Raw genomic sequence first — 144,179 nt, forward strand, 5'->3', positions numbered from 1 at the left:
ACATCTATCAGATTACTTTGAACGAGCCGATAGAGGGCCAAGATCGTATAAGAGATGCAGATGTTATCGAGCTAGACCTTGGTACGCCTGATGATTCACGGCCAATCAAATTAGGTTCTATGCTCAGCACAGCAGAAAGGGAGGACTATGTGGCCTTGATTCAGGAATTCTGTGATATCTTTGCCTGGAGTTATGATGAACTGAGAGGCATTCCTACTAGTCTTGCTATTCATACAATTTCGTTGAAAGAGGGCAGTCGTCCTGTACGACAGAAAGTAAGGCGTATGCCTTTTGAACTGAGGGACGTGCTGTTTGAAGAATTACAGAAGCTTCAAAAAGCGGGTTTGATTTTTCCTGTGCAACACACGGAATGGTGTTCGCCAGTTGTGATAAAAAAGAAGAAGAACAATCAAATCTGATTATGTGTAGACTTTAGAGAGCTGAATAAGCAGACAGTTAAGGACTACTACCCGTTGCCATTTATTGACCAGATTTTGAATCAATTAGCGGGTAGGGAAATATATTCGTTCATGGATTGCTTTGCAGGATATAACCAAATGGCAATTGCAGAAGATGACAAGTTGAAAACAACTTTTATTACTGTATTTGGTACTTTTGCGTACCATGTGATGGCCTTTGGTTTATGCAATGCGCCTGGTTCGTGGCAACGAACAGCAGATAAGACATTCGGTGACATATCCCCTGAAGAGTTGAAGGTGTTTATTGATGACTTAGGGGCCGCCACCGTGAGAGGAAAGCAGTTGATCATTTTAAGAAAATGCTTTGAGCGCTGTAGACAATTTTGCATCGCCCTAAACCCACAGAAGTGTGTTTTTGGAGTACCTTATGGGCTATTACTGGGTCATGTGGTCAGTTCGGTAGGAATTGCGATAGACCCCGAGAAGGTCAAAGTTATAGTTGCCATGGGTCCACCATGCACTCCGAAAGAAGTTCATAGCTTTCTGTCTTCGGTTGGTTATTACCGTAGATTCATAAACGCCTTGGCAGAAAGAACGTTGCCGCTTACAAATTTATTGTCCTTTAGTTGTTTGTTTGAATGGGGTGACCCTTGTAAGGTAGCATTCGAGGATGTGAAACAAGAGCTAGCAAGAGCTCCCGTTTTAAAAGCACCTAAAAGAGGTGAGGTGTTCTATAAATTCTCAGCAGCCACCACCATGTATAGTACTGTTTAGCCCAAATGTGGGAAGAGAAGTGGAAGAACTGTACTGAACCAAAATACTCCTTGATCAGGCTATAGGAGTCCTCGCCTTGTAGGAGCTCCTAGTTGTATTGTCTTTAGTTGGTAAGTAGTTCAAAAGACTACCATTTAGGGCAACCTCTTTGATACGTTTTTGAGTTTGGCTGGGTTGGAGCAGTTGGTCAGTGACTCGCTTCGGATCTTCTATTAGATGATGCTAGGCCTACTCCTTGTGGATATCACGCCTTGGTTCTGTCCAGGGGTAGGGGGAGCATTGTGCTGAGTTTTATTATATATTTGTTTTGTATCAGTTTGATGCTTCTTTGGTTGTTTATGTGCAGATATGTTCGTGGATTCGATGGACTGAGTCACCCTATCCCGTGGTCGCCAATGAGAGCGGAATTTTGGTGCCAGAAAGTGCTTAAAAATAGCTAAAAATTATGAATATCAAGGGAAAAATATTCAACGTCAAAGGCGGCGGCTTGATCTAGGACGATTTTAAGCACCAAAGTGCTTTAAAGGTGCCCAAGCGACACTTGTTGATTTTTCATAAATTTTCAGACTGTCCTGTGGGTTGACAAGAGTTACCGGCCAATGCTCCCATGCCAAGCCGGATGCCCAAGATTTTTCAGAGCTCAATTCCGAGTCCGGACGGGGAAATGGCCACAAAATGGTCAAGATATGAAAAGGTGGACACTTGGGAGGCCAAATTTGAGCATGCCTTTTGAGTTTGGACCCCCCCCAAAAATTTTATGCACCTTATGAAGCAAAAAACGTGGAGAGAGAATGAATAGGGATGAAAAAACGTGGAGGAAGATGGCGCCCGAAAAATGCGCCATGGAGGATGGAGAGGCAACTTGCCTGCTGCAAACAACCCCCCCAATGGATTATGGGGCTTCATTCCCTCCTGAATGCTGACTCTATCACCGCCCTTCGCCCGTCAATTGATGGCCTGAATGCTGAGATGGAAATCTAGTCTTTCTCTCTCCTCCCTCTCTCTCTTCTAAGGGGGAATTCATGTGGGAAGAGGAAGGAAGAAGAAAGAATGATGGAGGCTTGTCTGGCATGGATCGGATTGCTCCACGGGCTGGAAATGGTGATTTGTGATTGTGCTGGACATGAAGTGCTGCTGATTTTCAGATTTGCAGCCATGGACATGAAACCCAAAACACGCAAATAAGCGGTAATTCAATTTTTTCAAAGGAAATTTGAGATTTCATGGCTTTTGATTGATAAAATGTTGTTCATGTGGGCTAAAAATTGTTTATGTTGCTATTTTCCATGAGTACTTGTTGAGCATAATCAGAAAATCAAAAAAATATGCATCTTGTGACTCAAAATAATACACTAAAACACGTAAAATATGGAAAATCAAGGGAAAATGATGGTTTTTGGGCATGAAAATGGAAGAATGAATAGGAACACCAACTAAATTTTCATTTTTGCTGCAAGAAGAAACTTAGGGCCACAGCCCATAACCTATTTTGAATTTTTAGTAATTACATAATGCAAAAATTAAGGGAAAATACAAGGAAAATAGAGAGAAATCACTAAAAATAGGGGGAAAATGCATTTTGGGTGTGGAAAATTAATGAAAATTAAGAACAATGTTTGTGAATGTTTGTGGGGGCTGAAGCATGAGGATTTGCCTCACTTCATCCCCACCTTCTTGTTCTAGTGCGTCTTTTTCCGTTTTTTACACATAAAATGATGGCAAAATGCCCTATAAATCTATACAACAATGCAACATTTGATCGATGGGAGGGCAGAGTGGTTAAAGCGTGTCTAAATGTGGAGCAAGATGATGAAAAGATTGCTATTTTTGTTTGCATGCCATATAGGTCGGTGAATAATTATAAAATAAGAGCCTAGTAGCACGAGGGTTTCCTCGATGCTAGGTTTGTGCAACGCCGCATAAGAACGGTAGTTGAAAATCATTGAAAGGATGTTTTACACATGTGCACAATATTGATTTCATAATTGTTTGAGCACTTGGCATCCACACTATGCATAAATCATGGAAATATTTAAAGGTATCAGAAATCCTGGATGCACAGCAATTGTTTTCATTAGGCCCTTGACCCACGTTGAGTGAGAGACAGGACACCCTAAGCCATAGGCTAGTCGTGGGGTCTAGGGGAAAGAGAAGTAAGGACAATGGTACATTCCTATATACGATTAAATGGTACCTTGAGTGGATTTTGTGCGACATGTTTATATGTTGAGCGACGCATCGAGGGGCTAATCCCCAAGGTGTAGGAGAGTCGCAGAGGGTTGATGGCATTCAACCCTAGGAGGAACCCCATGTGTATGTGATTCGAGCCTTTTGGCTATGTGAAAGGGACTCCCTCTAAGGAGTAATATTGGGTTAGGATCAGTTGAACTACAACGTATTACAAACGCAATGTTTAGGAAGGCAGAGATTTTGATAGACTCTCTTGGCCGCGAGGCCGAGGGGTTGTCTTGTGCGTAGTGACGAGGCCCGGCTAGTGCATGAGCCAGTGCCGGCCCGTTTTTAGGTCCATCACCAAAAGAGGTGTGTTGTTGGGTCATATCCTGCTTGAAGAGGGTATGAGTATAGACCCCAAGAAGATTGCAGTTGTGTAGAAGGCTAAGGCTCCCAGTAATGTGCAAGAGATCATGAGCTTTGTGGGAAAATTAAGTGGCATAGTAGATACTTAAGGTACTTGTCTGTTCTCCTCTTACAACTCTCACAAAGAAGGGATGCAGTTTGTCTGGAGGGAAGATCAGGAGAGATCTTTTTGTGTTTTGAAAAAGATATTGGTGGTGGCTCCAATTTTGCAACCTCCAGCATGGGAATTACCTTTTCATGTTTTTGTGGATGCATCTGATTTGGCAATGGGAGTTGTTCTCATGCAAGATAAAGTGCCAGGGTGGTACATACCGATTTATTATGCAAGTAGGAGATTGAGTGCAGAGAAAAACTATTCAATAATAGAAAGAGAAGCACTTGGAATGGTCTTCTCGGTGCAAAAATTTAGACATTATTTACTAGGAAATTAGGTTGTTTTCCATGTGGATCATCAAGCATTGTTGTTTTTTATTAATTAGCTCTAGTTGATAGGTAAATTGGCTAGATGGATGTTGCTGCTGCAAGAGTTTGATTGTAAGGTTATTCATAACCCTAGGAAAGAGCATGTCATTGCTAATTATCTCAGTAGATTGCAAACTTATGAGTTTGAAGCAGGAATTCATGATCAGTTACCTGATGCTGAACTTTTTGAGATTCAGGTGCTTGACCCTGATTCATATTATGATCAAATGTTGCATTTCCTAAAGTCAGGAATTATGCATGCACACCTTTCAACAGATCAGAGAAGAAGGTTGGCATTAAAGAGTAGATTATTTCAGGTCATTTTGAACACACTCTATAGAAGGGGAGTTGATAATGTATTGAGAAGGTGTGTTATTGAATTCAAGCAACCAACAATGTTGCATGAAGCTCATTCCAAACTATCAAGAGGTCATTTTCTAGGTGAGATTACAGGCAAGAAAATAGTGTAGGCAAGTCTTTGGTGGCCTACCATTTTGAAAGATGCTCTTCAATATGCCAAAGAGTGTTTACAATGTTTGAAGGAAGGTCAACCACTTGACAAGGATAGGATGCAAGATCATCCTATATTACCACTTGAGCCATTTCAAAAATGGGAAATTGAATTTGTCGTTCCCATCAAACCAGCAGCTAAAAGGATAGGTAATAGATACATTTTGGTTTGCACTGACTATGCTACAAAGTGGGTAGAAGCTCAGGCATTGAAAGATAATAAAGCAGCAAGTGTGGCCAAGTTTTTATACTCTAACATTATGACCAGATTTGGTTGTCCTATTGAGATGATTAGTAATTGAGGAAAGCATTTCTTGAATCAAGTGATTAGAGAACTGACTATCAGGCATATCATTTTGCATAAGAAATCTACTCCGTATCACCCTCAAGCTAATGGTCAAGCTGAAAGTTCCAACAAGATTTTACTCCACATTTTGAAGAAAATTTTTGAGGATGATAGGGAAGATTGAGATATTAAACTTGATTCAGCATTATGAGCATTTAGGGCTGCATACAAGGTTACAACACGGTTGACACCTTTCAGACTTGTGTATGGGTTGGAGGTTGTGGTGCCCATGGATTTTGTGGTCCCAAGCCTGAGGATAGTAGTCACACATAAATTGGATCCTCATGAATCAGTGAACCACAGGTTAGGACAACTCTTGAAGTTAGAGGAGGACAAGGTTATTGCCTACATTTCAGGAATTACTCATCAGAGGAGGCAATATTGGGTTAACAGGCATATCAAAAAAGAAATTTTTTTAGGAATGTGATTGGCTGGTTGTGTGTATAATTCTTGACTTGGTAAGTTTCCAGGTAAATTGAAACTCTGTTATGCAAGCCCATTTGTGGTATTTAAAGATGTTAGGTAGGGCACATTTTTTCTTAAGGATCTGCAGGGAAAGCTGTTGCAGCTTGCAGTCAATGGATTCAGGCTCAAAATATTGGTTCAACCTTATTATGCACAAGTTAATTTAATTTTACCAAAGTTAGTTAATTCAAGTGTGACATGCAGTGATTGTGTGGAATGGCCTAAGGTATGTCATATTGAAATGGCAAATGGCACAAAAATATGTAAATTAATAGTATACTGGGCCTTTCGTATTGAGATGGAGAAGACGAGTTACTCATTTGTTGCCTCTTCTTTCTCTTCCTCTTCGTATGTGTGTCAATTTGCATTGGCTGCCATGACACACACTGGGCGTACGTGTTGAGGATGATGAAGATACCAAGTATGATCCCGAGTATGATCCGTCGCTCAAAGCAATAAGAGGCGACACCAATAACGAAGACTTCTCCTAAGGTAAATGCTGCAAGTGCTGCCTCTACATCATTTATAGACTCTATTTTGACATTGGATGTTGACCATGAACCTACTAAGGCATGGTTGGAAAGAATCGGACTGTATGAATTTTCATGCCTTCCATGGCATACATGGGCCACCAACATACATGTCTCAATACAGTTGGATGTCCTAAGACAATCTCAAGGTAAAATTGCAAGCCAATTGGAGCTTACAATCGGTGTGGTAAGCCATGTGTTCGCACTTCCAATGAATGTAAACCCTACCTTGTGGAGATGCTCTGACGAGAAAATGTATGATGCATTTGGTGATGTCATGGGACCATGCAAGGTTTATGTTATGAAGAGAATTGAGGCTGATCACAGGATGCATCTCAGGTGGTTTATGGAGAATTTCATGCCGTTCATTAAGACCGATTCCATAGCTCAGGAGACTTATGGGCTGATTTACTATGCAGAGAATGTGGGGATGCCAAATTGGGTTGGAGTGTTGTATGACAGGTTAATGATAGATATAAAAGTGTTGAAAACTAAGAAGGTTTTCCACAAATCTTGTATGGGTTGTTTTCTTGCATCCCTATATGAGTATGCCTTTAAGCAATATCCTAGTTTGACCATGGAGTCTTTATTGACTTGGACACCTGAGTTAATGTCTCAAGATGCAAGACATGTTAAGGATTTGACAGAGGATACTGATAATGGCAAAGATAGTAATGATGCTTTGAATATTTTCAATGGTGATAAAGATAGATTGGCTATCTATAAAGATTTATTGCATGCAGGTTATCAGGAGTCTTATGCTAAACAAGTTGCTATGGATTTTGTTAAAGATCAATGGAAGTAAATGCATGATGAGAAGATAGAGAATTTGGATGCAGAGGTCATTGGGGATGCATTAAATTCTATAGGTGTACTATGGGGAAAAAGAAGCAAAAGATTGGTAAAATTTTGTTCACGGGTACATCCAAGGTGGATGATCAGTTGCCGCCTGCAACAAATTTCAGCTAGTATATCTGTTGTTGTTAAGAAAGCTTTGTATAGAGACTTTGAGTCTGCTCATGTGTCTGGTACTCCTTTGGTTTCAAGTGAGCTGGGTGATGATGTTTCTGAGGTTACTAGTATGATTGATGTCATGGGTATGATGCAAAAAATTATGATTTATTTGGGACAGCATGAAAAAGGTCATTCGAGTATGGTAGCACAGGTTCTGAGATTTGCAAGATCAGTTGACTGCTGAGAGGAGGAAGGGTGTGGATCTAGCTTAGCAGTTTCATCAGAAAGTAGAAAAGTATGATGCTTTGTTGGTTGAATACAATGAGTAGGTTGCAGCATTGCAACAACAAATAGAGCATAACAAAATTTCAGTTAGTGTTTTTGAAAAATGGACTAAAGAAGTGAAATCTCAGTGTTCGAGTAGTATGCATAATTTTATGGATATGTATGCACAGTTGTAGGTTGAGCATAAACTATTAGAGTTTGATTAACTTCATAATGTTTCACTTTTGGAAATCAAACAATCTTGGCAAAAGGTTGCTCAAACTTTGGATGTTTTAGTGTCTCGACCATTTGGTATGTTCAAGGATGTGTTTGTGCTATAGTAGCAAGTTGATGAGAGTGGAGTTTTGAGCCTGGGATGTGCCTAAAATTTTCCAAAAAATTTGGAATTTAGGGGAAAACTATTTAACATCGAAGGTGGTGGCTCCAGCTAGGACGATTTTAAGTACCAAGTGAAAGACGGCTTTTAAAAGGTGCCCGAGCGACACTTGTTGATTTTTGATAATTTTTCAAACTTCGGTGTGGGTTGTCAGGAGTTTCCAGTCAATGCGGGATGTCAAGCTAGATGCCCAAGATTTTTCGGAGCTCGAATCGGAGCCAACACGGGGAAGGAGCCAACAAATGCTCAAGATATGAAAAGGTGGACACTTGGGAGGCCAAAATTGGGCATGCCTTTTGAGTTTGGACCCCCCCCTAAAATTTTATGCACCTTATGAAGCAAAAACTGTGGAGAGAGAATGTGGGAGCATGGCGTGATCAACAATGGCCGATTTTTGCGCCTCCTCTCTCCACATCATGGCTTTTTGGCTGTGAAGAAGCTATGGAATGGACAATAGGGGGCAACTTCTCCCTGTGGGCCGGTCTTATCGCATGTCTTTGCTCGAGCAATGGTGGCCTGAATGAAGAGATGGAAATCTAGTCTTTCTCTCTCCTCCCTCTCTCTCCTCTAAGGGGCTGTTCTTGTGTGCAAGAGGAAAATGAAGAATGGTGAATGAAAGCTTGTCCGGTTGGAACCGGATTGCTTCCGGGTCGATGTAGACATGAAGATTGCTGATTGTGAAGATGCTGGACATTGAATGAGGGCTGATCCACAGTCCCGCACCAAAACCAAGATCCCGAAACACGAAGCCTAAGCGGTAATTCAATTTTTATGAAGGAAAATTGAGTTTTTATGCTATTTGATTGATGAAACATTGTTCCCATGGGCTGAATATGTATTTTGATGCTGTTTTCTATGAGTTTCAAGATTTTATAATCTGAAAATCAGAAAATCATAAGCGATATGGCTGAAATTAATGTTATAAAACCCAAAAAACACGCGTTTAAGGGGTAAAAAGGGGGTTTTTGCAAAATAAATGGAAAATATGAGACATAATGCCTACAAAATCTGAAATTTTGCTGTCAAGAAACCTAAGGGCCACAACCGACAATCAATTTTAATTTCTAGTCATTTTTTATTGAAGAAAATAGAGGAAAAATACCAAAAAATGGTGAAAATTGGGTTTTAAATGGGAGAAAATTAGGAAACGGTAAAAGAAAAATTCCAAAAAATTATATGTGTGTTTGTGCAGCGTATAATGAAGGTAAAGCACAAGGTTGGCCTCGGTTTACCCTCGTTTCTATGTTTTTGTTCATGTTTATCGCTTTCTTTGTAAGAAAATACACATAAAACGACTCTTTCACCTATCAACGAATGCAAAACATTAAATGGTAGGGTGAGAGGGGAGGTTGAGCATCAAAATATGAATTAGAATCTGGTTTATGTGTTGCATCATGCCTATAGGACGTTGTTTTAAAATAAAGGGAAAGGCAGCATGAGCGTAAGGCTCGGTATCTTTCCTCTTTGCACTACATAAACGCTAGCATGGAAATCATAAAAAGAATTGTTTCGCACAATGCACAATGCTGATTTTCTTCTATTTGTGCACTAAACCATTCACATTATGCACTATGCATAGTTCATGGTATCAACAGAAAAGCTCTTGAACTGTATAGCAATTGTTTTCTTAGGAATCTGACCCACGATTGAGAGTATAAGGTTATCCCTTGCCGTAGGATAGAGGGTCGATTTTCTAAGGGATTGTTAAGTGAGGACACATGGTATATCTCCTGAAAATACGAGAAATATAAAGGAGAGGAGTTTGTGTTCATTTGTGTTATATGTTGAGCAGCGCATCAAGGAGCTAATCCCTGCGATGTAGTAGAGCTGCAGTGGGGCCGTGGTGTTTCTACCGAGAGGTTGCCTCCATGTATGTGATCGTGGCATTGCCAATGTGTATGGGTTCTCCCTCTATGGAGTTTATGAGAAAGGGAAATGTTGGACTATAAACTATAAACACATAGATTAGGCTTTAGGGCAGTTTGTCCTTTAGCATTAGATTGATGCTCCTGGTCCGCGAGGCCGTGAGGGTGTTTGTGTGTCATGAGCATGAGGCCCGGCTACTGCCATAGCTAGTGCTGGCCCATTTCAGATCCCATCAGTGCTGCATCTGCTAGGAGCTGCCTATAACTGGCGGTTTTCAAATCTAGGGTTTCAAGGGACCCTAAAGTATCCATAGAATGGGGTTTGTTCAAGGATGGAAAAACTTGGCTTTCCTCATACAAAACTTACTAATGGACTTAGTTAGTTATGTAGAGCATGAGTCCTCTGCACAAGATAATTGATGTGATGAAAAGAGTAGCCAATTAGTGGTTACCCCATTCTCTAATATGATGGCATGGGCCGAGGTTTGCCTTGGTGTGGTCTGTACCCAAGAGAAATCATGTTTAACCATCCATCAACTTAGAGGGCATGAAGAAAGCATGTTGGAAACTAGGGTAGCTATGGCATCAGCAGGTCATCATGCTAAAGCCATAATGCCATGGGAAAGTGCTGATATACGATGGAATATGCTTGTGGCAAAAATGTCCCGTGTAATGGGCCACCATGATGATATAGTAGGTATCACAAGGAGGTTAGAAGCCCTTGCTATCATGGGAAAACCGTTGCTTAAAAGGCACGGTTCCCAAGTTTTAAGAAGTGGTAATGATAAATCTGCTTTAGATAAGGACCAAAATCTCTTATATAGACCCGTTATGGACTTTCCTTTTAAAGGGAAATGTATGCAAGACCCTCTAAGAGGGGATCAAAATGACATGTTGAAACTTATAGGACTCCCTAGACCACTCAGTGAGCTGGCAGAAAGGGATGTCAATGAGGGTATTAACCTCCCTACACCGAAAAGGGTGGGGATGGAAGAGGTTAAAGATCCTAAGAGGCTGGACCCAGATCATGAGGAATATGAAGATTTTAATGACCCGATGTTGATCCCAAAGGGAAGAACTAAATGTCCTCCTCTTTATAGAGATCTCCTAGTGTTCTATGGGTTGCCAAATGAGGATCCGATGATTCATTTAAGAGAATATGGCCTAACTTGCATTGCAAGTGGGTTCGATGATATACATCGGATGCTCGTATTCCCAAGCACCCTAAAGGGAGAGGCAAGGAAATGGTACTAGAGCCTCCCAAGAGGGTCGATCAAATCATTTGAGGAGTCTTGTGATAGATTTCTAGATGAGTATGAAAAGAAGCTCCCTATGATTCAGGTCTTAGGGCAGCTTATGTAGTTTAGACATGAGTCTTATATTTCTGTTAAAGAGTATGCTAGAGCCTTTGATAGTACTCTTAGGCTTGGCCAAGAAGAGCGAGTGTATTACCATATGATGTGCTATGTGAGCTCTTTCTGAATGGTTTAGAGATTAATACGCAAATCCAAGTGGGACTGCGGAATCCTAAGTTGTTAAGGGAAGCAAAAATGCATGCCATTCATTGTGAGGGTCATATTCAGAGATGTTGGGAAAACTTTTGGAGTTTTCCTCGCTCAGTACAAGTGCATCCTAGCTTCCAACCATTTTTGCAAGAAGACAGCTCACTTGTTGTTACCAAGGCAGTCTATGAGAGGAACCTTGGTGGCCAAAATCTCAAAGTAGAAAATGTCCATCCTATGAGTAGTAATGACATGCCTCTCAGTGAAAAGGTTCCAAGCCATGTAAGTCCCATTAGGGCTTGCAACACTTCCACGTCACTATGCATATATGGTCAAAGTGATACAGGAACCAGAACCCACTTCTTTTGAGCAAGGCATGGGAAAAGAAAAATGGGAGAAAGCCATGGATGAAGAAATGGATGCCTTGGAAGCAAATGCTACATGGGAATTGGTACCTTTGCCTAAAGGTAAGAATGCAATTGGCTGTAAGTGGGTTTATAAGGTGAAGCACAATGGAGATGGTTCTGTGAACAGATACAAGGCAAGATTAGTAGTCAAGGGGTATGCACAAACATATGGCATTGACTATGAAGAAACATTCAGTCCGGTTGCAAGGATGGCAACCGTAAGAGCAGTCATTGCTATGGCTACATCAAAGGGATGGTCTTTACATCAAATGGATGTAAAGAATGCCTTCTTGCATGGTAATTTGCAAGAAGAGGTCTATATGGAGCAGCCACCAGGTTATGTGCATGCTGTTCATCCTGAGTTTGTCTACAGGTTGAAGAAAGCCTTGTATGGCTTGAAGCAAGCACCTAGAGCATGGTCTGATAAGATAGGACAGTATCTTGTCACTATTGGCTTTCAGATTTCCAAGGCAGATTTCTCACTTTATGTGAGAAAAACAGAGAAATGTATTATGCTACTTGTCATTTATGTTGATGATTTGATTATGACAGGTGACAGTGATGAAGATATCCTTCATGTGAAAATGCTATTGAAGCAAAAGTTTGAGATGAAGGATTTGGGAGAGCTGCGTTATTTCTTGGGCATTGAGGTGATTAGATCACCAAGTGGGATACAGCTCTTGCAGAGGCAGTATGGATTGGACATGCTGTCCAAATATGGGATGACAGGCTGTAAGCCTATTTCAGTTCCTTTGGAGCAGAATGTGAAGCTGAGCGCAGATGCAGGTGAGCTTCTGGAAGACCCTACTATGTACAGACGCATAGTAGGAAGTTTGATTTATATGACTATTGCCAGGCCAGATTTGAGCTATGCTATTGGATTGTAAGTCAGTTTATGCAGGCTCCAAGGAAACCGCATTTGGATGCGGCTAGACGCATACTCAGGTATGTGAAGTCCACATTGCAGTATGGACTATTTTATGAGACTGGGGTTCAGATACAGTTACATGGATACACTGATGCTGATTGGGCTGGTAGTATTTCTGATAGACGATCTACCAGTGGATATGTGTTCTCTTTTTTGAGTGCTGCAGTCACTTGGAGCAGCAAGAAACAGCCTACAGTTGCCTTGTCGAGCACAGAGGCTGAGTACAGGGGTGCAGCAATGGCTGCATGTGAGGTAGCTTGGTTGCATAAGCTACTTTATGACATGCATCAGTCTAGAGATGGGCCAATTGTCATTTATTGTGACAACATGAGCAGTATACACTTGGCAAATAACCCAGTCTATCATGCTAGAACAAAGCACATTGAGGTGCATTATCACTATGTGCGGGAGAGGGTTTTACTAGGTCTTATTGATCTAGTTTATGTCAACACAGAGGATCAGGTAGCTGACATATTCACGAAGGCATTGGGCGCAGAGAAGCTGCGCAAGTTCAGAGACCTGCTTGGTGTGCAGGAATTGGGATTGAGCTCGAGGGGGAGTGTTGAGATATCGAGCTCCACTCGTGATATGCCAGGGTGACCGTTGTGCATTTATGTCACCGATTTGTCAGTTGTAGACGCGGTTGGTACACCGCCCATGAACAATAGCTAGATGATAGCTATCCTTATCTACTCTAGTTCGTGGCTTGGTTAGTATGCCACCTTAGTTAGTTGAGTTTGGTTTGAGACCCATATATAGGGTTCTTCTATTTCTTTGTATGAGAGTTCTTTTGGCTTATACAACTAAGAAGAGGAAAACTGTTTTCAGCCTCCACCCTTGTGTGTATTCCCCCATTGTGCAAGCAAGAAAGCTACAAGTGAGACTCCTTCCTTCTCTCCCACAATCTTGAAAGCTATAGGAGTCCTCGCCTAGTAGGAGCTCCTAGTTGTGTTGTCCTTAGTTAGGTAGGTAGTTCAAACCACCACTTAGGGCGACCTCTTTGATAGTTCTTTTTAGTTTGGCTGTGTTGGAGCAGTTGGTTAGTGACTAGCTTCGGACCTTCTATCAGATTATGTTAGGCCTACTCCTTGTGGATTTCATGCCTTAGTTTTGTCAGCGGGTAGGGTGAGCATTGTGCTTTGTTTTAATATGTATCTGCTTTGTATCAGCTTGATGCTTCCTTTCGTTGTTTTGTGCAGATATGTTGTGGGATTCGACGGGCTGAGTCGTCCTATCCCATGGTTGCCAATGAGAGTGGAGTTTTGAGCCTGGGATGTGCCTAAAATTTGCCAAGAAATCTGGAATTTAGGGGAAAAATATTTAACATCGAAGGCGGCGGCTCCAGCTAGGACGATTTTAAGCAACAAGTGAAAGACGGCCTTTAAAAGGTGCCCGAGCGACACTTGTTGATTTTTGATAATTTTTCAGATTGCCGTGCGGGTTGTTAGGTGTTGCCAGTCAATGTGGGATGTCAAGCAGACGCCCAAGATTTTTCAGAGCTCGAATTGGAGCCAAGACGAGGAAGGAGCCAACAAATGCTCAAGATATGAAAAGCTGGACACTTGGGAGGCCAAAATTGGGCATGCCTTTTGAGTTTGGACCCCCCCCTAAAATTTTATGCACCTTATGAAGCAAAAAACGTGGAGAGAGAATGTGGGAGCATGGCGTGATCAACAACGGCCGATTTTTGCACCTCCTCTCTCCACATCATGACTTTCTGGCTGTGAAAAAGCTAGGAATGGAAAATAGGGGGCAACTTCTCCCTGTGGGCCGGTCTTATCGCCTGTCTTCGCTCGAGCAATGGTGGCCTGAATGAAGAGATGGAGATCTAGTCTTTCTCTCTCCTCCCTCTCTCTCCCCTAAGGGGCTGTTCTTGTGTGCAAGAGGAAAATGAAGAATGGTGAATGAAAGCTTGTCCGGTTGGAACCGGATTGCTTCCGGGTCGATGTAGACATGAAGATTGCTGATTGTGAAGATGCTGGACATTGAATGAGGGCTGACCCACAGTCCCGCACCAAAACCGAGATCTCGAAACACGGAGCCTAAGCGGTAATTCAATTTTTATGAAGGAAAATTGAATTTTTATGCTATTTGATTGATGAAACATTGTTCCCATGGGCTGAATATGCATTATGATGTTGTTTTCTATGATTTTTAAGAGTTTGTAATCTGAAAATCAGAAAATCATAAGCGATATGCTGAAATTAATGTTATAAAAGCCGAAAAACACACGTTTAAAGGGTAAAAAGGGTGTTTTTGCAAAATAAATGGGAAATATGAGACAATGCCTACAAAATCTGAAATTTTGCTGTCAAGAAACCTAAGGGCCACAACCCACAATCAATTTTAATTTCTAGTCATTTTTTATTGAAGAAAATAGAGGAAAAATACCAAAAAATGGTGAAAAATGGGTTTTAAATGGGAAAAAATTAGGAAATGGTAAAATAAAAATTCCAAAAAATTACATGTGTGTTTGTGCAGCGTATAATGAAGGTAAAGCACAAGGTTGGCCTCGGTTTACCCTCGTTTCTATGTTTTCATTCATGTTTATCGCTTTCTTTGTAAGGAAATACACATAAAACGACTCTTTCACCTATCAACGAATGCAAAACATTAAATTGTAGGGTGAGAGGGGAGGTTGAGCGTCAAAATATGAATTAAAATCTAGTTTATGTGTTGCATCATGCCTATAGGACGTTGTTTTAAAATAAAGGGAAAGGCAGCATGAGCGTAAGGCTCGGTATCTTTCCTCTTTGCACTACATAAACGCTAGCATGGAAATCATGAAAAGAATTGTTTCGCACAATGCACAATGCTGATTTTCTTCTATTTGTGCACTAAACCATTCACATTATGCACTATGCATAGTTCATGGTATCAACAGAAAAGCTCCTGAATTGTATAGCAATTGTTTTCTTAGGAATCTGACCCACGATTGAGAGTGTAAGGTTATCCCTTGCCGTAGGATAGAGGGTCGATTTTCTAAGGGATTGTTAAGTGAGGACACATGGTATATCTCCTAGAAATACGAGAAATATAAAGGAGAGGAGTTTGTGTTCGTTTGTGTTATATGTTGAACAGCGCATCAAGGGGTGAATCCCTGCGATATAGGAGAGCTGCAGTGGGACCGCGGTGTTTCTACCGAGAGGTTGCCTCTATGTATGTGATCGTGGCATTGCCAATGTGTATGGGTTCTCCCTCTGTGGAGTTTATGAGAAAGGGAAATGTTGGACTATAAACTATAAACACATAGATTAGGCTTTAGGGCAGTTTGTCCTTTAGCATTAGATTGACGCTCTTGGTCCGCGAGGCCGTGAGGGTGTTGGTGTGTCATGAGCATGAGGCCCGGCTAGTGCCATAGCTAGTGCTGGCCCATTTCAGATCCCATCAGTGCTGCATCTGCTAGGAGCTGTCTATAAGTGGCGGTTTTCAAATCTAGGGTTTCAAGGGACCCTAAAGTATCCATAGAATGGGGTTTGTTCAAGGATGGAAAAACTTGGCTTTCCCCATATAAAACTTACTAATGGACTTAGTTAGTTATGTAGAGCATGAGTCCTCTGCACAAGATAATTGATGTGATGAAAAGAGTAGCCAATTAGTGGTTACCCCATCCTCTAATACGATGGCATGGGCCGAGGTTTGCCTTGGTGTGGTCTCTACCCAAGAGAAATCATATTTAACCATCCATCAACTTAGAGGGCATGAAACAAGCATGTTGGAAACTAGGGTAGTTATGGCATCAGCAGGTCATCATGCTAAAGCCATAATGCCATGGGAAAGTGCTGGTATACGAAGGAATATGCTTGTGGCTGAAACGCCCCGTGTAATGGGCCACCATGATGACATAGCAGGCATCACAAGGATGTTAGAAGCCCTAGCTGTCAAGGGAAAACCATTGCTTAAAAGGCACGGTTCCCAAGTTTTAAGAAGTGGTAATGATAAATCTGCTTTAGATAAGGACCAAAAGCTCTTATATAGACCCGTTATGGACTTTCCTTTTAAAGGGAAAGGTATGGAAGACCCTCTCAGAGGGGATCAAAATGACATGTTGAAACTTATAGGACTCCCTAGACCACTCAGTGAGCTGGCAGAAAGGGATGTCAATGAGGGTATTAACCTCCCTACACCGAAAAGGGTGGGGATGGAAGAGGTTAAAGATCCTAAGTGGCTGGACCCAGATCATGAGGAATATGAAGATTTTAATGACCCGGTGTTGATCCCAAAGGGGAGAACTAAATTTCCTCCTCTTTATAGGGATCTCCTAGTGTTCTATGGGTTGCCAAATGAGGATCCGATGATTCATTTAAGAGAATATGGCCTAACTTGCATTGCAAGTGGGTTTGACGATATACATCGGATGCTCGTATTCCCAAGTACCCTAAAGGGAAAGGCAAGGAAATGGTACTGGAGCCTCCAAGAGGGTCAATCAAATCATTTGAGGAGTCTTGTGATAGATTTCTAGATGAGTATGAAAAGAAGCTCCCTATGATTCAGGTCTTAGGGCAGCTTATGCAGTTTAGACATGAGTCTTATATTTCTGTTAAAGAGTATGCTAGAGCCTTTGATAGTACTCTTAGGCTTGGCCAAGAAGAGCGAGTGTATTACCATATGATGTGCTATGTGAGCTCTTTCTGAATGGTTTAGAGATTAATACGCAAATCCAAGTGGGACTGCGGAATCCTAAGTTGTTAAGGGAAGAAAAAATGCATGCCATTCATTGTGAGGCTCATATTTAGAGATGTTGGGAAAACTTTTGGAGTTTTCCTCGCTCAGTACAAGTGCATCCTAGCTTCCAACCATTTTTGCAAGAAGACAGCTCACTTGTTGATACCAAGGCAGCCTATGAGGGGAACCTTGGTGGCCAAAATCTCATAGCAGAAAATGGCCATCCTATGAGTAGTAATGACATGTCTCTCAGTGAAAAGGTTCCAAGCCATGTAAGTCCCATTAGGGCTTGCAACACTTCCACGAGAGGTAGTTGTGATGGCAACATGGATAGAACCAATGGGCCTATGAGTGCTAATAAGCATTCTGTGTGTGGTTCTAATTTTGTTGCTAGTAAGGCTCTTGAGAGACCTTTGGTGTCGGAATCATGCTTCTGGGTGGATGTTGTTCCCTTCAGTGAAAGCATGGTTCTTATGGGAAAAAATTTGCAATGAGGGCGTAAACAAGTAAAGACATATTTTGTAAAGAGGATGCAAAATGCTAAAAGTCCACCTGTGCTTGACAAAGGTCATAAGGATGTGAGGCCATTTGGCCATAGGGATAAGTTTGCATTGAGTTCGTTAGACCAGTGCAGCAAATTGAGGGAATGCAAGAATATTAAGGGGAATGTGAGATGGGTTTGGAGACCCAGAATCTCCAAAAGTATGACAGGAGTGTCAGATGCACGGCCAAGGATCGCATCTGGATATATTTTGTCGCACCCCCAAGAGGATAAGACTGGATATACATCTGACAATATACACTGCCTTGGGATACACCCATGTGATGTGCCTAGGCTTGAAGCTCTACCTAGTTTGGGTCGCAACGCTGATTTATGTGAAAACCCAAATAGGGGAGGCTCGAATGAGTACAAAGCTATGATTCTTTCTCCAAAGGAGCCACTCAGCCTCTTGAACAACCAGTTTATTTGGATTACAATAAATGTGGGGCATGCAAGCCCACTGAGGCCATTTATTCAGCTCATAGTGCCCAAGAAGGGATCGGCCTTATTGATGAGTTATTTGTGAAAAGGCTTGGACTTGTAGCTCTACAAAAAACCTAAGATCAAGAAATACAAGATCAAGCTTTTAGCTAACTTGCATGAGTAGCATGGGGCTAGTCAACCTATGATATGCTATCCTTGGCACCCTAGGTAGTCTGATAGGGTGTGATGTATATGCCAAGGACATCAATATTACGTGGACTAAAATGACCTATCTAGTTTTAAGCTAGGAAGGCTAGCTGCTTTGGATATTATGTCCAAATTTCATTAGGCCAAGAGGGCCAATTTTGTGAGATTTTAACTGCTTTATTGCAATAGGCCAAGAGGGCCAGTCGTCTATTTAGTACAGGTGCGGTTAATGGTTTTTGTTTTAGTCTTGTGCTAGATAGGTTTGAAGAAGAGCTTGGAAGGAGCGTTTGTTGCGTGGAAGCTTCTCGTGGCCATATTCAGGTGATATCTCTCCTTTATGAGTACCGTGGTTTTTATGCTATATGTGTCTGTGTACTTGTAGGGGATTTTCTTTTCTTGTTGGGAACCAACGTCCAAGGCATGAAGTCCGAGGGTTAGGTTAAGTATGTCCGAGGGAGGTCTGAGTAGTTGTTGCCTCCTGTAAAGACATTGTCAGGCATCAAAAGACCTATTTTAGACAAGAGTTCTACTGACCCTATTCTGCTAGCCTGCTAGGTAGCCATTCTAGGAGTTCTTGTTAGTTGTGAGGCAGTTAGAGAAGCCTGCCAAAGGAAAAATGATAATGATAGAGAAAAAGAAGCCCTGAATATCTAAAAAACAATCAATATATACAAAGGTGTGTAAAAAGGGGTTCTAACCCCCTATCAAAATAGCAAAGAAAAGAGAGGAAACTTTATAAGTAGATTGATCATCGCCTTGTGAAGGCCTGGTAGGTTCCTGGGGACGAGTCAGACCCAGGGCCGAGGCCTTGTCTTCCTAGGGGTGGCGTCTTGCTGGAAAAGAAGAAAGTAAGGAATGTTAAAGCGAAAATAAAAGTGAGTGTCAGAAAAGGATTAAGTATCGCCTTGCGAGGGCTTGGCAGGTTCTTGGGTACCGAGACGGGACCTGAGGCCGATGCCCTGTTCTCCTTGGGTCACTAGGCTCAGCTCCCTCCTTTTTACATGCCCGAGTATGGGAAAATAAACCCTAAAAGAAGAAATGTGCTAAAAGAAAATACTTCTTGATCAGGCTATAGGAGTCCTCGCCTAGTAGGAGCTCCTAGTTGTGTTGTCCTTAGTTAGGTAGGTAGTTCAAACCACCACTTAGGGCGACCTCTTTGATAGTTCTTTTAGTTTGGCCGTATTGGAGCAGTTGGTTAGTGACTAGCTTCGGACCTTCTATCAAATTATGTTAGGCCTACTCCTTGTGGATTTCATTCCTTAGTTTTGTCAGCGGGTAGGGTGAGCATTGTGCTTTGTTTTAAAATGTATCTGTTTTGTATCAGCTTTATGCTTCCTTTCGTTGTTTTGTGCAGATCTATTATGGGATTCGACGGGCTGAGTCGCCCTATCACATGGTCGCCAATGAGAGCAGAGTTTTGAGCCTGGGATGTGCCTAAAATTTTCCGAAAAATATGGAATTTAGGGGAAAAATATTTAACATCAAAGGCGGCGGCTCCAGTTAGGACGATTTTAAGCACCAAGTGAAAGACGGCCTTTAAAAGGTGCCCGAGCGACACTTGTTGATTTTTTATAATTTTTCAGATTGCCGTGCGGGTTGTCAAGTGTTTCCAGTCAATGTGGGATGTCAAGCCGGGCGCCCAAGATTTTTCGGAGCTCGAATCGGAGCCAGGACGGGGAAGGAGCCAACAAATGGTCAAGATATGAAAAGGTGGACACTTGGGAGGTCAAAATTGGGCATGCCTTTTGAGTTTGGACCCCCCCTAAAATTTTATGCACCTTATGAAGCAAAAAACGTGGAGAGAGAATGTGGGAGCATGGCCTGATCAACAACGGCCGATTTTTGCGCCTCCTCTCTCCACATCATGACTTTCTGGCTGTGAAGAAGCTATGGAATGGACAATAGGGGGCAACTTCTCCCTGTGGGCCGGTCTTATTGCCTGTCTTCACTCGAGAAATGGTACCCTGAATGAAGAGATGGAGATCTAGTCTTTCTCTCTCCTCCCTCTCTCTCCCCTAAGGGGCTGTTCTTGTGTGCAAGAGGAAAATGAAGAATGGTGAATGAAAGCTTGTCCGGTTGGAACCAGATTGCTGTCAGGTCGATGTAGACATGAAGATTGCTGATTGTGAAGATGATGGACATTGAATGAGGGCTGACCCACAGTCCCGCACCAAAACTGAGATCCCGAAACACGGAGCCTAAGCGGTAATTCAATTTTTATGAAGGAAAAATGAGTTTTTATGCTATTTGATTGATGAAACATTGTTCCCATGGGCTAAATATGCATTTTGATGTTGTTTTCTATGAGTTTCAACAGTATAATCTGAAAATCAAAAAATGATAAGCGATATGGCTGAAATTAATGTTATAAAATCCGAAAAACATGCGTTTAAGGGGTAAAAAGGGAGTTTTTACAAAATAAGTGGGAAATATGAGACATAATGCCTACAAATCTGAAATTTTGCTATCAACAAACCTAAGGGCCACAACCCACAATCAATTTTAATTTCTAGTCATTTTTTATTGAAGAAAATAGAGAAAAATTACCAAAAAATGGTGAAAATGGGTTTTAAATGGGAGAAAATCAGGAAACGGTAAAAGGAAAATTCCAGAAAATTATATGTGTGTTTTACAATGTATAATGAAGGTAAAGCACGGGGTTGGCCTCGATTTACCCTCGTTTCTATGTTTTCATTCATGTTTATCGCTTTCTTTATAAGGAAATACACATAAAACGACTCTTTCACCTATCAACGAATGCAAAACATTAAACGGTAGGGTGAGAGGGGAGGTTGAGCGTCAAAATATGAATTAAAATATGGTTTATGTGTTGCATCATTCCTGTAGGACGTTGTTTTAAAATAAAGGGAAAGGCAGCATGAGCGTAAGGCTCGGTGTCTTTCCTCTTTGCACTACATAAACGCTAGCATGGAAATCATGAAAAGAATTGTTTCGCACAATGCACAATGCTTATTTTCTTCTATTTTTGCACTAAACCATTCACATTATGCACTATGCATAGTTCATGGTATCAATGGAAAAGCTCCTGGACTGCATAGCAATTGTTTTCTTACGAATTTGACCCATGATTCAGAGTATAAGGTTATCCCTTGCCATAGGATAGAGGGTCGGTTTCCTAAGGGATTGTTAAGTGAGGACACATTGTATATCTCTTGGAAATATGAGAAATATAAAGGAGAGGAGTTTGTGTTCGTTTGTGTTATATGTTGAGCAGTGCATCAAGGGGCTAATCCCTGTGATGTAGGAGAGCTGCAGTGGGGCCACAGTGTTTCTACCGAGAGGTTGCCTCCATGTATGTGATCGTGGCGTTGCCAATGTGTATGGGTTCTCCCTCTGTGGAGTTTATGAAAAAGGGAAACGTTGGACTATAAACTATAAACACAACACATAGATTAGGCTTTAGGGCAATTTGTCCTTTAGCATTAGATTGACGCTCCTGGTCCGCGAGGCCGTGAGGGTGTTTGTGTGTCATGAGCATGAGGTTCGGCTAGTGCCATAGCCAGTGTTGGCCCATTTCAAGTCCCATTAGTTGATATGCATGGAAGTGAAGAGTTGCATATGAAAATATCTTTGGTTGAGAGTAAATGCCATGAATTGGAGATTAAATTGCAAGAGGCTTTGGAGGCTAAAAGAAAAAGTGAGGATTATGTGGGTACTTTATTGCATGAAAAGCATTCTCATGTCCGTGATGCCAGTGATGTTGTGGAGGAGGTTATGCATGAGGCACATGAGGAATTCCCAGAGATGAGAGCTTATGTATCTGTTGATCATGAGGGTAAATCTCTTGGAATGCAGATGTCATCCTGCATAGATATTATTGTCTATGTTCCTATTACTTTCTAGTTGTTCTAGTATCATGTTGTTATGTATTTTTTATCTTTGTATTTCAGCCATTTTGTTCACTAGCTTTAGAACTGCTTATGCAATTGCATTAGAGGTCTTTGAGTATCCAAGAGGGGCTCTACTCATTGCTGCTCAGTGTGGCTTGTCAAGGGGCGCAAGGCTTCTGGTAAGGTATAAGTATATTATTTATGTCATACATTTTCTTACTTTTTTGCTTGTGGGTTTGGGTCATGCATGTGCCATTCCACCAGGCTATGCCAAGTGTTAGGGGCACAAATCCCTAGGCCATGAATTACATTAGTAACCTTAGTCTTTTACTTTCATATATGGATCAGCCTATGTAATTGTGTCTTAAAATGTCATGGGACTGAATACCTATATGCCAAGGCGTTGATTTTGGTATTCAGGGAGTTACCTTCTTGATGTCAATCGTGTGATTCTGGAATACAAAGAGGGCAGCAGCGCCATGATTTTATGTCCATCAAAGGCTATTCTTAATAATTGTGTCATGATCTTTATGTCAAGATTGTGGGAGAGAAGGAAGGAGTCTCACTTGTAGCTTTCTTGCTTTCACAATGGGGGAATACACACAAGGGTGGAGGCTGAAAACAATTTTTCTCTTCTTAGTTGTGTAAGCCAAAAGAACTCTTATACAAAGAAATAGAAGAACCCTATATATGGGTCTTAAACCAAACTCAACTAACTAAGGTGGCATACTAACTGAGCCACGAACTAGAGTAGATAAGGATAGCTGTCGTCTAGCTATTATTCATGGGCGGTGTACCAACCGCATCTGCAACTGACAAGTCGGTGACATAAATATACAACGGTCACCCTAGCGTATCACGAGTGGAGCTCGATATCTCAACACTCCCCGTCGAGCTCAATCCCAATTCCTGCACACCAAGCAGGTCTCTGAACTTGCGTAGCTTCTCTGCGCCCAATGCCTTCGTGAATATATCAGCTACCTGATCCTCTGTGCTGACATAAACTAGATCAATAAGACCTAGTAAAACCCTCTCTCGCACATAGTGATAATGCACCTCAATGTGCTTTGTTCTAGCATGATAGACTGGGTTATTTGCCAAGTGTATACTACTCATGTTGTCACAATAAATGACAACTGGCCCATCTGTAGGCTCATGCATATCATAAAGTAGCTTATGCAACCAAGCTACCTCACATGCAGCCATTGCTGCACCCCTGTACTCGGCCTCTGTGCTCGACAAGGCAACTATAGGCTGTTTCTTGCTGCTCCAAGTGACTGCAGCACTCCCAAAAGAGAACACATATCCACTGGTAGATCGTCTATCAGAAATACTACCAGCCCAATCAGCATCAGTGTATCCATGCAGCTGTATCTGAACCCCAGTCTCATAAAATAGTCCATACTGCAATGTGGACTTCACATACCTGAGTATGCGTCTAGCCGCATCCAAATGCGGTTTCCTTGGAGCCTGCATAAACTGACTTACCATTCCAATAGCGTAGCTCAAATCTGGCCTGGTAATAGTCATATAAATCAAGCTTCCTACTATGCGTCTGTACATAGTAGGGTCTTCCAGAAGTTCACCTGCATCTGTGATCAGCTTCACATTCTGCTCCAAAGGAACTGAAATAGGCTTACAGCCTGTCATTCCATATTTGGATAGCATGTCCAATCCATACTGCCTCTGCAAGAGCTGTATCCCACTTGGTGATCTAATCACCTCAATGCCCAAGAAATAACGCAGCTCTCCCAAATCCTTCATCTCAAACTTCTGCTTCAATAGCATTTTCACATGAAGGATATCTTCATCACTGTCACCTGTCATAATCAAATCATCAACATAAATGACAAGTAGCATAATACCTTTCTCTGTTTTTCTCACATAAAGTGAGAAGTCTGCCTTGGAAATCTGAAAGCCAATAGTGACAAGATACTGTCCTATCTTGTCAGACCATGCTCTAGGTGCTTGCTTCAAGCCATACAAAGCTTTCTTCAACCTGCAAACAAACTCAGGATGAAAAGCATGCACATAACTTGGTGGCTGCTCCATATAGACCTCTTCTTGCAAATCACCATGCAAGAAGGCATTCTTTACATCCATCTGATGTAAAGACCATCCCTTTGATGCAGCCATAGCAATGACTGCTCTTACGGTTGCCATCCTTGCAACCGGACTGAATGTTTCTTCATAGTCAATGCCATATGTTTGTGCATACCCCTTGACTACTAATCTTGCCTTGTATCTGTTCACAGAACCATCTGCATTGTGCTTCACCTTATAAACCCACTTACAGCCAATTGCATTCTTACCTTTAGGCAAAGGTACCAGTTCCCATGTAGCATTTGCTTCCAAGGCATCCATTTCTTCATCCATGGCTTTCTCCCATTTTTCTTTTCCCATGGCTTCCTCAAAAGAAGTGGGTTCTGGTTCCTGTATCACTTTAACCATATATGCATAGTGAATGGCTGTAAATCCATCATATTTCAGCCTATCCACAGGATACCTAGCTCTTGTAGACCTGCGCAAAGTAGGTTCACTCCCAGGTGCTCTCAAAACATCCCTGGTCTTCCTTACTCCAAGTGTAACAATAGAAGGAATACCCAACTCATCATCAATGCTCTGTTCTGAGCCACTGGATTCACCATCCACATAAGAGTGACCTGCATTCACATCAAACATGGGCTGATCAACCTTCTCTTTTCCTTTTTGTGATACCTGCATACCACTATCTGCATTGCTTTGAGAAGATTCTCCTGATCTCAATCTGCCTGTCCATGGCGAAGAATGTGAACCACTGCTAGAGGACGCTCCATGTCCACTAATATTTTGTGACTGCTGCTGTGAATTTTGTGCAGCATTACCATTTTGTGCATCTACATCATCAATCACATTTACTTGTTTATGCCAGCTACTCATCTCATCAAAAACAACATCTCTGCTCACTGTAAACTTACGAGTAGAAGGGTTATAGCATCTATACCCTTTTTGCTGCAGAGAGTAACCAATAAAGATGCACTTCTCAGCTTTTGGATCCAACTTGGATCTCAACTCATCTGGCACATGTACATAGGCAATGCAACCAAAAATTTTCAAATAAGAAATATCTGGTTTCCTACCAGTATACCTCTCCTCTGGAGTCATCCCATGTATTGCTGCAGTGGGAGTCCTGTTCATTATGTAGACTGCTGTAGCAACTGCTTCAGCCCAATAAAAATCTGGCAGGTCTTTTTCATTGAGCATGGCACGAGATACCTCTCCAATATGCCTGTTTTTCCTTTTTGCAATTCCATTTTGTTGTGGGGTATGACTGCATGAATATTGCTGCTTTATGCCATGCTCCTGCAGGAACCTTGCAAACTCATTTGAGAGGTACTCTCCCCCTCCATCTGACCTTAGGCATTTTATTTGTAGACCTGTTTCTTTTTCAGCCATAGCTTTAAGAGTTTTGAAATGCCCAAAAACTTCACTTTTCTTTTTCATAAAATACACCCAAACTTTTCTGCTATAGTCATCAATAAAAGTGACAAAATAATGACAGCCTCCAAGAGATGCAGCTTTAGTAGTCTACACATCAGAGTGGATTAATTCCAATGACTTCTCACTCTCTTGAACATGTCTAGGAAATGGTTTCCTTGCCTGTTTTCCAAACTGACAGGCTTCACATACCTTATGCATTTTTGCAACCTTGAATTTGGGCAATCCTGCAACAATATTTTGGGCCTGCATTGATTTAAGTCGCTGTAGATTAACATGACCAATGCGTTTATGCCAGATATCAATATCTGCAACTACACCGGTCCCATGTGCAAACATTGCTGCACTCAATTCAGACATGTCTGCATCCAACGTAAACATTTTGCCCTTCTTCTTTCCTTTTGCTATCAAGCGATCTTTATTTTTCATATCCTCAACAAAGCATCCATGAGGATTAAATCTGACCTGCAAGCCCTGCTCAACCATTTGACCAACAGAAACCAGATTCTTGGTGATATTTGGGACATGAAATACATCGGACAGGTATTTCTTTTTCCCATCTTGCATAGACAAAGGAATTTTTCCAATCTGCACAATAGGATGTGCAGTATCATCACCAGTCTCCAAAAATCCTGGTTTTTCCATTTTTCTTGCATCTTCCATCCATTCTCCATGACCTGTCATGTGGTTTGATGCACCTGAGTCAACATACCATACATCATTGCTTTCTTCTGCACTTGTCACAGAATTGTTCATGTGCTGCACCATAAACAGATGCTCATTTCTGTCATCACCCTGTCTATTAGAAGATGCATAATTCCCTTGTTGCAATTTTCCATTCATGATGTCATTCTGCTTTTTATAGCAGTCTTTAGCCATATGACACATTTTACCACAGTAGTAGCATTCAACATTACTCTTTGCATTTTGGCCTCTTTGCCATCCACCACGACCTCTTTGGCTCCCCCTGCCTCTAGAGTTACCACGTCCTCCTCCATAGGACTGGTTTTCTTGAGTTTGCTGCATATTCTGATTTCTACCACGGCCTCCAAATCGGCCTCCTCTACCTCTGCCTCTACCTCTTCCAGCATTTGAGTAGAAGACAGCTTCTTTTGAAGTTCCTCCTGAAGAAGATGCACCACCATTTCTCTGCTTCTCAGAAATTAGAAGAGCAATCAACTCCTCAAAATCAGGAAATCTTTCACGGACGGAAATGGATGTTCGGAACTGTGCATAATCCTTTCCTAGACCATTCAAGGTCACAGAAACTAAATCATCATCTTCCACTGGCGACCCAATGGAAGCAAGTGCATCTGCAATCTTCTTCACCTTCATGTGGTAGTCATTGATGCTCATATTTTCTCTTTGCACATTATGCAACTCTTGCTTGAGCTGCATTTTCCTGGCTTGCGTATTTGTGCTATACATTTTTGACAAAGTATCCCATGCCTCCTTTGGCGTACTTGCATCCTGAATATGCACAATCATAGAGTCTGAAATACTGATAGACAGCCAGTACATAACTTTCCTGGCTCTCTCATGCCATGCTTTGAATGCCTGCATTTGCTGTTGATTGGGAACATCAGGAAGAATTGGTTCTTCTTCATTTCCTGCAACAAATTCCCAATATCCTTTTCCCATAAGGAAATTCGTCATTCTAAACTTCCATGCCTGGAAGTTGTTCTTGTCAAGCTTTTCAGTGACAATCTGTGAAAGAGAATCAGACGCCATTACAGAATACTGCAAAAAATTTTGTCACTGCAAAAAACACAGCTTCACCCTCACAAGGGCAAATCTGCAAAACTGGCGAAAGTGGTATTTGACCACACAGTCACTTCGTAGTGACGATTTTGCATAAACAAGAACCAAGGATGATTCTGAAACTCCCAATGTCTCTGCGCACAAGCATACGATGCAATTTCTACAGTAACTTTTCACCGACCTGTAGAACAGTGGCTGCACAGCATAAAACTGAGCCTTTTCCTGAGTGCGTGCAGAAAACTTCCGCCTCCAAAATAGGCCCCGAAATGGCCTCAAATCAATAAAACAGGGTCGCCAAGAGCAAAAGCTCTTTCCCGCAGTATATAGTGCCCTCTTGCTTCACCGCGAAGGGCGTCTCAACCTGAGACAATGCACTCTTGCAATTTCCGGCTGTGCTACCTGCAAAGATCTGCTCCCAAAACAGAAAATGAAAGCAACACTGCTCCTCTTACCAGAACACCGCGAGCTTGGCTTGCTTTCTTGAGCTCCTTACCACGAACAAGGCTCTGATACCATGTCAAGATTGTGGGAGAGAAGGAAGGAGTCTCACTTGTAGCTTTCTTGCTTTCACAATGGGGGAATACACACAAGGGTGGAGGCTGAAAACAGTTTTTCTCTTCTTAGTTGTGTAAGCCAAAAGAACTCTTATACAAAGAAATAGAAGAACCCTATATATGGGTCTCAAACCAAACTCAACTAACTAAGGTGGCATACTAACTGAGCCACGAACTAGAGTAGATAAGGATAGCTGTCGTCTAGCTATTATTCATGGGCGGTGTACCAACCGCATCTGCAACTGACAAGTCGGTGACATAAATACACAACGGTCACCCTGGCGTATCACGAGTGGAGCTCGATATCTCAACACTTTACGTGTTTAAGTCTATGATTTGCATTATGGAACCACTAAAACTCTCGGTTATGGTTATTGAAGTATGTACAGAGAGTAAATTCATGTTCATGTTCTCTATTTTTAGGGCGATGATGTACTATCATATTCTATGTTTTCATGTGATGTATGCCCTAAACATTAGCAATAGTGGTTTTTGCTACTCATGTATGGAACACTTGCAAAGGGATCTCTTGTTATGGCCAAAGGGCCGAAATCTAGTATTTTCTACCCTTTGCATGTTTTTGATGTTAAAGACCATGCTGTAGTTGTCACTAAACAGCCATGTGTTACTTTATGGCATTATCATTTGGGGCATATATCAATCACTCAATGAAACCCTTTTGTCATTTGAGCTATCTTCCTTGTCTAAAGTTTTCTAATCTTGGTCATTGTGAGCATGGTCTCTTTAAAACGCAAACTAAAATATCACATAAGAGAGGTACTAGGAGTAGAAGATCAGAATGTCTTGATTTGTTTCACAGCAGTTTGTGTGGGCTACTACCCATGCTTTCAGCATTGTACTTTGTCACTTTTATAGATGATTCTATAAGGAAGGTTTAGGCTTCTTTGCAAGAAGAGTCATGTGTTGGATGCATTTCAAAAGCTATTGGTATTTGCAAAGAATTACCCATGCAAGAAGATTAAGTGCTTTTTCTAATAATGGTGGGGAGAACACCTCACATGCTTTACAAAATTTTGTGTAAGTTGTCATATCAAGAGAGAATCAAAAACTCTTGAGAATCTTGCTCCAAATGCTGTGGCCGAGAAGATGAACTAGACCATTCAAGAAATAGGCCATAGTACACTTTCTAATGCTAGTCTCACTTATGAATTTTGGATTGAACTTGTAAAGATAGTAGCACATTTGATCGACAAGTCTCCTAGCAAGCAATTGGTTAGCAAGATATCAAAGGAATTATGGTTTGGCAAGAGACCTACTTAAGATCACTTGCATGGATTTGCTTGTGAGGCATTTATGTATATACCTAGAAAAAAGTGGAGTAAGTGCGATACTAGTTCAAGAAATGTTTTTTTCTTAGCTATGGAGAATCATATAAAATAGGCTATTGCTTATGGAATCATGAATCTAGAAGGGCATTACATGGCCATGCCATGATCTTTAATGAGGATAAGATGCAATAGTAGCCTATCAAAATAGTTGAAGTTTAAAAAAGTAGTTCAGGAAGATGGGTAGCCAACACATGAGCACATTGTACGACCTGTTCCACATGATGCAGGACTTAGACAACCTATTACTGTTGAGGTGGGAGTAGAGCACAAGATGGTGGAGAATCTCATCTCTTAATAAGGATAGACAAGTGGGATAGCAAGAGGATCCTATTGAGCCAATTTTACATAGGTTTACAAGAGTTTTTAGATCACCGGATATAAATACTCGGTCTCTAGACTTTTCATGGTCATAGATGGTGGTGAGCCTTCTTGTAATATAGATGTTATGACTAGGGATGATAGTCATAGGTGGAAGAGGGCTATGTAATCAGATATGGATTCTTTAGAAAAGAAAACTACATGGGAGTTAGTTCCTTTGTTTAAGGGCAAACATGCATTGCCATTGAAGTGGGTATGAAATCTGAAGGTGTTTCCATCTTATGCATTTCCTATGTATAAGGCAAGGTTGGTGGCCAAAGTATTTAAGCAAGAGAAGGGGATTGAATTTAATAAGATGACCACCCTTCATATGGTTATTGCTTTTGTGTCTAGAGAGAATATGGTGTTGGTTCATATGGATATAAAGACCACTTTCTTGCATGAGGATATTTATATGTTGCAACCTTAGGGGTTTGTTGTGGAAGGCAAGGAGAAATTGGTAGGTAAGATGCATAAGAGCATATGTGGTTTGAAATAGGCTCCTAGGGAATGTTATCATAAGTTTGATGCCTTTATGTGATCTTTGGGGTATACTAGGAGTGAGACCGATCACTGTCTATATGGGAAGAAGGCTAGGGATGGCAAGTTGATGATCTTTATTCTTTATGTGGATGGCATGCTAATTGTTAGGAAGTCAATCATGGATGTGGATGCTTTAAAGAAACAGTTACATGAAACCTTTGGCATAAAGGACTTGAGGAATTACTAATCACATTCTTGGCACACACATTATGCAAGATTGAGACAAAAGATACTCTATTTGTTTTAGAAGGAATACATTGGGAAGGTATTAGAGTGTTTCAATGTGGAGAGGGAGAATACTATCCATGTTCCATTGCCTCTATATTTAAAAATTAGCCATGAGAATATCCCCAAGTTAGATGAGCAAAAGGATGAAATGGCCAAGGTTCCTTATGCATCCATAATTGGAAGCTTGATGTACACCATAGTTACTACAAGTAGTGGGAGTTATTTATATGTATATGGCATACCCTAGCAAGAAGCATTAGGAGGTAGTAAAAAGTATCATGAGATACTTGAATGGCACTCGTCATATGCTTTAGAAGGAAAGATGCATCTATTCTTGGATATGTAGATACTAATTTTATGGAGATTGTGGGCTCTAGGAGGTCTATTACATGTTTATCTTCACTTTCAAAGGTGGTGTAGCCTCTTGGGTCTCTTGATTGTAACCATATATAGCTTTATCTACCAATGAGGTAGAGTATCTTGTAGTCATTGAGGCTTGCAAGGAAACTATATGGCTTACTCATCTAGTGGGAGACTTGGGTATTTAAGAGAGGTGCTTACTTTGCACTATGATAGTCAGAGTGCCACTCAGTTTGGCACAAAACTATGAAGCCATATGGCTTACTCATCTAGTGAGAGACTTGGCATTGTAGGAGAGTTATTGCACTGTGATAGTTAGAGTGTAATTTAGTTAGCATAGAATCCTATCATTCATGCAAAGACAAAGCACGTTGAGGTGAAGGATCACTTCATCAGAGAGGTTCTTGAGGACAAATCCATAGGAATGCTAACCCTATACATATCTTCTCATGAACGAGTTTACCTTTTACACACTGTAGAGTGTTGATGGGCATTGGATAGTATCTTCACTTTCTTCTTATACTCCCATAAAGGAACATTGACCTTTAAGCAAAAGGTTATTGGGTTAAAGGCCAATGGCTAATAGTAATAGTTGGGTGGCCATCCTTATATAAGTACACACTATACAATGAAATATAAGCAAAATAACAAAGAATAAGAGTACCGCTTACGTTGTACCCACATAACTCTCTTGTGCTCTCTCTCTCCACCCTCTTGCACTCCATAGTTTCTACCTTGCATTTGGCCATTGCTTCCCTCTCATACTAGACATGTACAAAACATCTTCATACAACACATCCATGGTTTATGTTTAAATCCATGTAGCTTGCTATAGAGAAGAATAAAACACTTTTGAATTATCCAAATACATTCCCCCTCACCTATCGTCGTAAAGAACTGGGGTCCAAATATAGATTGTAAGACTCACATTCCTAAAATACAACTCAACAAAAGATAGGAGAGTTTAGGAAAAGTGAAAGAGATCCTCACTTATGGATTTTGGATTGAATTTTGGATTGAAGTTGTAAAGACATCAGCACATTTGATTGGCAAGTCTCCTAGAAAGCTATTGGATAGCAAAATATCAAATGAGTTATGGTTTGGCAAGAGACCTACTTATGATCACTTGCATGGATTTGCTTGTGAGGCATTTATGCATATATCTAGGAACAAGTGGAGTAAGCCTGATCCTAGGTTCAAGAAATGCTTTTTCCTTGGCTATGGAGAATCATATAAAGTAGGCTATTACTTGTGGGATCATGAATCTAGAAGGGTAATACATGGCCATCACTAAGATGTAGTAGTAGCCTATCAAAATAGTTGAGGTCTATAGAGTAGTATTTCAAGAATATGGGTAGCCAACACATGAGCACATTGTATGACCTATTCCACATGATACAGGACTTAGAAAACCTATTAATGCTGAGGTGGGAGCATTGCACAAGATGGTGGAAAATCTCATCTCTTAATAAGGATAGACAAGTGGGATAGCAAGAGGATCCTATTGAGCCAATTTTACATAGGTTTACAAGAGCTTTTAGATTACCAGAGATAAATACTTGGTCTTTAGACTTGTCATGGTCATAGATGGTGGTGATCCTTCTTGTTATATAGATGTTACGACTAGGAATAATAGTCATAGGTGGAAGAGGGCTATGTAATTAGAGATGGATGCTTTAGAAAATAAAACCACATGATGGGAGTTAGTTCCTTTGTTTAAGGCCAAACATGCACTGCCATAGAAGTGGGTATGAAATCTAAAGGTGTTTCCATCTTATGCATTTCCTATATATAAGACAAGGTTGGTGGCCAAATTATTTAAGCAAGAGAAGGGGATTGAATTAAATAAGTTGACCAATGTTCATATGGTTATTGCTTTTGTGTCTAGAGAGGGTATGGTGTTGGTTCATATGGATATAAAGACCACTTTCTTACATGACGATATTTACATGTTGCAACCTTAGGGGTTTGTTGTGGAAGGAAATTAGGATCAATTGGTATGTAAGATGGATAAGAGATTATATGGTTTGAAATAGGCTCCTAAAGGGAATGGTATCATAAGTTTGATGCCTTTATGTGATCTTTGGGGGGGGTATACTAGGAGTGAGACTGCTATATGGGAAGAATGCTAGGGATGGTAGGTTGATGATCTTGATTCTTTATGTGGATGACATGCTGATTGGCTAGGAAGTCAATCATGGATGTGGATGATTTTAAAACAAAGGTTACATGAAACCTTTGGCATAAAGGACTTGAGGAATTATTGGTCACATTCTTGGCACACACATTTTGCAAGATTGAGACAAAAGATACTCTATTTTTTTGAGAAGGAATACATTGGGAAGGTATCAGAGTGTTTTAGTGTGGAGAGAGGGAAGATTATCAGTGTTCCATTGCCTCTATATTTGAAATTTAGCCAGGAGGATAGCCCCAAGTTAGATGAGCAAAAGGATGAAATGGCCAAGGTTCCCTATGCATCCATAATTGGAAGCTTGATGTACACCATGGTTACTACATCTCCAAATATTGCCTATGTAGTGGGAGTTATTTGTAGATATATGGCAAACCCTAGCAAGAAGCATTAGGAAGTAGTAAAAAGTATCATGAGATACTTGAATGGCACTCAGTCTATGCTCATATGCTTTAAAAGGAAGGATGCAACTATTCTTGGATATGTAGATACTAATTTTATGGAGATTGTGGACTCTAGGAGGTCTATTACATGTTTATCTTCACTTTCATAAGTGGTGCAATATCTTGGGTCTCTTGATTGTAACCATATACAACTTTATCTATCGATGAGGTAGAATATGTTGTTGTAGTCATTGAGGCTTGCAAGGAATCTATATGGCTTACTCATCTAGTGGGAGACTTGGGTATTTAAGAGAAGTTCCTACATTGCACTATGATAGTCAAAGTGCCATTCAATTGTTGGCACAAAACATGGAGCTATATGGCTTACTCATCTAGTGGGAGACTTGGGCATTGTAGGAGAGTTATTGCATTATGATAGTCAGAGTGCAATTCAATTAGCATAGAATCCTATCGTTCATGCAAAGATGAAGCACATTGAGGTGAAGGATTACTTCATCAGGGACGTAGGCTTAAGGAGAAATCCATATGAATGATACCCTTGCATATCTTCTTATGAAGAGTTTTCCTATTACACACTCTAGAGTGTTGATGGGTATTGGATAGTATCTTCACTTTCTTCTTATGCTTCCATTAAGGCACATTGGCCTTTAAGAAAAAGGTTGTTGAGGTAGAGTCCAATGGCTAATAGTAATAGTCGGGCATGCATTCCTTATATAAGTACACTCTATATAGTGAAATATAAGCAAAGATAGCAAAGAATAAGAGTACCACTTATGTTGTACCCACATAACTCTATTGTGTTCTTCTCTCTCTCAACCCTCTTGCACTCCATAGTTTCTAACTCTCGCATTCGACCATTGCTTCCCTCTCATGCTAGACTTTTGTACAGAACATCTTCATACAACACATCCATGGTTCATTTTTTTAAAAAAATCAATGTAACTTGCTATAGAGAAGAATTAGAAGCTTTTGAATTATCCAAATATATTCCTCCTCACTTGTAAATAATTGGTCCTAATACAAACTATAAGACTCACATTCCTAATATACAACTCAACAAAAGATAGGATAACTTAGGAAAAGTGGAAGAGATCCTCAAATCTTTATTGGAGTGGAACGTGTATAGAAGCCTTGGGGAAAATCAGGATACTAATTAGGAAACCCTAAAAAGTCTTAAGGAGAGAAACAAGACACGTGAAGAAACCCTCTCTCAAATCATGATGATTAGCATAATGATGGGAAACATATAAACCCTTAGGGACCACCAACATGTCCAATACTACTGCAATGATCTAGCAAAAGATGTAGCACCATAGTACATGCAAGAAATCTCTATCAGTAGCAAAACATGGTATAGATGCCACCCCAAATCAAAGAAAACTCTATCTTTGTTGTCTATACTATGTCTACCACAAGGCATAGATCAAGAATCAAGTTGCAAAACTCAAGAGAAGCCCTATTTGAGACATCAAATCTCCATTTTTAGCATGTTGTCCTATTCTTATTGTTATTCACATCGCAAAATAGTCCACATGAAGAGCATAAACCCATCAAAACTCCTCTTTGATGATCAAGGAAGGCTCCCCTGATGTTCGAAACCAAGAATCAAGTGAGAGATTGTCTCAACGACCTTGTAAGAGATGAAGATCTTCAAGGATATCTCGGTGCCTTCTCTTCTCCAATTTTTCCATGTTCAAAATATCCCATTACTCTCCTCTCCAATACATGAGCCTCTAGCCTACATACTTTCAATGGCTCTTCCCCCCATCCTTCCCTTATGTCCTGTCCCTGTTATCATGCCATCGCCTTCACCTTTGTGGCCATGTTGGATAGCAATCATCCAATGAGTCCTATTGGGGCCTCTAAATCTATGCTAAATGGTCTTCTTGATCTCACGTGCCAATCTCCACACCACATAGCCCACAAAACAAGTCATTTAAGTGACCACTAATCACTACTCAAAGCCACATGGTCATTAACTCCCAAGACTTCACTTGACTAACTCCTATTATTATGACAATGAGCAAGGTAGAGAAGTCCATTGACCAAGAAGTCTATCACTTAACATTCTATAGACAAAACATGAACTCTTTCACACACCCATTTCACACTCCACGTCAAAAATCCCATGACATCCACCCCCTCTAAACCTACACATTTTCTGGATGTGCCACACAAGTAACCCATCGGGACCAAAAACTAAACACATGTCATATTCATATTGCAAATCCAACTATTCCCACCTAAATCATAAGGCATCAAGAGCACAAACATCCCATCTTACATGTATCCCTTAGCACCCATCTCTCTCAATGATAGTGTTAGATATGATCAATGCCCCACCCTCATTAGGTGCTACCAATGATCCACAGTGCTCAAAGTTGTAAGGCCCCCATTATGAGGAGAAGCCAAATGTGAGCCCGGACATTGGTTGAGTCCTGACTTGTATATCAGATGAGGTCTATGTGACCCGATGGCAAAAAGGTGACCGTTGTGGGTCTAATCTTTGGGTTAGATGGAGTAGTTAAGCTGGTAGCAACTTGAGGTGCATTGCATCGAGTTGCGGTGTAAGGGAGTTAAAAAAGTCCCCTATTGTGGGGTCCGGGGGCTACGAAAGCGGCCCCTGGCTGGGGGGTCCCAGGGGGGCCAGCAGCCCCCCTGGCGGGGGTCTAGGGGCAGCGCCCCCGGCTCAATGGTAAAGGGAATATTCCCTGAAATATTCCTTGGCCAACTAGTGGAGGCTTATATGGTAGGTCAGTCAGGCCAACCTCACGGCCTTCGCAGGCTATAAAAGCTAAACCCCTTCGCAGCCATCTCTCACTCATCTTTCACCCAGTCAGAGTTGTTGTTCCAGCTAGCCTTAAGCTCTTCACCTATCTTCTGTCTAGATCGCCATCTAAGCTTCACATAGTGGAAGCGCACGGGTGGACAGAGCCATCTTTGTATCATTTGTTTGGAGTTAAAGAATTTACTGATTCTCCTCTTTTCTATTGTGTACTCTCTATCTCTTTCTCAGATTCTGTTCGCTGCACCATGTAATATTTTACATGGTATCAGAGCCCAAGGGGCTCTAGAGATCGGAGAGTGTGCAAGAGGCAAAGGCTTCAACAGCAAAGAGAAACTATGTCAACTTTCGGAAGCGGTTCTGGTGCATCAGGAAGCGGTGCAGGAGGTGGTGTTGCTGTACCGGCTCTTCAAACACTGAGGATTCGTCCACCAACCTTCAGCGAAGGCAAGTTAGATGGTACAAACTACACCTTGTGGAAGTTCAAAATTACAACTATCCTTGATTCTTATGAGCTTCTGGAGACTGTGCTGGGGACTGATGCAAAACCACAGCCTACCCCCGACCCATCAAATCCTAGTGTGATGATTCCTCCGAATGAAGAACTTCTACGAGCTTGGAAACGAAGGAATGTAGATGCATTGTGTGCCTTAGTTACAAGCTATTCTGACAGTGTTTTGACTTTGATTTAGCATACAACCAAAGCATCAGAGGCTTGGAATGTACTAAGGAGTCAATATGAAACACGAAAACAAACAAGGATTCAAAACTTGGAGAATCAACTAGCAGCGGAGAAGTTTGCTGAAGGAGAGACGGTTGAAGCATTCATCACTCGGATTAAGAATCTGCGCGACCAGATGGCTGGCGCTGGGATACAAAAGACTAGCGAAGAGCTAGCTCGTAGGTGTCTTCGGATTTGTCCACAAAAGTTTGATGGACTAGTAACTGCCCTTAATACTCAGGTGAGACCTCAAGCTTTGACTTTTGAGGAGTTTTGTGCATTATTAATGGAGGAGGAGTTGAGGCTGAAAGCCCGAGAAGGAAGCAACAATGGAGATGCTGCATTCTCTGCCAATGCAAAAGGCAAAGGTGTTTCCTCCACCAAAAATGATGGTGACAAAAAGAAGAAGGGCGGCAAGAAGAAGTTTCAAGGAGAGTGCTTCTAACTGCAAGAAGAAAGGACATGCAATTGCAGATTGTCGTATCAAGAAGGCAGATGAAAAGAATGGTACCCTTAAAAGTAAAGGGAAAGAGACAGCCAATACGGCTGAAGCAGAGTTGGAATTATTCATGGCGACCATTGAGGAAGTGTGCTCCTCAGCGCAAGAAGAATCTACCACTGACTCATGGGTGTTGGATAGTGGGGCCTCCCATCACATGGCCAACAAGAAAGGTCTATACAGTTCTATGCAACCTCTACAAGAATCCATCACTGTGACAGTTGGAAATGATGCTAAATGCCCTGCTGTGGGCACAGGTACTATTTCTTTTGTTGCTGCAAATGGTGAAGTCAAAAAGCTTTCAAATGTGTTGTATGTTTCCGAAATCAAGAGAAATCTATTATCAGTTTTGCTGCCATAACTGATCTTGGTCATGAAGTGAGGTTCAAGGAGACAGGTGCAGAAATTATTGATAGTGCTGGCACAATTGTTGGCAAAGGAGAAAGAAGGAACGACCTGTATGAGCTAAGTGCTCTTACAGCCACCGCTGGAGTGGGCACAAGTAAGCTTTGGCATGAAAGGTTTGGACACATCGGATTTGCAGTATTGAAGGAGATACAAAAGCAAGGTATGGTTGCTCACCTACCTACAATAACTGAATTGAAGGAACCATGTGAAGCTTGTATGATGGGCAAGCAACAAGAAAAGGCATTTCCACAAGAAAGCAAGAATAGAGCACACGCTCCTCTAGAGTTGGTGCATACTGACTTGTGTGGTAAGATGCCTACACATGCCTTGGGGGGATCTTCTTATTTTATGTTGATTGTCGACGACTACAGTAGGAAGATGTGGGTTTATTTCCTTCGTGATAAGGCTCAAGCTTTTGGTAAGTTTAAAGAATGGCTAATACTTGTTGAGAATGAAACAGGAAAAAGTGTGAAGAAATTTAGAACAGATGGTGGTGATGAGTTCAACTCAAAGGAGTTTGAAGGCTTTTGCAAGAGCAAAGGGATCAAGCGTCAATTGACGATGCCTCACACACCTCAGTAGAACGGTGTTGTGGAACGTAGGAATCGCACCATTGTGGAGATGGCAAGATGCATGCTAAAAGGCAAGGGATTGCCTAACCATTTTTGGGCTGAAGCTGTTAATACTGCAGTCTACATTCTAAATCGGAGCTATACAAAGGCTCTTAGGGGAAAAACACCTCATGAGGCTTACACTGGTAAGAAACCATCTGTCTCACATTTCAGAATTTTTGGATGTGAATGTTATGCACATGTTCCAGATGAGAAGAGAAACAAGTTACAAGCAAAAAGCAAAAAATGTATCTTCTTGGGTTATAGCGATGAGCAGAAGGCTTACAAATTATATGACCAAGAGGCAAAGAAGATCATCGCGAGCCGTGATGTAGTGTTCAAGGAGGAGCCGCATACAGTGGAGGAGGAAAAGGCAAGTTCTTCCACTTTATCATCAAGCGAAGAAGTAGTCCACTATGAACCTGTCCCGAGAGCTATCCCTATCCTTAAGGAGGAGGAAGCATCATCTTCAGATGATGAGGAAAAAGTTCACCAACCTGACATCACCCCACCGGAAAAGCCATTGCCGCACTGGGTGAAGCACCTCTATGACCATAATAATCCTATGCCTGCATCTGTTGAGGAGAAGGCAGACGGACCAAGGAGGTCTCAGAGAATAGAGGAGCAAAGGAGAGCTTTTGCTCACATAGTCAATATGGCCTTGATGGTTGAGATTATGAGAGAAGTAAAGGCGCCAACTGACTTAGAAGAAGCACTTGCAGATCCATCATGGAAGGCTGCTATGCAGGCGGAGTATGACATCATAATGAAGAATGACACTTGGGAGCTAGTGGATCGACCAGCAAAGCGGAAGGTTATTGGCACCAAGTGGATCTGGAAGGTAAAGTACAAGCTGATGGTACCTTAGAAAAGTACAAAGCTAGACTGGTTGCCCAAGGATTTTCACAAGTTGAAGGGTTTGATTTTCAAGAGTCATTTGCCCCAACTGCCAGAATGACCACTATTCACACGGTACTTGTAGTGGCTACCCACGATAAGTGGCCAGTGTACCAAATGGATCTTAAGTCAGCGTTCTTAAATGGTGACCTCAAGGAGGAGGTGTACATGGCTCAGCCACCAGGGTTTGAGGCCCCCCATTCTGAGAACAAAGTGTGTAAGCTGAAGAAGGCACTGTATGGGCTGAAACAAGCCCCCAGATCATGGTACCAGCGGATAGATAGGTTCTTTTTAAACCTAAACTTCAAAAGATGTGCCTCAGATGCTAACTTGTATGTTTACAGGGATGGTAAAAAATCTGTAGTGATTGTCCTATATATGGACGACCTTCTTATTACAGGTGACTATGAAGATATGATCAACCAAACTCGAAAGGCTTTGAGTTCTGAGTTTGAAATGACAGACTTAGGCTTGCTGCACTATTGTTTGGGGATTGAAGTCTGGCAAGAGCCAGGAAAGATCTTCATCTTTTAGAAGAAGTATGCATGGGAGATCTTGAAGGCATTTGGCATGACCGAGTGCAAGGAGATAGCTACACCTATGGAGGTGAATGCAAAGTTATCCGTCGAGGATACATCAGCACTAGCAGACATTGGGAGGTATAGGAGGTTGTCGGCAGTCTGATCTACTTGTGTAACACCAGACCATATATCAGTTTTGCTATTGGTGTTTTGAGAAGGTTCTCAAACAAACCTCATGAGAGTCATTGGAAGGCTGGGATGCGGGTGCTTAGATACTTGAAGAAAACTCTTGACTATGGTATCACATATAGTTTCGAAACTTCTCTTGTGGGGAACTGTGACTCAGATTGGGCAGGAGACAGTGATTCCAGGAAGTCAGTTTCTGGTTATTGTTTCTCTTTGGGTTTAGGAATTTTCTCTTGGATTAGTAAGAAGCAGCCAACAGTGGCATTGTCTTCTATCGAAGCAGAGTACAAGGCAGCTTGTTTTGCTACATGTGAAACAGTATGGTTGAGAAGGATTCTATGGCATATGGGAGTGCAGGATGAAGAACCAACTATGCTGAGATGTGACAATCAAAGTTGCATCGCCATTGCCAAAAATCCATTGTTTCATGCACGCACCAAACATATAGAGATCCAGTATCACTATGTGCATGATTTGATGGAGGATGGGATAGTGGAACTGGTCTACTGTCCAACAGAGGAGAATGAAGCAGATATCTTCACTAAAGCACTTACGAAGGATCTGCTTCAAGTTCATTTGCAGAGACTCGGCATTAGGCCGAGGAGATAGTTCACCTATGGGTGGACATTGAGGGGGGTTGTTAGATATGATCAATGCCTCACCCTCATTAGGTGCTACCAATGATCCATGGTGCTCAAAGTTGTAAGGCCCCCATTATGAGGAGAAGCCAAATGTGAGCCCGGACATTGGTTGAGTCCTGACTTGTATATTAGATGAGGTCTATGTGACCAGATGGCAAAAAGGTGACCGTTGTGGGTCTAATCTTTGGGTTAGATGGAGTGGTTAAGCTGGTAGCAACTCGAGGTGCATTGCATTGAGTTGCGGTGTAAGGGAGTTAAAAGGGTCCCCTATTGTGGGGTCCGGGGGCTGCGGAAGTGGCCCCTGGCTGGGGGGTCCCAGGGGGGCCAGCGGCCCCCCTGGCGGGGGTCTGGGGGCAGCGCCCCCGGCCCAATGGTAAAGGGAATATTCCCTAGAATATTCCCTAGCTGACTAGTGGAGGCTTATATGGTAGGTCGGTCAGGCCAAGCTCACGGCCTTCGCAGGCTATAAAAGCTAAACCCCTTTGCAGCCATCTCTCACTCATCTTTTACCCGGTCAAAGTTGTTGTTCCAGCTAGCCTTAAGCTCTTCACCTATCTTCTGTCTAGATCGCCATCTAAGCTTCACACAGTGGAAGCGCACGGGTGGACAGAGCCATCTTTGTATCAGTTGTTTGGAGTTAAGAATTTACTAATTCTTCTCTTTTCTGTTGTGTACTCTCTATCTCTTTCTCAGATTCTATTCACTGCGCCGTGTAATATTTTACAGATAGCTCTTGTAACATTTCAATAACTATAAATCCACTCGCCATTCCCAGTTCATATGTCAACCCATCTTTAGTTGCATCTTCAACATCTACCACTCTCTCTTATTCATCTATTTCAATTTGCTTAGGTTGACCAATGTGGAAAAACCACTTCTACATTTCTCTTTTTACATATCCTAATCATCTTCCCTTTTTTTGGGTACCCACATGTCAGCCTTCTTATGCAACTCTAGCAAAGCATATGTCATCTCTTTTAATTTGCTCAAGCTAACCAATGGAGAGACCTCTTCTGCATTTCTCTTTTTACATATCATGATCTTCTTCTCTTTTTTGGGTACCCACATGTCAACCTTATGCAACTTTGGCAAAGCATATGTCATATACAATAGATTACATCCATCAGACTCTGTCTCTTCCCTACCAAAAACAATCCTATTGGATCACCCTGTACAAAATTTCTTGTACCTTTCAAACCATAACTCAGATTTCCAAGCTTTAAAGAACAAAAATGTAGCCCTATTTAATAATCTACAACTTTTGTAGAAGAAACTAAGACCATATTTTGAAGGTATCACCACCTAAAAAATTTTATGCAGCCCACAACTGTTCTTTAGAGCATGTAATCCATAACCCTTTCCAACCCTGTTACTTCTACAATGAACCCAGATGTCAACCAAAGTTTGTGGGAGCCTTCCTTAGGTATCAAAGCCCATTGTAGATGTGTTGGTCACTATTAAATTCCTTTTGATTAAAATATTTTTCAACATCTTCAAATCTGCCCTACTTGTCCACTGCAATCTCTTATAGCCATTTTGTTTGCTTGGATCTCCGAACCTATACATCCTTTGGCACATGCCAGAGTATTAGTATTTAGTAGATTTAGAGTCTTCCTCATCCATATCCCTCTCATCCTCTTTTTCTTCTTCCACACTATCAAGATCAATTCTTGTATCTAGCTCATCCAATTCATATGCTGTAGACTCCCTTGGTTTAAAGAGCTTGATTCGTTTACCAACTATAGGATGCGCAATGCTATCCCATCCAATTTAGCAAGTGAATAGGTAGCATTGTCAAATACTACCTTACCACATATGGACCAAACCATCACTTAGACATTTTTTGACTGGCACTATGTTGATTTTCCAAGCTATTGTCATAAATCAACATCCAATCATCTTCTTGTATGGCTCTTGGCCAAATTCTATATCTCTTATCAAATTTTCTCTTATTCTCTGAAGCCTAGCTGACTTTAACTTCCCAATTTCTATCCTAATGTCTTCTAGCCTTCTTTCCAATAGCCTTATGCATAAAACCAACAACTCCTCTCTATTCAACCCCTCTTCCCAAGAAGGTATCACACTCCATGTAATAGCCATCTCTTCTCTTTGCATGATGGGCTTCTAACCTTATATCAATTCAACGAGCATATATCTAATAGGTGAATGTCCACGTTCACTTTCACTTTTGCCATTGCCTTTTGGAATCTAGGCTAAAGTAAGAGCTAGCTTTATCCCCAAAAGTGAGAGAAGTACTCTCGTGCTTCATCTGCATCCAATTCACCCCTATCTACTGTAACTTTACCAACATACCCATACCAAATAAAAATCTCTTCCAACAAAAATATATGCACTACCTTTGTCTTGAGTGCTTTCCCTTCTACTTGATTTGTTAATTCTTCAATCACATGCAAGCACGTGGTACCGCATCTACCATAAACTTGTAGGCATAGTAACCAAATCCACTTTCCATTTAAAATAAAGAGAAAACAAATAAGTTGGTGTAATATCCCCCCCCCCCCCCCGTGCCTTCCCTCATAAGAACCCCCCCTTAAAAATTTTTAAATTTAAGAAAAAAAAATTACTCTCCCTCTCTCTCCCCCTGACGTCTGCATGGCGAGGAGAGAGAGTGTGTGTGTGAGTAATGATTGAGAGGGGGGCATGCAGCCCCCCCAAGTGGGAGGGGTGGTGGTCGTTTACGGCCGTCTCCACCCCCATACAACCTCCCTCCCCCATTATAAGGGAAGCCCCCCCTCCTCTCTAGTTGACAGAGCGGCCCCCTCCCTCGTGAACTACACCCTCCCCTCCAATGGAAGCATCCCCCTCATTGTCCTCAACAAGTGCCGCCCCCCTCCCCCCTCCTCAACATTAGGCAGAAAAGCCCCCCTTGTGACTACAGTGCCGCCTAGACAGAGAGAGAGAGAGAGAGAGAGAGAGAGAGAGAGAGAGAGAGAGAGAGAGAGAGAGAGAGAGAGAGAGAGAGAGAGAGAGAGAGAAGAGGGAGAGAGAGAAGGAGAAGAAGAAGAAGAAGAAGAAGAAGAAGAAGAAGAAGAAGAAGAAGAAGAAGAAGAGGGAGAGAGAGAAGGAGAAGAAGAGAAGAAGAAGAAGAAGAAGAAGAGGGAGAGAGAGAGAGGAAAAGAAGAAGAAGAAGAAGAAGAAGAAGAAGAAGAAGAAGAAGAAGAAGAAGAAGAGAGAGGAGAAGAAGAGAAGAAGAAGAAGAAAGAAGAAGAAGAGGAAGGAGAAGAAGAAGAAGAGAGAGAGAGAGGAGGAGGAGGAGAAGAAGAAGAAGAAGAAGAAGAAGAAGAAGAAGAAGAAGAAGAAGAAGAGAGAGAGAGAGAAGAGAGAGAAGAGAGAGAGGGAGAGAGACAGAGAGAGAGAGAGAGAGAACCTTCTGGAAGCTTCTTCTCCCCCTCCTCAAAGAGAGGTCACACACCCCTCTTATCATTTCTAGAAATACGCCCCTCCCCCTTCAATCTCTTCCTCCACTCAAGGAGAGGCGGAGAATCTTGCCTAGGAGAGTGCAAGAACTCTATCACTTGTACACACGTCTTTGAGTATGGCCCCGAAGCGTAGTTCTACAAAGATGGCCAGGAACCCTGCAAGCGTGGATGGAGGTTCGAAATAAGGTGGCCCTGCAACCGCAAATGATTCATCATGCATCAATACCACTGGATTCATAGCATCACTACAAACCCAGGTTACTCTATTATTAAAAATCATATTCACATGCATCACATTAAATTGCGTGTTTGATAATTTCCTAGGTATGAACTTAGTTGTGATGTATGTAACAAGCAAGCTAATTTCCATCGTAAGATGTCATCATAATAGGTGGAATTGATTGGAAATTGCATCTTGCCAAAAATTCTTGCATAAAGTGCATTGCTCTTTGCACAAGTTCTTGCTTAAAATGCATTTCAGAGGACATTGAAAGAAACAAAGTGCATGTCCGTATCACAGGAAGGATTCTAAGGTACATGTAATAATCTGCAGAAAAGATTAAAGTGCAGCTAGACTCATACAATGATCACATAAAGTTAGATCATTCAAGAAGGTTATAGATCGTGTAAATAATTACATAGATGATAATGTTAAGATTTATGCATAGAAAGTACTTTCGCATGTGTGGCATAAAATAACGCATGGATTATATCAAAATTGTAAGTATTGAAATGAAGGCATGGCATTACGTCGCGTGCCTTAAAGTTGTTGGGAAAATTCAACATTGCTTGTAATTTACCAAATGGGAGTAGGATCCATGAATCCCATAACAAGGTCCTTAGTGACTTCAAGAGGGATAGGTAAAAGCTTAAGCGCCTGTGAGTATTATTAAGAGGGCTTCAAAAGATTATACTTAAGGCGGAGTAGGAATGTTCTAAATAGAACCATCTTGACCAACCATGGTCAAGAGGATAGACAATCTTGATCAATTAAGATCAAAGATAAAGGTACATAGGTACTTCAAGGGATCTGGGAGATAACAAGCAAGTTGACCAACCAAGGACGAATGGGTTGTCCATGACCTATTTTTACCAGGAGACCTGAGGTAAGGATAATTAGGGTTGGTAGGGTACAAACCCTAACCCGAAGATAAAGGGGAAACAAGCAACCTAGCTTGCCAAGCCCTTGGGATCTCGCGAAGTCGGGAACAATCCAGGATCGAATGCTGGGAGCATTCGGGAGAAAGGAATCACACCTTAGCAGTTGGTCATACAAACAACCTCTGAGATGATCGTGATTGTACACTTAGGTACATTGTTTGAACTTCTTTGCTCAAGGAACTAACTCAAGGCAAAACATTTAATGCTTCAGGTTAAAAGCCTGGAGGGAGAGGCAGGTTTAGTTACCTCTAACTATCTGCCTGGCCCTATCCAAGGGGGTTGTTAGCCGCACCGGGTATGTGGACCGAACCCACCGTGAGAGGTCTCTCCGTGGGTGCTGCTTGGAGTGGGAGGACGCTTGGGTGCCAGGGGAGGCTCTGGCTGTAAATTCCTTGCCTCCGGATCCTGCACAAGAGACCAACGTGACTCGAGATGGGATCTTGAGGCCCGTGTACTAGTCTATGGGTGAAACTTGGAGCAGCAGTCCTGTAGATTGCTGGGATAGCCTTTGGGCATGATACTTGATGTATTCTGGGACTATGATAAATAAAGATTAGATATTTGAAAAAGAAACTTACTTGACATTGTCTTTGTGTCAGTGCCTAAGTTACGTGAAGGAACCTGTGTTTAAATTGATTAATTAAGGAAGCTGCTTTTGCATGTCAAACATAATGTGGTAGGTAATTAGATAACTAAGCAAACCGAGAAAAGTGCAGTGGACGAGACTTGGGTGCGTCCTACGGAAGGGTGGTCCCGGTTAGCTAGGAACTTTTCTCAAAAGACGTGATAATGAGACTATGAAGACCTAGCGTTAGTAGAGATTGAATCCCGATTTATGCTGTTTTAGGGGAACGGAATGGGACTATGCCTTATGGGCAGAGAGGTTGAGCTTCACATCCCTCTCGGTTCCCATTCTCCATGAACAAAGTGCAGCATAAATCCACTTTGACTCTGTTGTTCCTACGCAAAGTGGATCATTTGGAGCTCGACGCTAGCTACTTCCTAGAGACTTTGATGATAGGAAAGGAACCCTGACTTCAGGTCAATCTTAAGTGGGAATGGCCGGACACTTCCACTTGGGGTAGACTCGAGAAGACCTAGATCCCAAACCCTGTGACATTCCTTGCGAGTGCCAGGTGGCGCTTTCTAGACTCTCTTCCTCTGATGGGCTGCTAAGACATGTCCCACAAGTGGACGAGCGGACATGTTACAGTTGGTATCAAAGCGAACCAACGAGATCTAAAGATTACAAGGGAACTTAATGGAGTAAAATAAAGGGAATAAGGGGATAAACAGGGAAAGGTGAGTAGAATAGAGTAGTGTTTTCTATTGAAAACATTTCTTTACTCACTTATGGATGCTGGGTTGCAGAGTCATGAAGCATGGAGCAAGTTCTTGGAGTTCCAGGTCATGTTCATGGCTGCAATGCATGCTTTGAATTATCATCAGAGGCTTGAAATGATGGATATTTTGGACCGCATCCATAATCCTTCACCCCTGTATGCGGAGCGGAGATGGATGGGAGATTCAGGAATATACTACATAGCAGCCCACCGACTCGTGTACCTTCAGACCAACTTGAAGAGAATCGAGTGGATGGAGGATTTAAAGATCGTGAAGCTGTTCATCTTTGTTGAAGCTCACATAAACGCAACTTTGCATGTTAGCAGTCGGCAAGTCAAGCAGAACAAGTATGTCTATGAAGAAGTGACATGGGTGATCTCTGCTGACAGAATCAAAGTGTTAGGGCGCTATGAGAAGAACGGGTATCAAAGGAAGGGATACCCCAAGCTTCCTATGACTTACTGTTTCTTGAAAATCCATGACCCCACTCTATATTATTATTCCGTCCCTGTAGCCGATTGTAACACAATCCTATTTTCCCCAAACTCATGTATCAATCAGTCTGTCCTACTTATCCAAAATAAATGTACCCAAGGGGTTATGCCTTCATGAATAAATAAGACTTTTTAGCATTTTCTATCTTGATCGTAAATCTTAGCTAAGGTGTTGAGTGATTAAATCACTTGGCTAAAAAGCTGTGCTAGTCATATTAACATAATATGGGAACGTATGATAAGATGTTAACATAAAGAATCTTATTGTTCAGACGCAACCCCAAGTGTAGCTTCCAAATCCGACTCCTGCACTAAGTCCAGTTGTGGCTCAAGAGAAGAAGTTCCTTCTCAAACAAATTAAGCCACCCGAGTTTGATGGCAAGGGAAAGACTATTGAAGCCGACACCAGGATCTGGATTGAGTCCATGGAGGTCTATTTTGAAGCAGCAGGAACTGCACCTGCTAACCAAGCCATGCTCGCCAAACTTAAGCTTACAGGCGAAGCGAGACTTTGGTGGAAACAGTGGTGCAGAGACCAAGCGATCTCGGAGGGGACAGTCACTTGGGATAAGCTTAAGGAAGCCGTGCGAGGGAGGTATCTGCCACCTGCCTACCACACACAAAAGATGAATGAATTCTATGACTTGAAGTAGCTAGGATTATTCCTTGAAGCATATTATTTGAAGTTCATTTTACTCCTAAAGTATGCACCCCAATGAATATGACACAACAGGTGTCAAAATTCTGTGTTGGGTTGAATCCACCTATAAACACTTGATTGGAATCAATGCGCCCAACGGACCTACAAGACGCACTCATTCGAGCTGCTTCAATAGTACAGGAGGTGCAGACCAAACCAAGGAAGAACATGATTTGGCCTTACAAAGATCAGAATAAGGGCATGTCTAAGGCTTAGACTAAGAGAGCGCAAGGTCAAAATCAGGGCCAAAGAAAGAAAGCTAGGGTCAATGCTGTCAACAACTTTGTTCCAACACAAAGCAATGATTGCAACCCACGTTGCTTCCATTGCAACGAGCCCGAACACTTCAAGAGGGAGTGTCCCAAGCTTGGCAGAGGACATCGCCAGGGGAAATTCCAAGGTCAAAATGGAGTTGCTCATGGCCAAGGAACCACCGTTATGGACAGAGGGAGAACCTCCAATGTTTCCAAGAAGGAGCTGGACAATGAAGAAGATCCATCCATGGATGCTGACATGGAGAGGGCAACGGTTCATGCCACTCTTCACAGGAAGGGTCCGAATCACCAATTCTCAGTGATTCAAACTCCATCAGAATATCAAGGTAAAAGCTTCAAAACCCTAATTGAGTGTGGCAGTACACATTCCTTCATTTCACCAATATATGCAAAAAGATTAGGGATAACCACAATAGATGCATCTACTTTACTTGTGGAATTAGCAAATGGTCGTGAAGTCACTTGTACTAAGCAAACTGCTAAGGTGAAATTCCTATTGGGTGGGAAGCCAACTTCTGTGAGATTCAGGGTAATGAACCTAGGAGTCCATGAATGTTTACTCAGAATGGATTGCTTAATACCCAGTGATGCCCACATCCACTGTGGGAAGGGCCAAGTCTCCTTCTGAAATTCTGAAGGGGAACTAGTCACGACTCAAGGTGATGTTGGTAAGCCAAAAATACAGTTGGCAAAAGCAACACGGATAATAAAAGGTGTTCAAAAGGGTCTACCTGTCTATCTGATTAAACTGAATAAGCTAGATCAGAATCAGGAATCTGGAGAAGAACCTTCATGGTTAAAGGAATACGCAGACATATTTCTTGAAGATCTGACAGAACTTCCTCCTCAAAGGGAAGTCGACCATGAAATCAAACTTGTGCCAGGAGCTACACGGTCGCAAAGAGGCTGTATAAGATATCCATTCTGGAAGCCATCAAATTGAAAGAGCAACTCAAGTAAATGTTAGATCAAGGCTACATCCATCCTAGCAGTTCACCATGGGGAGCTCCAGTGATGTTCCAAAAGAAGAAAGATGGAATGCTTCGCCTATGCATTGACTACAAAGGGTTGAATCAAGCAACCATAAAAAATAAATACCCCATTCCAAGAATATAAATTACTTGATCGTATTCAAGGGGCGAAGATCTTCTCAAAGATAGATCTTAGATCTGGATAAAAGAAGAAGATATTCCGAAGATCGCATTCAATACAAGATATAGACACTTTGAATTCCTAGTGATGTGATTCGGGCTGACGAATGCTCCTGCTACCTTCAACAGGTTAATGCAGGATATCTTTAGGCCCTATCTTGATGACTTCGTACTCGTCTTTTTTTACGATACCCTAGTCTACTCAAAATAGGAAAAGGATCATGAACCCCAGCTTTGCATTGTTCTTGAAACAATGAGAGCGCACAAGCTTTATGCCAAGAAGAAGAAGTGCACATTTTTCAAGCAAGAGATTGAATATCTGGGATTCATTGTATCAACAGAAGGAATTTCAGTAGATCCAGCTAAGGTTAGAGACATTCTGGAATGGCCAATACCAACTTTTGTCAAAGAAATACGTAGTTTTCTTGGGTTGACAGGATGGTATAGGATTTTCATCAAAGATTATGCTTTGATTGCAGCACCTCTGACTGATCTACTAAAGAAGCAAGTATAAATGGTATGGTCACCTATGCTGAAGAGACCAGCTTTGACAAACTAAAGCAAAGCTTAGTATCAGCACCCATCCTGAAACTTCCTGATCTTAGTAAGGAGTTTGAAATGGTAACTGATGCTAGCGCACTTGCTTTAGGATGTGTACTTATGCAAGAAGGTCATCCTGTAGCATATTCTTCAAGAAAATTGAAGAGCCATGAAAGGAATTATGTAACCCACGACTTGGAGCTGTTGGCTGTCATCCATGCTCTCAAACTTTGGAGACATTACTTGCTAGGTAACAAATTTTCCTTAGTAACGGACCACAAGAGTCTTAAATGGATCTTCACCCAGAATGAGCTTCATATGAGGCAACGTTGATGGATCGAAGTGCTGGAAGAATATGATTTTGAAATCAAATACAGGCCTGGAAAAGAGAATGTAGTTTCCGATGCACTCAGTCACAAGGCATTTCTAAATTCACTTATTTTGCAAGATCCATCAACAGCAAGGTCTCTAGCCACAAAGGTATCAATGCCAAACAACCCGATTCTTGAGTTAGCAAAAGAAGAAGCATATCATGACCCAGTCTATCAAAAAATGCTAAGGGAGATCCCCATTAAGGATCAAGACCCAAAGCTAAAGACGAAGTATCAAGAATTCTCTGTCAGTAGTGGGATTGTCTACTTTAGGACAAGATTATGTATCCCTGCAAGCCAAACTCTCAAGCAGAAGATACTATGGGAAGCCCAAGACTCCCCTTTCTCAAGACATCCTGGTTATGCTAAGACCCTTAATACGGTCAGAAAGAGCTATTATTGGGAAAGGCTCAAGGGAAACATACTCAAATATGTCACCGAATGTTTGTCTTGTCAACGCATTAAGGTAGAACATGTTAAAATGCCTGGGAAATTGCAACCACTTGACATTCCCCAAATGAAATGGGAATTCATTAGTATGGACTTCATCGTTGGCTTACCCCAAGTTCAGGGAGGATATAACTCTAATATGGTTGTAATAGATATGATCACCAAGGTCGCACATCTCATCCCTGTCAAGACGAACTATAAAGCTTCATACATTGCAAGATTATTCATCAAGGAAATATTCAAACTTCATGGTTTACCCAGAAGAATCATTAGTGTTCGTGACTCTCTCTTCACATCACACTTCTGGAGGGCTATCTTTGAGGCTATTGAAACTCAACTTTATTTCAATACAGCTTACCATCCCCAAACTAATGGTTAAACAGAACGAGTCAATCAAGTCATTGAAGATATGCTTAGGGCATACTGCTGTCGCGAACCCAAAAAGTGGGTTCAATACTTACCACTGGTTGAGTTTGCCTACAATGCTTCTTACCAATAGAGTATTCAAATGACCCCCAAGCATTGTATGGGCACGATTGTCGCACTCCTTCGAACTTCTTAGATCCAATTTTGAGGGTAGAAGCTTCAAGGCAGATGCTGGAAGGCATGGATGATCAAATCAAATCAATAAGACAAGACATCCAAGCTGCCAAGGATAGACAGAAGGCCTACACTGACTTGAAGTGGCAAGACAGATCCTTCATTGAAGGTGATATGGTCTTCATCCGTGTATGCCCTAAAAAGAGTTCACTGTCCTTGGGAGAGTACAAGAAGCTAAGTCCAAGGTACTATGGACCTGATAATATCACCAAGTGCCTAGGGCCTAATGCTTACAAACTACAGCTACCCGCAACTCTAAAGATTCATAATGTATTCCACGTTAGCCTATTGACAAAATACCTACCTAATCCGAATCATGTACTTGATGATCAGCAACTTGTAATGTATAGCCAAGGAGTCCTTGAGCTACGGCCTGATAGAGTCCTAGATGTTAGGGACACACATTTGAGATCAAGGACCTTGAGAGAATACCTCATCTAGTGGAAAGATTATCCAGAAGAGGATGCCACCTGGATGGACGAAAATACTCTCAACAAACAATACCCCCAGGTCTTCTCGAGATGAGGACATCTAGATTCCTCTAAGGGGGGGATGATGTAATATTCCCCCCCGTGCTCCCCCCGTGCCTTCCCTCATAAGAACCCCCCCTTAAAAACTTTTAAATTTAAGATAATTTTTTTTACTCTCCCTCTCTCTCCCCCTACCATCTGCATGGTGGAGAGAGAGAGTGTGTGTGTGAGTAATGATTGAGAGGGGGGCATGCAGCCCCCCTAGGTGGGAGGGGTGGCGGCCATTAACGATTGTCTCCACCCCCCATATCACCTCCCTCCCCCATTATAAGGGAATCCCCCCCTCCTCCCAGGTTGACAGAGTGCCCCCCTCCCTCATGGACTGCGCCCTCCCCTCCAACGAAAGCAGCCCCCTCGTCATCCTCAACAGGTGCCGCCCCCCCTCCTCGATGTCAGGCAGAAAACCCCCCCTCGTGATTACAGCGTCGCCTAGAGAGAGAGAGAGAGAGAGAGAGAGAGAGAGAGAGAGAGAGAGAGAGAGAGAGAGAGAGAGAGAGAGAGAGAGAGAGAGAGAGAGAGAGAGAGAGAGAGAAGAGGGAGAGAGAGAAGGAGAAGAAGAGAAGAAGAAGAAGAAGAAGAAGAAGAGGGAGAGAGAGAAGGAGAAGAAGAGAAGAAGAAGAAGAAGAAGAAGAGGGAGAGAGAGAAGGAGAAGAAGAGAGGAAGAAGAAGAAGAAGAGGGGGAGAGAGAGAGGAAAAGAAGAAGAAGAAGAAGAAGAAGAAGAAGAAGAAGAAGAAGAAGAGGGAGAGAGAGAGAGGAGAAGAAGAAGAAGAAGAAGAAGAAGAAGAAGAAGAAGAAGAAGAAGAGGGAGAGAGAGAGAGAAGAAGAAGAGAAGAAGGAGAAGAGAGAGAGAAGAAGAAGAAGAAGAAGAAGAAGAAGAAGAAGAAGAAGAAGAAGAAGAAGAAGAAGAAGAAGAAGAAGAGGGAGAGAGAGAGAGAGGAGAAGAAGAGAAGAAGGAGAAGAAAGAAGAAGAAGAGGAAGGAGAAGAAGAAGAAGAGAGAGAGAGGAGAAGAAGAAGAAGAAGAAGAGGGAGAGAGAGAAGGAGAAGAAGAGAAGAAGAAGAAGAAGAAGAAGAAGAAGAAGAAGAAGAAGAAGAGAGAGAGAGAAGAGAGAGAAGAGAGAGAGGGAGAGAGAGAGAGAGAGAACCTTCTGGAAGCTTCTTCTCCCCCCTCCTCAAAGAGAGGTCACACACCCCTCTTGTCATTTCCAGAAATACGCCCCTCCCCCTTCAATCTCTCCCTCCACTCAAGGAGAGGCGGAGAATCTTGCCTAGGAGAGTGCGAGAACTCTATCACTCGTACACGCGTCTTCGAGTATGGCCCCAAAGCGTAGTTCCACAAAGATAGCGGGGAACCTTGCAAGCATGGATGGAGGTTCGAAACAAGGTGGCACCGCAACCACAAACAGTTCATCAGGCATCAATACCACTGGATTCATGGCATCACTCCAAACCCAGGTTACTCTATTATTAAAAATCATATTCACATGCATCACATTAAATTGCGTGTTTGATAATTTCCTAGGTATGAACTTAGTTGTGATGTATGTAACAAGCAAGATAATTTCCATCGTAAGATGTCATCATAATAGGTGGAATTGATTAGAAATTGCATCATAAATTGCCAAAAATTCTTGCATAAAGTGCATTTCTCTTTGCACAAGTTCTTGCTTAAAATGCATTTCAGAGGACATTGAAAGAAACAAAGTGCATATCCGTATCACAGGAAGGATTCTAAGGTACATGTAATAATCTGCAGAAAAGATTAAAGTGCAGCTAGACTCATACAATGATCACATAAAGTTAGATCATTCAAGAAGGTTATAGATCGTGTAAAAAATTACATAGAGGATAATGTTAAGATTGCATGCATAGAAAGTACTTTCGCATCTGTGGCATAAAATAATGCGTGGATTATATCAAAATTGTAAGTATTGAAATGAAGGCATGGCATTACGTTGCATGCCTTAAAGTTGTTGGGAAAATTCAACATTGCTTGTAATTTACCAAATGGGAGTAGGATCCATGAATTCCATAACAAGGTCCTTAGTGACTTCAAGAGGGATAGGTAAAAGCTTAAGCGCATGTGAGTATTATTAAGAGGGCTTAAGAAGATTATACTTAACGCGGAGTAGGACTATTCTAAACAAAACCATCTTCACCAACCATGGTCAAGAGGATAGACAATCTTGATCAATTAAGATCAAAGATAAAGGTACATAGGTACTTCAAGGGATCTAGGAGATAACAAGCAAGTTGACCAACCAAGGACGACGGGGTTGTCCATGACCTATTTTTACCAGGAGACCTAAGGTAAGGATAATTAGGGTCGGTAGGGTACAAACCCTAATCCGAAGATAAAGGGGAAATAAGCAACCTAGCTTGCCAAGCCCTTGGGATCTCGCGAATTCGGGAACAATCCAGGATCGAATACTGGGAGCATTCGGGAGAAAGGAATCACACCTTAGCAGTTGGTCATACAAACAACCTCTGAGATGATCGTGATTGTACACTTAGGTACATTGTTTGAACTTCTTTGCTCAAGGAACTAACTCGAGGCAAAACACTTAATGCTTCAGGTTAAAATCTTGGAGGGAGAGGCAGGTTTAGTTACCTCCGACTGTCTGCCTGGCCCTATCCAAGGGGGTTGTTAGCCGCGCCGGGTATGTGGATCGAACCGTCGCGAGAGATCTCTTCGTGGGTGCTGCTTGGAGCGGGAGGACGCTTGGGTGCCAGGGGAAGCTCTGGCTGTAAATTCCTTGCCTCTGGATCCCGCACAAGAGGCCAACGTGACTCGAGATGGGATCTTGAGGCCCGTGTACTAGTCTATGGGCAAAACTTGGAGCAGCAATCCTGTAGATTGCTGGGATAGCCTTCGGGCATGATACTTGATGTATTCCGGGACTATGATAAAAAAAGATCAGATGTTTGAAAAAGGAACTTGCTTGACATTGTCTTTGTATCAGTGCCTAAGTTACATGAAGGAACCTGTGTTTAAATTGATTAATTAAGAAAGTTGTTTTTGCATGTCAAACATAATGTGGTAGGTAATTAGATAACTAAGCAAACCGAGAAAAGTGTGGTGGACGAGACTTGGGTCCATCCTACGGAAGGGTGGTCCTGGTTAGCTGGAAACTTTTCTCAAAAGACGTGATAACAAGAATATGAAGACCTAGCATCAATAGAGATGGAATCCCGATTTATGTTGTTTTAGGGGAACGGAATGGGACTATGCCTTATGGGCAGAGAGGTTGAGCTTCGCATCCCTCTCATTTCCCATTCTCCATGAACCAAGTGCAGTGTAAATCTGCTTCAACTCTGTTGTTCCTACGCAGATGAATTATTTGGATCTCAACGTTAGCTACTTCCTAGAGACTTTGCTGATAGGAAAGGAACCCTGACTTCATGTCGATCCTAAGTGGGAACGGCCGGACACTTCCACTTGGGGCAGACTCGGGAAGACCTAGATCGCAAACCCTGTGACATTCCTTGCGAGTGTCAGGCGGCGCTTCTAGACTCTCTTCCTGATGGCCTGCTAAGACATGTCCCACAAGTGGGCGAGTGGACACGTTACAGTTGGATACAACCCATCATGATGCTTTACTGGACAAATGCATTTGACAAGTAGCATAAGATTCCATAAAGTGAGCAATGTTTGCATACATCCCCTTCTACCAATATCTTTCTTTAATGTTCTCAAAGGTGCCCCACATATCTCTATGACTAACCCACAAGCTTTCATGGAACTCCCACATAACCTCTACTTGTGTGGCTTGACCTCCAAGAACTCATAGTGGACCTCCCCTATTCTTCTTAACATGCTTCCATAAATATCCATCCTTCAAGAAGAAACCATATATCTTTCTCTCGATCCTCTTGAACTCCTCTCTTGACTATTCTTCCCTCTTTGAAAAGAGTGCTGAGATATAGGCCTATTCTCAGCCATTCTGCTTCATATTCTTCTTCTAGAAACACCTCCATAACTGAAACATAATGCCTATGATGTTGTCTTCTTACTGTACCTACTTTTTCTATGGCTAAAAACTCCTTTGCTGTTAAATTCATTGCAATAGTAACATTCCTAGCTTATATACCTGTTGTACTACTTATACTAAATTTATTGATGTTTCAACATTTACGAGAGTTGTATCAACATTTATGACACATGTACCTGTATGTTTAGTAGCTGTACAATCAACCCCTACTACAATTTCATCATTTTTAGCAAGAGACTCCTCCTCTTCATCCCTCTATCATGCCATCTTCATCTTTATAGCGTGCTTGTGATAACATATCGACCATTGGGTTATTCCTCCCTATAATACATTGTAAATCAAGGTTGAGTGACTTAATATAAGCTATCTAATGTAACATGGCAATGTTAGGATTAGCACAACTAATTATCATACCCAATAACAGTACAAAATGTGTCTCCATCACTATATGAGCATCCATAACGTACTCTCTATCACATTTAAGAGCTGTAACCACCCCCCAAAACTCCCTCTTTACTTATAGATATCTCTGTTGCCTCTTGTTTAGTACCTTTGCTCTAAACCTAATAGTATATCTATTCCCTTCAGCATCATCTTGTCCCACTACCCATCCAATACCAATAGGGTTCATATTGATAGTGAGGATGATAGGCCTTCCATCTAAATAATCTGAAGGTTGGTGCAGAATTTAGTAACTTCTTTACCTTTTGAATAGCCTTTGTATGTTGCCTTCCCTAATGAAACTTTTGTTGATCTATATGAAATAGAAGACACATACGCCCAAAAACCTCTTGCCTTATGATAGATTGGAATATACCTCCATAAATCTTAACTAGTGAAGGATTTTGACCATATAAGCTACACATATGCCCTACAATTAACACCTCCTCAACACCAAAGATAGATTTTTTCCCTCATATAGTGAGATAAACTTCCTTTAACCAAGTTAAAATCTTCTCACAATCAATTATGCGGTCAACAACAGATATCCTACAAACCCATGTCATCCAACTTCTCATTCTTTTCTTGCACTTTGCAGCCCTTAATAAGGACATCATCAAGAAAAGGCATTGTGAGCTATGGGATATAGTCTCTCAAGACCTTATGCATCACATTCATCATATGGGAAATTGAGTTAGTCACCCCCTATGGAAGGGTACACATATAGACCAAGCCAAGTAGTATTTTTATAATAGTGATATCTTAGCTCTCTAATGCAAGCTAAAATTGATCATAGGCTGAGTATAAATCCCCCATGGAATAAATAGCCTTGCTAGAAAAGGCTTCTACAAACTCATCTACAATAGGCCATGCAATTACATTCATTATTGTGACGTTGGATGGTTGCATACATTGTATACATCGTAATACCGCATTCTTTTTTGGGACTATAAACCAACAATTAGAGTGTGGTGCTAAAGATGGCTCCCAAATCTTCATCTTTATTTTCTCATTTAATATTTCCATTAGCTTATGCAGGTATGTGCAAGACACATGAATCAATTTGAGATTCCATGGAATATGCGGCACTAAAAAGATCATCATTGGAGCCACAACAATCAAATCCACATAGCCAATTTCAATAGGCTAAAATGCAAAAGCCTTTGCATGCTTTGGTAACATCTACATAAAGCAATCAATTTCTATTGGCAAGAAAAACTCATTACATCTAACCTTCATCTCTTTCAATGTTTGTGTAGTAAATTTATGCTCTCTACTATTTGGATCACGAAGACTTGGTTGTTCAAACACACTACCTCATTTAGCCCATCACTATCAGGGGGTAAAGGCAAAGCCATGGGCTTACCTTTTTGTAAATTGTTTTATATTTTGTCTCCACTAATGCTTCAACCCTCTTTTGCAGCCTCACATTCCTGTTTAGCAAATTCACTTATGGCATCAAGGATCTCCAAAGTACATACACGAATGACATGCTTTTCAACCACCTTATTTTCAGCATTAATCATTGTAGTGTGATTTTAGCCTATGTATTATTAAAATTCAGCCTTGCAAATAGCCCTAAAATCTAATCATATGTAGCCAAAATACCATATTTATTCAATTTTTTTCAACCTAATGAACATAACCCTTTTCATCCCTATACATGGCTATAATACTCTTGAATCTACTTGCACTGCTGCTGTCCATTCCTAAAAACTAGCTGCAAAGATAGTTTCCCATTTTCTTGGAGGCAAAAATATCTTCCAAGCACCACTACCATAGCCTCCATTTACAATGGTACTGTCTAAAAGGCCTTGAATTCTCTCACATTAGACAAAACTGGATAATCTCTAAGTGTATCATGATTGCAGGGATGATTGACACATATAGTTAAAAATAAAACTTCATTTTGCCATCTTTACTTCACACACAAGCATAAGAAGGACCATCATCTATCATATTGTTTCCATCCTTGATTCTACAATGTGAGGCCCCCCAAGGTAATTGGATAACTACATGAATCTCACACAAAGAAGTGATATTCATCTCGAACATCTCCAATATTCAATGGAAAACTCAAGCATGCACCATAAAACTCCCTTGAGTGATGAGTTGTTTACAAAACCCACATTCCCTAGCCCGGATCCATATCCATTGACCATCCACCATTCACATCAAAGCCGCATGCCATTACATTAATTTTGGACCCATGATCCAAGAGAGAAATACATGGCATCTCTTACTCACTTATCTTCACAAAATTTTCAGTTGTAGCTTTTGCAAAATGAGTATGAGAGCAGTGGCAGTTAGGAATAAAGTAAGCATCCCCTTCCTCATGAACTTGTTGTTGCACAACTCCCTTACGTGTAGTACTGCCCACCACAACATTTGCAGCCATAATATCATTCTTTCCACCCTTATATAGCCCATTTTTAGCATCAACCTATTTTATGATTGCAATGGAATCATCAATAGATTCAAACTGAATACCTTGTGAACCCATGTCTTTTTCAACCTGCAACAGTGCTTGAGTAGGTTCTCCTACAAACTTCCTTTTTTGCTTAATGATATCAATTTTCTTGTCATGGAATTCATGCTTAGTGATGCCAAGAACCTCAACAAGTGTAAATTCAACCTTGCTTCCAAGAATGCATTTCTCAAGCACTTTCTTTATGCCAATTGATGTCTCTATGTCAGACTGCAACTTGTAACCAGGCTGCTTGCCTCTCTTTTTCCCCTCTTGCTTCTTTTCATGCATGACATCTTCCATTATCTATTCGAGACTAGCTTTTTTAGTAGCCTTTTGTTGCTCCATCTTACACATATCATGCACATTGAAGGATCTACAGTGGAAGTACCTTCATCCTCATCCCTTCTTCTCTTTTTCCACACAATAGCATCTATATTATGCACCTTAGCTAAATATGCATAAGAAATGAATGAATCAATGGGATCATCCCATCCAGTTTTATCTTGTATACTCTGACTAGCACCTATCAATTCAACCCTAGTTGTCCTTCCCTTCTCTCTACGCAAGCCAAATAACATGACCATACTACACATTTTGCATTAGCTTTATATGTATGCAAACAACCATATGATTCCTCGAGTTCCAATCCATATGCAGTAGTATGTGTGCCTACATATGAATTTCTTCTTGGCCAGTTCTTCCAACCGTTGTTGCATACCTCCTTTGCCAAAGTTTTGCTAAAGAGGCAACCCCATTTCACTTGCATGAATTTTTCCATCTTTCCAAAACACCAAGTTCTTTGCTTCTGCATTACAATAAGCCATACACTTTTCTTTTCATGCTACAAGCTATCATACCATATAGATCGTCTCTTAAACCCTTCTCTCTAACAAGCCTTTGGGCTACTATTCACCCCTTCTCTTCCACTTTCTCATCCAATTTTACAACCTTTGAGTGAAGTTCTATCATATTCAAGTGTAGGTCAAGAAACTTTTCACAAATTCATCCTTAACATCTCCTTTTTGGGTCGGAGCAATAGGCATAATGGGTTGCTCAGTCATAGATACAAATGTCTTTGTTGCATAACTTTTCATAGAAACTGTAGGGATAGACCATGTTCCCAATCTCACACTCATCCTTTTTTGCTTCACAATCATATTTATAGCATCAATGACATGTGCCCACTCAAATTTTAGCCTAGTTTCTGAGATATCATATTCTTAACTAATCTATCAATTTCTCCTACAACACAGGGTGAGTAGATTTCAAGAATAACTCAACTTTTTGACTTTCAATAATTGTAGGTCATCCTCCACATCCGACTAAGCCTAGCTGCTTTCAAATTCATGCAACAAGGCTATATCAACAAGACCCTTGTCAAGTTTGTCCACCCAGTCTGTACATGTCTTTCATGTAACTAATCCTATGTCTTCAAGGAAAAACTCCTCTTTGTGAACCTTCTTAAAGGCAACCCAATCAGTTTCTATTTGATACAATTCATCCAATCGCTCTTACAATGCATGCACATCAAGATGGGAAAAATATAGGTTTCATGCATACTAAGGAACCCCATGAAAAATCATCTTGTCTACATATACCTGTAGATAGACTCATATATTCTACCATTAAATTACTTCATCTCATGTCCCACATCCTGCAAAGCATGCACAGCTATACTTTTTTAGAATCGTGCACTCTTTGTTATTGTTGGGCTTGCTATTGACGTGACTACAATAGCAAGAGCACTTGTTGCATAATTTATATTGAACCGACACTTGATGAATCGCCCCATGATTACACTACTTCTATCGATGCTCATGTTGGGTTCACTAATGTCACATTGTGTAGGTTTGAAGGTCTACCGCAAGGGTAAGAGACAGAAGGGTGTAGGGAGATTGAGAGATGGAACAAGATAAAAGAAATATAATTTGGAATTCGGAAGATTTAATTGAAACAAATAGAGGTGAGATCGAGTGAGTTCATTTCATGCAGCTCAGCACAACAATCAATATACAATACATCTAGTCGATCTTATAGATATGCCCAAGGCAAAGGCACATGCATACACTTGGGATGATAGACTAACAATCAATCTACAATACATCTAGTCAATCTTATAGATATTCCCAAGACAAAGGCACATGCATACACTTGGGAGGATAGCCTAACACAAATTGAGATTATGGCTCATTATACACACTAATACATGATTAATCTTTGTGAAAAATAATCCAAAAGATGTAGGTAATACCTCAAAATATCATGCATACATCAATCTATTCATGGAACATGATAGGTGGCACCACCATAGACAAGACATGAATTAGAATGCATAAATCTCTGTAAATAGCCTCTTTAGGCCTTCAAAAGCACTTTAAGCCTATAATTATAGTTTTATTGCAATAGCAAAACATGGTATAAATGCTATCCCAAATCCAAGAAAAACTCTATCTTTATTGCCTATACTATATCTACCAAAGATAGAGATCAAGAAGCAAGCAGTAGAACTCAAGAGGAGCCCTATTTGAGCATAAAATCTCCGTTTCCAGCTTGTTTCCATATTCTTGATTGTTATTTACAGCCCAAAACAATCCACATGAAGAGCATAAACCCATCAAAACTCCTCTTTGATAATCAAGGAAGGCTCCCATGATGTTTGAGACCAAGAATCAAGTGAGAAATTGTCTCAAAGACCTTGTAATGATGAAGATATCCAAGGATAACTTGCTACCTTCTCTTCCAAATAGCCCCATTACTCTCCTCTCTCCTCTCCAATGCATGAGCCTCCAACTCACTTACTTTCTTTGGATATTCTCCCCACCTTTCCCTTATGTCCTCTTCTAGTTAACGTACCATCGCCTTTAGCTTTTTGGCCACGCTGGACAGCAATCACCCAATTAGTTTTATTGGTGCCCCTAAATCTATGCTAAATTATATTCTTGATCTTACACTTCAATCTCCACCACATAGCTCACAAAACAAGTTGCTTAAGTGACTACTAGTCAATACTCAAATCCACATGGTCATTAACTCCCAAGACTCCACTTGATTAACTCCTATTATCATGACAATGAGCAAGGTAGAGAAGTCCACTAATACCAAGAGGTTTGTCACTTACCATTCTATAGACAATGCATGAACTCTTCGATCACTCCATGTCAAGAATCCCATGGCATCATCAATCATTTCAAAACGGGTAGAAAACTAAAACTCAACTTTAGAAAGCTCCAGTAGTAAAAAACAGAGAGATCTTAGAACAAAAACTATTAGTAAGAGCCCATAAGATATCAAAAGCTACCATGATGTGTTGATCAAACTTATAAAACACCTCTCTCCTTTCCTCATAACTTAATCACAAGGCCATTCCAATCATCCTGGCACATCGATTAGGTTAGCATATTCTCTTCATCGGAAAGTAACATTCAGAAGGGGTCCAACCACCACCACAATGCATTGAGGGTGTCCTTTTCTCACCCATCATCCCTCCTAAATTTAGCCTTACAAATGATGGCTATGCTTGCACATGATCCCAATGGGCACCATACACCCTCATCCACACATGGACTCAAACTAGCATATTCCCATCCACAAGCTCTACTAGTCGACTTCTAATATTGTTGCTTTCTTGGAGGGGATGTCTAACCCACAAAGTAGGTGCCGGCACCACCATTTACCCTAGCTCCATGGATATGGTCCATAGCTTCTCTCCAAGGTTACTACTATGAGATAGTTCCTTCATGTCACCAAGGCAGTTGCATGCATACAAATAAGCACTTGACTAGTAGGGAGCCTTATTAGTGCATCAATGCTCAAGTGCTCCAAAGATAGGAGACAAGGTTGTGACTATGTGATAGCCCTTTCGTGTCACTAAGAAAGTTGGATGAGTATAGATAAGCACTTGACTAGTAGTGCTTCAAGTGTTTTTGTTACCAGTTGATCCAACTACACATTGATTAGTTGCTTGCATCAATGGGAGAGCTTAGTATGACATATTCTCCTAGAATGTGTTCTATTGCATTGCTAGCACATTTGTTCCAATAGGTGGGATGCTATGAGTGTCACTCTTTGTGAGGTTAAGCTCCACCATCTACAAACAAGAACATCTTAACCCCCACCTAGGAATCCTTGACATCTTTGTTGTTGCCGCATGCATCCGCCCTACCTCCATAGTTGTCTTCGGCCTCTTTGATAATGTTAAGCCTAGGTCTACTTGCATAGTTTTAGTTCCATTTTGTTGTGTAAATGGTCCTTATATCGTAGTGTGAATCTTATCAGACACAAAAATAAAAAGTTATGTAAGGAGGAACTTAAATGGACTATTACACTCGTGCAATACAACTTTGACCTATCAAGAGACTCCCCAAAGTGGAAGAGCACTAGGCTATCTTTTCAAAGACCCAAAAAGCTAATATTGTGTTGCTCGAAACCATACAAGCCTAAGAAGAAGGTTAGTACTATGCAAGAATATCCACAAAGCACCCGAACCTATCATGAGAACACAAAAATGTCATCCGGTAAACACATGCACCTCCGATTTGGGAGGTATAAGGCCACATGTACACGAGGGCCCACTGTCACAAATTCTGATGTGCACTCTTCCACTCAGGGGAGAGCCTCAAGACTATCTCCCATGGGGTCTTTATGACCCCTGAGAGATGGGATCAATGGTGCACGAGGCACCTCGATCTCCACCGTCGATCTATGCCATCGATCCACGAAGAAGTAAACCCATAAAGCACCATAATCCCAACTTGCTAAGTAAACCCAGCACGTTGGAAAGAGCGGATTTTTTGGGAGTTACGCCGTGAGTTTGGTGATAGTAAACCCAGCCATGCTAGTAAACCTAACTAGTCGGTGACCTCAGGCTTGGTGGAATGACCGTTATTCCATGTGAAGTAAGTTCATGGAATCCACCAAACCCTGTCATGTTGTCAGGCCACATCTAAAATTTTGTGGGCCCACATTGCTATTGAATGGTGTTGCCGGTGTCCCTTTTGAAAACGTGTGATTTTGACCCTGACCAAAAGTAAACCCAACGTCGGTAGTAAACCCAAAAAAAACATAAACCCGGTTTGCGAAATGTGTGAATTCAGTCGAGGACTGTGGGTGCCTTTTTTTCTCTCAGTATAACTAGTAAAAATATCCAGCGCGCAAGGCGTGCTGAGGAAACAACTCATTTTAAGATACAAGACCCATACTACAACAAGACACTTACCCGAGAAGTGGAAATCTCTGTGTTTCTCCAACGATGGCCTCCGCATCAAGGTGCATTTCACACTCTCTCTTCCACTCATGCTCTTAATATATGTAGTGTGATATTGTGATAATAGATTGGTGATGTGTGCTTGTTTAGTCAATGGTAATGGATTCTAGAGAGCGATGTTGAGGTTGGTGATGATGATACTGATGAGGAAACATCGAGCAAGGAGGATGAGATACATTATACTTATGTTGAAGAGAATGATACAACACCACAAGAAAGTGGTAGCTTTGGGCCGAATCCACTAAATTTTATCTCACCAAAGTACATCTTATTTGACCGAAAGAGCTACATGTTGATGGTGAGTGACTTGAATGAGGAGAGAGCTATCACACTAGATGTGCTTCAACAACTCAACAGGAGGGAGTTGCTAGACTTGAAGAGATGGAAAAGGATCAAATAATCTCTTTGCACTGTCACAGATGATGTGGGTCAAGTTGTGCTTGCCTTGAGATCGAAGCCCTCACTCCACATTGCATGCTTGGAGGTTTGGGAGAGCATATCCATTGCAAATCATATAAATAGGGTTACAAGCACTCATGAAGGTGTGAGTGCGACAATTGAGTCTATCAAATCAAGGTGGTGCACTCATGTGCAGAGCCATGGCATTCCTCTCCCCTATGTTAAGGAGCTTATCAATTTGTAAGCTTGCAAGGCTATCACAAAGTCCCATCGATTTGATGGATTTTCCTTGTTTCCATTTCATGTGGTGGAAAGGAAAGCACCTATCATTGAGCTTGTGTTAGATAGATTGTTGTGGAGCGCAGGTTGCAGGAAATCATGGCTGAGCATAAGGTTAGGTTGCGCAAGCTTTGGTCGACCAAAAAGCATGGTCCATCCAAGGCGATTGGGTAGTTTGCATGCCATCGTGGTGGTACTGCCACTCGCAAGGGCTCCCAAGTTTGTAGGCTGAGAACATGGAAGAAGTGCGGTTGCCCATTCAAGGTCCAAGTGGAGTATAAAGATGGCACCTAAGAAGTCACTATAAAGGTTCATGCCTTACACGAGGGGCATGTTCCTGGTTCTCGTGTAGATTTATATCACTTACGAGTGCATCCTTGCGTCATTGATTGCTGCAAGGAGGACTTGTTTGATGTTTGGACATCCCACCATTTTGCCAAGATAATTCTTTCAAAGGAACAATTTCACTTGCAAAATGCCTCTCCACAAGATCAGAAGTTCTTCATGATCCCAAAAGAAGTGCAAAATTTGTCATACCAACTACGCCTCGAAGGTATGTTGGGTTTATTGAAACTTCAGTTCTATGCCAATCAATTACCGTCGGCACCAATTGGATATGGGGTATTGTAGGCAAACTTTCCAAGGACGATTGGACGGCCATGTACATGGAAGTAGTTCATCTACGAGACTTGAAAAAGGTATTGCACCTATCCCTTTTCACATTCATACATTACAACAATCATTGTGCCTATGTGATGAAGCAACTTTGGATCATGTAGGTGTTGTACTGTCAGCCTTACAATCCCCATGCAAAAGAGGATAAGGATAAACCATTCATACTGGTTATCCAAGATGAATGGATGTTGGAGATGAGCAAGAGGTTCTCAAGGAACAATGCATGGGTGATTGACAGCACCTTTAAGACCAATGTGTTTGGTCTACCACTTTATGCTGCCATTCTATCGAACCAACATGGAATGGGTGTTCCCATTTGGTTCATGTTATGTACAAGTGACAACGATTCCAGCCAAGAGATCATGGCATTGCAAATTACAATGCAAGTAGTTCTCTCTAGGATGGGTGATATTCGTTCAACTGCTCTTGTCATTGACAAGTCCCAACGAGAGCTAGAGGCCCTCTCTAGCATTGTTTCAGATGATCCTTTTTGTTGGCGCACGAGCAACCTTGATGGTGGGAGATGTCAAGTTTCCTGCCACATAATACTTTGTTGGTTTCACACAAAGAAGGCATGGGTTGAGAATCTCCTCCCCCAGGTACGAATTAGCTTCATTTGATGTAGTTTGATTAGCTTGGGGTTTATATTTAAGAGTCTTTACATCGAGGTTCATACACCTGTGGCCATTGAATGAAGGTTCCTGCAGACAAGCATGACCATGTTTACGCATCAATATGCAATCTAATGAACTGCCCAAAAGAGGAACTATTTGAGCAATTGGTGCACTGTTATTTCTCTCTCCCAAACGTGGTGTGATATGTGACTAATGGATGGTGTGGGCATGCTTTCATTTGGCGAAGAAGGTGGCCCCCATTTGGCGAAGAAGGTGGCCCAAGTTTGGTCGGATGTTTCTCCATGGCAATGTAGACACCACTAATCTCATTGAGAGGTTATGGCAATTCATAAAGTACATGCTCCTTGATGCGCAGATCAACAAGTCTACTTTGGATCTACTACACACCTTAGCAGGTAGCTCAACCTCGGGTTCCAAGACAGGTGGAACCGCGATCGAGTTTTTCAGACAAAAGCAGGAGATAGGTAGCGTATTCAACCTATAATAGAGCTTTTTTTATGACTATAAGAGTGATTGAGTGACTTCAAACATGATTACTTGTGACAGTTGACTCTGCGCTCGCCGTCTATGGATTGACCAAGAGTCACACTACTAGGCTGGCTGCAGGGGAGAGGATACTCCAACGGTATGAGAGGGAACGATGCTCTTCAAGATGGTCAGTACAACACAACAAGAGAAATGGTACCATGTGAGTATAGAATCAAATTACTCTGATTGTGCTGATTGGGTCATTGGCTGCAAACACTTATACGGCATGAGGCTGATCTTGGAGAGGCACTTTCCACACCTTCACCAAGTTTTACCCATTATCGATAACTTCCGAGCATTTGGTGACGCACCAGTTGGCGTACCAACATCCGAAGGCCATGATTTAGAGGAGCTTTCTTCAAAGGAGGGGGTGCGTGAGGAGGATCATGTGTCTTCTATAGAGGACCTAAAGGGGCTTCTCAAGAGGATTGAGGATGAGGTTCTTTCATACGACTCATCAGAAAAAGAGGCTTGCTTGCGGAAACTACAGAGTGTGAAGAGCTCTCTTGATCACATGTTTTCCCCTATGGATATTGGTATGCCAACAAAGGGTGGGGTCCATCAAATCCAAGTAAATGTGACACAAACACGCCTAGGCCATGGCAGGAGATCTCACCATTGCCCAAATGAGGAGTTGGGTTCTTCCATGCAACCCATGGGTCCTCTCGTCACAAGTGTGCTAAAGCGCAAGCATCAGAGAGGAAGGGGCCAAGTGAGCTTCAACACTAAACCTCACATATATTGTAGTCACTGCTGCACGAAAACATTCTTGGTCGACCCTATGGTCATTTTTTCATGCCATACGTGCCATGCTTTGCTCCCTCTCACCTTACGGCATGCTCCAGATGATGCGGCATTGATCTTGGTAGGTAGATTAGTGCGAGTCTATGATGAGGCGTGTAGTGGCACTCTCACTATTTCAGATTGTTTCTATACGAAGCCTTATGAGGAGCGACATTTCTCCCTCATGTCTCACAATGGGCAAGTGATCACTCTCGTGCTTGCATCTAGATGTCAGATGTTGCTATTATATACTTGAGCATTGCTTGTTTGGATTCCACCAATTTTTCTTCTATATAAGCATGTTAATGGTTTATAGTTGTTATTGCATTAGCTAGAAACTAGTGGACCTATTTTTGGTATATGGAAAAATCAACATGTTTGCACATAACCAACTCCTAAAAGACAATGTTTCCATGTAATCACATCACGAACACCAACATATCTGAGTTTTCTGTCTATGGGTTTCACACATTTACACTTAGAAAAATGGTGGAAAACTTGTTTATCTTTCACATGGCAGAGCCGACAAGTAGTTGTTCATGGCAAGTAATCTCATAGATATTACTACTCTTACAAATTCACAAAACATTTACCTCCCTTAACACATTCAAATCATTTCAAATTCCACAACAAGAGTGATCCAATTCCATAAGCAGGACACAATAAAAACACATTTCAAATCCATATTTCATCAAGTCATACATGAAACTTACCCACGCTAACTTGCACTCCAAAGACTATGAAAGAATTTGAACCTCTTGCATCTCTATAATGGTGTAATGAAAGAGACCTAACTGTCCTAACTAAGGGGAAGGAGAGAGAGAGAAGGACTGCAGAAGAAGAGGGAGAGGAGAGAGAAAGGCAAGAAGAAGAGAGAGAAAGAGGGAGAGAGGAAGAAGAAGAGGAAGAAGAAGAAGAAGCCATGGAAGCCTGAGAAGGTGAAAAGAGAGTTTCTTGATAATTTATGTGATGCCTCAAAATACCCTCTTACACCTTATATACTATCAGTGTGACTGGTATGTTCCCATGCCATGTTCACGTGATCCCCGTTCATTAGAAACAATCTCGTCTCATAAAGTTTTTGTCCTCAAAAACAAGGGATGTAATCATGGACTGTAAGGGTGTGCTGTAGAAAATCAGCCATAACTTTGTGTGGAAAACTCCGAATGGGACAGTTGATGTGTCGTTACGGAGCCCATGAGATGTACTTTCAGCCCATGTGGGTGGGGCGGGGCTGCAATCAGGTTAGGACCAAAACTGTTACAAAATAAAGGGCTGTCCAGGAATTTCTAGTGTGTTGTCCCAGATGGTATGGATGGAGAAAAACGGCCATAACTTCCACTAGGGAACTCTGATCGAGGTAAGTAAGGTGTTGCCACGGAGCTCTCGAGGTGTAATTTCAGCTCATGTATGGAGGATGGGGCTGAAAAATGGACCAGGACCAAAACTGGTACAAAACAGGTGGCTGTCCAGATACAGACTACAATCCAAAACAGGTGTCATGGTTAAGTTCCAGCCAATACGGCCTCCTTGAGGTGTGGAAATTCATCCAATATAGATGTTGGGTGCCAAGAGGCTTCCTCTATTGGTAGGCATTGCCATTTGATTAGGTATTCATGTATGGAATGGGTGCAGAGTTGCTTTTCACATTGCCCAATGACCGCTTTAGGAATGTACTGAATAAGGCCCTCCTCATCTATGGGTGGTAGCTCCTCTACATGATCTTTGGGAGTGCCAATGAAAGGTTTCAATTGGCTCACATGGAAGACATCATGGATCTTAGTAGTGGGAGGGAGTTGGAGATGGTAAGCCAAGTCCCCGACCTCCTTAATGATTTTATAGGGCCCATAGTAACGGTGTGCCAACTTGTTGCAAGAACCGTCCTTTAGTGTGGCATAGCGGGACTTGGGGACCTTGAGGAGTACCAATTTGCCCTCTTGAAAGTCAAGGGGTCTTCTTTTTGCATCAGCATGGAGCTTCATGTACTCTTGAGCCCATTTGAGGTTTATCTTACATTGTTGAAGTAAAGCTTGCATGCAGTCCAACTCTTCTTTTCCAAGGGGGTTGAGCTTTTTATTGAAGATCACGGTAGGAAGGGGCACCCAATAACCATATAATGCTTCGAAGGGAGAGACTCCAATGCTCGAATGAGTGGAGTTGTTGTAAGAAAATTCAGCCAAGTGCAGCAATATGTCCCAAGAATTCTGCACATCATGACAAAAATGTCGCAAATAAGTTTCAAGCCACTTATTGACTCTCTCGGTCTGCCCATCCATTTGGGGATGATAGGCTATGGACGGAGCCAATTTGGTCCCCATGGAGCTGAAAATTGTCTGCCAAAACTGACTCATAAATTTGGTGTCCCGGTCATATACTATGACTTGGGGTAAGCCATGCAACTTAAACACATGCTCCATAAACTGAGTGGCAACTTGAGATGCTGTAAACTGGGATTTTGTAGGGATGAAATGGGCTACTTTAGTGAGTCAGTCAACTACCACATATATGCTATCCCAACCCTTCTTGGTTGTAGGTAAACCAATGATGAAATCCATGGTAATGTGGGTCCATTTTCCTTCGAGGATAGGTAAAGGCTGCAACAATCCACCCGGTTTAAGAGTGCTATCTTTATTTTGTTGACAAGGCACACATCTAGACACAAAGTCTTTAACATCCCACCATAGGCCTTTCCAATGGAAGCTTTTTGAAACTTGGTCATATGTTTTGAAGACCCCTAAGTGGCCAACAATCGGTGAAAAATGCAAATCTCTTCAAGGATCCTTTGGGTGAAGGGAGAGGCATGAGGAATCACAATACGGCCATGGATCCAAGTGAGGCCATTGTGGAGCTGATATTGGGAATTGTCATCCATGACACCTTACTGTAATTTCTGGAAAAGAGGGCTGAATTCAGCATCAAGCAAGTATGCCTCTTGGAGCTCTTCAATCCAATCATGGTGGAGTTCAGTGATGGATGAAACCTTGCATGCCCACATGTGAGAGAGTGCATCAGCCACTACATTGTCCTTGCCATGGGTGTGGGTAATCTCAATGTCATAGTTTTGTAGGGTAGCCACCCATCTACGTTGTTTGGGAGTGAGATTGGGCTGAGTCAAGAAGTATTTGAGCACACGCTGGTCACTTTTCACCTTAAATCTGCTGCCATACAAGTAGTGATGCCACTTTTTGATAGCATGAATGACTGCCAACATCTCCTGATCATAGACATGCAACTCTCTCTCTTTATCATCCAATTTTTAGCTCTATGCTATTATCCCATGTTCTTGCAGCAAGACTACACCAATACCCCATCCACTAGCATCACACTAGATGGTAAAATCCTTTGAAAAGTCAGGGCATACGAGGATGGGGGCTGAAGTGAGCAAGTCTTTCAGCCTGCTGAAAACTATGGTCAGCCAATTCATCCCATAGGAAAGCCTCTTTTTTCAGCTTGTCTATTAACGGGGCTGCAATTGTGGCATAATGGCGAATAAATCTCCGATAAAAAGAGGAGAGGCCAAGAAAACCATGCAAGGAGGTAGTGATAGTGGGGGTGGGCCAGTCCCGGACACATTGCACTTTCTTAGGATCAGCTTGGATACCTTTTTCACTAACGATGTGTCCTAAGTACTCAACCTCTGTTTGGATGAAGACACACTTGCTTTCTTTGGCAAATAGTCAGTGCTCTCTCAGTACATCAAAAATTTTCCTGACATGCTTCAGATGCTCATGCAGTGACTTGCTGTAAATGAGAATATCATCAAAGAATACCAACACAAACTGGAAATGCCATGGCTACAATATCTTGTTCATTAAGCTCTAAAATCTGGCGGGTGCATTAGTGAGCCCAAATGGCATGACAAGGAAATGGTACAAGCCACGGTCAGTCCGAAAGGCTGTTTTGACTTCATCACCCACCCTCATTTTGATTTGGTGGTAACCAGATCGCAAATCAATCTTGGTGAAGTAGCATGCTCCCTTGAGTTCATCAAGCAAGTCATCAATTCGAGGGATGGGGTATCTATTTTTGACGGTGATCTTATTGATCACTGTAGTCAATGCACAACCAGAAAGATCTGTCCTTTTTCTTAACCAATAGAACTGGGGAGGCATAAGGGGAAGAGCTAGGCTCTATGAATCCCATCTCAATGAGCTCCTTGACTTGCTTTGCTACTTCCTCTCTCTCACATTTAGAGAGTCGATATGGGGGTTTTTTGATGGGCTTGGCATGGGGCTCCAAGTCAATCGGGTGATCCACCGATCTTTGAGGGGGAAGGGTAGTGGGGGGCTGAAATAGGTCCTCATATTTAGCCAAAAGCGCTTTTAGTGCTGCATTTTTCTTCCCCAAGGTGTGTTGGTCATCATTATCCTTATGCAAATGCAAGACAAAGATTTGGGAGCATTTCTTGAATTCTTTTTTGAGTTGTCTTGCTGTTATAAGCTGAAAATCTGCATTTTCTTTGATTCCCTCCAAGTGTACAAGCTGCCCATGCATTACAAACTCCATATACAACTGAGAGAAGTCCATAGAGATTTTTCCCAACTACTGAAGCCAATCACATCCCAAAACAACATCCATGAGGCCCATATCAAGGGTAATTAAGTCCACCTTTGCTATGTAATTTTTAGCCAGCATAAGAGACACTTGTTGCATACATGGGAGCTCACTTCCTCATTTCCATTGGCCACTTGAACCCGAAGAGGTTGCTGTAATTCAGTGGGAACACATGTTAAATGGCCAAGAGTTGATTTATTCACAAAACTGTGCATGCTGCCACTATCTATGAGGATGTATACACTTTTACCATCAATGTTACCATGCATTCGTAGGGTGTTCAGGCTCCTAGAGCCAGTCCATGCATCCACAGAGATCTAGCAAGTTGATATAGTGGTGAACGAGGGGTGCCAAGGGTCATTCCCAAGCATGTCATCAATGGGGCAGCCACCGGGGTCAAAAGGGAACCCGTTCAGTTGTCATGCAAGTCCTCTTCCAGCTTGTCACTATCTTCCAGCACGTACATGCTATTAAACTTGACAGTGGCATTCTTAAAGGGGCATTTGGATGCATGATCAGTTGTATACTTATCCCTGCATTTAAAGCACAAGCCTTTGGCTTTTCTATCATTAACAACTTCGAAAGGAATGAATTTTTGACCATTAGGACTAAAGCCATTCCTTGTCTTATTTTCAGCATACTTTGGGTCACTTTTGGAGAGTGTTGTTGTCCCAAAACTGCCATATTTCCTTTTAGCATTAAAAGTGGGGTAAGTAGGGATTTTGGGGCTTCCATTCCCTGCATTGTTGCTGCAATAATTATTAGCATATGGGGGTTTCCTGATAGGGTATCTTTGCTGTCCTACAATGGGCTGCATGCCCTCATTGCGATGGTATTTTCGACCATAGCGTTCAGCCAATTCTATGGCTGCAAACAAGGTGGCTGGCTTTTGAGCCATTACATCATTTGAGAGATGCGCATCTAGCCCATAAATGTATTTATGCAATTTGGCCTCATCAGACTGCCTCAACATACATGGATAGGTTCATAAATTGGTTGGTGTACTCCCTTACGGTGAGATTTTGCTGATCAAACTAATACCATTGCCTAGCCAAGCATTCTTTTTCCACCAGGGAGACAAAAACTTGGATCATATGCATCTTGAACTCTTCCCGATCACAAAACTGCTGGTTTTCTCTTTGAACGAATCTCCACCATGTGTGGGCAAAACCTTCATAATGAAGGGAGGCAAAAATGATCTTTGCCTCATCGGTACAGGGTTAGATGAGAAAATAGGCTTCCAATTTAGAGGTCCATTCCTCTAGTTCAACTGGGGATGAGGACTGCCCATTGAATTTAGTAAACACAATCTTGTCACGCAGCTCATTTGGGCCTCGTTGCCCATGAATGCCATGTGCTACATGCTGCCCATACATGCCTTGCTATCCAATCCTTGACTGTCCAAAATTCCCATGGGGGCCATGCTGCCCATGCATTACATGAGGAGCAAATTGCCCATTAGGGCCTTGCTGTCCAAAATGTCCATGCTGCCCATTACCATATGCATGCTGCGCATTGCCATATGCATGCTGCCCATTGCCATACGCATGCTGCCCATGCACTCCGTGCATTCCATGCTACCCAAGATTTGCATTGGAGCCATTCCCTTGAGTGTGCAAGTAGCTTCCGTTACGAGGGAGTTGGGGTGTCAAGGATGGGCTTGAAGGATTCGTAACGGGGGAGGGAAGGAGGGGCTCATCATGTTGAGTGGAGGGCTCACCCGTCTCTTAAGTGCTATGGGGAATGCCATGGGTACCACCGAGACCTTGTGGGCTACGCCGGGTCTCCAAGGGGGAGGGCGGTTAGCCTCATGGGGAGGGACATACTCCTTGGGTCGATCCGAGGGGGGGCAATGGCGGGGATGAGGGCGCCCATGCGCTCTATGAGTAAGTCCATCTTGGCCATCATCTCGGAATGACGGTGATCTTGGCTCCATCTCCCTGTGGCGTTGCTCCATCTCTCGATGTCATTCAGCATGATGGGTCTCATGTTGGCATAACGTTTGGTTGAGCAGAGATAAGCGGTCTACCTCGGGGGCACGCTCTTCAAACATGTCTTCACGATCCTCCTGGGCTGAGCTAGGATTGTTCATTGAGGCATGGGAGTCCCTTATTTCACGCTGAAATTCCTCCTGGGCCTTTCCTTTACCCTTGTGGCCTACCATCCCAAGTGCAATCCACCAGACCCCTTGTTACAGAAATGATGATATCTTGAGCTAGGGAGCTCGCCAAAATTTTTGATTCAAATGAAAGCCCTCAATTCCCTCTATGAGGCTATGTAAAAATATATCTGACAGTAAATTATCAGGGCTTTTTTGTAATCACTTTTTGTGGGTTGACTGTGTAGGACTGCTGCCTGTCCCATAGTACCTCTGGGCACAAAATTGAATGTATCTCCCAAACCATAGGGCAGAATGGGGAGGTTTTTAGTTCAGATCAAAGGGGAAGATGCTCTCTTAGAATCAAGCTATAGATCTTGTGCTTAGTCACATAAGAAGGCTTTGCTATAATCAATTTTTGTGGGGTGACTGTGTAGGACTGCTGCCTGTCCCACAGTACCTCTGAGCACAAAACTGAGTGTATCTCCCAAACCGTAAGGAGGAATGGGGAGGTTTTTAGTTCAGATCGAAGGAGAAGATTCCCTCTTCGAATAAAGCTATATATCCTACACTCAATCACACAAGAAGGCTTTTTTATAATCAACTTTTGCGGGCTGACTGTGTAGGACTGGCTGTCTGCAATACCCTGCAAAGACTCCCTCAAGGAGCATACTTTATCCCAATGGTGAGGGTCTTATCCCAGACATGCAGGGCCTCAATGATGGCTCTCAATGCCACATAAAGCCATACATCCTTTGCATCCATAGTTCATTGCTGAGACTATTTCCATAACTGCATACCCTGCCCTTCTTGCATTGCATCCACCATACATTACCAAGTGGTTCGTGACATTACCAATGCATGTAGGGGCTTGTAGACTCAAATGATCAGGGTTCGGGCTATTCCATCAAATGTACCTGCACTTGCAATAATTATTTAGGCTCCAGATCATCGGGAGGTGGGCAAAGTTCCCCTCGGGCCGGGTTGTGCACCCCTTCAGGGTCTTTGATGGCAAGGGGGGGGGGGTCACCCCTCTTTTGTCTTGCCACCTCGCCTGGCATCAAGATTTTCCTCACTCGGAATATACATGGCAGACATTTATTAATTAAACACCCAGCATGAGATGCATTTCAGGAATCAAAATTTTAGGCTTTTCATGAAGTGCATGGAATTGGAATGGGGAATAGGGATAGAGAGCTTACCGGCAGTGACTCACTATGCCTACTCACCCTTATACAAAGGATTTTTTATCACTTCTTGGCTCAGCCAATTCACAAGAAGCCAAATGGGTTATGGGTAAGCAAAAATATAATCACAATGAAGCTTCAGCATGAGTAAAATCCATTTCAGTACCATAAGATCAAAGGGAAATGACTGGGATTAATACTCAGCATGCATTCAATGTCTAGGACTCCTATTATCTACTTGGACTCATACATTCTCTCAAACAAGTGCATGGGATTCAACAAGAGGCTTAAACGGAGAGAATGAGAGCCAAGAATTGGTTACCTTGAGTCTTTTGGAGAAGAAGGCAGCCACTAATACCACCTTAGTCCATGAAAGCTCCACTTTGATCCCGCATGCTCCATAGCTCCAAAATGGTTGTGCTCCGTCAAGAAAGGATGAAGTCAAGCTTGGGGCAGGATGGCTCAGGACCTTCCCATGAAGAGTTCTTGCTGAAATTGAAGTTCTACTCCCATAGCCATGGCTGCCCACAAGTGCATGCCTTCAAATCTTGCTTGTAATCTTCTTCCCGTGCTTCTTGATGGCTGAAATCTTGAGCTAGGCTTGAAGAGGACTCCCGAGGACCAAGAAAAGACAAAATCTTCAAGATTTCTAAGCTTGATGCCAAGGTTCCATGGCTGCCATGGACTGCACCAGACCAGGGTTTCTTGAAGTGAAAAGGGGAGTCTAAGAGCTGAGGAAGATGCCTCTAATGCTGCCCAAGAAGGTTTCCAAGAGCCAAAAGTGAGGTCAGGAAGGAGAGGAGGGCTGGGGGGCTGTCCAGCAGGCCAGGAAGCAGCCTGTTTTTGCGCCGCAAATTTTGGGGCTACTCCTGAGGGCTACAGCCAGGGTAGATCAAGCTTGTTGCTGCTCTATATGGTGCTCCAGCTGAAGTGAAGGCATTGGGACCAGCCATTCTTGCTGAGGAAGAGGGGGGAGCAAGATTCCTGAGGTTCTTGGGCTGGAGCTTCCTTGGCAGCTTGGGGGAGGAGGTTGAAATAGATTTCATTGAATGCCTCAAAACATAGGTGAATTATAAATAAACTTGATGTAGTAAGTCAAATAAATGTTCTTCCAAAGAAAAACATAATGCATCAAGATTGTATAGTTGATGTATTGCACCAAGCCATGATGTTAGGTGAATGACTCTTTATGTTTTACACAATCTAGGTTCAAAAATTTTACAGATGACATCTCTTTAAAAACTGTATATATCATATGTTATCGAATCAAAACAATATAGACTCTTGCCCATTCTTTGGGCCAATATTTTTATGCATTTATATTGACTTTGGGTTCTAGGTGTTTCATTAGCTAGTTTATTTCTTCTGTTTATGCTTGTTCAATCTTGAACACATTATCATACAAGTATAATTTTGGTACATGTCAACATAAACACATCATTAAACAACTATCAACTTGAAGATGATTGTATTAACCATCAACATCTCCCCTTAAATATGTATATACAATAAGTTGCCATGCTAAACCATACAGTATTTTACACATTCTTTGCACTAATCTTTCAACACATATATATTTGCTTTAGGATTTTAGTTGTTTTGTTGTTGAGTGTTTTTTTTTCTTTATGGTTGTGCAATTGACAAAGGGTCGTACAAGTATAATTTTACTATATGCCAACATAAAGGTAAACATGAAGTTAATTTCAAATTTCAAAGTGATGGTATCAACCATTCATATCTCTCAAAATACATATATAAACATATGTTGCCTTGCAGAAAAACTACACTAATTTACACATCGTTTATACTGATCATTCTCAATGTATAAATATTGGGCATAAGGTTTCAGATGTTATGTTTTCCATGCATATATTTGTCAAGATTGTGGGAGAGAAGGAAGGAGTCTCACTTGTAGCTTTCTTGCTTGCACAATGGGGGAATACACACAAGGGTGGAGGCTGAAAACAGTTTTCCTCTTCTTAGTTGTGTAAGACAAAAGAACTCTCATACAAAGAAATAGAAGAACCCTATATATGGGTCTCAAACCAAACTCAACTGACTAAGGTGTCATACTAACTGAGCCACGAACTAGAGTAGATAAGGATAGCTATCATGTAGCTATTATTCATGGGCGGTGTACCAACCGCGTCTGCAACTGACAAGTCGATGACATAAATACACAACGGTCACCCTGGCGTATCACGAGTGGAGCTCGATATCTCAACACTCCCCCTCGAGCTCAATCCCAATTCCTACACACCAAGCAGGTCTCTGAACTTGCACAGCTTCTCTGTGCCCAATGCCTTTGTAAATATGTCAGCTACCTGATCCTCTGTGCTGACATAAACTAGATCAATAAGACCTAGTAAAACCCTCTCCCGCACATAGTGATAATGCACCTCAATGTGCTTTGTTCTAGCATGATAGACTGGGTTATTTGCCAAGTGTATACTACTCATGTTGTCACAATAAATGACAACTGGCCCATCTGTAGACTGATGCATATCATAAAGTAGCTTATGCAACCAAGCTACCTCACATGCAGCCATTGCTGCACCCCTGTACTCAGCCTCTGTGCTCGACAAGGCAACTGTAGGCTGTTTCTTGCTGCTCCAAGTGACTGCAGCACTCCCAAAAGAGAACACATATCCACTGGTAGATCGTCTATCAGAAATACTACCAGCCCAATCAGCATCAGTGTATCCATGCAGCTGTATCTGAACCCCAGTCTCATAAAATAGTCCATACTGCAATGTGGACTTCACATACCTGAGTATGCGTCTAGCCGCATCCAAATGCGATTTCCTTGGAGCCTGCATAAACTGACTTACCAATCCAACAGCATAGCTCAAATCTGGCCTGGTAATAGTCATATAAATCAAGCTTCCTACTATGCGTCTGTACATAGTAGGGTCTTCCAGAAGCTCACCTGCATCTGCGCTCAGCTTCACATTCTGCTCCAAAGGAACTGAAATAGGCTTACAGCCTGTCATCCCATATTTGGACAGCATGTCCAATCCATACTGCCTCTGCAAGAGCTGTATCCCACTTGGTGATCTAATCACCTCAATGCCCAAGAAATAACGCAGCTCTCCCAAATCCTTCATCTCAAACTTCTGCTTCAATAACATTTTCACATGAAGGATATCTTCATCACTGTCACCTGTCATAATCAAATCATCAACATAAATGACAAGTAGCATAATACCTTTCTCTGTTTTTCTCACATAAAGTGAGAAATCTGCCTTGGAAATCTGAAAGCCAATAGTGACAAGATACTGTCCTATCTTGTCAGACCATGCTCTAGGTGCTTGCTTCAAGCCATACAAAGCTTTCTTCAACCTGCAAACAAACTCAGGATGAACAGCATGCACATAACCTGGTGGCTGCTCCATATAGACCTCTTCTTGCAAATCACCATGCAAGAAGGCATTCTTTACATCCATCTGATGTAAAGGCCATCCCTTTGATGCAGCCATAGCAATGACTGCTCTTACGGTTGCCATCCTTGCAACCGGACTGAATGTTTCTTCATAATCAATGCCATATGTTTGTGCATACCCCTTGACTACTAATCTTGCCTTGTATCTGTTCACAGAACCATCTGCATTGTGCTTCACCTTATAAACCCACTGACAGCCAATTGCATTCTTACCTTTAGGCAAAGGTACCAATTCCCATGTAGCATTTGCTTCCAAGGCATCCATTTCTTCATCCATGGCTTTCTCCCATTTTTCTTTTCCCATGGCTTGCTCAAAAGAAGTGGGTTCTGGTTCCTGTATCACCTTGACCATATATGCATAGTGAATGGTTGTAAATCCATCATATTTCAGCCTATCCACAGGATACCTAACTCTGGTAGACCTGCGCAAAGTGGGTTCACTCCCAGGTGCTCTCAAAACATCCCTGGTCTTCCTTACTCCAGGTATAACAATAGAAGGAATACCCAACTCATCATCAATGCTCTGTTCTGAGCCACTGGATTCACCATCCACATAAGAGTGACCTGCATTCACATCAAACATGGGCTGATCAACCTTTTCTTTTCCTTTTCGTGATACCTGCATACCACTATCTGCATTACTTTGAGAAGATTCTCCTGATCTCAATCTGCCTGTCCATGGCGAAGAATGTGAACCACTGCTAGAGGATGCTCCAGGTCCACTAATATTTTGTGACTGCTGCTGTGAATTCTGTGCAGCATTACCATTTTGTGCATCTACATCATCAATCACATTTACTGGTTTATACCAGCTACTCATCTCATCAAAAACAACATCTCTGCTCACTGTAAACTTACGAGTAGAAGGGTTATAGCATCTATACCCTTTTTGCTGCAGAGAGTAACCAATAAAGATGCATTTCTCAGCTTTTGGATCCAACTTGGATCTCAACTCATCTGGCACATGTACATAGGCAATGCAACCAAAAATTTTCAAATGAGAAATATCTGGTTTCCTACCAGTATACCTCTCCTCTGGAGTCATTCCATGTATTGCTGCAGTGAGAGTCCTGTTCATTATGTAGACTGCTGTAGCAACTGCTTCAGCCCAATAAAAATCTGGCAGGTTTTTTTCATTGAGCATGGCACGAGACACCTCTCCAATATGTCTGTTTTTTCTTTCTGCAATTCCATTTTGCTGTGGGGTATGACTGCATGAATATTGCTGCTTTATGCCATGCTCCTGCAAGAACCTTGCAAACTCATTTGAGAGGTACTCTCCCCCTCCATCTGACCTTAGGCATTTTATTTGCAGGCCTGTTTCTTTTTCAACCATAGCTTTAAGAGTTTTGAAATGCCCAAAAACTTCACTTTTCTTTTTCATAAAATACACCCAAACTTTTCTGCTATAGTCATCAATAAAAATAACAAAATAATGGCAGCCTCCAAGAGATGCAGCTTTAGTAGTCCACACATCAGAGTGGATTAATTCCAATGGCTTCTTACTCTCTTGAACATGTCTAGGAAATGGTTTCCTTGCCTGTTTTCCAAACTGACAGGCTTCACATACCTTATGCATTTCTGCAACCTTGAATCTAGGCAATCCTGCAACAATATTTTGGGCCTGCATTGATTTAAGTCGATGTACATTAACATGACCAATGCGTTTATGCCAGATATCAATATCTGCAACTACAGCGGTCCCATGTGCAAACATTGCTGCACTCAATTCAGACATGTCTGCATCCAACGTAAACATTCTGCCCTTCTTCTTTCCTTTTGCTATCAAGCGACCTTTATTTTTCATATCCTCAACAAAGCATCCATGAGGATTAAATCTGACCTGCAAGCCCTGTTCAACCATTTGACCAACAGAAACCAGATTCTTGGTGATATTCGGGACATGAAATACATCGGATAGGTATTTCTTTTTCCCATCCTGCATAGACAAAGGAATTTTTCCAATCTGCACAATCAGATGTGCAGTATCATCACCAGTCTCCACAAATCCTGGTTTTTCCATTTTCCTTGCATCCTCCATCCATTCTGCATGACCTGTCATGTGGTTTGATGCACCTGAGTCAATATACCACACATCATTGCTTTCTTCTGCACTTGTCACAGAATTGTTCATGTGCTGCACCATAAACAAATGCTCATTTCTGTCATCACCCTGTCTACTAGAAGATGCATAATTTCCTTGTTGCAGTTTTCCATTCATGATATCATTTTGCTTTTTATAGCAGTCTTTAGCCATATGACCCATTTTACCACAATAGTAGCATTTAACATTACTATTTGCATTTTGGCCTCTTTGCCATCCACCACGACCTCTTTGGCTCCCCCTGTCTCTAGAGTTACCACGTCCTCCTCCATAGGACTGGTTTTCTTGAGTTTGCTGCATATTCTGATTTCTACCACGGCCTCCAAATCGGCCTCCTCTACCTCTGCCTCTACCTCTTCCAGCATTTGAGTAGAAGACAGTTTCTTTTGAAGTTCCTCCTGAAGAAGATGCACCACCATTTCTCTGCTCCTTAGAAATTAGAAGAGCAATCAACTCCTCAAAATCAGGAAATCTTTCACGAACTGAAATGGATGTCCGAAACTGTGCATAATCCTTTTCTAGACCATTCAAGGTCATAGAAACTAAATCATCATCTTCCACTGGCGACCCAATGGAAGCAAGTGCATCTGCAATCTTCTTCACCTTCATGTGGTAGTCATTGATGCTCATATTTTCTCTTTGCACATTGTGCAACTCTTGCTTGAGCTGCATTTTCCTGGCTTGCGTATTTGTGCTATACATCTTTGACAGAGTATCCCATGCCTCCTTTGGCGTACTTGCATCCTGAATATGCACAATCATAGAGTCTGAAATGCTGATAGATAGCCAGTACATAACTTTCCTGGCTCTCTCATGCCATGCTTTGAATGTGTGCATTTGCTGTTGATTGGGAACATCAGGAAGAACTGGTTCTTCTTCATTTCCTGCAACAAATTCCCAATATCCTTTTCCCATAAGGAAATTCGTCATTCTGGTTCTTGTCAAGCTTTTCAGTTACAATCTGTGAAAGAGAATCAGACGCCATTACAGAACACTGCGAAAAATTCTGTCACTGCAAAAACTCAGCTTCACCCTCATAAGGGCAAATCTGCAAAACTGGCGAAAGTGGTATTTGACCACACAGTCACTTCCTAGTGACGATTTTGCATAAATAGGAACCAAGGATGATTCTGAAACTCCCAATGTCTCTGCGCACAAGCATACGATGCAATTTCTACAATAACTTTTCACCGACTTGTAGAACAGTGGTCGCACAGCATAAAACAGGGCCTTTTCCTGAGTGCGTGCAGAAAACTTCCGCCTCCAAAACAGGCCCCAAAATGGCCTCAAATCAAAAAAACAGGGTCGCCAAAGGCTAAAGCCCTCTCCCGCAACATATACTGCCCTCTTGCTTCACCACGAAGGGCGTCTCAACCTGAGACAATGCACTCCTGCAATTTTTGGCTGTGCTACCTGCAGAGATCTGCTCCCAAAACAGAAAATGAAAGCAACACTGCTCCTCTTACCAGACCACCGCGAGCTTGGCTTGCTTTCTTGAGCTCCTTACCACGAACAAGGCTCTGATACCATGTCAAGATTGTGGGAGAGAAGGAAGGAGTCTCACTTGTAGCTTTCTTGTTTGCACAATGGGGGAATACACACAAGGGTGGAGGCTGAAAACAGTTTTCCTCTTCTTAGTTGTGTAAGCCAAAAGAACTCTCATACAAAGAAATAGAAGAACCCTATATATGGGTCTCAAACCAAACTCAACTAACTAAGGTGGCATACTAACTGAGCCACGAACTAGAGTAGATAAGGATAGCTATCATGTAGCTATTATTCATGGGCGATGTACCAACCGCGTCTGCAACTGACAAGTCGGTGACATAAATACACAACGGTCACCCTGGCGTATCACGAGTGGAGCTCGATATCTCAACAATATTTACTATTTATGGTTGTTGAACCTTAAAATACATGATCATGCAAGTTTAATCTCAATACATCAAGTTTAATCTCAATTCATCAAGTTTAATCTATGAACGTGTGACCTCAGATAGTTTGTCGGAAGAAGCATGTGACCTCAAGCAATTAGCGTGTGACCTTGGGCAATTTTCGACCTTGGATGGACACCAAAGGTCGAGCTTGTATGAACTAGGTCTGAACCTAGCCTCAAGCCACAGAGCGCCGAACGACCTTGGGCTAGTCCTGAGCAAGGGCCTCAGCATCACCCCATTGTAGAGTAAACCCAGCCTCGAGCCAGACGGTGTTGTGTCGATGACCTCGGGCTAGTCCTAAGCAAGGGCATCACCCCGTTGAAGAGTAAACCCAACCCTGCCGCAAAGCACTGATGACTTCCGGGAGTTTGGCGTCACCCCATCGGTGATGGCGTGGGAGATGGCACGGAGATAGACTTGAGCGGGGGTGGGGGCGGAGATGGGGTGGACCTCGACTAATATTCCATGGGAGATAGTCCTATGGCGGAGATGGAGTATGCGGTGCAGAGTCAAGGCAGAGGCTTGGGTGAGAGGAAAAGAAATGAAATGATGAGGGCTCCTCAATATCTACCTCAACTACAGTTCGGTCGTCGATGACAGGAGTTTGTCACTTTCATGGCGAGAATTACGAAGATTCTGACCCACCAATCATGGTTAGTTAAGGCACGTCCAAAACTGCGGCACGAGTGGGGTCCATGAACGTCCGGTACTCTACAGCAGTTTCTCGGGTACCCTAGTTTAAATTTTGGTGCTGGGTTTTCAATCGAAAGATGGGTTTACTCCTTCATGGATCGACGGTAGAGATTGACAGTGGAGATCGAGGTGGCTCATGCACCATTGATCCCATCTCTCAGGGGTCATAAAGACCCCGTGGGAGATAGTCCTGAGGGTATAGTCCTAAGGGTGGGAGAGCTTGGTATGGCATATTCTCCTACAATGTGTTCTTTTTACTTTTGGATGTGGGGGGTGAGTCTTCTTTTTCCTTTTTTGTGTGTGGAGAAAGGGGGGACGAGGGGGGAAGGTACATGTGTGTGCAAGGAGGTACGCTACAAATGAGTATGCTAAAGCTCACTAAGGATGCGATAAAGTCAAAATGGCCATCCACACCCATTGGATGATGTGCCCAATGAAAGGGGAGCCATGTGGTGTCTTAGGTGACTAGCCATGTACATGAGAGGGTGATGAAGCCTTCAGAGGGTACCCATAGGCCCTTAATGATCTCTAAATTGTGTGAAGCAAGTTCCCAACAACTCCTTAGCGTTGCCTCTATAGGGTGGGGTGATCCAAAAATTTAATCACAATACGACCACTCCAAGGCTTTTCTATGAAAGCATCTAAGACAATGTTTGTGTGTCCTAATGGTGACCCTAGATTATTGTCAAGACCAGTAGACTTTGCTTGAAGGGCATTCAACTTCATCACACTATGAGATTCCCATCCTTGTTTTAAGAATAGAAATGGTTAGAAACTTTGCATTTTCAAATGCCTCAAAGTGATATCTAACTTCATCACACTATGAGATTTCCATCATTGTCTTAAGGATTGAAGCTGTTAGGAACTAAATGCCACAAAGTGATGATTTCAGTAGAAACCTGAAATATATCTTTCGAAGAGATAGAGCATTGGCTAAAGAAGGTACTATAATAAGCATTTTCCTAGATCAATCCATTTAGCCCTCAAAAATAGTGCAAAACATTTTGATGGTGTACAAATGGAAAAAGCAGCATAAATACTTACTTTTGTCTAAAAGATTGCTACAAACTCATATGGAAAACTACCCAAATAGAAAACTATTGTAGGATAAGGTGGGAGAGGAGTCAAAAGAAGCTATAGGGGCTACATATAGCCTATCAAACTAGTCCTTGTTCCAAGTGCTCTTTAAATTGTGAGGCAACAACATGTGAAAACATCTTGGAGAGAAAAAGTACAACCTGTGAAAACATCTTGAAAACACACTCGTTTCGATAAGAAACATGGATTAGGTACAACGTCTCAAAACAATCCTTAACATTATTGATTTGGGGACATGTATGTCTTGTTAGTTCGATACACATCATGGACTTTAGACATTGGTTTTAGCCTTCAATTGGGCACCAAATAAAGGTAGATAGGTAGCACATTCTAGGATTTCTTTAAATGCATCATGTTTCAACCTGAGGCTTTTAGGGTTCCTTCACTTATCCCATGTCTCATCGTGAGGCTTCTATATATGCTCCACTCCATTCGCAATTGTTGTATCGCATCTTCTTCCATCCTTGGAGAGAGGGAGACTAGAGGCGCTATTGCTACTGGTCATCATTGTACTGGTGCACTACAAATATTGTATTGTACATCTCATGATTCATTTCATGCATTCCATAGCCCACTTTGTTCTGAAATTATTGTGTTCTTTCATTCGATAAATGTTTATACTTTCTTGTTCAAACTTCTTTTTTGTTCGTGCATTCTCACATGGTATTCAATCATGAGTGTTGGTGGCCTTGTGTGCTCTTAGAGGTAGATTCGAGTCTAAGACCTCAATGTGTTATGCTTCTCAACCTTTCAAAACTTATATTTTAGCTTCCTAACCTTCTCAAAGGGGTTGGCAACCTTGTTAGTTTAAGATTCAACAACAAACACACACACACACATTGATCAAGTGAATAGCAAGAGACAAGAGAGTTGTTGGAAGTTCATGTCCACTATGTGAGAGTTATAATGAAAGTACAATCCATAAGATGCTTAAGTACCACACCCATTGATGAGTATTCACATGGCAAAAAAACCCTTCTTGAGCTAACCATGGACAAGGGAGCATGTAGACACTAAGTATAACAAGACCCCCCTCAAGTGAGTGATGTGAATGCATACATGGAATTGGCATATCAGTCCCCAAATAACAGAAAGCCTAAAGCCTTGCAAAAGGCCCCAAACTTCTCTCTAGGGAGAGCTTTTCTAAACACATATGCCAAGTTGTCCTGTGTAGGGACATAAAGCAAGTCAATCTCCCATGCATGGATCCTCTCTTTGACATTGGTAATGCACCTCAATGTTCTTAGTGTGAGCATGAAAGTTTGGATTCCTCACAACTACCATGGCACTCTATCAAGTTGATAGTTGTCGTGGCTAGTTGCACTATGGCAATTCATGAGCCAATTGATAAGTCATGATTTTTGGCATGTGCTTCAAGGATTCTGCTTCTCCCATGCATGGGTAGTTACAACATAAGACATTCTAATTTCAATGTTGCATGAATAGATGATAAAGTTTTCGTTGTGCAAGGATGTCATGCTCATTTGATGGGGGGATTAGCATGCAAACATTCCATACTATGCGAGAATGTATTAGAAATGTGGAAGAGAAAGTATAACCATTGAAAGAAAAAAAGAGCACATGAACACAAGAATTTTAGAATGAATGGGAAATGGAATCCATGATATGAATCATGAGATGTGCAACACAATACTAGTAGGGCACCACCATAATTATGACCAATAGCAATGGCGCTTCCAATCTCCCTCTCTCCAAGGCTGCAAGATGATATGATACAACAACTAAGCATGGAGTTGAGCATATATAGAAGCCTCATGATGAGACATGAGATAAGTGAAGAAACCCTAAAAGCCTCAAGTTGAGACATGAGACAACTAAAAAAACCCTAAAATGGGCCACTTGTCTACCTTTATCTGGTGCCCAATTGAATGATAAACCGTGCGAGCAGGGAGAAGAATCCCCAAATCCTAACAATCCAAGCAAGGATTAGGGAGGCAGAGATCCTAACCTTGATGATCCACCCTTTGAAGACCCCTTCGCTCATAATTAGGATAACATGAAGTTGGCAAACATTATCCACGCCTTGCCAAAGCTGTGAAACCTTGTCCTTGAGACGATGGCTCTATATTTATGCACTCCTGAGTGTTGAATCCTTGCATAAATAAGAAATGACTGGCTTAGAGTCCCACCTTGCGAGCATCACATTTAAGCATGATCAGCTCCAACAACAAATCTAGTTGGGAGTGATTTCCTTGGAAAATATTGTAGAAACAATCGAGTTAATCTTTCATAATGTGCCACAACCTTCACTTTGAATCCATATCGATTTCTAGGTGCAACAGCACCACATGTAGTATAATCCACTCTCTTTGTTGCAACCCCAGTCACCCGATTCGGTAGCACCCCACCTCTAGCCTCCACCAAACCCCAACCCAAACCACCCCTTCCTTATGTCCCTCCTCTAAGTCTGATTCCCATTGCCTCGCATAAGCACTAGGTCCAAATCCAACAAGACGATGTGCCCGCCATGAGAATAAAGGTGACACTTGGGTTCAAGTCCACCATGCATGGCAGACAATAGTTAGCAATGCTAAAAGCAAGACATCGAGCGGCGCATTGATGAGTAGATGGTTGTAGCAGCAATTATGGCCATTGGCATGGCATGAGGTGAAAGAGAATATTGTAGCTAGTAGCAAACTATAAAAGGGAGAGGCTTGCCTAAGCAAGGGGTTTGTTTTTGGGTAGTTTGCAATTGGTTGGTTTGACGGTTCACATTTGACTTGTTCTTTGACTGATAGCTTGGTACGACAGCACATTAGAGCTATTCCCAATGTATATCTTGAGTCATGACCATTGACAATAGTAATGCCCCCCCCCCCCCACCTTTGTATTTTTGTTGTCTATGAGTCTATGAAGTCATGCTACTTTTGTAGTGTAGGTTTGTGTGTATTTAGATATTATCATTCCCGTCTCTGCTGAGACCATTGTATTGGATACATATATCAATATACTTGGGAGTTTTGTTTGAGTATATAATATTTGTCTTCATTATTTTGGTTATGTCAGGCTTTGTACCTCAGATGTTGATTGTAGGTTAGGATGTTGGTGTTCATTTGTGTTTGGTTTTGAGTATGACCACACTTTGCACTATGGAGGTGATGCTCTAACCCAATTACAAGAAGAAAGTGAAGATACTATCCAATGTCCATTAACACTCTATGAGCTCAAAAGGTAAAACTCTATGAGAAGATTTACATGGTTACCATTTATATGGAACTTGACAAGCTCAATACACTTGTCCTCAAGCACCCCCCCCCCAAATGAAGTTATACTTCATCTCAATACGTTTTGTATTTGCATGAAATACATGGTCCCATGCTAGCTGAATAGCACTTTGACTTTCACATTGTGATATAGGCACCTCTTCTGCAATGCCCAAGTCTCCCACTAGAGGAGTAAGCTATGTAGGGGTTACTTGCAGGCCGCAGTGGTTGCAACATACTCTACCTTAGTGGTAGATAAAGTTATGCATACTTTGTCTCAATGGCTATGATATACTCTACCTCAGTTGTTGGTGGATAAAGTTGTACATGGTTGCAATCGAGAGACCCAAGAGACTCCACCACTTGTAAAAAGACAAACCTTGCAATAGACCTCCTAGAGTCTACATTGCCAATGAAATCAATATCTACATATCCAAGAACAATGCATCCTTCCTTCCAAAGCATATGCATATAGATCCATTGCCATCCAAGTATCACATGATACTCTTTACTACCTCCCAATGCTTCTTGCCATGGTTTGCCATATACTTGCTAACAACTCCCACTACATAGGCAATGCCTACTAGACTTGTAGCAACCATGGTGTACATCAAGCTACTAACTATGGATACATAAAGAACCTTGGCCATTTTAGCCTTCTTCTCATTTATTGGCCATTGGCCTTTACCCCAACCTTTGAGAAGTTTCAACTATTACGGTTCAAGTGATAGATATCTGTTGGCATGTTGATATGCAAAAAAAATTGTACATATGAGGGATCTTAATACGGACTTAATTAGATCACATGTCTAATTAAGGGATAGCTAGTGACTCGATCATGAATCATAAGTAAGCTACTCACTAGACCAAACTTAAGCTCAAGGCTTGCTTAATAACTAATGACTTGATCATTGATCATAAGTAAGTAGCTCATTGGGCTAAACTTAATTTTAGAGTTTCCTTAAGTACTTAAGTGCCTTAAGTGATATGCTTATTGGAAAAAACTTTAAATGTAACTTACTTCTAAGGTGCAAACTTTAAATTTACATGAAAGTTTCACAATGCATCTTGTTCCTTTTGGCCTATTATTGTACCGCATAGCTAGTGCACTTGTCCCTTGCATGCTTGGTGTCAAATCCTTTACTACCAGTGCAATGGTCACAGTGCCAAGAGTGCTATACATAGTGTGTTTATATATAGCACAACACAACAATCAGTGAACCATAACCCTCAAATTTGTGTGTGGCATTAGGATAGCAAGCATCTAGTATAATGCACATGTGAAGAGACAAGTGGCATGCATCATGGGAAGAACTTGTTATAGCAAGGTGGTGATCTTTCACAAACTCATTGTAAGGAGGTGAACCTAATTTTCCACATGTGTTTGGGTGGTGTTGTATACCTTTTATAGTGCCTTCACAAAATTCACAATGGGAAGATGCTATAAGCTAGTATGTCACCATCACATTGTCCTTGTTGATTGTCTTTTCCATGTGTACCTAATTTAAAAATTGATGGCTCCACCTTGAGTCCACAAAGCACTTGGCTCTTTCCATATGGAAATATCCTCCCTTTCCACATAAGGTTTCTAGAAGTACTATTGTCAGTAATGCACCCATGAATATAAGCCTTCCCATAAGATTTCACATGCTTTTCCTGCTTTCTAAAATGGTTTAGCGTGCCTAATAAGCACAACCCCAAACTCCTCTTTACACCACCATTATGTTGCATGAAAAATAGCACCCTTTTTCCTACATACATATATGTAGTAGAAATAGTAGCATACACCAAAAAAAGTATGAGAATGTAACATAGGTTCATCTCATGTGCATCCATTTAAGGAAAGTGAGCAGGAAACATTTTCCTTAAGATAGTTGAGTGTTTTCATGAGATAAGACCATGATGATATGCCCTTGTTGTATAAGGTCCCTCCTTGCATGGCAAGCATTAGTGACATGCTCCAATTGTGCACTCTATATAATAACACCACATAATAATATGTAATGTAATAAATTTTGATTAAATGGGCTCTTTTTGGTATCACAACTCTCTCAAACCAAAGCAAAATGAGAAGTAGCATGAAGAGGCGCCTAGTTGTGATAGATCTATTTGCCAATGTTTGGCAAACATTCAAGTGTGACGTGAACATAAATATGCAAAAATAGCGGGGCCAATAACATGTTCTAGTGAAAATTTTGCTAGTCATTTCCATCCTTGTGTAATATCTCCACATAAACCATCATGGAACTCCTTTAGAAGATTTATCCCATTTTCTTTACTTACCACCATCCCACCTTGGAAATAAAGACCATCTCAAATGAATGCATAAGGTTGGCTCCTATGTGCAGTGCTTTGGTGTTTTTTCTTATATGCACCACTAGGAAAACTACAAGTTGAAAGCTAATGCATCTCTCTTGAAAAGCCTAATGGAATAACATTCACATATAAAGTTGAAGCATCAAAATGAAGAGGCCAATAATATGTTTTAGTGAAAATTTTGGTAGTCTTTATTTCCTTGCATAGTACCTCCACATAAACCATCATGGAGTTCCTTTAGAAGATTTATCCCATCTTCTTTACTTACCACCATGCTGCAAAACACCCCGTCTCCACCTTGGAAATAAAGACAATCTCAAATGAAGATATAAGGTTGGCTCTTATGTTCAATGCTTTGGCGCCTTTTCTTATATGCATCACCAAGAAAACTACACGTTGAAATGTAACGCCATATCTCTTGAAAACCTAATGGAATAGCATTCACATATAAAAGTGAAGCATAAAAATCATTGTCTTCTAATTCATCTCTCATTCATAAGCTTAAGATAATGCATTTTCATTAATATGTTGAGTGATGGGCCTACTCACCATTATTTCTTTTCAATTAGACTCACACAGCCAAATCACCACAAGGAGGGTTCCTTCCTTGCAAATATGAGCCATAAAACAATGTAGGCATCTCCTACGAATACAAGGATAACTTGTGACCCGAGTGAAGGACAAAGCTTGATTGCAACTAAATCCTTGATGGGACCTGAAATGGGCCAGCACTGGCTATGGCACTAGCCGGACCTCATGCTCATAATAGACAAACACACCCTGACTGGCCAAAAACCAAGCCACTTTTACCCAAGTCAACAAGCCAACTCCTAAGAGTTGTTGCACTAATAGGTGATTGGTACTACTAACAATGCTAATTTTATTTAGTCTTCCATTAATTGTATGACATTTTATTTGCAGTAGTCCAACTTCAAATATTCTACACTTCAGTAAATTGTATTAGGCACTAGATTGCTAAACCTAAGATAACTACGGTTTCCCTCCATCTTTCAGGAGCAGCTTCTCATAAATTTCTCCTGCCAACTAGTGGCGGTTTATCCAGGAAGTTTTGATATTTGACTTTAAGAAGTTTGTTTCATGTAACAGATCCCTTTGAATCTCTTTAAATATCTCCATTTAAGTTCCTTTGTATATTTATCTTTTTCAACTAATTAAAATTTAGTTCATTTTATTTATTTAATTAACAGCAAACATTCAAATCAAAACAATCTAACGTTCTAAAAACCCATAACTTTTATCCCTTGATAAAACGTCTCCCCACTTCGTACCGCGATTTCGTCGTTGCTTATTAGTTTTTTAAGTATTTAATTCATTTTGCGAATATAACGTCCTTTCCTTCTTTTCCATTATTAAACATCAACCAGAATAAAACAAGTTCTTCCATACTCTCACATGTCCACATTCATAATTTATTTTAAATTCCCATAGCACCCTTTAATTTATCAATGAGTCCTAGTAGCCCTCCACTCCGTGTATTTAAGAAATTGGTTGTAAAATGAACAACATGTAAAAATTTAATATAGATGCTGAGGCTTTTTCCCCCATGCCATCCGATCATCAAATTGTTTGATTTTATTTTGTTTTAATTTAAACTAAATTTTATAACTGCAACCTAACATTATTAATTATTAAAAAGTGTTGTCAAACTTTTTGTTTGTAACTTCCCATGCTTCCTAAATGTTCACACCGCGTATAAACTCTCCTTTCAAAACCAAAACATCATATCTTTATACGAGCATTTCTTAAGTAAAATATTATTAAATTATTACTTCTTTTCTTTAACCCTTACAAAAAAAAAATGCACTAATAAGTCAAAGATTATCCTTCCAATCTTTCACTAGGAATCTATAATTTATATCAGTAAATAACACATTTTTTTTTAAAGGAAAACTATGCTTTTTCTCTAAATATAACTCTTTTTGAATTTTTAAATATAGCAAACTAGCTTTAAAAATTTTGATAAAAATTCAGTAAGTTATCTAACTTATAAGCTTTATAAAAAAAATATATCAAGACTTATAAATTTTCAATCAGACATTTTATAAAAATTTTATTTGAGTCGTTTTTAAGTCATTCTTAAGCATTTTCTACTATTTTCAATTTTCAATAAATAGAAACCAGTTCACATAAATGCAACCAACCATTCAACATAGAAAAACAAGTTTCAAAGCATTTTCTAAAAATACTAAACTAAACATTTACTTATAATATATCATTCATTTTAGATAAGCAGTTAGGGCACGTACGTGTAAATCCCGCTGATCGTTGTCGCGTCTTTGAAGACCATGTCCTCTTGCAGTCCAGCCAATGCCTATCTTCTCTTTCCTCTCTTCTCCACGGCTCACAGCAGGAAAACGTTTCCTTCCTTTATAATTTGTTCCACAACCTCATTTGTAGCACCTCCTAATCCAGCGAGGGAAAGAAAAGAGGTTCGGTCTTTCCCTTTCTCTTTCTCAAATTTAAAGTCTCATTTTTGCGACTTCAATGACAACTTTTGAAACCCATTAGAGATCAAATTATATCACACCGCTTGTGACCCTCAATAACTACTCAAAGCTTGTAATAGCACATATATGAAACTTCCACTAAAGGAAACTCTTTCCTATTCCATCAGCACTACCACCAAGGTCGTTAGGTCATGGAATCATTCCAACAAGTATATCTAAGCCTTTATGAAGAGCATACGACCAGAGGCATGTTTTGTGCCTCAAGGAATCACCGAGCAGACGGATAAGGGCAATGACCCTTGGGAAGGATAGCAGTTACTCAGACGATTACCCACTTGTAATCCAGCCAAACAGTAAATTATTCTATTCTGTTGCCTTCTTCCTTAGTGTATACGCGGAAAAGGACCGGTTCCATCCAATGCATTAACAATGAAATAACCATTTCAAACTTATCGAAAGGTTCAATATTCCCCCTGATTCAAATCCTTCCATGCCCCGCTTCTGTTCGTGTATCTCTTTGGCGGAACAAGGTGGAATGGCCTTAAGAAGAAATACACTGCTCGCATACTCCCTTTATTCTCCATTATTAGGATTCAATTAGCAATGTACGGACAAGGGATGCCCCTGCCATTACACGAAGTATATTCTATCCCTCATTTCCTTCATTTCCATCCTTCGCCCCATCTTTAATGAAAGCGAATACATAGATTAATCCGCATCGCAAGTACTGGTCAGAAAATGAAGCGTGTCATGGGATCGTGGCAGGACGGCGGCCCCAGAGTAGGAGAGAAGGATCCGTTGCAGAAAAAGAAGCGCAGCCAAGCCCACCATAACCCAAAATCATGTCAGCGACCCAACGATCTTGACGATTAAGGGAGAAGGCTTGCAGGAATTGTTTCTTTTTTTTTTATAGATCCGTGGAGCCACGAATTTTTTCTTCGCGACCATTCGACGGATGCATGAGAGAGGGAGAGACCTCCAAAGTGTAACTACCCCCTTACTAGTAAAGCCTTTTTTTTTTATAAATTGAAGGATTAGGTGATAGTGATCCCCATACCTAACAAGGGGCAATCCAAAGTAAATCCCCCATTTCTTAATTATCTACAAGCCTAATAATGGAAGCCATTCAAGAGTGTCATTAGCTACAACACTTCAAATTTGGTCTTGCTTATTATTGAACCCGATAAGTCATAGAAATTTTGAAAAGCCTCAAACAATGTGTTGAATTGAATTCATTGGGCCGTGATAATGTTGGAGTTATCCTCCACAAAGAATTAAATCATTACTTACCCTAATATCATGCATCCTTAGATTTTGCAAGGTCCCTCTAGTCGAATCTTCTTTGCAATGGCTAATTCCTATGGCATAGAGAAGCAAGGCTATGGGACAACCTTGTCTCAAAGACCTTTTTAGCTCAAAGGATTTGGAGACCGCCCCTTTAATGGATATTCTTAACTTCTACACTTGAAATGAGTGTCATAATTATTCTAAAGAACTTCCTTCCAAAGACCATTGCTTCAAGGTAAATGCATACTAAATCCTAAGAACGTGATTATATGCCTTTCAAAATCCATTCACTAGAAGGTAGTCCTATCCACCAATCAGTTCTTAATCAATAACTGTTGCGAAGCTAGGGATAGCATTTTCTATCTTCTGATTAAAAAAAATTGAAGCCATAATGCTGGGAGTGGATGACTTAAGCTAATAATACCTTAATTGTGAGTGCCAAAGCCTTGACAACAAGCTTATAGGACATATTCAACATGGTCAAAGGCTGCTAATGGTTACTTTGATGCACATGGGTAATTTACAAATTGCCTTTATAACACCCATGTTGGCCTCTATAGGGAATTGCCTAGTAGCAGAGCAGTCCCTTTTGAATTACTTCGTCCTTGCCAAAAGTCATTCTCTTGAATTTAATATTCAACACCTCCCCAAGGAATCTTCATGATAATCACCAATGATCTAATGATCACCCCTTGATCGTCACTGCAGTATTACTATCAAATTTTTATCTAAAACTCCACCTCCCTCTCGTACAAGAACTTTCTCGTACCAACATCTCCTAGCTAGACTGCAAGGACACAGCCTCCAAAGACAACAACAACGAACACCGCATCTGCATTAAATTCATGTAAAAATTTAGTAATAAGGTATCAATTGTATACAGTTTTGCCAAAAAATTGTTGCAATAAATGGCATGTTTTTAGGTGTTGTCATTCTCCCCCACTTAATTGCGAAGCGTCCTCGCGAGCACAGCTACATCACGAACATTCAGCATCACGAACACTGCTACCACGAGCACTGCTACGCAACTTTGAAAGAAAAAATATACTCTCCTCCACTTAATTGCGAAGCGTCCTCGCGAGCACAGCTACATGATCTGCAAAACCGCACATGGACAACTAGTAGACACTAAAAAGATAGGAAAAATACTTGTTGGTGTCCTATTAAAACACAAACCATACAAACATTCCAAGTAAATTGTATAAAAACTTATGCAAACTAACATTCCCCCTTACTCACTCTCCCCACTGAAATGCATAACAGAGCTTCATCCATTGCATAGAATATACCAACTAGGAAGCTGTCTAGAGCCGCTAAACAACAATAATCCCTCTAGGCAATAAATTGCCACACTACTATCCTACTAAAAATATTGCTTTAGAAATAGCATCACTGATAAGGTCGTTACTTAACAAAGAACCCAAACAAGGCAAACTAATACTACAACACTAAATAGGACTCCTAGGGTTTAGCTGCTAACCCTCCATGTTCTACTAGAACAACCAGCCAATGGTTCGTAACTTCTAATTGTCCAAGGCTTTTCTTTTAAGTTTATGTTTTAATGGCTTTTTTTTTAATGTCAAAAGAGTATATACATTGATTCTCTTTCCCAAAAGGTCCCACCCCAAAGAGATACAAGGCATCGGACGCAGGGCACCCGTCAAGGAAATCCCTACAGCCTACCAGGACCTCAGAGGCGATGGTTATCTTCTTTTGGTTGTTTTTTTTTTCAAACCCTGCAGTCTCAGGGTGTTTTTTTTCTTGTTTGTTTTTCTTCTTTCTTTCTTTCTTTGAAAGAATAAATATATAGACTCTTCCGAACTTCTAGTAGTCCGATTGGATTTTAAGTAATTTTTTTATTTTAAAGGATCAGCTAGAAAGCTAAGAATACATTACTTAATTGAACGATCAAACATTTGAGCTCAACAACTTTGCTCGAGGAATCTAATCTAGCGCATAATACTAGTCACTCTGCCTAGGCAAATGATAAGCAAAGAATACTCACCAGCTCAGCATCTTTCTTCCACGCTACTCCTAGTCAAAATTTCGTGGAGAGAACCTTGGTATTCAGCTATCCCACATATCGCTAGAAAAGCGACCAAAAGATAGGGGAAAACTCTATAGGATTCCTAATCGGACACCCATACAATGAAATTCACTATGTTATGCACACACATCACCCCCTTTTTAATCACTCCCTAATGCTAAGTCCCATCCCTTGTGAGTGGACTTCATATAGAGAGAATTGTGTATATATCATTCATATTTGTTTAAAATATTTATTTATAATTCCTCTGTAATTTACTTAAGTTTTTTTTTTCTTTTTTTTTTCTTCTTCGACATCTCTAATTTCATTCCATCAATTTTTTTATTCATGTATTTTTTCCAAAATGAATATGAAATAAAAAGTTTAGGTATGAAACAACCTTGTATGTTCGTGGATATTGCAACTCCAAGAATCAACAGAAACATACAACAGTGTGTAACGCAAAATCATAGTCAAATCTGCTCATGAAACATACACTAGCCAGTACAATGTTAAAGGGTTAGATAAATAATAAAACTTTTCCCTGTACAAAAGAATTTTCAAATACTCATGTCACAATCTCGATCAACTAGACTGTCGTAACGCTCCCACTGCTTGGTTGTTTAAGAAGCAGTATATTTCTCCACTTGATAACCATTCTTGCATATAGAACTGTCCATCTTACTAACTTAAATATCCCAAACTCCAGCACTGAAAGGAATACCCTGACCGTGTGTGCAACTAACTACCTAACTACGTGGAAAATAAAACTAAAGTGCATGAAAACCTACAGGATATCAGTAACTCAAAGCATTGTATGTTTTTTTTTTAACGATATATATTTTTTTGTTTGTTTGTTTTTTTTTCAAAATGTAGAATAAAAGAAAAACATAAAAGACTAAGAAAACAAAATATCTAGACTAAAATCTTCAAAGTCTCTGAGATCTTCTAGTGAAAACAATAATCCTAATCCGAAATCATCAACTCCATCGAAGTCAAACCTATTAACTAAACTATCATCTATAGGATGCTCAAGAATAGCCTCTAGCGTAGGCATATCAGAAGTCACAGATCCGCTATCAGGTGCATCGCTAAGAACCTCCATCACATCATGGAGCGAAGCCAAAGCTGCATCATCATAGTAAGGCATAGGGGCCACTGGTAAAGCATCTAAGGAATGCCCCTCTGTCGCATCCATATACCAACAAATATAATCCCAACATGGGCAGGGAACACTAGTCTGCAAATCATGGTAAGATGGAGTAAGGCGGTAGACAGTGGAACGATATCTCGCAAATTCTGCCTGCTCTCTACCTACCCTAGACTGACCAGCGCCGCGCTCAGGAGAAAAAACACTATTATAATCATGACGCTGGTAGGTATAACCAATCATTTCCTGCATGGCAGTGGTACCATAGCGTCGAAAGTATGTGCAACACTGCCAACACAAGAGCTGAGCACGCACAAATAAATGCCACTGACAGGACCTACAACCAAAAGGTGGATGATACTGTAAACAAAAAATAATCACAAAAGAAGAACCACAACAGGCCTCCCCTCTCGGTGCATATAAAAACCTGTCATGCGTCTGAAAATGCGGAATATCGTAAGGTCCAGCATGAACAGGATCAGTACTATCGGCATCAATACGAGGGTAAAGCGCATCCATCCACAAAAAGGCCATACCTGCATCCCATTTAAAAACCCCCAAAGAAAGAAAAGACATCCAAAGGTGGATTAGTCAAAATATTATTTTAACTACTAACCTAACTATACCTAGCTAGCCTAAGTCACAAAATGTTTAAGGCGCAAGCCGTTGACCCTAAATATCTCATTTTCAGCATTAATATCCTGCACATCAAGAGAACCATTATCATAAACATTAATCACCTTAAAAGGTCCCAACCAACGAATTTTAAGCTTCCCAGGAAATTTATAAGAACGACTGTCATAAAGTAAAACTAAATCGCCTTCTTTAAACTCCCGTACTTTAATATTCTGGTCGTGCCATGCTTTACGACGTTTTTGCATTGCTTCTAGACTTTGTAGAGCTAATAATCTTTCCTCATCCAGCTTTACCAATTGTAAAATCCATTGTTTCAAAGATTCAACCTCACCTAGTCGTAATGATAGAGCTACTCGTAAAGTGGGCAACTCTTGCTCAATAGGGAATATAGCATTAGTACCATAAACTAAATTGAAGGGTGTATTTTGCACTGTCACCTTATAAGTAGTTCTATAGGCCCATAACGCTTCATATAAACGTTCATCCCAATCTCACCTGTGGGAAGCAACCGTTTTAGTTAAAATCCCACAGATAATGCGATTGGTTACTTCCACCTGACCGTTAGCTCGGGGATAATAAGGTGTTGATTTGCGATGTTTAATTTTATAGATTTCCATTAACTCGCTGATAAGACCATTCAAGAAATGGGAACCTCAGTCACTTACTAATTCCAGTGGGCAACCAAAACATGTAATAATATGCTCATACATAAACTTAGCCACATCAATGGCTTTATCCGTTTTAAGCGCTTTCGCTTCCACCCACTTTGTAATATAGTCAGTACAGACTAAGATAAAACGATTCGATCGATATCTAGTAGGTGGATCAATTGGGCCTACAAAATCAATTCCCCATTTCTCAAAAGGTGCTAATGCTAATACAGGTGTCAAAGGCGTAGCAAAACTCTTAGAAGGACGACCAGTCCTTTGACATACATCACATTTTCGACAATAATAATAAGCATCTTTAAATAGGGTAGGCCACCAATAACTAGCTAATAGAACTTTTCTTGCAGTCAATTCACCGGCAAAATGGCCACCACACGGCTCATCATGCAATGCCTTAAGAACCACTGGTACTTCATCTTCCCTTACACAACGTCGATAGATACCTTCGCGTGAAAAAAATTTATAAAGGTAACCCCCTAATAATCCGTAGGAGCGTGATTGCATTAATATCTGACGTTTCTTGCGCTTATCAGCACCAGGTGGATATCGAGCAGTACTAAGAAAATTCGCAATATCAGCATACCATGGAACTTGTGTCTCCACAGTAAAAAGTGATGCATCCGGCAAATCATCTTCCACACCTTCCTCCTTGTCTGATGTTAATAATTGTGATAGATGATCTGCTAGCACATGAGCTCTACTAGGACGAGTAACTATTTGAAAATCAAACTCTTGGAATAACAACATCCAACGAATCACACGTCCTGAAAGTTCTGCTTTATTAAGCAAGTACTTTAACGCCTCATGATCAACATATATGGTAAACTTATTCCCTAATAAATAATGACGAAATTTCTCCACCGCAAATACCATTGATAGGCATTCTTTCTCAGTGGTGGTATAATTTCTTTCTGCATCACTTAAATTTCAACTCGCATAATAAATTGGATGATCCACCTTATTATCATCTGCTTGGCACAAAACAGCTCCTACAGCATACATAGATGCATCAGCATGAATATGGAATTCTTTTGTCCAATCTGGGGGTGTGAGTACTGGTCCTTCAATTAACTTATGTTTAAGAAATTCAAATGCTTTCTGGCAGACATCATCCCAAGTAAAAGGAGTATCCTTTCGTAGTAGATTTGTCAAAGGTGATGCCACCTTTTCAAAATCGGAAATAAATCTCCGATAATAATTTAGATGTCCTAAAAATCCACGCAATTGCTTAAGATTTGTTGGAGGTGGAAGTGTAGAAATCTTAATAATTTTAGCTGGATCCATGGCAATACCTTCTTTAGAAACGATATGCCCCAATAAGGTTCCTTTTGGTACTCCAAAAACACATTTATCAGGATTCAAGGATATACCTACTTCATCACTACGTTCAAATACTTGCATTAGTAGCTCAGGCATTTCTTTTGCCGTACCATAGACACAAAAGTCATCTAAGAAAACTTCCATCCATTGACGTAGAAAATCTTGATAAGCTGAAATCATAACTCTCTGAAATGTTGCGGGTGCATTGCACAAACCAAAAGGCATTACTCTATAAGCAAATGTACCCCATTCAGTAGTAAATGTAGTTTTGGATTGATCTTCAGGATGAATTAGTACTTGGTTGTAACCGCTAAATCCATCCATGAAAGAATACAGCTCATGACCAGCAACCTTATCAAGTACCTGATCAGTAAATGGCAAAGGAAAATGATCTTTACGTGTTTTGCTATTCAGCTTTCTATAATCGACACAAATGCGAATCTTCTTACTATTCTTCTTGGGTACTACCACAATAGGAGATACCCATTCACTGTAAGCAACAGGATAAATGAATCCAGCATCTAAAAGCTTAGTAATTTCAGCTTTCACTAACTCTGCATACACAGGGTTTGTTCGTCGTTGACGTTGACATACAGGTTTTGTGCCTGGTTCTAGATCGATAAAATGCTGACATAATTCAGCTTTGATACCCTTAAGGTCTTTATATGACCAAGCAAAAGTGTCAACATGCACTCGTAAGACTTCTTCGAATCTTTCACGATGTGGCGATTCCAATTGGTCTCCTAAATTTAAATATTTTCCTTCTACCATTTTAAGCTTAACTACTTCAACTTCAGGCTCTTCAATAAATAGAGAGTCTATTCTTCGTGGCTTAATTGTGGGCACATCTTCGGATATCTGCATCAATACATTTTCAAGCAGGTTATTCTTAGTACTTGATTCCGGTGCTTCTTCTCCCACATTCACAGAATTTACTAAGGGTAAAACCCTATAAGGAATAATACCCAGGTTATCTTGCGTAGCACCATCAACTTCTATTCCATAAACATTTACTAACTCATGAAAGGATCTTTCAGTATATCTCTTCCCATATTTATCTAAACTGCCATTGTTGACATTTACATTTTTACGAGATTTCATGGTAAATGAGGTTCTTACAGAGTCAATTACGCTAGGTATCTGCTCTGAATTACATGGATATTGAGCATGTAACCTACGGCGATATCGACGTAAAATTTCGTTATTCTTTTCTAGACATTCCTGATCATCTAAACTCCAAAACCATTGATTATCTTTAAGCTTGAGAATTAATGAATGTAGATTCTCATCCTCCTCGCCCTGAATTCGACAGCCCAAATAATGTATAACTTGTTTCAGTTCCACAAAATTCCTAGGTGCTGCAGGTTCAAACCATCTAAGTTGTGGCTCTTGCCCATCCCCATAAATAGTAAAATCCATTACTCTTTCTTTTGGATGAGGCAACACCACCGCTCGCATATTGTGCAATTTAACCTTAGTAGGTTCAGATTGGACTCGTTGATAACCAATTATCGGTCCCCTAGAACAGCAATAAATCTTCTGCGCAATTCCGGTCGAATGCCTAAAAGAATGACACAACCAGGGAACATTTGTAGGGTTTTTCTCTTGAGTCTCTGGTTCAAAAGTATTCTTAGATTTATTTTTTTCCAAAAACCTATTAGTGTTTTCATGTTCTTCCCAATAATTTGTATCCATAGATAACGCTTGGTCCATCTGTAACTCACCCCTACTGAATTTAGATTTCTCTTCTTCTAAATAAAATTCTAAAAGCGAGATTTCATCTAGATATCGCCTTTCTCTAAACTGAAACTCTGCCTTTTCCTTTTGCAACTCAGTAATCTTCTTCATTGCTTCATTTACAGCAGTCAACGCTGCCTCACGCTCTACTTCCAATGCCTCGTTCAATTCTCTAATAATCCTAGCGTAATTACCATGATGTTCACGAGAAGTCTATGAAAACCTATTAAAAACTGAAGCTGAATCATCCTCATCCTCACGAGATAGTGGTCTTTGTAAGGGTTTGCACCTATGCCTACTTCTCCTTTCTCTTTCCTTCGCTTCTAGCTGATAGTAATAAATCCTTTTAGCTCTATCTGGCAATTGTCCAAATCCAAAGGGTAAAGCATTTTCCCCATAAGGAAGAGCTTCTAAAATCTACTCTCAAGCATACTATTATGATTATCAGTAACATCATCTTCTACCATACTTTCTGAAGAGGTTATTGAAATGTCAGCCACATCAGATATCATTAACTCAGGCATTTCTTCCTCCCCTAATTCATCCACAGAAACCGCTTCCGACCTGTTGTAAGCAGAAAATACATCTTCTTGATTATTTCCTTCTTGATCCGTAGATAATTGAAAACATGTTTCAAGCGAATCATCAAGATATTCTGCTTCCTCTGCTGAAAGCATTAAGCAGTCGAGGGTTGTATCTTCGGATGTGGATAACCACTGAGTAATATCCCCATCCGAATCATTGTCAGATGAAAACACTACAGCATACTCACCAATACCCATCTGTTCTACCTGGTGAGGCTGATGTACTATATTGACCTCTACTTTTTCTGCTGTTGCTGCATGTGGTGTTTTAAATAACCAGGCATAAGGCCCTTCATGATCAGTCCCCTCCATATCCGAATCATAAAACTCACTGTTGGATTTCTCATCCGTTTCACTAACTGCCTCATCTCCTGACTCTTTCAAAAATCCTTTTGAAATAACTTGTATTTTAACCCTATCATTTCGAGGACCAATCACAATTGAACCTTTATACCAGTCTTGAATGCATCTTGCTTTGGTATAACCAAGGTCTTCCCAGCAGCACAGAATATGATGAAATATTTGTTTGCGAACGAACGATCAAATAGTTCACATGAAATTCTAATCCAGCTACTACAGATTTCACATTCCGCAGTAACCCCAAAGGAGTTACTTTCCTTTGATCAGCCACCCGTAAAACAATATGAGTAGGTTCTAGAGCTTTCAACCCTAACTCTTGCATTGCCTGTTCTGTCATCAAATTAACTGCTGAGCCACCATCTAACTGCACTTCATGTAGCAAGTGGCCATTAATAGTAGTATCGATAACTGGAGCTCCTGGGTCCACAAATAAATCTACTATTTTTACATCCTTAGTTGTTTTTCATTTGGAAGAATTTTCACTGACTTTAGAAGCGTTTATCTCAATCCTCTTCCTTCGACGCCGAACTAATTTATGGTAAAGTTGTTTCTGACAAACAGGCGCTATTTCTAGTAATTGCCGAAGATTAATAGTCAATGATATTTCTTCTAATGCAGCCCAAAGATCATAGATCTTATTTACGGATTCTACATAATCTTTACTCCCTTCCTTAGGAGGAACCAATCTTTCGGGAAAAGGAGCTACTCCCACTTGAATCTTAGGATTTACTAAGGGCACAGGCAATAACGGATGGTCAGAGGAATGCTGCGGAGAATCCGATTCAGGTAGTTCTATATTAGGATCTATGTCCTTAGACTCATCCTTCACTGCTCCGTTTAATTGTGGACTCCCTTCCTCTAAACCTTGCTCCTTCTGTTGTTGCTTTTGTGCCCTCGTAATGACACCAATCATCGGGTCAGCTCTAAAAGTCACCTTGCGAGGTATAAATTTTGACTTAACTCCAATATCTTTCCTTATTGTTTCTACTTCAACTAAATTTGCAGCAGACGTTGAAGGTTCGTTAGAGGTTTGTTTCCCTTTGTCAGAAATTTTATTATCCTCTCGCTTAGGGCAATTCTCTTCATAGTGTCCTTCACCACTGCACCTTCTGCAAAGAGGAGTATAGTCTTGATTTTTTCGCGCATTTGGACAATATGTGGCTATGTGACCTTCTTGTTGGCATCGATAACAAATTACTAGTCCCCTAGGTCTTTGTTGACCACCTTGTCCCATTGGATTACGAAAATCTCCATTATTTCTTCTAAAAGGAGAATTTCTCCCTCGATTGCTATCACTGTTGTAATTGGTTCGAGGCACTGGGGGTCTACCCTGGGTGGGCAATCCTCGTGGCCTAAAAGGCTGATTGGGTGGTCCAATCTCATAAGTCCTATTATTACGATCCATGTAATTGTAATTCGTTTGCATTGAACGAGCTTGTTGTTGCTCTTGACCTAATTTATGCCAGCAATTTGTATCTAAATGACCGGTTTTGTGGCAAAAAGAGCAAAACGGTGGATGATCGGGCATTAACCTTGAAGGCGTCGGACACTCTGTAGCCACATGGCCGTAACCATGACACTTACCACACCAGATATTAGATCGAGGTGGGTTTGAAGTTGAATTTCCCGACGATTGTGGAGCACTAGATCCTTGTGTCGTTATCGAATAAATTTCCTTCAAAGGCGCTTGTACTGCAGTCATAATTTCCTCCTTTAATTTTCCTAGAGATTTCGCAATAATATCTGCTACTTTTGCTTCATCCAGAGGAGATTGAGATTGCGGCATAGAAGGCATTCCTATCTGCATCATATAGGCTGGAATTGAAGTGTACGGATTTAGAGGTACACTCGACATGTTTGAGCTTGCGGTTACCGAGGGATTTAAAGGAACGGTCACATAAGACACGTTCTTAGGTACCCCGCCTGAAGTGCTTGGATATTCTGTCCGAGATTCTTTGAATAGATCTCTCCGTCGTTGTTGACTAAGCTGCACTTCTTCCCACCATCTAGCATGCGTTTTAGCATCTGCCAACGCAGCTGGTCGTTGTAAACTAACATGCTGATGAACTTCAGGATTAAGTCCATCAATAAACTTACGTTTTTGCGTGGGATCGTCAGGAGCAGGATTCATCTTACGAATGATTGTCTCCATGCGCTCAATATAATGTTCAACACTTTCAGTTGCTCCTTGGGACAGATAATCCAGTTGAAGAGCCAATCTATCTTGAAAACCTTGTCGTCTAAATTTTTCTAGAAAAGCTCTTGATAAGGCATCATAGGTCCCTTTATGTTGAGCATCTAAATTCCCATACCATTTCGCTGCTTCATCTTTTAATGTTGCAGGGAAGATATGAAGCTTTTGGTCGTCATCTATTATCTCATTGGCGACGCAAGTCACCTCAAATCTTTGCGAATGGGCATCGGGATCTTCGTCCCATAGCCCCCCGAATTGCGTGAAATCAGCTAATCTGACTGGGTTACGAGCCATTGTTTCTCTAAATAATAGCCCTAACCCTAAATCGTTGATAGTATCAAACCACGGAGGTTCCTGAGGTTTCTTAAATAATTGACGCAATTCGAAATTTGACTCTAAATCCCAGTCAAAGAGCAGTTCAATACTCCCGACCGTAGCATTAGCTTCACTCTCCCTATTTTCACTATTTTGCCTACCTCTTTCCCCAGTGACACTGCTAGTACTGGAGACAACTTGATCCCATTGATATGAAGCTGCTTCACTTTCTTTCGATGGTGTTCTATCAGTTGATAAGCTAGGCTGAAGAGGTTCTACCGTTGAGTTAGACACAGCGTCTACTCCCAAATTCAGCAATGCGTTGACCCTCTCTAGCCTTTCTAATAGCCAAGCCTCTTGTCGCACTACTCGGTCTCTAACTCGCTGATCCCTAGCTTCGTTTTGCTGCTTCCGTCTCTCTTCTGAATTCATCCACGAGTACTAAACTAGCTTTTACTGTCATACTCCAAAATTACGCTCGTTTTATTGGAAGCTATAAAATTAGGTTGTCGCTTATATTCGCACTTAGAAGGTTCAAAATAGTCGGCAACTCTGGGTCTATCTCCCCAAAAGGTAACTTTTCTTCTTGCTCGGGGATTAAGCCTAGAATTTCAGCAACCTCTCTAACGTCTTTCGTGTCGAAAGCAATTTTTAAACCTCTGGATACACGTATCCAAGGCAACACATCATCCCACACTACTCTTCTAAACGTTCGATAAGCTGTGCGGTGATACCAATCAAAGTGGTACGATACACTGATTGTATTTATCTCTACCGCGTCTATTAACCCAAAGTGTGTCGCTAGTAGAACTATGGTTTGCGCGCAGTCGTTATAACCCCAGCTCCAAGAAGATAATTGTTCAACGTCCACAGTTAATTGTGGCCCAAAATATGTGCCTCCCTCTACTAACTCTGTATCCCTCGCCCTATCTAGCACTTTTCTTTGGCATTCTTGGGGCAAATTAGGAAAATAGTCCCTTAGAAAAGAGACTGCGTATTCACTCATAAGTAACACCTAGGGTTTAAATACCCTAGGAAAATTGATCACCCGCTAGGGCGCACTTGGCTCCCAGCAGACGCACCAAAAAATGACTGGCCAAAAACCAAGCCACTTTTACCCAAGTCAACAAGCCAACTCCTAAGAGTTGTTGCAGTCCAACTTCAAATATTCTACACTTCAGTAAATTGTATTAGGCACTAGATTGCTAAACCTAAGATAACTACGGTTTCCCTCCATCTTTCAGGAGCAGCTTCTCATAAATTTCTCCTGCCAACTAGTGGCGGTTTATCCAGGAAGTTTTGATATTTCACTTTAAGAAGTTTGTTTCATGTAACAGATCCCTTTGAATCTCTTTAAATATCTCCATTTAAGTTCCTTTGTATATTTATCTTTTTCAACTAATTAAAATTTAGTTCATTTTATTTATTTAATTAACAGCAAACATTCAAATCAAAACAATCTAACGTTCTAAAAACCCATAACTTTTATCCCTTGATAAAACGTCTCCCCACTTCGTACCGCGATTTCGTCGTTGCTTATTAGTTTTTTAAGTATTTAATTCATTTTGCGAATATAACGTCCTTTCCTTCTTTTCCATTATTAAACATCAACCAGAATAAAGCAAGTTCTTCCATACTCTCACATGTCCACATTCATAATTTATTTTAAATTCCCATAGCACCCTTTAATTTATCAATGAGTCCTAGTAGCCCTCCACTCCGTGTATTTAAGAAATTGGTTGTAAAATGAACAACATGTAAAAATTTAATATAGATGCTGAGGCTTTTTCCCCCATGCCATCCGATCATCAAATTGTTTGATTTTATTTTGTTTTAATTTAAACTAAATTTTATAACTGCAACCTAACATTATTAATTATTAAAAAGTGTTGTCAAACTTTTTGTTTGTAACTTCCCATGCTTCCTAAATGTTCACACTGCGTATAAACTCTCCTTTCAAAACCAAAACATCATATCTTTATACGAGCATTTCTTAAGTAAAATATTATTAAATTATTACTTCTTTTCTTTAACCCTTACAAAAAAAAAATGCACTAATAAGTCAAAGATTATCCTTCCAATCTTTCACTAGGAATCTATAATTTATATCAGTAAATAACACATTTTTTTTTAAAGGAAAACTATGCTTTTTCTCTAAATATAACTCTTTTCGAATTTTTAAATATAGCAAACTAGCTTTAAAAATTCTGATAAAAATTCAGTAAGTTATCTAACTTATAAGCTTTATAAAAAAAAATATCAGGACTTATAAATTTTCAATCAGACATTTTATAAAAATTTTATTTGAGTCGTTTTTAAGTCATTCTTAAGCATTTTCTACTATTTTCAATTTTCAATAAATAGAAACCAGTTCACATAAATGCAACCAACCATTCAACATAGAAAAACAAGTTTCAAAGCATTTTCTAAAAATACTAAACTAAACATTTACTTATAATATATCATTCATTTTAGATAAGCAGTTAGGGCACGTACTTGTAAATCCCGCTGATCGTTGTCGCGTCTTTGAAGACCGTGTCCTCTTGCAGTCCAGCCAATGCCTATCTTCTCTTTCCTCTCTTCTCCACGGCTCACAGCAGGAAAACGTTTCCTTCCTTTATAATTTGTTCCACAACCTCATTTGTAGCACCTCCTAATCCGGCGAGGGAAAGAAAAGAGGTTCGGTCTTTCCCTTTCTCTTTCTCAAATTTAAAGTCTCATTTTTGCGACTTCAATGACAACTTTTGAAACCCATTAGAGATCAAATTATATCACACCGCTTGTGACCCTCAATAACTACTCAAAGCTTGTAATAGCACATATATGAAACTTCCACTAAAGGAAACTCTTTCCTATTCCATCAGCACTACCACCAAGGCCGTTAGGTCATGGAATCATTCCAACAAGTATATCTAAGTCTTTATGAAGAGCATATGACCAGAGGCATGTTTTGTGCCTCAAGGAATCACCGAGCAGACGGATAAGGGCAATGACCCTTGGGAAGGATAGCAGTTACTCAGACCATTACCCACTTGTAATCCAGCCAAACAGTAAATTATTCTATTCTGTTGCCTTCTTCCTTAGTGTATACGCAGAAAAGGACCGGTTCCATCCAACGCATTAACAATGAAATAACCATTTCAAACTTATCGAAAGGTTCAATATTCCCCCTGATTCAAATCCTTCCATGCCCCGCTTCTGTTCGTGTATCTCTTTGGTGGAACAAGGTGGAATGGCCTTAAGAAGAAATACACTGCTCGCATACTCCCTTTATTCTCCATTATTAGGATTCAATTAGCAATGTACGGACAAGGGATGCCCCTGCCATTACACGAAGTATATTCTATCCCTCATTTCCTTCATTTCCATCCTTCGCCCCATCTTTAATGAAAGCGAATACATAGATTAATCCGCATCGCAAGTACTGGTCAGAAAATGAAGCGTGTCATGGGATCGTGGCAGGACGGCGGCCCCAGAGTAGGAGAGAAGGATCCGTTGCAGAAAAAGAAGCGCAGCCAAGCCCACCATAACCCAAAATCATGTCAGCGACCCAACGATCTTGACGATTAAGGGAGAAGGCTTGCAGGAATTGTTTCTTTTTTTTTATAGATCCGTGGAGCCACGAATTTTTTCTTCGCGACCATTCAACGGATGCATGAGAGAGGGAGAGACCTCCAAAGTGTAACTACCCCCTTACTAGTAAAGCCTTTTTTTTTTATAAATTGAAGGATTAGGTGATAGTGATCCCCATACCTAACAAGGGGAAATCCAAAGTAAATCCCCCATTTCTTAATTATCTACAAGCCTAATAATGGACGCCATTCAAGAGTGTCATTAGCTACAACACTTCAAATTTGGTCTTGCTTATTATTGAACCCGATAAGTCATAGAAATTTTGAAAAGCCTCAAACAATGTGTTGAATTGAATTCATTGGGCCGTGATAATGTTGGAGTTATCCTCCACAAAGAATCAAATCATTACTTACCCTAATATCATGCATCCTTAGATTTTGCAAGGTCCCTCTAGTCGAATCTTCTTTGCAATGGCTAATTCCTATGGCATAGAGAAGCAAGGCTATGGGACAACCTTGTCTCAAAGACCTTTTTAGCTCAAAGGATTTGGAGACCGCCCCTTTAATGGATATTCTTAACTTCTACACTTGAAATGAGTGTCATAATTATTCTAAAGAACTTCCTTCCAAAGACCATTGCTTCAAGGTAAATGCATACTAAATCCTAAGAACGTGATTATATGCCTTTCAAAATCCATTCACTAGAAGGTAGTCCTATCCACCAATCAGTTCTTAATCAATAACTGTTGCGAAGCTAGGGATAGCATTTTCTATCTTCTGATTTAAAAAAATTGAAGCCATAATGCTGGGAGTGGATGACTTAAGCTAATAATACCTTAATTGTGAGTGCCAAAGCCTTGACAACAAGCTTATAGGACATATTCAACATGGTCAAAGGCTGCTAATGGTTACTTTGATGCACATGGGTAATTTACAAATTACCTTTATAACACCCATGTTGGCCTCTATAGGGAATTGCCTAGTAGCAGAGCAGTCCCTTTTGAATTACTTCGTCCTTGCCAAAAGTCATTCTCTTGAATTTAATATTCAACACCTCCCTAAGGAATCTTCATGATAATCACCAATGATCTAATGATCACCCCTTGATCGTCACTGCAGTATTACTATCAAATTTTTATCTAAAACTCCACCTCCCTCTCATACAAGAACTTTCTCGTACCAACATCTCCTAGCTAGACTGCAAGGACACAGCCTCCAAAGACAACAACAACGAACACCGCATCTGCATTAAATTCATGTAAAAATTTAGTAATAAGGTATCAATTGTATACAGTTTTGCCAAAAAATTGTTGCAATAAATGGCATGTTTTTAGGTGTTGTCACACCCTCACAGCCTCGCGGACCAGGAGCGTTAATCTAATGCTAAAGGACAAACTGCCCTAAAGCCTAATCTATGCATTTATAGTTTTATCGTTTTGTAGTCCAACGTTTCCCTTTCTATAAACTCCTCAGAGGGAGAACCCATACACATTGGCAACAAATACCATGATCATATACGCTCTCCTACATCGCAGGGATTGGCCCCTTGATACGCTGCTCAACACATAAAACAAACGAACAAACTCCACTCTTCATTTCGAATCCAAGAGATATACCATGTGTCCTTACTTAACAGTCCCTTATTAGGAAACCGCCCCTCTATCCTACGGCAAGGGATAACCTTATGCTCTCAATCGTGGGTCAAATTCCTAAGAAAACAATTGATATGCAGTCTAGGAGCTTTTCTGTTGATACCATGAACTATGCATAGTGCATAATGTGAACGGTTTAGTGCACACACAGAAGAAAATCAACATTGTGTATCGTGCGAAACAATTCTTTTGATGATTTCCATGCTACCGTTTATGTAATGAGAAAAGACACCAAGCCTTACACTCATGATGCCTTTCCCTTTATTTTAAAACAACGTCATATAAGCATGATGCAACACATAAACCAGATTTTAGTTTATATTTTGATGCTCAACCTCCCCTCTCACCCTACCGTTTAATGTTTTGCATTCGTTGATAGGTGGAAGGGTCGTTTTATGTGTGTTTCCTTACAAAGAAAGCGATAAACAAGAACATAAACATAGAAACGGGGGTAAACCAAGGTGAACCTCGTGCTTTACCTTCATTATATGCTGCACAAACACACATGTAATTTTTTGGAATTTTTCTTTTACCACTTCCTAATTTTCTCCCATTTAAAACTCATTTTTTACCTTTTTTGGTATTTTTTCTCTATTTTCTTCAATAAAAAATGACTAGAAATTAAGATTGATTGTGGGCTATGGCCCTTAGGTTCCTTGACAGCAAAAGTTCAGGTTTTGTAGGCATTATGTCGCATATTTCTCATTTATTTTGTAGAAACTCCATTTTTACCCCTTAAACGCGTGTTTTTCGGGTTTTATAACATTAATTTCAGCCATATCACTTATGATTTTCGGATTTTCTGATTATAAACTGTTGGAACTCATAGAAAACAACATCATAATACATATTCAGCCCATGGGAACAATGTTTCATCAATCAAATAGCATAAAAACTCATTTTTCTTCATTAAAATTGGATTACCGCTTAGGCTCCATGTTTTGGGATCTCGGTTTTGGTGCGGGACTGCGGGTTAGCCCACATTCAATGTCCAGCATCTTTACAATCAGCCATCTTCATGTCTACATCAACCCGGAAGCAATCCGGTCCCAACCGGACAAGCTTTCCTTCACCATTCTTCATTTCCTCTTGCACACAAGAACAGCCCCTTAGGGAAGAGAGAGAGGGAGGAGAGAGAAATACTAGATTTTCATCTCTTCATTCCCATAGCCATTTCATGAGCGAAGGGCGAAAAAATGATCAGCAAATAGAGAGAAATCAAGGGCCAATGTCGATTGTAGGGGTTGTTTGCAGGCAGCCATCACCCCCATCATCCATGGAGCGCATTTTTCGGCGTGCAGATGGCGCCTTCTTCTCCACAATTTCTTCTTTATTCTCTCTCCACGATTTCATGTTGCAAAAAAATGTTTGGGGGGGTGGTCCAAAGCTCCCAAAGGTCACTACCCAATTTTGCAAAAAACTAGTGCACCTCTTCATATCTTGACCGTTTCTTGGCTCCTTCCTCGTCCGGGATCCGATTCAAGCTCTGAAAGATCTTGGGCATCCAGCTTGACATCCCGCATTGACTGGCAACTCCTGACAACCCGCATGGCAGCCTGAAAAATTATCAAAAATTCACAAGTGTCGCTCGAGCACCTTTTAAAAGTCGTCTTTCACTTGGTGCCTAAAATCATCCTAGCTGGAGCCGTCGCCTTTGATGTTGAATATTTTTTCCCTAAATTTCAGATTTTTTGGCAAATTTTAGGCACATCCCGAGCTCAAAACTCCACTCTCATTGATGACCACGGGATAGGGTGACTCAGCCCGTCGAATCCCACAACAAATCTGCACAAAACAACCAAAGGAAGCATCAAGCTGATACAAAATAGGTACATATTAAAACACAGCACAATGCTCACCCTACCCCTTGACAAAACCAAGGCATGAAACCCACAAGTAGTAGGCCTAGTATAATCTGATAGAAAGTCCGAAGCTAGTCACTAAACCGACTGCTCCAACACGGCCAAACTAAAAAGAACTATCCAAGAGGTCACCCTAAGTGGTGGTCTGAACTACCTACCTAACTAAGGATAACACAACCAAAAGGTCCTACTAGGCAAGGACTCCTATAGCCTGATCAAGAAGTATTTTCTTTTAACACATTTCTTCTTCTTCTTTTTTTTTTCATACTCGGGTATGTAAAAAGGAGGGAGCTGAGCGTAGTAACCCAAGGAGAATAGGGTATCGGCCTCAGGTCCTGTCTTGGTACCTAAGAACCTACCAAGCCCTCGCAAGGCGACACTTAATCCTTTTCTGACGCTCACTTTTATTTTTGCTCCAACCTTCCTTACTCTCTTCTTTTCCAGCAAGATGCCACCCCTAGGAAGACAAGGCATCGGCCCTGAGTCTGACTTGTCCCCAGGAACCTACCAGGCAGCCATTCAGAAAGAGCTCACATAGCACATCATCTGGTAGTGCACTGGCTCTTCTTGGCCAAATCCTAAGAGTACTATCAAAGGCTCTAGCATACTCTTTAACAGAAAGATAAGACTCTTGTCTAAACTGCATATGCTGCCCTAAGACCTGAATCATAGGGAGCTTCTTTTCATACTCATCTAGAAATTTATCACAAGACTCCTCAAATGATTTGATCAACCCTCTTGGGAGGCTCCAGTACCATTTCCTTGCCTCTCCCTTTAGGGTACTTGGGAATACGAGCATCCGATGGATATCGTCGAACCCACTTCCAATGCAAGTTAGGCCATATTCTCTTAAATGAATCATCAGATCCTCATTTGGCAACCCATAAAACACTGGGAGATCCCTATAAAGAGGAGGACATTTGGTCCTCCCCTTTGGGATCAACACCGGGTCATTAAAATCTTCATATTCATCATGATCTGGGTCCAGCCTCTTAGGATCTTTAACCTCTTCCATCCCCACCCTTTCCGATGTAGGGAGGTTAATACCCTCATTGACATCCCTTTCTACCAACTCACTGAGTGGTCTAGGGAGTCCTATAAGTTTCAACATGTCATTTTGATCCCCTCTTAGAGGATCTTCCATACCTTTCTCTTTAAAAGGAAAGTCCATAACGGGTTTATATAAGAGCTTTTGGTCCCTATCTAAAGTAGATTTATCATTATCACTTCTTAAAACTTGGGAACCGTGCCTTTTAAGCAACAGTTTTCCCTTGACAGCTAGGGCTTCTAACATCGTTGTGATGCCTACTATGTCATCATGGTGGCCCATTACATGGGATGTTTCAACCACAAGCATATTCCATCGTATATCAGCACTTTCCCATGGCATTATGGCTGTAACATAATGACCTGTTGATGCCATAACTACCCTAATTCCCAACATGCTTGTTTCATGCCCTCTAAGTGGATGGATAGTTAAACATGATTTCTCTTGGATAGAGACCACACCAAGGCGAACCTCGGCCCATGCCATCGTATTAGAGGATGGGGTAACCACTAATTGGCTACTCTTTTCATCACATAAATTATCTTCTGTAGAGGACTCATGCTCTACATAACTAACTAAGTCCATTAGTAAGTTTTGTATAGGGAAAGCCAAGTTTTTCCATCCTTGAACAAACCCCATTTTATGGATAATTTAGGGTCCCTTGAAACCCTAGATTCAAAAACCGCCACTTATAGGCAGCTCCCGGCAAACGCACCACTGATGGGACCTGAAATGGGCTGGCACTAATTTTCTTCCATTTAAAACCCATTTTCCACCATTTTTTGGTAATTTTTCTCTATTTTCTTCAATTAAAAATGACTAGAAATTAAGATTGATTGTGGTCTGTGGCCCTTAGGTTCCTTGACAGCAAAATTTTAGGTTTTGTAGGCATTATGTCTCATATTTTTCATTTATTTTGCAAAAACCCCATTTTTACCCCTTAAACACGTGTTTTTCGGGTTTTATAACATTAATTTCAGCCATATCACTTATGATTTTCTGATTTTCTGATTATAAACTATTGAAACTCATAGAAAACAACATCATAATGCATATTTAGTCCATGGGAACAATGTTTCATCAATCAAATAGCATAAAAACTCATTTTTCTTCATTAAAATTAGATTACCGCTTAGGCTCCGTGTTTCGGGATCTCGGTTTTGGTGCAGGATTGCGGGTCAGCCCACATTCAATGTCCAGCATCTTCATAATCAGCAATCTTCATGTCTACATCAACCCGGAAGCAATCCGGTCCCAACCGGACAAGCTTTCCTTCACCATTCTTCATTTCCTCTTGCACACAGGAACAGCCCCTTAGGGAAGAGAGAGAGGGAGGAGAGAGAAATACTAGATTTCCATCTCTTCATTCCCACAGCCATTTCACGAGTGAAGGGCGGCGAAATGATCAGCAAACAGAGAGAAATCAAGGGCCAATGCCGGTTGTAGGGGTTGTTTGCAGGCAGCCATCACCCCCATCATCCAAGGAGCGCATTTTTCGACGTGCAGATGGCGCCTTCTTCTCCATGATTTCTTCTTTATTCTCTCTCCATGATTTCATGTTGCAAAAAAATGTTTGGGGGGGTCCAAAGCTCCCAATGGTCACTACCCAATTTGGCCAAAAACTACTCCACCTCTTCATATCTTGACTGTTTCTTGGCTCCTTCCTCGTCCGGCATCCGATTCGAGCTCTGAAAAATCCTGGGCGTCCGACTTGACATCCCGCATTGACTGGAAACTCCTGACAACCCGCATGGCAGTCTGAAAAATTATCAAAAATCAACAAGTGTTGCTCGGGTACCTTTTAGAAGTCGTCTTTCACTTGGTGCTTAAAATCGTCCTAGCTGGAGCCGCCGCCTTCGATGTTGAATATTTTTTCCCTAAATTCTATATTTTTTGGAAAATTGTAGGCACATCCCGGGCTCAAAACTCCGCTCTCAATCCTCCTCCTCGGGCCACCCACTAAGGGTTCTAATTTTTCCTATAGCCTAGTATAATAGGTTCCAAATCCTTCACCCCTGTATTTTTCTGCTGACATATACCATAAATCTATTATGTCATCATTTCAGTCTACTACTGACCTCTAGGTACACAATGTTCACAATGATGAGTGGCACAGCCACGCCGATTTCTCCGTCTTCCCCTGACCAATGTAGGTGTATAACTCAGCCCATATGGTTGACAAAATTGCCAAAGATACCGATTATGCCAAATTTGCTTGAACACACTGCCTATATACTTCAAGCCAAAAGGAGCAACTTGTTTTGTCTATTCATTCCACACTACCTCCCTGACCTTTCCAATAATGTCCAAAGGTAAATCAGGAAATTGTGTGTTCAGAAATACCTAACTATATGCCTCAAACTCCTCCTCTTCTGTTGTCCAATTTTGAAACTCCTGTAACACAGAGCTTGTGCAAAGGATTCTCATTCCTCCTCTTTAGTAGTCCAATACTGAAATTCCTCAAGCCATGAATCCATTTTTGACTGTATCCTTTAACTCGTGAATCTTCTGCACCTGTTTCATTTTGAACCATCCCGCCTAATGCCCAAAGATTAACTGGCAGGATTGCCAAGTGTTAGGGGCCTAAAAGCTTCCCCTACTTTTACCCAAAGTAAACAGTTTTCCCTATAATAAATATATCCAATCTGTGTGTGTCGCACCACACAAATCCACCTAAATTGAAAGGCCATATAGTAATCTCATATATGATATGATCATTATGTCATCCTTCTAGATTATAAACTCGAATTCCTATCACCCACACAAGCATGCAACTGATCCCATTGTCACCTCCTAGATCACACAACATCAAAAGTTCATGTATCCCTAATAGCATGTATCCATATGTATCCCATTGTAAAAAACCTGTAGAACTATATGGATCAAATGGTAACCCATAATACATTCAAAACATACCATAGCCTATAGTTTCCTTAGATCATGAGGTAGCATCAAGTTCTCTTATGCAAGCTGCTCAAATGGTGTTGGCAAATACACTTATAGTAAAGCATAATATCCCTCTAGCTAGCATCCATGCTTGCTTTCCCTACACCATAAGTAGAATTTAGGTGAAGTAACTCCATCGTCTCTAGCCTGGGAACCCTCATTATGCATCCATAAATAAGCCAACTCTTTAGTGTGTATCTCTTCATTTTGGGAGAGGGAAACACCTTGAAAATCATCTTCTTTGGCTTACATTAAATCTTCTTGAAAATCATTCTTGATATCCTAAGTCTCGACTTGAAGCATATTGCTAGAAACCCTTTGAATTTGTAACCCCTTTTCTTGCAAGTATTTCAATACTCTGTAGCTTCAACCAATGTGCAATCTACAATCACAATTAGTGCATCATCTATATCCTCAGTAAATACCTTTGGATCATAAGAAAACAAATCTCTATCATAAGCATCATGAATTTGTGTATCGTTAGCAACCTCTATTGATGTATCATCTGCATCTTCAATCAAAGCATCTAGAGATAAACCTCAGTAGTATCAAACAATATATTAGACAATACATTTGCAACTAGTCATCATCTTACTCTAGATCCCTCGTAAAATACTCATCTTTAAGAGCTTGCTTGAAGTTCTCCTTTGTGATATCATATTTTAGTCATATGTTCTAAACATGTGCTTTAATTTTGCTCACCACAATATGCTCAAACTACACCATCCTCTAATCTTTTGGAACACCATATATTTGCATCTCCCTATCATAAAATTTGAGATATTTAGAAACATCCCATCCATCAAATTGATCCAATTCACTTGCAACCAATTCAAGCACTTTTATTGTTGACTCTTCCATGACTTCTTGTTGTTGCATATAGATTACAAATGTTTAAAATATTTGCATCTTGTTCCCCTTGCAAATGTTTGAAATATCTATATCTTGTTTCCCTTGAAAAACCCATATTCCTCCAGTTTCCTCCTTGAATCCTTGCAAATCACATCTATATCCAATTCAAATTCTATGGTCGACCCCCACCCTAGCATGGGTTCACCAAAAAGATGTCAAGAAGTTTATTGTGCAAGTGTGGCAAGGTAGTTAGGTCTCCGGATATATTAAGACTTCAAGGCATAGAGAAAGAGAAGATGAAGATGAACATACTCGTTTCTATTCATAAACCTTAAATTATTGGCATTGGGACAATTCCCAAACTGCTATCTTGTGGCTTAACCCTATATTCAAAACCCATGAGCAATCACTTGATATTTTTGAACAACTCCATGAATGTAAGTGTATTTAGTCCTCCATTATTCCTTCCAATTCTATCTTCCTACAATGCATGAGATAAAATGCAGCATTGATGTCCTATGGGTGGTTGATTCTACAAATAATGGTTATATATGATAACCCATCTTTCTTAAATCCTCTTATGTTTTCCATGCTCCCTCATATATTCTTGTTATTTGTAGTGTCAAGGTAGGACCATCAATCCATTCAATTAGCAAATTGCTATGCTCTTCCAACTAGTTTGACAAGTACAACTTAGTAAAGGAGTATGAAGTTCTATATGCAGTTATTGCATGTTTGGTATGTAGTAGTTTTATTGATGTTGTTTAGATATTCAACGTCATGTTTCGAAGTAAATTATATTTGTAGATAAGTTTTTGTGTTGTTTAAATACATGGAGGATGTCAAAAGGAGAATATGTATCCATATGTAGTTCGAGTTACTAATCATGATTTTGGAAGTTCACATTTCTTTTGGTATGTTAAATGGGGTTTCTTCTCTTCAAAAAATAATGCTTTTTAGATCTTGCTAAGTGTCTACATAGGTTGTTGTGCCCTGTCACAATTGCATTTTACTTACAGATGGTGGCTTGCTCAAAATTCCTAGCTTTTTTTATGCTATCAACTATTGCTTCTATGTTAACCTTGAAGCTATCATTGAATGGTGGAATGTTTGTATGTCTTTATTCATTTTCTTGATGGGATTTTGTCAGTGTTGTTGGATTCTTTTCTCGATGTTCATCATCTATCCTACGTACTCCTTTTGTTTTTCTTACATCTTATGTTGTAGATGAAGGTACTTGCTTTTGTATCTTTGTGTTGGTGCTTTTGGACACTGGCTTGTGGGTCTTGGTTGTGGACGATGCCTCATGATATGGAAGTACTTGAGCTGGTGGCAAGACTTGCAGTGGTTGAGGATGGAAATTTGTTGGTGCTGGCAAAAGTTTGGTTTCTTCTTGGTTTGCTTCTATCAACATTTCTGTGAGAGAAGTTAATATTGTTAGTTTTTTAATAAAAAAGTTTGAGAAGAAGTAATGTTTGTGAGCTTGCCTATTACGTAGGTTATGTCACTAAATGGATTGGAGTTGGAATAGTTTTTTGGGTGTAGACCTCTCGACTCAATGACCTTCTCGATCATTATTACAGGATTGTCACGATGTAGATTGTAATGGTTATTTCTCATGTAATCTTCTAGTGTGTCCTTGCCTTCTTTTTTTGTGACTTCTACCAACTGGTTGAGCAAGATGTTGAATCCATAATGCAGCACTTGGGCCATGCTTGTTCTTCTTGGTAGATTATCAACCGTGTCTTTGTACTCAAGTTTGAGTCTGTCAAGTATGTATTTGAGGAATCCTACATGTTAAGTGCATGTGAGTTAGTGTTGTTGTTTGTAGTAAAAATTAAGGTTGCAAAGTTTTAGGAGGTTGTGTATCAGTTGTAAGCTTGTCATCTAATGCGAGATGCAGTTCAAAGTCGAGAATTTGAGTGCATGTGGCCATCAATTTTTAGAGGTCGTTGTATGTTGCCAAGCTATTGACGTATGTTGATGGCTTTTGCCTACCTATGTTTGCCATTCTCATTTGGTTTGTCATTACGTACCTGTGATTTTGCGTATATGCAGGATGGTTCTTGATAGGGCGCTGGGTGTTTCTGTGCTTTTGAATGTATAGCTAGAACATCTGCATAGATGAATGTGGTTAGGTAAAGTAATCTATTAGTTTTTAAATACATAGTAGGTATTATTTAATTTGTGTGTATCTCATCCCGAGTCATCTTTGCCTTGACAGGTGTTGTGTATCTGTAAAGGAGAAAATGAGGAAATGACATTTGTTTGTTAGTAAATCTATTAGTTGGAGATGAGAATTCAGAGAACACATTGGTCTATTAACAAACAACACTTGAAAGAAGGTATAGAAGTTTGATTTATTACTTGCTACAAGAAGCGTATGAGATTGTTGTGTGATAGAGTGTGTTGTGTTTAATCTTCTTTTTTTTGTTGAGTTGTGTTGTTTCTTCACTTGAGTCATGGTATTAAGAAAGGTGTTGAAGCAAAGTTAGATGGATCTGAAGGCCAACGATATGCAAATTTCTACTTTTGGTTGTGTGGGAGAGCATTACGTACACTAGTCTTGGCACGCAAACCCTTCTAATGTGTAGAAGTGCTTTTTGGTTCACGATGGCTCCTTGCGATTTGTGACTGGTGATCGCATATGCAAGGGTCAAAGAGAAGATGGATTTATGGTACCACTTGCTATTCAGTGCCTTGAGTTGGTGCTTGCTACGCCGCAGGATGTGTTGTTCGTTCATTGAAAGGATTGTGACTTGGATTCTTGATATCATTTTTTCCTTTGTTGTGTCAATATGGTTGCTCTTACACATCACACCATTTGTTGCACCTATGGTGAGGCCAATGTTATGAATTATCATTGTGGTCACCCCAACTGCTATCTCATCTATCTAGTGGAAGTTCTTGTCATGTAGCCAGGTCTGCAATGCCTCTGCAATGCTAGCTTGTCGTTTGCATTCGTTTGAACATTGATGGTCTGAATCTTTTCAATTGTGTAGTATTTGTGTAGAATTTGCTTGTTGTACTTGTGAACATCCCCCTTATGTGTGCATATGATTGTTGTTTTTTGGTCGACAAAATCTAGGACGTCCTTCTTGTCGATCATGCACTGATGTAAGCATTCCTGTATCTCTTGCTTTGTTTGGCAACGATGCTTGATCACTTATAGGAACTGTAGGAACGACAAGTTGCATGTGTGCCAAATTGAGGTTTGGAGAGTATGTTGCTTTCCATGTGCCCAGTACGAGGAGGACATGGTATGACATTGTTCGCAGAACTTGGTTTGATGGTTTCAAATAGGCGATAACTATGCAAGATCGCCAAATAGTGTCATGAACTTCTTGTTGAATGGATTGAGCAACGAGCCTCGGCAGACACTCACTATTTGATGCACTATTATATCAAACGTTTTCCTTGTTAGCATGGATATCTCATCGATGATGATTGTGTCAACTTCTCGTATTGCAATGTAGCGTTTGTCCATATCTTGCAGTTGTATTGGATATTGTTGTGCACATACTGGTATCTTGAACTGATAGTGGACCGTGGTGGATAGGCTATAAAGTCTAGTTGTAGTTGCTCATATGCTTGCTATCAATAATATACTCTTATTCTTGGCAAAGAGATTATAATTGTAGTAGCATATGAGGAAGATTTTTCCATTGCTTTGTGTGCCGCTGATGATGTGTAGGACATATGTCGTTGCATCGATGAGGTGATTGTAGATAGCATGTTGTTCTATTGTTAGAGTACTTTCAAGAATTGTTTGAAACTCTTTCGTGAGCTCTAACCTCTTTATTTGTATTGATGTGATAACACTTTCATAGTCAAAAGCTGATGGAGGTACTATGAATGTCGCTAGGTTGTCTTTAATGAAAGAAATCTTTTGAATGATCATGTTCATTAGTTGGTGGGTTCGAACCGAGGTGAGCAAGTTTCTTTGCGTGTAGTCCGTCCGTGATGAACATTTTGGATGTCTTCCTTGTCAAAGACATGAGACCACAGAGTTGGCACTCGATGTAGTATGATTGTGTTGTGTTCTCGGCACTTATTAGTTCGCTCTCTGAATTGAAGGTTTTTCGTTGTAGTAATGTGTTGAAAAAGAAACCTTCAATTTGGTGGCCTGGGTAAAAATCAGTGAAATGTATTTTAAACTAGATGGTAGAAAAATTCGAAACCGAGCTTAGGGTACTGTTACCAATGGAAAGTGTGTGGCTCCACATATTTTAGAAATTGTAGAGTCTCCCTAAAAATCCCAACACCACAAGTTGTAATATCCAACACTTGTAAATTTTTAGATTTTTTTTACCAATGAAATATTATCGCTTGCAAACTTATAATATTTAAAATTTATGATATTTATGCAAGATCATACACTTGCTATACACTTTGCACATTGACACATTTACATATGCATGTGAACTTTACAAAGACGTTAAGTAAAACCATAACTAAATATCATATGCGCACAACCCTTATTAATGGTTTAAAACTTAAGGTTTTTAAGGTAGAACTAGTTTAGTTCTTGTTTCATTATTTCACTTCACACTTTCTCTCTTCATCTCTTTACATCCACCACATCCCTCCTACTTGCTACGATGGATGCTTGTGCACACTTTGACGAGTGGATCCATGAGACTCTCTTTGCTAGCTAGGCTAGCTAGGGTGATGAGATATTTCAGGTTTTCTCTAAGAACCTCAACCTTGAAAGCGTGCTCTCATCATTGGATTCCCTCCTTTAGGTTTTGGAAGACTTTGTGAGCAGCACCATTGCTACTTGCACATACTCTATCAAGAGATCCAACATAACTTGGGTGCCTCTGGAAAATCTCATGGTATTTCAAGTAGGGAAGAATCATCAAAAAGTGGTGAATAGGTGTTTGGCCCATGTGGATCCTTCCCACAAAGTATGCACTATTCCCATGAGCAATGCACCAGGTACAATACCTTTGGATCTCGTGGAGTGTGATTGCATATTGGCAATTTACTTCCTTGAATTGGATACACCCCTAGAGGAGGAGAGCGATGAAGATACAACTTCACATGTTGTTTCTATCACATACACGGGCGAAGAGCCAACTGAAGAGCTCATAAATGTTAAAGAGGAACATCGGGAGGTGGCAGAGCAAGGGTTGGCTCTCATGGTGCCATCTTCTTCAGAACAGCCACAAGTCAACAAACCCAATCTCGCCTCCTTGATGCCCACTGAAGTAGATGGCGTGCAGTACTTGCATCTGTCGAATGTGTTGCAATACTTGGAAATGAAGGAATAAGAGTTGTTTTTTGTCCTAGTCAGGGATTCGATGGAAGACCTGATTGATTACATGAATGTGCATTGGATGATGGTAGAGATTGGAAGATATGATGGCACAAGCTAGATATTGTGAGTGCCATCATAGCAACACAAGAGTAGATTACCTCAATTGAACAAGATTGCCTTATGTCGGATGCTGAATTTGAAGCACTACAACATGATCTATTTAGACCAAGGCCCCAACTTCCTACCAAGGAGTTTGTAGATCCATCTGCCCAAAGAGGTGCCTCGTTGACACACGAGGAAATGAAGATACAAGATGATCTGGAGAAGGTGAGATTTCTAACTACCATGTATTTTTATGCAACGAAACTTGGCCATAGGGTGCGTCGGTCCCCTGGAGACCATTGATGAAATCTTGGCAAAAAATGATACTTGCATAGCTGCCCAGCATCGGGGTGGTAGGAAAGTGGCCCAAGACGCCCTTTGGATAGGTCAAGTTTCATCGCTTTTTGATAACTCTAGGTTAGTTGCTAAATATATTATTTGATTTGACTTTATCATTCATGACATACTATATATAGATGAGTCTGGATTGAGGCAAGGAGGAGCTTGACATGCAGATCGATAGAAGGTTTTAGCTTTGAAGGAGTACATTGGAAACCTTGTTGCAGACTTGGTGGTCTTCCATAAGAAGTGCTCACCATGAGGGTAAGAAGCAATCATGAAAATTCAAGTTTTGACTAAGTTTAGACCTTTTCGAGCGATACTTATGACATCTAGCTTGGAGAAGGTGGTGTTAGTCAAGTGGTCAAAGCTTCTTTACTTGTTTGACCAAATGCGTGGTGGAGCAATGTATGTGCTTCCTACATTAGGTGACCTTGCTAAAGTGTTAGATCCACTTTTCCTAGAGAAAGAGCTAAAGGGGGAGTGTGTCCTTTTTAAAGCAAAGAAATAACTTCTATTTTCATCGGAAGGTGGTCTCTCCTCTCCGCCGCACCAATGAAAAAGCCAAGGAACGAATGAGAGTTCTTGTTGGCTATTGGATTTTTGTATCTGCCATCACTATCAACCACCATCACATGTATTTTTATTGATGAATATAGGATATTTTACTTTATTTTTATAAATAAATACTGATTGAATAAATATGTGGTTCATGTAAGTGTGACGATAATGTGTGATACGTGAATGACACATTTGCATGTGTTAACATAATCAAATTTAATTATGTCAATGTGTAGTACTGCACTTGTGATTGTGCATAGGTGATAACGTAACTTGTATTCGTACATATTACTACTTTTGATGCGTGTGTACGTTAAACAAAAATTAAGAGCCGTACATTTTAAGAAACAAAATAAAAAAACTTTACTCAATTAATTGAATTTAGTACACATCGTATGAGATATATATATCAATGTGGCAAAGTATACAAAATGTTTTGGCCTTCCAAGATGCTATGGTGCTATAACGCTCATTACAAAACCTTGCATCCCCTTGCTGTAGCCGAACGATAAAGTTCATGTCTTTATCTGTGATTGTGATGCGCTTTTCATGGATAGCTGCTAACTGTGCATCATTAAATAAGTCAATGAGAAACCCATCTGCAGCCTTTTGTAGGGCCTCCATAGCTACATTAGTCCACTTTCTTGCCAATGGGCCATCACACACTCGCACCCAAAATCTTCCCAGCCCTTTTAGCTCCAAGTCTTGCATAACTTCCCGAACAACCTTATGAAAATATCTTTTTGGGATGAGAAGCTCGTAGCCACGCTGGATTCTCCTTATCTCTCGAAGGGCAATAATGTCTGGTTTCCATCTCCTCTTCTTTTGTGGTGGTTGTGGTGCTCTATGGGGAGCACTTGCTGTGCTACACCAGAGAAGGCTTCACCTTGTGCTCCAAGTGGCGGGCCTTGGCATGAGGCCTTCCCCTGGTCGAAACGGAAAACCTATTTGGTGTGTGGCATGCAAGCTCGAGGAGGGCAAGATGGAGGAGAGACAGAGGTTAGGGGTGTGAGAATGGAGGAAACAAAGAAAGCAAGATGTGAAAATGAGAAGAAGAATGAACTTTTACCCATTTAAATCCCAAAATCAGGTTAATGCAGCTTCACACACATTGTCCATCATGTGATTGTAAATCCATAACCTTTTATTGAAATGGGATGAAACTTCACAAAAACTCTGGAGTGCATCATCATTCGACTTTTTATTGATCAAGAGAGTCAATGACATCTAACTCATTAGTGCTAGTGTTCGTGGCATAGATGGTCCAAAAATACTAGATTTTTTGATAATTTAAGCCTATTTTAGATATGTTGGATATTATTTATTGTAAATATCTAAAAAAGCTAGGAAAACTTCTAGATTAGGATGGCATGCAAAAATCAAGTTACATTTTCATCCAGTTATGGAATTTTTCATAAAAAAGAAAGATGGACGAAATTGCAAGTGTCGCGATCGCTATTGACAGGTTGAAAACTACACTTTGAATTGGAAGAAAAAGAGTGAACTAGGATATCCTAGACCAGGTTTCCTAGCATTTTACCCACCTTTTGGAGGCAACAAAGCCATCAGATTTGGGTTCCGAGTAGTAAAGAAGGAGCTATTGTATTGATGCACATTTTTGGTCTACAAAGGATCTCCAGGAGATCTAATGCTTGGAGAGTGCTTCTGAGTAGTGCCAGACAAGGGGTTTCAGGTTCTATCAATACATGTTGATTTGATTCATTATGCTTTGTCTTTGTCATTAAAGCACTTTGTCATGTTTACCTCTTGTCTATTCTTTTTCTTCTCTTCCATCTCCTATCTCTACTTCCTTCCATCTCTGATCCTCGATGGATACAACCTTTTGACAAAAATCCCTCCGATATTAATGAACCCAACGTGAAAGTTTATCAGAAGAAAGAAAGGCAAGATGAAAGAACCTTTGAATACAATCTCCAGTGATGTTTTACAACAGTTGGTGCAAAATATGAATATGCTTATGCAGGTACAACAACAACAATAGGTGATGCAAGATTCTGCTCAAACAGAAAGTGTTGTGATGAATGATCTGCAAAGCAGTTGAGTGTGAGATAAAGTTATTCAATGGCAAGAATGTACCTGCATATGTATATACCTATGCTCAGAAGATGGAATTCTTTGGGGTGGCTCAACTTGCATGGAGCCGGTATTTTGTACGTGTTACTGTACATGAATTGAAAGTGCGAATTACTGAATTATACATGCAGGATGCTGACTAGGTAGCCTTCAAGAAGACACTCAAGGAAGAATTTTATATTGAAGATACCAATTTGATTACGTGCAAGACTTTTTAGGAGTGGGTTTTAGAATCCAATAAGGGTCTTGTGGCTACATAATTGTTAAGAGAATTTGAAAGTCAATTTGAGCAATTGGATCTTGCAGAACAACAATCTCTAGCAAGTCAGAAAATTGAATTGTTTCTACAAACAATGGATCTTGAGCTTCAAGAGAAGCTTGATAATTTGCTAGAGGACCAGACTACAGAGACAGGTCTTAAAACAAAGTGGAGACATGTCAAGGAAGCTGTTAGTGCACTTGTGAAAAAGTATAGAAGAAGAGAAAGATTGCATGTCTCTAGCTTGCCCACTGTTACGGGCAAGACAATTGATGTATCCAGTAATCCACCCACCCTATGGCTGTAAATGCTATTGTTCCCTCTATTAGGGAAGATGTCTTAAATGAATTGGTCAAAGGCATGTGGGATCTTCAACTGAAGGTTGCAAATTTGGATGAAAAAGGACAAGAGGAAAGGGGATGGACAGCAGCCCCTAAGCTAGGAAAAATATGTATGTGATGTGATAGTTTGCAGCATGAGAGAAAGGATTGTGCTGCCTATCAGGAGGCCTTGGAACAACAACTCATCTTTTGAAAAGATGGCAAGATCCATGCACAAGAAATGGGATTGCCTCTTGCTTTGAATTTTGGAAAGGCAGGTATGCAAAAGTTGTTGGAAGACTTCGATGTCCAAAAGGCTTATGCAGTGGTACATGGTTCTACTTTTGGTCTATAGTTGGATAGAATGCATGGCCATGGTCCAAAGGTTGAAGTATTGACACATGCTTTGCATTCAGTTGAAAAGAGAAAGGTTATTGATAGTGAAATGTCTCATGCAGGGCAAGAAATTTGTGACATAATTGGTTGGAAATCACCAGTAGATGCATATTCAGTGTATGCATATTTAGCAAAGGTACAAAACACGGATGTACTTGTGGAAGAGAAACGAAAATGACATGAAGATAATGCAAGGACATCTAAAAGAGTGACAAGTAGAGGTGTGGATCAGCCTAAAGCTACAAATCAGCCACCTCCCGAGCATGTTATGGAAGAGATAGTCAGGAGCAAAAATAGGATAGCAAACAAGAGGGAAAAAAGAAGGGCAAGCAATCGGGATATAAGTTGCAATCTGACATTGAGACAGCCACAGATCTTAAGAAGGTTCTTGAAGAATAGATCTTAAATAGTCAGGTGGAATTCACCTTGAGAGAGGTGCTTGGCATCGCCAAGTGAGAATTTCATGATGAGATAATTGACATAATTAAAAGGAAGCATTAGTTTCTTGGTGATACCACTAGAGCATTGCTGCAATTTGAAGAGGAAACTGGTTTGTTGGGTATTTGGGCTAAATATGAGCATGACGTAAGTACTAGATTATCTATGCAAGATGCTACTAATAAGAGGACAACATGTGGAAAAGAGAAGAAAGTGGCTGAAAATGCATTGTCTTGTAGCAATATGCACGGTGGAGGAAGGCATATGCACAATATGGGGAAGAGACTCTAGGATTTATTCCTCAAAGTCGTTACACAAGGAATCATTGGGCTAGGGCTACCACTTCTCCTTGTGTTGCTTTGCTTGACCATGGGTCTGAGATTAATGTCATTGAGCATGGATTGTATGAGAATGGTGCATGGCCTATAGACATTGATCATGGTTGGCATATGAGGGCTGCAAATAATTATTCGGGAGAGTTGTATGCTGCATGTCCTAATGTGAAAATGACGATTGGTGATGTACAAGAAGAGCAACACTTCTTTGTGCAAGATAAATCCTCATATGTAGTGATTTTGGGACAGCCCTATATTACAGGAGTGCGTATGGAAACAAAGGTGCTTGATGATGGTTCTGCTTATACAAGAATTAGAAGCAAGGATGGGAGGAAAGCAGTCCAATTTCTTACTGTTTGTGTTAATTATCCTAGAAATCGAGATACACTTCGAGAGTCTCCTTTGGCTCCAAATTCAAGGGAATTCAAAGACCTAGATTTTCAATAAGCATTGCTGTAATGCGGGGCTATAGTAGTGCTGTTTAGAGGATGTACTCGCCTCTTGATGGAATGAAGCATGTATTTATTATTGGCTATTCTTAGTTTAATATAGCAAAAAGATCATGTTGGTTTAAGCTTATGGAAGCTATGTGCAAGGCTAAACGCAAATCTATGAAATGGGCTACTAAGGAACTGAGAGCATTGGGACTATTAACTGAAATGAAGGCATTTCAGGCAACTTTTATGGGCTGAATATTAACGATGCTATGGATGAAATTTCAGTAACTATACATGCAGAAAATTAGTCTGAAAACAGAGTGTTCTCAGTATGTTCTTTGGACATGTATGATGTTATAGCATTGTTTGCTTAGCAGGAAGGATTACAATGGTCTAAGCACTTGTGAAGACAAAGTATAAGAAAATTGACAAAAAAGTGAAACCAATTGCTTTGCCACTTCCACTAGAAAGTGAGGGTTTGTATGAAAAAGTGTCAAGGTAGCCAAGCTTACGAGATCCTAAAGATATAGGTCATCAGTTTACATTTGAAACATTACATAAATTGAAAGTTGGTGTAGAAGGCTTTGTTTTGCTTGCTGAAAGAGACTGTTTTATGCAGATGTTGGCTAGGCATGAAAAGGCATTTGCATTTCAGTCAATTGAAATAGGTTGTGTGGATCCAAATGTTGTCTCTCCTATGGTAATATTTACTGTGACACATGTACCATGATTTGATAAATGAAAAGATTCTCGGGAAGATCTTGGAGGCCTCTTCAGCTCCGTACTCAAATCATTGGTTTATTGTGCCAAAAAAGAATGGGGCTTTGAGATTTATTCAAGACATGCAACCCGTCAATAAAGTGACCATAAGGAATGTGGGTGCAGGTCTTGTGGTTGATGAATTTGTAGAGGCTTTTGCAGGTAGAGAAATCTATTCTTTGGGTGATCTTTACTCGGGTTATGATCAGTTTTAGCTTGCAATTGAGAGTAGGGATATCACAACCATGAAGACTCCCTTGGGTTTAGTACGGATGTGTACTCTCCCACTGGGTGCAATAAACTCAATGGCACACATGACAAATGCTATGAATAGGGCACTCATGGATTTTATACCACAGTTAACAATGCCCTTCTCGGATGATGTTCCAATCAAAGGGTGTGCAATGGATGAAAAGAATGAAGAGATGGATGCTCATGGGTGCAAACAGTTTGTTGTAGACCATATTGTGGATTGTGAGAGGATTTTGATGTGTCTAGAAGAGGTGCATTTAACTCTTTTTGGACAAAAGTCTGTCTTTGGAGTTGAAGAGGTTTTGATTGTTGGATATATGTGTGGGCCCTATGGGCGAAGACCATCACCAACAAAAATAAATGGGATTGATAGAATGCAAGATGTATGCACGAATGTATCAGAGATGCATAGATTCTTGGGAGTATGTGTGTTCTATTTGATATGGATTCCTCACTTTCCACATGTAGCCGATGCTCTATATCAGCTTCTGAGGAAAGGTTAGAGATTTCATTGGGAAAGAAAGCATCAGAAAGCAATGAAGAAATTGAAGCAGCTCTTAAAATCCGCTCCTATGAAAGACTAACTATTCACATGGAAAGCCTATCATTATTACTCTTGATACAAGCCCAATCGGGATTGGATGGGCAATTGGGAAAGATGATGAGGAAGGGCAAAGATATGCAATTCACTTTGGTGCTAAAGTATTGACTGAACGATAGAGAAGGTATTCACAGGTAAAAAGAGAATTATGGGGAATTGTGACAACCCTTAAATGTGATAAAGAATATTTTATGGGTGCTCGTGTAGTCATTGAGACCGATTGTTTTCTGGTATTGGGTATAATTACTATTTGTGCTATGCCAGACATTGCTATGCTTCGGTGGATTGCATACATCAAATCTTTGAACCCTGAATTTCAACATATTGTAGAAAGAGATAACCCAGTGGTTGGCAGACATGTTATCTCGAGCACGCTATGAGAATGAAGATGGGATGATGGATGAGGAGGAAGAAGATGACTTTCTTACGACTGAAAATGATGTTTCAAGAGTGAATTTAGCAATGCAACGAGTTGCTACAGCATTAACAGAAGGTTGGACAATAAAGAGAAGACACTTTAGATGTTTTGTATCTTTTGTAGAAGTGTTTTTGGAAGACAAATATGCAGGAGAGTGGCTGAGAATTGGTCAATACCTTAGTACATTAACAAAGAGAGATGAATGGTCAAATGAGGAGTTTAAGAAGATCAGTAGGAAAGCCTATGGGTTTTTCTTAAAAGATGGATACTTATGGAAACATGCTAAAAAGAAACAGGGTATGCCATTGCAATTTTTGGGTGATAGAGCTTCACAAGTAAATGTTATGCAAGAATTTCATGAAAGCTTGTGGGCTAGCCATAAAGGTGTTTGGGGTACTTTTGCAAAGATCAAAGAAAGATATTGGTGGTAAGGTATGTATAAGGACATTGCTCACTTTGTGGAAACATGTACGGCATGTCAAATGTATTCATCTATGAGACATCAAGATGGATTTGCAACCTACATATCCATTGTCTCTTCATTTTAAGTGGGTGGTGGATTTAGTCACGATGCCTACAGGTATTTGGAAAATGAGATATATTGTGCTTGCCTATGAAGAATTGACTAATCAAGTGGAAGAGAGAGCTCTACATACAAAAAGAAAACAAATGCTGTGTGTACTTTTCTCTTAGAAGAGATCTTTTGTAGATATGGCTATGTGGGAAAAATTACAGTAGATAGGGGTGAGCTGGATGCAGATGAAGCTCATGATTTCTTTGCATGGTTGGGGATAAAGCTTGCTTTAACTTCAGCCTATAATCCTGAAGGAAATGGAAAAAGTGAAAGAGGTCATCCACCTATTGTGAAGGTATTGGCAAAAGGATGTGGAGAGAAGGTAAAAGAATGGCCATGATTTCTCCCTTATGCCTTGTGGGCTGACAGAACAACTCATAGTCCTATTACAGGATATATGCCTACAGAATTGATGTATGGACAAAAATCTATTATGCCGATAGAAGAGATGACCATCATATGGAGTGTGCTACCTTGGGAAGAGGAGTTGAATCGAGAACAATTGTTGACCTTACACATTAGATAGTTCGAAAGAAAGTCAGAAGACATAGAGGCAACAATTGCAAAGTTAAGGGCAGCAAGGATACAAAACAAGAAAGGGTTTGACAAAAGACATAGATTGAGGCCAAGAACCATACAAGATGGGGATTGGGTATTGGTTTGTGATAGCAGTTTAGACAACCAGCATAGTGCCATGTGTAAAGTTTTCAAAAGATGGTTTGGACCCTATGTGGTAAGATAGGTGTTTGATAATGCTACTTATGCATTACATGAGCTAGATGGGATAGCCATAAAACTTCTGATAGCAGGGAAAAGAATAAAATTATTCAAGAGGCAGGAATCTACTGCCTATGAGTTGCAAGAATTGGAAGAAAATAGTAGCCATGATACAGGGGCTAGCGAGGAAGATATGGAAGATGAAGAAGTAAAGGATATGGTTTTTGAGGATGAGGAGGACTCAGAATCTGGTGGCAACCAGGATCTTGGCACATACCAGAGGATTTGCAAATTCAGAGGGGGTGGATGTCATGCCACTATGCAGACCCTGTGTGAAAAACTTTGGAGTGCATCATCATCTGACTTTCTTATTGATCAAGAGAGTCAATGACATCTGAGTCATTAGTGCTAGTATCCATGGCATAGATGTTTAAGCCCATTTTAGATATGTTGGATATTATTTATTGTAAATATTTGAAAAAGCTAGGACAACTTCTAGATTAGGATGGCATGCAAAAAGCAAGTTGCTTTTTCAACTAGTTATGGGATTTTTCATAAAAAAGACAGATGGACAATATTGCATGCGTCACAATCGTTGTTGACAGGCTGAAAACTGCACTTTAAACTAAAAGAAGAAGAAGGAGTGAATTGGGAGATCCTAGACCAGGTGTTTTGATTTTTTCTCCCCCTTTTGGAGCCAACGGAGCCATCAGATTTGGGTTCCGAGCAGTAGAGAAGGAGCTATTGTATTGATGCACGTTTTTGGTCTATGAAGGAGCTCCACGAGATCTAATGCTTGGAGAGTGCTTCTGAGTAGTGCCAGACAAGGGATTCTAGGTTCTATCAATACATATTGATTCGATTCATTGTGCTTTGTCTTTGTCATGTTTATCTCTTGTCTATTCTTTTTCTTCTCTTTCATCTCCTATCTCTACTTCCTTTCATCTCTGATCCTTGGTGGATACGACCTTTCGACAAAATCCGCTCCGACAATGTGCACTTGTTAAGTGACTAAGAGCCCTTTTTTTTTGGGAAAAAAATTGCCTATAGACCCGTGGTTTGAAATCTAACATCTAGAGCAACTTTTTTTCCAAGAAAGTGGCTCTAGATGCTAGACTTTGAACCAGGGGTCTGCAAATATTTCTTTTCCAAAAAAAAGGACTCTTAGCCACCTAATGAGTGTGCGTGTGAAGTTTCCTCACATTTTGATACAATTTGGTATTTAAAAAATTATCCCACACCAAAATTATGGATGGATCAATAATCGACAATTCAACATCGCGAAATACTGGCCCTTAGAAACTTGACACTACATAGACTATATGGAGGCATCATGAGTAAAGTCTGGAATAAGAAATTGCAATTTTTTGCATGTTTTCCTATTGAAATTGATAGTGCTAGCAAAAACTGTAAGTAAGAGTTAAAAATACAGCGAAGATGCACAATCAAATTTGAGAGCAAAGGATAAGAGTAAAATTTTAATTCATATTTTAAGGGCACATACAACAATTTTGCACTAGGACATTGTCGAATTTCCAATGCATGAGGAGCCCACGAGGAGAACACTATCCTAAAAAAGATAACATTACAAATTGTGTTCATTCCATTGGAATGTATGCATCCTTCACTGCTTGAAGATTTCTTACAAGTTGGAAGTCCTTGGGAGTTATAGTGATGCGCTTCTCATGTATTGCACAAGGCTGCGTATCAGACATCAAGTCAACAAAAAAGGCCTTTGCATCACACTATAGAGTATGAACAAATTCTTTTGTGAAGTGATCAGGTCTATCCTGACCTTGTGCCAAAAACCACCTACTGCTTTCTGTGTGATAGAGGTCTTGCACAATCTCGCGCTGAACAAGTCTCGAGAAGCTCACCTTCAGAATGATGAGATCTAAAGAGCAATGATACCTCTTGATTTCTCTCAGGGCTACTGTACTTGGCTTCCACTTGCATTTCTTGTGGAGAGGCTGAGGAGGGCCCTTGTGAGGGCGGCTTGAGGAAGCTGGTTTACGTTGAGAAGGGGGTGCATCTGAGCTAGTAGATGCTCCAAGGGGCTGAACACGATATGGGGCTCTGAGCAGAAGCCTCTTTGTAGCTACCTTAGGCCTAGCCATCTTTCCTACACGAGAGATGTGAGAACTCAATGAATAAGATAGAAAGTGAAACCCTCTTTTATATAACCCTAAACTATAAGACTCATTCACATATATGCACACTCTCTCTTTCTCTCTTCAACAAATAACTTGCGTTCACACTGAACACATTGTTCATCTTACTATCTTAGCTCTTTTTGAACCCATTTGCTGCTTTCTCAAAGCCTTATTTCTAGCCACTTGGTATGGTTTTCTTTGGCACTTGAGGCTTCATAATGTACTCTTTTAGTGACACAATGTGATTCCATCATGTCTGCAGCTGATTGATCAGCACTTCATTTCCTCTCTTTTGCGAGAGTTTAGCTTCATTTGCTACTATGATCCTATTCCACCAAGATAGCAATTGGATAATTGGATTGCTACCATTCACCCCTCCACCATGATCGATTTTTCTTTGGTATGCACCATACCCTATCCAATGTGAATTTTCCATCCCTTGTGTGGACCAAACTCCAGTGCTTCCCTTTTCTGCAAATATGCGAAAAGAACAAGCGCATATAACCCATAATGCACCTAGGTAATAATCTCCTAGTTGTGACTTAATCATAGACGTCCATTAAATGTTGTCCGAGTAGTTGCAGTGCATGACAGGGATTTATGTAACTTGCAAATTGCATGCATTGATAATTACATCCTAGGATGGGTTAAGTGCTGAAGGATGGATTAAGTCAATAATGGTCTCATGGCATTCGCTCATGCATGAAGTTCTTTTATTGAAGTTTGTATTTAGGAAAGGATGCATTTTCATATTAAAGCTTGAATTCAATGCATGAAACGAAGGGTTTATAGGCATAGTTCTTGATGTAAATCAACGTAGGGTTTTTACGAGTTTGCACTGAATTGTCAATCATTATAGCTTAGGCAAGGAAAGTAACGATCATTGTAGAACTTATAGCTGCATAGAAGGAAAAAGTCTATGAATCGCATATTTGCATGGAATGTTATATCTTGCAATTATTTACATCTTTTAGGGGAAGCATTTGCATCTCTAAGGAAAGAACACCTCTTGTCGCAAGACAATTAGATCAATTAGGTAAATTGCTTGTAATGGTGTAACTCAAATGATGATCGCCTCAATGCGCTAGGTAGAGCTAAGCCCCGATAAAATTCTGCCTAGTATCACACTCGAAGAACCGACTTAATATCTCCGACCTCAAAGGCCCTACCCACATTTACGGAATGTTAGGGTTAGTTAAACGCCCATGCAAGAATGATCTAGGGTTCTTACCCTAAGGATCAATTGACCAAATACTAGACTTTCGTTTGAATTTAGAAACCCTAGGGCCTAACGTTGTCGGCCTAGTAGGGTTAGGGTTGGGTTGGATCAAGAGGACTCCCAAACCCTACATCTTGACCGAAGGTGTTCTTGACCAAGGAATACCGTGTGATGGGAGGAATAATCCCATAAGTTAGGTGTGACACTTGTCTTGTGCAACAAGTTGCAACGTTGCATGGTTTTGTGTCTAGATCACAAAATGGTATTGCCACTCCTTAGAACGAGGTTGGAAAGTCCTAAGTACAAGTCAAATTATCTTGAGGATGAGTAGTCATTCTGCTACATCACCTTCCCTTGGGGATGATTTGCCAAGTTAGGGAAATTATGAATTACCTAGCAAGCAATTGACCAATCAAGTTAGGGCAACGAGGTTGTCAGGATTTATTGGCCTTAATGTAAGAAAACCTAAGGTATTTGTTAATTTGGGTTAATAGGGTATAAATCCTAACCCAAGGAAAGAGGGTAAACTAGCAATACAGCTTACGAAACCCTTGGGGATCTTGCCAAGTAGAAATTGATCCCGAATCGAATGCTGGATGTATTTGGAGAGAAGGAATTATACCTTAGCAGTTGGCCGTAAAAACAACCATTGGAGTGCTTGTGTTTGTACATTTAGGAGCACTGTTTGTTCTTCTTTGCTCAAGGAACTAATGCTGGAAAATAACTAATGCTTCAGGTTGAAAGCCTAGAGGGAGAGGTAGCATCAGTTACCCCCGATTGTCTACCTGACCCTATCCAAGGGGGTTGTTAACCGCACCGGGTACGTGGATCGAACCCGCCGCGAGAGGTCTCTCCGTGGGTGCTACTTGGAGCAGAAGGATGCTTGGGTGACGAGGGGGCTTTGGCCGTAAATCCCTTGCCTCCGGACCCTGCACAAGAGGCCGACGTGACTTGAGATTGGATCTCGAGGCCCGCATACTAGTCTACGGCGGAAACTTGGAATAGTGATCCCTGAGGAATGCTGGGATTTCCTTCGGGCGGATTATGGATTAACCTTCGGGTTGGATTATATGATGTATTCCAAAGACAGATAAATAAAAATCAATTGTTGAAAAGGAACTTTCTTGACATTGTTTTTCTATGTCAGTGCTTAAGTTACGTGAAGAAACCAGTGATTAATTGGCTAATTAAGGAAGTTGTTTTTGCTTGTCAAACTAAATGTGGTAGGTAATTAGATAACTAAAGCAACCTGAGGAAAGTGCGGTGGATGTGACCATGGGTCCGTCTTACGGAAGGGTGGTCCCGGTTGGCCGAGAACTTTTCTCAATGGAATTAACAACAAGGTAACGATGACCTAGAATCGAAGAAGTTAGAGTCTCGATTTATGCTGTTTTAGGGGAATGGAATGGGACTATGCCTTATGGGCAGAGAGGTCGAGCTTCGCATCCCTCTCATTTCCCCTTCTCCTTGAACCAAGTGCAGTGTAAATCCACTTCGACCCTGACGCTTCTGCATAAAGTAGTTCGTCTGGGCTCAATGCTAGTTACCTCCGAGAAACTTCGTCTGGGCTCGATGCTAGTTACCTCCGAGAAACTTGACCATTAGAGAAACCCTGATTCAGGTCGATCCTAAGTAGAAATGGCCGGAATTCTTCCACTTCATGGCAGACTCGGGAAGACCTAGATTGCAAACCCTGTGACATTCTGTGGGAGTGCCGGGCAACGCTTTCTAGACTCTCTTCCCGATGGACTGTTAAGACGCGTCCTACAAGTGAAACAGGTGGACATGTTACAGTTGGTATCAAAGCCAACCAATGGATCTAATAATTACAAGTAAACTTAATGAGGAAAAGTAGAGCAAAATGTTGCTCTTAAGAACATTTCCTTACTTACTTAAGGATGCTGGCCTGTAGAGTCGTGAAGCATGGAACAAATTCTTGGTGTTCCAGGTTATGTTATGAACCGACAGAGGCTAGGTATGATGAATATCCTAGACTGCATCTACAATCCTTCACCCCTGTACGTGGAACGAAGATGGACGGGTGATTCAAGAATTTATTACATAGCTGCCCAACGACTTGCGTACCTTTGGACCAACTTGAAGAGAATCAAGTGGATGGAGGACTTAAAGATCGTGAAGCTACTCATCTTTGTTGAGGCTCACGCAAACGCAACCCTGCATATCGGTGGTCGAAAGGTTAAGCAGAACAAGTATGTGTACAAGGAAGTGACTCGAGTAATCCTTTGCCAACAGAATCAAGGTGTTGGGACATTATGAGAAGAACGGGTATCAAAGGAAAGGATACCCTAAGCTTCCTATGACCTATCGATTCCTGGAAATCCATGACCCCAATCCATATTATTACTCAGTTCCCGTAGTTGAACACAATCTTACTCTCCCCAAATCAATGTATCAGCTTGTTCCATCTTCCCAAAAATAATTGTACTCGAAAGGGCTATGCCCATATGAATGAAATAGGCTTTTTTTATTAATGACTGTCTTGACTATAAGTGTTGGAAAAGAAGTTAAGTGATTAGGTCGCTTGGCTAAAAGCTGAATTGGGCATGCAATGTAATGTGAGAAGCACTTAACAAGTTTTAATGTAAAGAATCTTATTGCCTAGGCACAACCTCAAGTGCAGATTCCTAGTCCAACCCCTACACCAAGTACGGCCGTAATTCAAGAGAAGAAGTTTCTTCTCAAGTAAATCAAGCTACCAGAATTCGATGGCAAGGGAAGGACCATCCAAACTGATGCCGAGATTTGGATCGAATCCATGGAGGATTATTTCGAAGCAGCAGGTATTGCACCCGCTAACCAAGCTATGCTCGCCAAGCTGAAACTTACCGGCGAAGCAAGGCTTTGGTGGAAACAATGGTGCAGAGACCAAGGGGTCTTGGAAGGGTCAATTACTTGGGAGAAGCTAAAAAGAGCTGTGCGAGGAAGGTATCTACCACCTGCCTACTACACGCAGAAGATGAACGAGTTCTATGAACTGAAGCAGCTTGGACTATCTCTTGATGCATACTATTCAAAGTTTGTCTCTCTTTTGAAGTACGCGCCACAAATGGATATGACACAACAGGTGTCCGTTTTGTGCTAGATTAAATCAGCCTATAAACACCCGCCTCAAATCAATGCGCCCAACAGACCTACAGGACGTGCTCATTCGAGCTGTACCCATAATACAGGAGGTGCAGACTTGGCCAAGAAATAACAGGACTTGGTCATACAAGTATCAGAACAAGGGAGTGTATAGGTCTCAGGCCAAGTGAACGCAGGGCCAAAATCAGGGACAAAGGAAGAAAGCTAGGGCGAATGCTACTAACGACTTCGTTCCTACACAAGGTAATGGCTGCAATCTCCGTTGTTTCCATTGCAACGAGCCCGATCACTTTAAAAGGCAGTGCCCCAAGCTTAGCGGAGGACAACGTCAAGGGCCATCCCAAGGAACTGTCCGTGGCCAAGGAGCCGCCGACATGGCCAAAGGGAGAACCTCTAGTGTTTCCAACAAGGAGCTGAGTGATGAAGAAGACCCATCCATGGAAGCAAACATTGAGAGGGCAACGGTTCATGCCGCTCTTCACAAGAAAGGCCCGAATCGCCAATTCTTGGTGATTCAAACACCATTAGATTATCAAGGTAAAAGCTTCAAAACCTTGATTGATTGTGGCAGTACACATTCCTTCATTTCACCAGCCTGTGCAAAAAGGTTAGAAATAGCCACAATAGATGCACCTACCTTACTTGTGGAATTAGCAAATGGTCGTGAGGTCACTTGTACCAGGCAAACTGCTAAGGTGAAATTCCTACTGGGTGGAAAGTCGACTTCGGTTAGATTCAGGATTATGAACCTAGGTGTCCACGAGTGTTTTCTCGGAATGGATTGGCTTAAACCTAATGATACCCACATTCACTGTGGAAAGGGCCAAGTTTCCTTTCAAATTTCTGAAGGGGAATTGGTTACAACTCAAGGAGAGGCTAGGAAGCCAAAAATTCAACTGGCCAAAGCATCTCGGATAATAAAAGGAGTTAGAAAGGGCTACCTATCTATTTGATTAAGCTAAATAAGCTAGATCAGAACCAAGAATCTAGGGAAGAACCTTCATGGCTAAAGGAGTACGCAGACGTATTCCCTGAAGAGCTGACGGAACTTCCTCCTCAAAGGGAAGTCGATCACGAAATCAAGCTAGCGCCAGGAGCTGCACTAATTGCAAAGAGGCCATATAGAATGTCCATCCCAGAAGCAATTGATCTGAAGGAGCAACTCAAGCAATTGTTAGACCAAGGCTACATCCGTCCTAGCAGTTCACCATGGGGAGCTCTAGTGCTGTTCCAAAAGAAGAAAGATGGAACACTTCGGCTATGCATTGACTACATAGGGTTGAATCAATCAACCATTAAGAACAAATATCCTATTCCAAGGATAGATGAACTTCTTGACCGTCTTCAAGGTGCGAATATCTTCTCCAAGATTCATCTCAGGTCTGGATATTATCATATAAGAATCAAGGAAGAAGATATCCCAAAGACGACTTTCAGTGCAAGGTATGAGAACTTTGAGTTCCTAGTCATGTCATTCGAACTGACAAATGCTTCTGCTACCTTCAACAGGCTAATGCAGGATATATTTAGGCCCTATCTTGATGACTTTGTGCTTGTCTTCTTTGACGATATCCTAGTCTACTCCAAACAGGAAGAAGATCATGAACCCCAGCTTCGCATTGTTCTTGAAACAATGAGCGCACTCAGGTCTTATGCCAAAAAGAAGAAGTGCACATTTTTCAAGTGACAGATTGAATATCTGGGATTCATTGTATCAGCGGAAGGAATTTCAGTAGATCCGGCCAAGATCAGAGACGTTCTTAAGTGGCCAACACCAACAACTGTCAAAGAAATACGCAATTTTCTTGGATTGACAGGATGGTACAGGGTCTTTATCAAAAACTATGCCTTGATTGCAGTGCCTCTGATGGATCTACTGAAGAAGCAAGCATCAATTGTATGGTCACTTGTTGAATAGTCCAACTTTGATAAACTAAAGCAAAGCTTGGTATCAGCACCTATTCTGAAACTTCCAAACCTTAGTAAGGAGTTTGAAGTGATAACTGATGCTAACACACTTGCCTTAGGATGTGTGCTTATGCAAGAAGGTCATCCTGTAGCATACTCTTCAAGGAAATTGAAGAGCCATGAGAGGAATTATGCTACCCACGATCTGGAGCTATTAGTTGTCATCCATGCTCTCAAGCTTTGGAGACACTACTTGCTAGGTAATAATTTACCCTAGTGACGGATCATAAAAGTCTTAAATGGATTTTTACCCAGAATGAGCTCAATATGAGGCAACGTTGATGGATTGAAGTGCTGGAGGAATATGATTTTGAGATCAAATACCGGCCTGGAAAGGAGAATATAGTTGCCGATGCACTTAGTCGCAAGGCTTTTCTAAATTCTCTGATCTTGCAAGATCCATCAACAGCCAGATCTCTAGCCACAAAGGTATCCATGCCAAACAACCCAATTCTTGAGCTAGCTAAAGAAGAGGCATGTCATGACCCAACCTATCAGAAATTGCTAAGGGAGATCCCCATCAAGGATCAAGACCCGAAGCTACAAACAGAGTATCAAGAATTCTCTACCAATAATGGACTTGTCTACTATAGGACAAGATTATGTATACTGGCAAGCCAATCTCTCAAGCAAAAGATACTTTGGGAAGCTTATGACTCCCCTTTCTCAGGACATCCTGGCTATGCCAAGACCCTTAATGCAATCAGGAAGAGCTATTATTGGGAAAGGCTCAAAGGTGACGTTCTCAAATATATCACTGAATGTTTGTCTTGTCAACGCATTAAGGTCGAATATGTCAAAATGCCAGGGAAATTGCAACCACTTGAAATTTCCCAAATGAAATGGGAATTCATTAGTATGGACTTTGTTGTTGGCCTGCCCCAAGTTCAGGGAGGATACAACTCCATTATGGTTGTGGTTTATATGCTCACCAAGGTTGCACATCTTTTTCCTATTAAGACAAACTATAAAGCCTCAGACATCGCAAGGTTATCCATCAAGGAAGTATTCCAACTGCATGGGTTACCCAGAAGAATCATTAGTGATCGTGACTCTCTCTTCACATCACACTTCTGGAGGGCTATCTTCAAGGCCATTCGGACTCAACTATGTTTCAGTACAGCTTATCATCCCCAAACTGATGGTCAAACAGAATGAGTCAACCAATTCATTGAGGGTATGCTTAGGGTACACTGCTGTCGCAAACCCAAAAAGTGGATTCAATATTTGCCACTGGTTGAGTTTGCCTACAATGCTTCTTATCAACAAAGCATCCAGATGACCCCTTTTCAAGCATTGTATGGGCACGACTGTCATAGTCCTTTAAGCTTTTCGAATCCAACCTTGAGGATTGAAGCTTCAAAGCAGATGCTGGAAGACATGGATGACCAAATCAAGTCAATAAGACAAGACATCCAAGCCGCCAAGGACAGACAGAAGGCTTACGCGAACCTGAAATGTCAAGATAGATCCTTCGTTGAAGGTGATATGGTCTTCATTCGTGTACGCCCAAAGAAGAGTTCCCTATCCTTGGGTGAATGCAAAAAGCTAAGTCCAACGTATTGTGGATCCTACAAGATTCTCAAGTGCCTAGGGCCTAATGCTTACAGACTTCAACTCCTTGAGAACCTAAAAGTTCATAATGTATTCCATATCAGTCTATTGAAGAAGTATGTACCTGACCCTAGTCACGTGCTTGATGATCAACAAGTTGTAATGCCTAGCCAAGGAGTCCTTGAGCTATGGCCTGATAAGATCTTAGATGCTAGGGAGAGGCATTTGAGATCCAGAACCTGAGAGAATACCTCGTCCAATGGAAAGATTATCCCGAAGAGGATGCCACTTGGATGGATGAAAGTACTCTCAACCAACAATACCCCCAGATCTTCTCGAGATGAGGACATCTCGATTCCTCTAAGGGACCCAAAATCCCGCGTAAGAGCAAGTCAAAATAATCTCCCGCAATGATTAATGTTGGTGGCTAAGTGCTCCCTCCGCGTGCATTAATAAACTCCAAATCCGTGTCGTGTATGGAAGACCGTGGCTAAAACCCCATAGTTCCATGCAAGAACACCCTTCATGGGAAAAGGCAAATGGATAATCGACAAAATTTTGTAATTTTTTTTACTATTAATCCTCTCCCCTTCAGCCGTTGCATGGCAGGGAGAGGGAGTGTGAGAGGAGTGGTGTGGAGTAGGAGAGCACGGGGGGAGGAGGAAGCATGCAATTAGCCATGTGTATTGCTATCCCTCCCCCTTCCACCTATAAGACCCCCCCCTCTCAAGCATAGGAAGGAGAGAAGAGAGAGAGTCGTCCACCACACTGTCGCCACCAGTCCGTTGCCGCCAGGCTGCCGCCTCTACCCCACCATCACCATCATAATCATTATTATTATCATCTTCATCTCCCTCATCATCGCCTTCACCCTCCCAATCATTTCCACTCCCCATGTCACCTCTGGTACTTCAGAAGCGTAGAAGCTTCTAAATAAGGCTTCCATAAGCCTTGTTTACACGGCCTTCCCCGGTTTTTTTAAAAAACCATGTCTTGTAAAGGCCAATTTCTACGCGAGGGAGGGGGGGAGTAGGTAGTTTTGGGGCTGATTTGCCAAGGCCTGGAGGGAGTTCGGAAATCGGATAAAGGCAAGGATAAGTTTTCTGAGTCAAGGATCTACATCATCAATGGCTCCTAAGCAAAAGACGCGAGGTGCACACACGGGGGCTTCCACCCCGAGTACACGCGTGGACAACACTCCGATCCTTAATGCCTAGGTTCTTAAAATTAATTCTGCATGAAAGGAATGCACTAGGCATGTCTAATTCTCATAGGCAAGTTTAAATGCATTTGGAAATTTTAATTGCTCGCCGATTTACAAGATTTTAGTTGCATGTCGTGCATTTGAAATTGCTTGCACTTCCAAGTTGCAATCTTGAACACATATTGCATAACTTAAAAGGTGGATTTGTCGAAATGCATCCTTGTTGCCTCACGAAGAGAACAAGCGCATATAACCCATAATGCACCTAGGTAATAATTTCCTAGTTGTGACTTAATCATAGACGTCCATTAAATGTTGTCCGAGTAGTTGCAATGCATGACAGGGATTTATGTAACTTGCAAATTTCATGCGTTGATAATTACATCCTAGGATGGGTTAAGTGCTGAAGGAAGGATTAAGTCAATAATGGTCTCATGGCATTCATTCATGCATGAAGTTCTTTTATCGATGTTTGTATTTAGGAAAGGATACATTTTCATATTAAAGCTTGAATTCAACACATGAAATGAAGGGTTTATAGGCATAGTTCTTGATGTAAATCAACGTAGAGTTTTTACAAGTTAGCACTAAATTGTCAATCATTATAGCTTAGGCAAGGAAAGTAACGATCATTGTAGAGCTTATAGTTGCATAGAAAGAAAAAGTCTATGAATCGCATATTTGCATGGAATGTTATATCTTGCAATTATTTACATCTTTTAGGGGAAGCATTTGCATCTCTAAGGAAAGAACACCTCTTGTCGCAAGACAATTAGATCAATTAGGTAAATTGCTTGTAATGGTGTAACTCAAATGATGATCGCCTCAATGCGCTAGGTAGAGCTAAGCCCCGATAAAATTCTGCCTAGTATCACACTCGAAGAACCGACTTAATATCTCCGACCTCAAAGGCCCTACCCACATTTACGGAATGTTAGGGTTAGTTAAACGCCCATGCAAGAATGATCTAGGGTTCTTACCCTAAGGATCAATTGACCAAATACTAGACTTTCGTTTGAATTTAGAAACCCTAGGGCCTAACGTTGTCGGCCTAGTAGGGTTAGGGTTGGGTTGGATCAAGAGGACTCCCAAACCCTACATCTTGACCGAAGGTGTTCTTGACCAAGTAATACCGTGTGATGGGAGGGATAATCCCATAAGTTAGGTGTGACACTTGTCTCGTGCAATAAGTTGCAACGTCGCATGGTTTTGTGTCTAGATCACAAAATTCCTTAGAACGAGGTTGGCAAGTCCTAAGTACAAGTCGAATTATCTTAAGGATGAGTAATCATCCTGCTACATCACCTTCCCTTGGGGCTGATTTGCCAAGTTAGGGAAATTATGAGTTACCTAGCAAGCAATTGACCAATCAAGTTAGGGCAATGAGGTTGTCCAGGATTTATTGACCTTAATGTAAGGAAACCTAAGGTATTTGTTAATTTGGGTTAATAGGGCATAAACCCTAACCTAAGGAAAGAGGGTAAACTAGCAACATAGCTTATGAAACCCTTGGGAATCTTGCCAAGTCAAAATTGCTCCCGGATTGAATGCTGGATGTACTCGGAGAGAAGGAATTATACCTTAGCAATTGGCCGTAAAAACGACCACTGGAGTGCTTGTGTTTGTACATTTAGGAGCACTGTTTATTCTTCTTTGCTCAAGGAACTAATGCTGGAAAATAACTAATGCTTCAGGTTGAAAGCCTGGAGGGAGAGGCAGCATTAGTTACCCCTGACTCTCTGCCTGACCCTATCCAAGGGGGTTGTTAACCGCGCCGCGTACGTGGACCGAACCCGCCGTGAGAGGTCTCTTCATGGGTGCTACTTGGAGCAGGAGGATGCTTGTGTTGAGATATTTGCGCGATCACACCTACTTTAGTCCCTTTGTGAGAAGCAATGAGGGATCAGGGCCAAAATCCCATATGGACAGTAGGAGAAAGTACCACCACTCAATTCCTATAAAGCATTGTACTTGCACTCTCTTTCTAATGCAATGATAGTACTATTTTCTTTCCAGTAAAGTGTTATGTCACTGTCAATACACAAGATTGTGTTTATGAGTCCAAGTCTCAATCTTGGAACTTAATTCACTTGTGTAACAATTTTTCCTAGTCAGGGTCAATGTCTTCATAAGTTACTTTTTCCTCTTTCAACCTCCATAGCTTCCGCATTTGCCATGCTCTAGATCCTGCATATTTCACATGGTATGAGAGCCCAGTTGAGCATGGCCCAACTCTCCTTTCACTCCTCTCAGCTCCTTTCCATCTTTGCTCAGCTCAGTTTAAGTACTGGACCCTATCTCCAACTTCATTTGCATTCCTACCTTCAATGAAGCTTCCATGGCAGCCATAGACAACAGTACCCTATCAGCTTGAAGCTTTCATATCTCTCTCCACAGGCCAAATCTCTCTGATCTTCCTTCTGGAGAAGTGTTTTTCTACTTCCAAAGCTCCTCCTTGGCACCTCAATCATTGAGATTGGGGAAGTGTAGCTTCAGCATTGCCTCTTTTCAGAGTTGCTACCATAACTGTGTCTGCGGACAGCACCTACCTACCTCTGTTGGAGCAGCCATATCTCATCAACCAGGCCATATCTCTTCAAGCTTTCTTCTCAAGATTGTTCTTCAGGTCAAAGCGCAACTTGTTGGCACAAAAATCAAGG

Source organism: Lygodium microphyllum, chromosome 23 (genome assembly GCF_053477565.2).
Source record: "Lygodium microphyllum isolate KBCC chromosome 23, Lygodium_microphyllum_v1.1.10, whole genome shotgun sequence".
NCBI lineage: Eukaryota > Viridiplantae > Streptophyta > Polypodiopsida > Schizaeales > Lygodiaceae > Lygodium > Lygodium microphyllum.